This window comes from Aquila chrysaetos, chromosome 14 (genome assembly GCF_900496995.4).
Source record: "Aquila chrysaetos chrysaetos chromosome 14, bAquChr1.4, whole genome shotgun sequence".
Classification (NCBI taxonomy): Eukaryota; Metazoa; Chordata; class Aves; order Accipitriformes; family Accipitridae; genus Aquila; species Aquila chrysaetos.
In genome coordinates this window covers 29,417,186-29,534,504 of record NC_044017.1, presented here as the reverse complement: position 1 = coordinate 29,534,504, position 117,319 = coordinate 29,417,186, and the positions used below count along the sequence as shown (strand labels likewise).

The following is a 117,319-nucleotide window of genomic DNA, read 5'->3' as shown; positions in this document are numbered from 1 at the left end:
AAGAAAGGGGCGGCCGGGGCGGGGGGTGAAGGGGTGAGGGGTAATTATGCATTAAAAAATAGGGTAAGAAGAAGGAGAAAATACTCGGGAGAAGGGAAGGCCGCACAGAAATGTCTCATGTCCGTCTTCAGAAGGAGCATGGGATTTTGGAAGGGGGAAAACCTACGGAAAGGATAAAGAAAAATTCATTGGGGGGGGGGGGGGGAGAGCAAAACCACTAAAAATGGGGTTTAATGTTTATATTTTTGCATCTCAGTTGATGTCTGTGTATGTTTCAGTATATTTCTATTTTGATTTCCTGAAAATGCTGACAGGATCCTAGTTCCCCCTTCTGAAATCCTTCAAGTGATAGCTCTTATGCAGAAGTTGTCAATCACCGTTAGTCCTGTATCACAAAGTGTAAAATGCTCAATCTCTTTTCAGTACAGCAGTGTAATGGCTCTTTTTTTGCCTTTATGCTGGTTTTCTTCCTCTCCTACCTGGTAGTACTATTACTGGCAATGGAATTGAATTATCTGCACATTGCTACGCAGTGTGACTCAACTAAAATAATTACTCTTCTTATCTCCTATTTCAAACAGTGGTTGTTATTCTGAGGCATCATTCTGAGCACATACCATGGTTCTGTATATCTGATTGATACTCATCAATCCTATAATGCCAAAAAGCAACTGCTTTAATTCATCTCCAAATATGTTTTTAAAGTACAGTTGCTATTAACCATAAAGGTGAGCTGACCATATACAGCATTTCGTTAATCTTGGAGAGATATATAAATTCAACTTTCTACAGCACAGAAGTCATTGGAAGTTGTATGATGATCCATTTGGGAAGAAATACATTGCTTTGTACTTCTTAATTGAACATAGATAATCATATATGATTAATTTTTTAAACCTTCAGTGGAATTGAATTTCTTGTAATCGTAAAACCTATTTTAAAATCAATAAAAATGTCCCCAACTAATAATTTTTTGCTCCTTGATTTGCATAGAAGTAATGCAGAAGACATGCAGAACAGCATGTCACTTACTACTTTTTTTGATTAGCCAACTGAGTTTAAAAAATAATAAATTGAAGGTATTGGAATTTAGGGGGTTTTTCCTTAATTTTCCTCTTCTGCATGTTATTGCAACTTGTTTAAAAAAATCTAGGTCTCTCCTGATGACGTAATGCTCTTTGTTAAAAGATAATCAACCATAAGAGAAGAAACACTGTATTTGTTTTGGGGAGAAAACTGAAATGGCAGGAAATAAAAAGAAGCCAAACATATAAGACTAGGAGAAAGTAAGAGGCAAATCTATGAAGTGAAAGACTGCAGAAAATAATACCTGATTTTTTCCAGCTTCTGCAACAATTACTCGTATTGAAAAGTACCTACTCATAAAAGTAGCATCTTTGAGTCCAATGGGACAGTAAAGTGAATGAGAGTTACTCATTTTAGCCACCATATGTGTTTGGCCCGGCACCTGTAGGAAATACACATGGGTGGCTCTAAACAGGAATAGCCGCGTTGCTTTGAAAAACTTGACTCTGTGGACAAAAATCAGCCGAACATCAACAATAATGAATTTTAACAGTGCTTTGCCATTCTGGACCACCAAAAATTGAAGTAGTTCAGAAGAATTTCTCTAATATCCAGGTATACAACCATAATTTACAAAATCTACCTAAGTGGTACCACATAAAATCCATACAAAATCCAGGAGGGTGAGGAATCCCAAAGGTTTTGCTGGCTAATGGTCAACTTGTCCACCAGGAATTATTCGCTTCACCACCTTCCCTGGGATCGAGGTGAGGCTGAACAACCTGTATTTCCCCAGATCCTCCTCCTTGTACGTTCAGACAGTAGCTCTTTATTCTTCCCGGGTCACCTGCCCCTGCTCCCACCTTTTGTACACTTCCATTTTATATTTGAGTTTAGTCAAGAGCAGCTTGTTCATTCACGCAGGCTTCCTGCCACTCTTGTTTGAATTCCTGCTGTCAGGATGGACTGTTCTTAAGCTTTTAGGTAGGGAACCTTGAAAATCAAACAGCTCTCCTGGACTCCTTTTCAGGGCTATATCCCATGGGATCCTTCCAAGCTGATCCCTGAAACCCCTGAACAGGTCAAAGTCTGCTCTCACTAAGTCCAGGGTTGTGATTCTGCTGTTTTGCCCTAATTCTACTGTCTCATGGTCACTGCAGGCAAGTTCTTCCCCATTTGTAAGTATCAGATCCAGAAGAACATCTCCCCTTGTCAGCTCCTCGATCACCTTTGCAAGGAAGTTATCAGTGCTCTCAGAAAACATCTTATGTCATTGTAAGGATAGCAAAATTTGGCCTTTAGAGACACTGGGTCATACTATGGTCCATCCAAATACATCTAGGCAAACTCTGAGATGGGAAATGGCACTCTGAATGTCTTCCTCATATCACCAGCTATGCTACTACTACTACTACGACTACTTTCTGGACAGTGAGACTCAGGAAGCATATAGATTAAGCAGAGCAAACCAGATAATCAGCACAAGGAAAATACATCTTTTGCTAGGAGTGAAAGACCGTAGGTTGTTTCCCTTGGAAGTAAGGATGGGAGGAATGAAAGCAGCTGGGTCTTTGGTTGTGGTTGTCTCCCGAAACTCCTCTCAGCATGGCACAGCTGTGTACTATACTATGCACAGGATGGTGCTGGTAGAGACAATCTGTCCATTACTATTTTAATTTAATCCTAAACACTGGTATGTTCCAGCATATTGTCACTATTAATGTGTAGCAATGTTGTCCATATTTGTTATGCCATTTAAGTTAATTGTCTGCATACTTTTCCTGTAAATGACTTTCCTAAACAGTCTGTGCTACAGTATTCCATGTTGCAGTCAGGATCAATGCTGGCAAGAATCTCTGTCAGGAATAAAGGAGAATCTAGAAATAGATACCAGATTAAAGCTTGTGAAATTGATAACAAGGCGGGGGGGTGGGGGTGTTGGATTTACTCTTTACCACTGAGAATTTCCAAAGTACCTGTAAGTGTAGCACCTGACCAGTGACATTAGAACGGCGGGGACTAAAGTTTCATGCCAAAGATTAAAGTTTCTGAGGTCAGGCAGAGAAGAGAGTATAATTGAGAGTTATCAAGGAAATCATAAGGCGTATCATATAAAACTGGTAGAGTCAGTACTTGAGCCTTGCTGAATTGTCATGTGCATACAGATGAATAAAGGATAAATCTTCCCAGCCACTGCACCAGGATTAGAGGTTGCAAGAGTTCATTGCTCCTAAAAGCATTTGTATGTTTCTTTAATTACCGCAATATACTATAAAAGCAAAAAGAGGCATGAGCTGTGGACTTCTACTAATTTAAGTAACGCATTCTGAAACATTAAACAATAAAGAATGTAATGTTCTTTCTAGATCCTATAATAGTAGTCTGTATGACACCTTTGGTTGACTAGGTACCACAGGGTAGTATATTATACAAAATCCTAAGCTGGAACTAATCATGGCCTTCAGGAATTACAAGAGTACAATTATTCCTTGAAGAAGATGGCAAAAGGCTCAGGTATCTTTTGTGAATAAGAGTGTTAAAATAATTTATGCACAAGTAAATCTCCTCTGCTTTAAAAACTGTTAAGAAAAAGATATATTCAGGAATTTTACAAATACCCTTTTAATACTGTCAGACTTCTCAAGGACTTTTTCTTTCTGGTCACAATGCTGGAGCAATAGCTGTAAGTTCTTCGTTTCTGGTAGCATTTGTGTAGTTTACCAGTTAATTTTGCTTTTTCCAATAGATTTGTCGCAGGCATTTTTAATGGTATAAAACATTCATTTGTAGTTCTGATAGCTTTTATAGCATCAGACCTTTAAAATAGCCCTGCTTTATTATTTATTATTATTTATATAGCAATATAGGTATGCATAGCAATCGCCAGGCATAAGAATACTCCTAAAATGTAGCAATAATTTTCAGGCACTACTTCAGGACCTTAATATAGCAAGTTCTGGACATCAGGTCAATTATATTTTCAATCTCCACTTCGTTTTACTGAAGAAGTATTAGCTAAAGGAGAGGTGGACCTGCTCTAATGTGAAGGATACTGCAGGGAAGCAAGGGTCAATTTTCTTTTAGAGAGTGGAAGATGATAGCTTTTGACAGGTACCGTCAATTTCAGCTTTTTGCAATAAAATGGGAAGTGTGTGCAGCATTTTACATCTCCTAAATAGATTACCCAACACAGACACACACACGCACTTGTCAAAGCTAATGGCATTCTTTCTGCTGAGCCTCACAAACTCCAGTTCTAAATCTAAACAAGAATAAATCTTGGCCAAATGTTGACATTTTGCCCTCCTTCTGGGGCTACCTCTCCAGGGAGCAGAGAAATTTCTCTTCTCCAGCATCCTGAGCTGTAACAATTAGTGCTATAAACCCTGCAGAACAGATTAAGATTTGCTCTTAACAAAACATTTTCTGTGAAGTGCAACAAAATAAAAGTGATACTACAGCTTTCATTCATATTAATGTTTTCTGGTTTTTACTCTACAGTGAGCTCAGGTATTTTGCTTGCCATAAGCATGTTTTAGATCAAGTATTTTAAAAATTGAGCTGAACATTACTTGTTGTCCAGTTTAAGGTTTTCTGTTCACAACTAACTAATTGTAAAGTAGTACTCTAGCAAGCTAGAGTACTCAGCCAGAAAAACCTTGGTAAGGTAAAATACATCTTTAAAAATTCAATTTTTAATTTGCCATCATCGTATAAAAACATCATATGCAGTGCTAATTATAGATATGCTTCTAGGTATATTTGCCATCCCTTGTCATTGCCCTAAAATACAGGGAGATGTTCCCAATGATCAATTACACGTATATGCTCTGTAGTGTATTCAGCTGCGTGTCTTACCTACTTAGCCAAAATATCCAGGGAAAAAACTATGTATGTGAACCCTTGAGCATCATACTCAGCTGTAGGACTAAGTATTTTAGCTGACGGCAAAGGAAAAAGCAGTTCTCCAGCAGTCAAGGCCTTCTGATAGCATTTGCTGGCTCCTGGGAGAAATAAGGTGGGCTGCAGGAAAGCTAGCCTGTCCTGGCTGTCTTTCTCAAAAGTCTCCTGCAGTTTGAAGCTTTTCTTTAAGCTTTAGGCTTCTAGTCTTCTTGGATTAAATGAAAATCTTAGCTTTTAATGAAAAGTGTCCGTGGTTGTGGAAAAAACTTAAAAATGCAAAACCTTAAAATCCATAAACCAACAGTGAAATATGAAGAATGAACAGGTGTTTTCAGGGAAGGAAAGGTAGGGGACATTATATCGGTTTACTTTTTTTTTTTTTTTTAAATACTATTTCTTTCATAGAAGAGAGTTTTATCTCATCTGACATTCCCAAGGAAAGGATGAGGTGGCTGACTGGGATTCTGAGTATCTTTTATAGTGAGAAAGGATCTCTGATATCTCATTTTTGGTACGGTTCATGCTGCTGCTGAGTTGGAAATAAAGGTTCAACAATATTCCTCTACAGAAGTTATTTTATTATTGTAATTTCATGAAAAACACAGGTGAGGCAGGGAATAGGGTGATTCTTAATATTTCACATGTCCACTGAAGGATTCTTTCAAAGCAAAAGAAAGATCATTTTCTATCTTTCTATGTCCCACAAAATTAAAAAAAAAAAATAGTTGTTAATAGCTGGAGGCAACAGAGCTTTGCAGACAAAAAAGCTTTATTTTGACAGATGAATTTTCTCACTCCTTTTCCTGTTTTCTCCCTGGTCCCACTGGCGGGGAAGGAGGGACCCACCAGCTGCATGGGTGCTTGCCTGCTACCAAGGACCAATGCACCACAGCATCAGACCCAGTTAGGGGTGCAAGACAACCATAAACATAAGCCGTCGGATAGAATAGGCAGCTGGTATTTGGTGGGTCTAGAAAAATATAACTACTGAATTAAAATTCTTATGGAGGATTTGGGAAGGGTTGAGATTTGGTGGGGTGTGGAATGATTGCTGGAGGTGACTTACTGATATGACCCCCCCCTCTTAAGGGAAGGTAAACCTCCAGGGTGGAATGCAGTGGACACGTAAGGAATTGGTTCCATAATAATGCCCTAAGCAACACAGCCTGCAACCTTAGATGTTAGCAACACCAGGGGAGCTTGGTATGCTGACTTTGAGAAGTAACACGGAAGGTGGAGCGGAGTAGAGACGCCGTGGCCAGGCTCTGTGATCACAGGGATAGGGAACTGGAATGATAGGAATGAGAACAGTTGGTCCCTGCGTTGAATCCACTGAAGCAAGGAGGTAAAATAATGGGGGTTCTGTCGACCTACTGCCCTACTTCTGATTTATATCACACGTGCCCCATTCTGGGGTACTGACAGGCAACATCATGTCCTTTGGGTGAACCTTGTTCATTATAATATCATTATAATACCAAAACACACCTCCATCCCAAAAGTTACTTGCCTCCAAGGTGCGACCACCCCCCCAACTGAGCATGCGCTCTGAATTTTTTCTAGTATATACCTTTAAAAGCAAAGTGGGAGAACTTTATACCAATCAAAGTAAAGGTATGTATGACTAGAGTCACTCAAGCTCCACCTAAAAAATAAGAAAATATAAAAGGGCTTAAGAGAGGAGGAATGCTAGGGAAGATACCATCATAGACAAGTCGGGAGGACATCGCTGACTTCTGGGATCAGTCAACGGGCTGAACCTCTCTTCCCCCCATAGGGACACCTATTGGGTAAGATTCAAACCCTCGGTCATACTGAGTGCTTCCCTGGGAAACTTAGAAACCTCTGTGGGGTTTTTCCATAATTTAGTGTGCTTGTAGTCAACTGTATTGTTATTTGCACATGCTTTGCAGACAGTGTATTTATCACCGGCAATCCAAAAGAACCTGTACTCCTGTTGCTTTAATAAACTGTACTATTCATTAATCTAGCCGTGATAGTTCCTTAACGCGACCAAACTCCCTAAGTCTGGTAATTCTAGTTCGTTGAACGTGGCTTAGCTGAGAGTGCAGTACGCTATTAGTGCATCCGTCATCGTGATAGTTCAACGTATTGAACACGAGCGTGTGTTTGCAGCAATCAGAATCACCTGAGGAGCAGTACGAGGATTGCGTCAATTCGAAGCTAGAGTCCTCGCTGCCTTCCTCGTGAATCTGATGTTCCTAAACAAAAAAGGGGGAGATGTGGGAGCAGCTCGGAACACCTGGCATTTGTTTTCAAGACTGACCGTTAGAATTTGTTGTGCTGCATGTTTGCCAAGCCTTGAAGAACTAGTTTTACAAGGTCAGGTTGGAGGATGGCCTTGTGTAGGCCTGGGAAGATGTGGCTGAAGACAGTCACGAGTATGTCTGTGGAATGTTTTTATCTTTAACTGTTCTGAGGACTGGCAAACATCCCAGCTGGGGCAGATATGCCCTCCTGTGCTAGTAGTATTGGCTGTGAGCCGTTAGTACTTTCTGGATCTTTGTTGAAACATATATAAGTTGGATTCTTTTGTGAAATAAAGGGAATCTTGCACAGAGAGTTTGAGCGCTTAATTGAGTCTCCGCAGAGCGGACTTACAGTGTTGAACTGGACATCACTCAGAATTTAAACCTAGCCACCTCCAGCCCCTCTGACACATGAGGATAAGCTGGAATGCAAGGGGGGTTATTTTCTGCCAAACTTCTTTACCCTTTAACGCAACAGTGGGGTTTGCATGTTTCAGGAGGCTGAATACATTGGCATTCTGATACTTAGGAAGCACAGTTGCTTTACCATCTACAACACTAAATAAAATAGGGTCGGAGACTGATCCTTTGTCCTAAATCCAGCTACCACAGACTTGCTTATATATATGCTGCCTAAGACTAGCCTCCACTAGGCTAGGAGGAGCCTAAGTGGCTAGGAGGAGCCTAAGTGGCTAGAAGGAGCCTAGTCAAGCCAATATGCATGTCCTTACTACATAGCACTTAAGCTCCAAGCGTCCCGAGAGCCCTAAGTGGTACTGCTGTGACCCTAAAACTTTATTATTTTGGGGGATATTGCAGCTCAATGTGTCTGAAGCATTATGAGGGATGGGTTACAACCCATCAAAAGTTGTGTTTTAGTAGCATGAAACTGAAGGAGTGATGAATGACATACTGTGGAGTATGACACAGAGGTACATTGGATGTGTTGGAGATGCAGATTGTTGAGACGGTGCTGGAGGGATGTTTAGGGTGGAGGAAGCTAAATCTGGTGCAGTCATATTCATATGGACTTTCTGGGGGTCGTGTCTGGCATGAACCATCCTCAGAGCCAGGCCTGGATGTTGTCCTGGAGAGAGTTAGTTTGGATTGTCCACAACAGAGGTAAGAAGTAAAAGGGCATTGAAGCGATTTAAGCAATTGAGCTTCTAGTGGTTGGGTTCATTTTACAGCCCTCTTTTTTGAGCAACATAGGTGTAAACTATTTAGATTCTACAGTTACCGTTTGCAGCCAAAAATTTCTGAATTTCAACAGGAAATGGATATTAGATCTGAATTTTACATAACAGTGTGGGTTTGAAGATACAGCAGCAGTGGCCACATTAATTATAATCAATTTTCATAATTAAATTTGGGTTATTAAGGCATCAATCTGCATGGGTTAAGAACCCAGATGTTGAAGCTGGATTTTTACCAAATAGGATGCCTGTAGGCACAGCTGTTATCCCACAAATCTTTGCAGTCCTCAGACATGACTGCTATCATTTTGCGCTGCTTCGAGTCTCTCTGCACCTCCTGTATGCTCCTGTATGCACCCACGGTCCTGCATAAGAGGCTAAGCTTGATGCTTACTTTCATTTGCCAGCACTCTGTACGTAAAATATATATGTATTTGTGAAGAGGAGGGGGCACCTGGCTTAAGAGATCTTCCCCAGGGCCTGCATTTAGCTGTGCCTGGCAGCTCACATGAAGGAAGACAGCAAACCTCGAGCCTTCTGGCCCACTCAAACACTTTCTTGGACGACATAGGGGATGACTCAGATTGTCAAGTGCCATGCATTTGATTTCTGCTAAGAACACAGTCACTATCCACGACAAAATGTCCGTGTTCCCCACAGAGACCAGAGGTAAAGAATAAATCCACACATCTAGTCCAAGGCTGTAATGCCCTTTGCTCCTTTAGCAATTCCTGAAGACATCTGGCAGAGGAGACACTCTTGCCCAGACCGACCTGGAACACCCTTAAACAAGAAACCTGCCGAGGTTGGCTGTTGGCATTATCAAGAGCCTTGGAGCTATGACCCAGCAATATCTTACAGACTAGATCTACTCCCTTGCCCACAACATATGGCTTTGAACAACATGAGGCAAAGGCGGCTGTTACAGTCTATGTTTATCTTCTGCTCTGGCCTCCTGGGCAGTTTCCAAACCAAGACAGGCTGTGTGAGCAAGCAATCTGATTAATTGCACAGGCAGCTGAAAGAGATTGGGACTAGAGAGATCGGGGCTTGGCAGGAGGTAGGTAGAGAGCCTTTGGGTGACTTCTGCTATCTGTCTCCAAGAAGTGACCATACTGGACTCTCCTACAGTGTTTCTGTGTGTTCATAGACCAGGCTGGACCCATCGTGGCCCAGAAGTGAGACAATTCTGGGAGTGGTGCAAGGGACTATGCACCAGTTCATCCCTTTGCAACACACTGCCATTGCACTCCAGAGTCTGCAGAATGACTTGCGTACAAATGAAGATCATCCCTGCTGCAGAGGGATGGTGGGACAGAGAGACCATTGATGCTGCCTTCATCGGAGATAAGAGATCTCACCTAGGAGATAGGTCCTGCTGGATGTGGCAGCTCTGGGGGGTGTGCTGCTGGTGACGGGGTCCCATAGAGCACCCCAAGGAGCATCACGAACACCAGGCAGCCTGGTGGCATTTTATTTTGCTACTTTGCCAGCATGTGTGGGGTGTGCTGTAAGACCTAGACAGTCCGGACAGTCAGGAAACCTGGCCACAAAAGCATCCCTTCAGCAATGTGGTTTTAGTGCAGCTTGAGCAGCTGAGGACAAAAAGTGACAGCATCTGCATGTGTGGAACTGGATTTCCCTAACTCTGCTGCATAGAGCTTGAGTAGTGTTACTAGTTCTTTTTTTTCTTGCGTTAGTAGCTGCCAAACATCTTTATTTTACTAGTGATATTACAAGGCTTTCCCTAGCCCTGCAGATCCCATAGATACAGTACTACTGGTCAGATGTGTTCACTGAAGGGATCTGCGTTTTCGTGTAAGAGGATCACGTATTTGTGCTCTATTCATCAGGTAGAATTAGGAAAGTCAAAGTAAAAAATTTTTCTGATTGAGCAGAATTGAAAGGCAGAATTGGGAATTGTGCAGGACCATTGCCTTAGGATTTATCTGAGAGTTAGTTTTTAGTTTCACTTTCATCTTTCTTTGTACACTCCTGCAAAATGGAAACCAGCAAACCCCCTAGTGTTATTCCCCTCTGTCATAGGAAAATTTGAAGTGCTGGGGTAAAACATTGTCAGAAATATGGCTTTGAGCCAGACCTCACCGTGCTTATGCTGAAGCAGTCTATTCCAAGACTGCACAAACTGTTCTTGACTGTTTTATTAGTATCGATCAGCTTTGCTTTCACTCCATGACTGCAGCCTGCCTGGGTGCTGTGGTTGAGATGATCAAACTGAGCTTCAGTTGGAGGATGACTCAGAAACCTGTGCATGTATTTGCATGTATTAGAGCTGAGAGTCCAGGCAGGGGCGGGTCTTGCAAGGAATTGAAACCAACTTGCGAGAACTCAAAGGTTTGAGTCTTTCCCTAGCCTTAGTGGCAATACTTGTTTCTGACAAGGCAAGGTACTCCCGAAGCAATGTCTGGGGATAGAGGATGGAGGGAAGGCAGCAGGTACAGGACAACTGCTGGCTCCACTACCCCGTTTTCCTCTCAGGGTTACCTTTGGGATGGCAACAACAAAAGAGAAGAGGCTGAAAACCCCCAGAAGCTGACAACATCTGAAGAGGAGCAAAGCGGCCAAGCGGTCTACCAACAACAGCAGGAGCAGTAGTAAGTAACAAGGAGCCTGACTGAGATGGTATTACGTGTATTGGGTGCCTGTTCTCCACCATATTCAAGGTGTGTGCCTTCAAGGGTGGAAATACTTTATAGAGAGCCTGTGAATGGGACCGGGCACACAAGCAGCATGTCCTCATCCTCTCAGAGCCACCTGCGATCAGCCTAAAGCCTGCCTACGAACAACGCTTCCTACATGGGACCCGCACTGTTCTGGCAGGCTTCCTGATAGCGTGGCTTACAGCTCATGCGATAGCAGTGGCTGGTTCTATACTTTTGATGTTGGCGTACATGGTGTCTGTTTCTTGTTTTCAAAGTGGAATTTCAAATCTGGTTCTACCTCCCGGTTTTCTGTCTCCTAATACTTCATCCTGGAAAGTCTAAAAATACTTCCTTTGGCTTAAGAGATGGATGCAGGCTGTGTTCCAGCACTGATCTGAATGCAATCCAGGACACAAAACGGCTTCCAACAACTTCATGCTGACAGAAGTAAAGCCAAAGCTTCAGCCCTCAGTTTCATTTTAGGCTTTATTGGGATCCATCCTCAGTCCCTCTCTGGTTTTACAGTGACAATTCTTAGGTAGCTTGTATAAGCTCTAGCTTGCAGATATAATACAGAACAGAAACTGACAGCAGTGTATGTGTATTTTATGCACATGTGCTTTATACATATATACTTAGCTAACCAAAGCTAATTGTTTACAGTCTTTTTCCCCAAATGTGCTTTTTCTGACCTGTTAGTTACAGTGCATATAATGCTGTTATTATTATGTGCTAAGTTTGCTTAGCTTGCTTTTTGTTCCTGTCTTTCAAAGTGCAGCTGACAGAAACTGAAGGCAGTTTCAGTTTCCTTTCCCTTCTTTCTGGATGAAGAAAGTGGAGCCACGCTGTGAAAGCGGTGGCAGGCTGCTGATCGCAAGCAGCAATCAGCAGCTTTCCATTGTAACCCATGAATGCTTGCCTACTAGGGACTATTAAGAGCCGGGTAGCTTTGAAATCCGTCAGCGCTTTAATGACCGACTTTCAAGAGAGCAAACAACCATTCCTGAATTACAGTCTATGTTTATTTTCTGCCACTTCCAAGCAGAAAAGACCCTCTGTCTTGCCTGCCCTCACGCTGGCATATATCCACAGTAGAGTGAGAGCAGCCCTAGTTAGCTTACATAGTTGTGCTATGTGCATTTTTTTTCATAGAACCGTGGGACGGTCTGGGTTGGAAGGGACCTTAAAGATCATCTAGTTCCAATCCCCCTGCCATGGGCAGGGACACCTTCCACTAGACCAGGTTGCTCAAAGCCCCGTCCAACCTGGCCTTGAACACTGCCAGGGATGGGGCAGCCACAACTTCTCTGGGCAACCTGTGCCAGTGCCTCACCACCCTCACAGTGAAGAACTTCTTCCTTACAACTAATCGAAATCTACCCTCTTTCAGTTCAAAGCCATCACCCCTTGTCCTATCACTACATGCCCTTGTAAAAAGTCCCTCTCCAGCTTTCTCATAGGCCCCCTTTAGGTACTGGCAGGCTGCTATAAGGTTTCCCCGGAGCCTTCTCTTCTCCAGGCTGAACAACCCCAACTCTCTCAGCCTGTCTTCACAGGAGAAGTGTTCCAGCCCTCTGATCATCCTTGTGGCCCTCCTCTGGACCCGCTCCAACAGGTCCATGTCCTTCTTATGTTGGGAGCTCCAGAGCTGAACGCAGTACTCCAGGTGGGGTCTCACAAGAATATAGTAGAGGGGGAGAATCACCTCCCTCAACCTGTTGGTCATAATTCTTTTGATGCAGCCCAGAATGCGATTGGCTTTCTGGGCCGTGAGCACACATTGGTGGCTCACGCTCAGTTTTTCATCCACTAATACCCCCAAGTCCTTCTCCACAGGGCTGCTCTCAGTCCACTCTTCGCCCAGCCTGTATTTGTGCTTGGGATTGCCCCGACCCACGTGCAGGACCTTGCACTTGGCCTTGTTGAACTTCATGAGGTTCGCACAGACCCACCTCTCAAGCCTGTCAGGGTCCCTCTGGATGGCATCCCTTCCCTCCAGCATGTCGACCGCACCACACAGCTTGGTGTCGTCAGCAAACTTGCTGAGGGTGCACTCAATCCCACTGTCCATGTCACCGACAAAGGTGTTAAGCAGCACCGGTCCCAATAACAAACTCTGAGGAACACCAGTCATCACTGGTCTCCTCTTGGACATCAAGCCATTGACAGCAACTCTTTGAGTGTGGCCATCCACCCAACTCCTTATCCACCAAGTGGTCCATCCATCAAATCCATGTCTCTCCAGTTTAGAGACAAGGATGTCATGTGGGACAGTGTCAAGTGTTTTGCACAAGTCCAGGTAGATGATGTCAGTTGCTGTTCCCTTATCCAGCAACGCTGTAACCCCATTGCAGAAGGCCACCAAATTTGTCAGGCACGATTTGCCCTTGGTGAAGCCATGTTGGCCGTCACCAATCACCTCCTTATTTTCCATGTGCCTTAACATAGTTTCCAGAAGGATCCACTCCGTGATCTTGCCGGGCACAGAGGTGAGACTGGCCTGTAGTTCCCTGGGTGTTCCTTTTTTCCCTTTTTAAAAATGGATGGTTTTGTTGTTTGGGGGTTTTTTTTGGGGGGGAGGAATGGATAGTGAGAGTTTTCTCATTGGTATAACTGACTTTGCCCAGATTTGTTCTGGGATACAAACCCCCTGGTATAGGTTAGGTAAATACTTCGTCAGTTGGTTAGCCTGAGCTCCCCACAGAATTTAAGGCTAGAGCAAATATATTCACACAGATTCTGACCAGAAGATGGGATCGCTGCTAAAACTAAGTAAGCTTTTGGGGAAGAATAATTTAAAGCCCTGTTCCCTTTTTCATCTTCATATGATGCTTACAGAGAGAAAGGTCTTGTGCATCTACTGCAAGGAACGCTTAATATTTTTTGCAATGTGATACGAAAGATTCTCTTTGCGTCTTCATAAAGCTGTAACAAAGAATTAATTCCTAAAACTGAGTGTACAAATTAAAGTCTGCATTAGTATGTAGTTAATGAGGAGGAGGGATGAGGGAAGGGCAGGTTCAAACAGAAACCATGTAATATGAGTGGGAAACAACTACTCAAAAAAAGAAGTGAACAGAACTGCGGTTTGCTCCTTTCTCTCGAGGAGGGGGATGGTAGCAGTCAGTTTGAATGGGATGAAGCTGCTTAAACTGTGATTTCCTTAACTAACCCAGAAGAAAGTGGTAGATAGTATCTGAAATACTGAAGCAGACAAGGGAAGATTTTTATGCTTAAAACAAAAATTATTTCATTCAGTGTTATTGTCTTTGTTCTGTTATCTCAAGTTATACTTCAAGAACGAACTCAGATTAGCATTTTAGCAGTGATAAAGCTGAGTCAGCCTTTTAGCCATCAGTCATTTTGAAGGTGATCTTTAAAACTCAAATACTAGCACACCCTCAGAATAGTCCAGGTTTCCAGGCTCTGGGATAACCAAGGGTTGAACAGAGCAGTTGGAGACCTGAAGTCATAGGGTGTCAGTAGAAGAAAAAAATGCAGACTAGCATTAACCTAGAAGGCTTTCTGGAATATACATACAGAGGGAACATGAGGGGCCCAAGGAGGATACCTCTGTGCCAAGGAGTGGCTCTATTCCAACTTGTGTGCTGCTTTCTATTTTTTGGAAACAGCCAAGATATGGTTTTGCTGCCAGCAAAGCAGGAGTTGGAGTCTCTTTTGAAGCCTCTGTGTGAGTTGTTTCCATGCAAACTCTCAGTCTCAGGCTGTGTTTCAGAGCAATTGGGAGTAGGAAAACACCTTCGCAGCATCTTAGGGTGGGATCAGGTGACCTTTCCTGTAGACTGGACACATGAAATATTTGTGGGACATGGCATGTTGTAGTCTCATCCACTAGTCGATATTCAAAGTTGACTGTTAAAAAGTACAAGGTGGGCAGCTGGTATTAGAGAGTAATTTTTCTCTTGCTTTGCAAAAGCCCTTATATGATATGTTGAGGCTGAGAAGTGATAATAAAATGGTTCTAATTAAGTTAAGAAAAATACTTCTTCAAATGCAAAATTGAAATCAAACTTTGCACGTCCCCCTCCAGTTATATATAGGATATGGTTTCAGGCCATGGAGAAACAATCACCGGGATGACAAGTGCTTGAAACCGCTCATGATAATAAGCTTGCATTTAAGTTACTTCACTTTGTCTGCTAAGTGCCATGAAATTAAGTTGTAGAAAGTGAATTCCCAAATTGCCCCTGTTCATGTATATTCAGAAACAAAAGTCTGTGCAGAAGAAAAGGTAGAAGAAAGTGGGGAAATTAGAGACTGAACTATAGCTAGTGCCCAAAAAAGAAAATGCTGCCCCCATTCAGCAGTCTGTCCTTGGCGCCTTTAAAGCTGGCAGGGATAATATTGGTTCTGGTAAAATCCATTAAAAAGATCAAATTCAAATAATAAAATCTGAAGAGACGTTCTTGCACAGTTGGTAACAGTGCCTCATCATTTTGTGTGAAAGGAGAGCAGAGTTACTAGAATGCTTGACTCGCAAAATTGTGTTCTTTGACTGCCGGAGCCAAATCCATCAGGGCTTTCTTTCCTTGCTCTTCCAATCTTCATCCTGAATTAAAAATATATATGTATATCTCTATAGTGTTATAAGACTTCTCAATCTTTTGCTGATAGAGTATACTTAGCAGTTCTTCTGAAAATTTTATTTTCTTTCACGATCTGAAATTTCTTTTTAAAAACACCAAATTAGTCTATGAAACTGGAGGCAGATGCTTAGCAAAATGCTTGTTTTGCCCACTGCCCTGCCACCGGTGGGAGTGCTAGAAGTGTAATTTGATTTATGGACAATCTGTTTAGAGTTGAGCTCTGCATTTGCTGCACAGAAGAAATCTCCCAACTCTCTATCCTTCAGGCTGATGTACTAATCTTTACAGCCCAGTGGGGTGATTCAGAGATGCCCGGCTTCGCTGCGGTCAGCAGCCAGCCTTGTCTCCAGCCAAGTGTTTGGTGGCAGGGTCTATGTAAGAGGATAACTATCAGGAAGATTTCTGTTAGTCTGGATTATGGGGGTTGCTGTGTTCCTCATAATTCTTGGAAGGGGGGGAGAAAATCCTTCTAACTCCTGTATTAGAAGGCTTTCTCAGAAGAGCTTGGCTTGCACAAGCCCCGACATATTCCCTTGATGCATAGCTTGATGAGGAGCTGTGGTGAGATGATGAATAAGGAACTTATGGGAGGATGCTGTGTTTGGGCAGGGGCAAAAAAAGGACAACAAATACTGTGGTGCAGAGGCAGAAGAGGAGGAAATATATTGTTGAAAAGAAAGTGGGGGAAGCAGTCTAAGTCTTAATCTTCATGTGATACAGCGTCTCACCTGCTCAGCTCTCCAGGCAGTGTAGTGTACCCACGGGTGTATGCCCACTAAGGGCACGTTAGTGTTTTCAGGGAAGAGAGAAAGCTGTGCTGCGAGCCCAGTTTGGGCTGAGAGCTACCTCTTGGCTCCCTGATTTGATCCATCACTGTGACAATTTCCTTGGAGCTTTAGAAGGTGGTTGAGACCATCCAGAACGGGGAGCTGGCTGAAGTACCCGCCGTTCTTTCTGCTGTGCTGTCGCATGCTGAGCCCAAACCGAGCTGCTGAATCCGAGCCCCATCTTCACTCTTGGAAATTCAGCTCCGAGTTTCCGTTTTACTCTTTGGACCAAATTTTAAGTTCAGGAATTTCTCTACAAGCTTGCGGGTACCAGAGAACTGAGATTTGGATGCCAACAGCAGAACCGCAGGTCTGTTGCTTTCCTGCTTGTTTCTGACTCATACCTTCTCCTGGGCCTCTCTCTGCTGCTGTTTTCCTTCTCGCTCTTTCCCCATGCAAGTTGGCTTCTGCAGGATTTAACTCTTTGTTTTATCCCGAGGTCTCACTATGGCAAAAATGTTGGCCATTTTAATGAAGGTTTTAGCTAACCACAGGGACCAGATACAGAAGTGAGTTAGCCTGGCCTAATAAGCTTCCAGATATCAGCTGAACTGTGGTAATTAAGCGTGCTCTTAGCCTGTGGCAAACACAGGATAAAATCCACGAACACAGACTTTTGATGATAAACATTTTCTGGTAATGCAGTTCATTTCCTGCCTCTCGTGTTAAGAGCACACGTGCAGCTAGGATGAATCAGACAGTGTATAATGCTAAGCCCCAGTAATTCACTTTTGTCTCTGAGCTGCAAACTGGTAAGACGCTGCCGCTGATAACGACGGAAAGCCAGAGCCCCAAGCCTGCACGCAAGGTTTGTACACCCTCCCAGAGCTCTGCTTATGGCAGCCGCCGGGGCACAGAGCATATTGCTCGACTGAGGTCTAGAACTGCGGCTGTCAGTTATCGTTAGCATCTGGCCGTGCGTGCATTGCGAAATAGGGATACCTACAGGACAGTTGTCTGCTCGCTGGGATTTGGCATCTTGTAGCCCTCTGATTTGGCAGCTTCGCATATGGCTGCTCCATCAGGCATGGGAGCCTTGGTGGAAACAATACCTTGTGGTGGTGTGGACTTGCCTGCTCTTAAAACAACACTTGATAACTGCAAAGTTCAGCTTAGCGTATCTTTGAAGGAGATTCGACAATTGTCTTTGGCAGTTTGGTCCCTTTTCTCTTTTAAATTCAGTCTTAGCATATTATTTAATGCAGTATTTCACCTACATTTTCCCTTGAGTCCTTCCTCCAGACTGAAGCTGCCCAGGTCTTTTTCCCAAGCTCTAGTCATTTGTGTTACTCTCCAACTATACTGTCCTTGGTTTCCGTCTCTTACACAGAGCACACTTCCCAGCAGAGCGAAATATTTAGCTTTCAGCTTTGTGGCATTCATGTACCGATGCACCCGCAGTATAAAACACAGTGGAACTGGAAATAGTTTATAACAGCCATTACTTTTGTAACTCTTTAAACTATTTCACACTTCATTTGGAAAGCTCCCCAGTGGTAGATGGCTGGAGCAGGCTTGAGGAAAAACTGAAGGGCACAGCTCTGCAAAAAACATTATTGGTGAAGAGCAGTTCGCATGTGTTTTTTCAGTTTTAGAAATAAACTATTTTATACAAACCTGAAAGAAAGTAGAACAAAAGTTTCTATGGACTATAGCCTGAAAGCATTGAAAAGGTGTCCTTGAGTGCTGCTAGTTAGATGAGTAGTTACACACAGGATTCAGAATTTAAGGTTGCAGACATGGTGTTCTCTGTGTTGCTGATCACTCAAACTGTAAACTATCTTTGCAGATTTTCTACGACTGTATGGCATGTTTCTCCTGACTGAAATGTTTCTATATCTGTCTCTTTATAGATATTGTTATATAGGTATTTATCTTCCCACTACTGTGGTATTTGATTTCTGTTTGAAGAATCATAGGAGGTTGCTTTTTGGCTTTATTTCAATACAGATACATTCTCTTATTGGGTTATAACTTTCTTAATCTCGTTAATATCTGTTCAGTCTGTGTAATTAGTCAATGCATTCCCATTTTCTGTGGAGAAATTACATCAAAAAAAGTCTCATCAAGATTAATATGACTTATAAAGGTAGAAGACAATTTGTTTCTCTTTTTTGAAGAGCTGTAACCTAGGTAAGACATTCTCCCTCCCTCCTCCAGGGACTTCTGTATTTTTATTTATAAAACAACCCTACCTCAAAGATAGGCTTAAGTCGTATAACAATGAGAATCATTATTAGGGAACCTGTAAAGTTAAATTCTTTATCATCTTTGCTGGTTGTGGATTTTGAAGCACTTTGTATATTGGTATAAAGTACAAAAAGTCTGCACACCACTGATAGCTTCAAATCTTCACATTTCCTTAATTGCTACCCAGGTAAGTAGGATAATTTGCTCCAGACTTATGGCTACTGTGGCAACTCAGAAACTGACTGGAATATTAAATTGACAGGCTGTAGCGGGTTTTATAGGCTTTACTGGATCAGAGGTTTTGTCTGAACAAAGAAATGACATGCAATATCCTGCAAACTGGCTAAAAACACAAGATGAAAACTGGTGGTGGGTTTTTGCATTAACTTTCCTTCGGAAAAAATCTCAAGAAAATAAGGGACGCTAGGTGCAGATTTTAGCATTAGAACTGGTAGGGCAGAGACTCTCAGGCAACAGCTCATCTGGCTCCTCTCCTGCTGTAGGCTTGAAAAGCGAGGACCAGTTCATGCCCTGACTTTCACCTGCCCCACAAGAAGTTTACCATGAGCTCGCTCTTCCTTCTCCCTGATCCCAATACCCAAAGCTACACTCTTACATATCTACCTTTCCAGAGACCCAGGTGAACACTATAAAATTAGATAAACTCAATAATGCACTTTTTTTTGTTGTTGTTAACTTGGACTAAAACAAAGCATGTAGTATAAGCACTAAGTAAAAGACAACCAAAAGTTGTTCTCCCTTTCCCTCCCCCACTGGAAACTTGACATCCTCATTTTATTTTAAATTTGCCTTTATTTCAATAACATGGAAAGCAAATTGGCCTTTAAGTTAGCACTCTTGTAACGACAATGACTCTTAAACTGCTCTTTGGAAAGCAGAGCAGAGCTTTCCCTGGTGGTAAGTGTGGTGTCACCTCTACCTCTTTCGTAAACTGATTGATTTTTGCTGTATTTCATGTGCTGTCCTTCTGAGCTCCTGGATAACGACCACGGTCAGATGTCAGAAGAGTGGCCCTCAGCTGGCCTCCTGGACTTGGAGCTTTCCAGCCAAAAAGCAGAAGCAGATAAAGGAAATGATTCATGGCGTGAAGGCTGCATTTGATATTGTGGTTTCTTATCCATGTGCAGACACGCAGAGGTCCATGCTTTCTTTTAAAATTGATTCCTAATTTAAAAAAAAAAACAACCAACCAGCTACTGTTTGAAGTCATCAAAGTACATCTGATGATATAAAAACTCTTCTGCCCTCTAGTGCTGTGAAGCAGTGGGATGTCTGAGATGCACTGATGGGTTTTTGGGCGGGGGGGGGGGAAATATGTAGCCTTGCAATTCACAATTCCAGCCATTTTTTTCACTGACAAAGGGAGGGAAGTGTAAAAGGTACTTAATAATTTTTGTGTATGGACTTGAGAGAAATATGATCTTAATATCTGAAACAGCCAAGAAAAACTACTAAAAAAATTTCTTGGAACTGATAAACTGTACAGCAGCTTGTCAAAGGCAGCTTGGGAAAAATTGTAAATGCTACTACTCAGTCAAATAAAGAAAAATCTGAAAAAACATCACTGATGGGGAACGTTGTGCCATAAACAAGGTGGGTTGTCAAAACTTCTTTTAAGTTATGCTGCGAATGCAAGAGGGGCATTGCTGCTGTCTTAGCTCCTGCTTTGGGGGTCTGGGATTTGGTGGAGAGGTGAAGGACAGTCTCATGGGCACCAGGGTAAGCTGGCAGGAAGGGAAAGGATCATATTAAATGGCTAAAGCTCACAGCTCTATCTTTACTAGTTTAATCTCATAAATTAATCCACATCCTCCTAGAATAAGTCTTCAAAGAGAAAGAGGTAATTGGATATAAATACTTTCCTTCTCAAACCTTGAATTACAGTGGTACAGTAGCAGGCAGCTTTTTGCACTTTGATCTCTTTGCATGATTTTCATTCCCCTTTTTAGCCTTAGTCTCGGGCCTCATTCTCTCATTACTTTGTCACAGCCAGCTGTGCTCTCTCTGCTTCCTAGCTTGTCCTCTAGCCACCCCCTGTGGCCCTTTCTTCTTTTAAGAGGCTCAGCCTTCGCCCCTCATTATTCTTTGTTTTCTGCTCTTCTCCTTGGGCTTTCCCCGCCATGAAGTCAGATGAAATATTTGCGCCCACACGTGCCGATAAAACCCTGCCGAGTGCCGCAGAGAGATGTGAGCCCGCTCTGATACCTGGAGCCGGCTGCCGCTTACCGCATTTCTGGTAAACCTGCACCCCCGTGGCTCGGCTTCTGCTGAGCGGGAGCAGTGTAAACTCGTACCCACACAATACACCGTGTAGATAAACCCCTGTGTTTTCTTCGAGTGGAACTGACATGTTTTCATCACTCTTTTGATCACCTCGAGTCTCTAATACACTCTGAACACTGTCCTGCTTCTTTGCTGTCATGTTAGATTGATAGCTCCTTGAGACAGCAACTGCATTTTGAATGAAGTCTAGAAAAACAGGGCCTTTGTCCTGATTCAGGGAGTCGCACCTTAGGCATGACAGCAAGATAAATATGCCCAAGGAATTCCCGGTGCCTGACACACGCAAGGCTGACAAGGAAACTGAGGCTCGGGCTGAGAGCGAGGCACCTGGGTGCATCACAAACAGTATGATTTTGCACAGTCCTTGGACAACTCTTGGGCAAACTGCCTAAATCCACGAGGTTCTTGGTGCCCTCGAGGCGTGGGGTGGGACTGCCAGCACCAGTGCTCTTCCCAGGAGACGACGGTCTTCCTCTGTGCTTGAGCGAGTACTTGTGGAAGTAGTTGTCTACCACGTGGAACATTTTGTTCCAAGGAAGTGATTTGATTTGAAATGGCTGAGATTGGAGGTCAGCGGTCTAGAGTGAGACTTGAATAAGAAAGTGAAGGCTGTGCTAGAAGTTTCTGAAAATATTATCCTTGGTATTTGCAGCCAACTCCAAATATAGCAAGTATTTCTAGAGAATTTACCAAAAATTCCTGAAGAGCTGAATCAAAATAAATACCAGTTTTGATATGAAGTGATTTGCTACAACAGCAGAAAACTGACATTGCTGATGAAGGAACCCCCTTCTAGCCCTGGTTTTCTGTAGACAGAAAAAATAAGAGTGTTTTCTTTCATTTTAGTGTTGGCCCATATGTCTTGATAACTCCAAAGGAAACCAGAAGAAACTGGTTGCAGCAAAGTAAGTTGACTTGTCTAATATGGTAATACACTATTTCTACTTGAATAAGGTTAGGGTTTTGTGCACTTTATTGCCCTTGCAACTTTTATCCTCATTTTTACAGTGCTTTTATATGTGCAGCTGTGACAGTAAAGTCAGTGCTATGAGCATTCTCCATCATCATGTAGGCTTTTCTTAAGATTAACTTCTCATCTGACTAAACTTTATGCAGAATAAGTCTTGTTCAGGAAAAGGTTTTTGGCAATTTCAGTGCTGGAGCTGTTCAAGCTGGCTCCTACAAGACTCAGCTCAAGTTAGTTCTATCACACTTTTACAGCATTGAATTCAGATTGGAGAACCTGACTTTGAATGCTCTCTGGGTTAGGGGGAGGAAGAAGAAAAATGTAAGAAATATTTTTGAAAATACTCTCATGTGGAGACTAAAGCAACTAGAACCACTGCTGGTTCTTGAATCTCTGTTTAAGGATTTAGGTGGCTCTTTTAATAAAGCTGGGAAAGATCATTTTAGATGGAAAATATCTGTGGATATAAGTTCACTTTTGCTTGGCTTTGAGTCTTGCTGGTGAAAGTAGCTAAGCAGGAACACCCTGAACCTCTACCAGAAAGATTAGGCATGTGTTAAAAAGCTTTCATTGGCAAAGTTACAGCAAGAGTCGGTCGTGAAAGAAATCCTGTACGCAGAGGTGACCAAGCACAGCAGTCCTACATGCCTATCTGTTTATTTGTGCGAGATAAGAAAGCTGAAGGAGCGTCAGTCAGCACTCCTCACGGTTTGAGCCCTCAAGTAAACAGTGCAATTAAATCCTTTCTTCTCACACATTGTGAGTTTGGCTGAATTGCTTCACCTGGTGTGGGCTTGGGTTTCCTTTGGTTGCAAGAAAGAAAACGGACTCCTCATGAACCAAACCATAATATTCTGGAAGGAGGAATAAAAGCAGATCTTCTTAGAGCTGACTCCAATGCTGACAGCAAAGGTGCTGCTGCTCTAATAAAGATCTGTTTTCACTTTGTGCCACCAGCATCCAAGGTCTGAAGCATGCCAAGTATTTCTGCCTTGGATGCTGGCAGAAACAGGGCCTCACTGAATCCAGTCTCTACCTAAATGCTTGTTTTAAAGGTGAAATTACAAGCCGGTGTCTCTCTTGGGCCTCTTCAGAGGCTTGCCCAGGAACTGGCTTTATCTTGTTAGAGGAGAGCTGGTGTTAGCATCCGATAGCCATCGCCTGCCATTAGAAAATATGGTTCATGTCGGTTTTAGTAAGAGTGAACTGAGTTCCTAGAGCAACTGAAGTACTGCTGTAAAACACAGCTCCTCTTTCCTTAGGCTTTGTGGGCCTGGCTATTGAAAGGAATTGTTGGGGTTTTTCCTCTGTCAGTCGATTTGAGAGAGCACTTTAATCAACCAGCCATCCTAGAGCACACGGCTGGTGCCCCTGGCTGTATCGACTAGACTTCCACCAACTATGCTGAGAACTTGCCAGCCATCCCACATGTGGACACCTGTGTTGAAGTGTCTTAATTTGAAGCTGAATCATCCATTCCTCCTGGTTTTATTTAGGGAGCATGTGGTTGGGAGGGAAAATTACTTATTCTTTATTTCCCTGCTGAGGTGTGTTACACCACAAGCATTTCCCTCCATGCAGCAATAACGTCTTAATCGTAACAACTTCTGCTTTACCTGCAGGAATAAATCCTGTGGCATTTACCTACAGGTTCCCAGGGGTTAAAAAGCAGTCTATTTGCAGTCCCTTAGCTGTTTTTTGTTTTGCTTTTGGGGTTGAGTCCTTGGGTTTGCTCACCACAGTCTGGAGTTAGGCAAAATGTTTGCCTTGTTAGCTGATCATTGCAGTGACTGCGCAACCTCCTGGGGGCTGTCTGCACCCCTTGAGAACAAGTTTGTCTGTTCCTGGATGGGTCTTCAGGGTTACATACAATTAGAGATACTGCCTGCTTTTTAGTATTGCCTCTAACTTCCATATATTTGTTTCTTTTTGTACCTGCTCAGTTGCTAAGAAAGAGCTAGATGACCTGGAGCGGTGGAAGGAAGAGCACAGGCCAGGGCCGATTAAGCTGGTTCCACAGAGACTGGGTAAGACACATAAATCAGCTATTATGAATTGCAAAATTTTATTTTCCAGGACATAGGACATTTTTCACTGTTTCTCACATGCTACTTATTAAAGAGATTCAGTGTCAATAAGGGCTAACATGAGCCTACTGTATGTGCTCTGTGCTTTTTGATGGTCACGGCGATGAAGATGTTTCTGAAACAAAACAGCACAGATTGTCACTCAAGAAATCTGCTGAGATCAGTGTAGAAAATCTGTACTAACTTCTGGATAAAACAGGTGGTTTATCCCTCCTGCTGGTGACATTATCTGTGGTTGATGTCTCTGAGGGGGTGCACACTTGGCATTAGCGTGCAGACGCACGGCATGTGTTGGAGACACTCCGCTTACCTGTAAGAAAACTCTGTGTTAGGGCCAGTACATGTGCTTTCTCGACTGCTGGCTCTTGAAGAGGCAAAAGTGATCCCTGCAGCTTCTGGCATTTGCAGGCTAAATGTGCAGGAGGCTCTGTATTACCTATTTTATGAACGTAACATCAGAGATGGGTAAATGAAAAACAGGATAAAAAGCTACAGGAACTGAACTGAACTGATGTGTTTGATAAGATAACCAACTTTTTTTCTAGACAGGTGAGAGAAACCGTAGGAGATCTCTTCAATTGAAACTACTATAGAACGTTTAATTTAGCGCTATTTGGGAGTCAGTTTAAAAAAAAATATTAAAAGACCAAAAGCAAAAAACCAACCCACCCCCAATCTTGTACAGAGAATAAGACTGCAGGTTGGGCTGAAGCAAGAGGAAGGTTATTAGAAGGGCTTTTCAACTACCAGTCTTGTAGTACATTTCTTTAATGTGTTTGGCACAAAAGGTAGGAAAGCCGATGAAACTTGCTGACAAGACAAAACTTGAAAGCATCATCCCTATAGAACATGATGAGGATACTGTGCAGCAAAAATGGGATGACCTTGAGGAACTGCACTAATAGAAATGGGACAAAATTCATTCCGACAAAGTGAATTATTATAATGATGCCTTTATTAGTTTTGTAAATCTAGAGCTGCCCTTCCTTCCCTTGGCTGTCATAGGAGAATTCGGGGTGCACAGTGCAGGCTATTGTCTCCCTTGACCTGGGAACTATGTTCTTTTTTTGCCATGCTACACAAGATAAGTTTGGGGTGGTGTACTGTGTATAAAAATAGATACCAGGTGGGAGATGGAGGAATTTGAACCAACTCCAACCTAGATTTGGGTTTGTGGTCAAGGTGATACTGGTCCCACGTGTTTGTTTTGCCCTGCAGCCTGAGTCCCAGCTGTTTGCAGTGGTGAACCTACCTTTGCAAGTTGGTGTAATGCCCTGTATTCCCACCATCATGGGCAGTCATGTAGCCAGACATGCTCTTTGTGAGTTCATACATACTAGCTGCTTCTTTCCTGTGAGCAGTTCCTAGAAGACATGCTTCTGTCCCAAGAGGACCACAAAGCTTTTTGCTGAAGAAAGGGAAATCTGAAAAACAGAAACTTGGTGTGTGGTGTCTATGCAGGATGTGTGCGGGCTGGCTGCGTGACTGGGGACGTGGTGGCAAACCCACAGTGACTGAGTGTAAGGAGTCTTAACTTCTTCTGGTCCCACTGCATTTAAAAACTTTCTTGGGAAAGAAGCAAATTAAGAGGTGGGGGGAAGCAAGAAAAAGCTGAAAGAATTCAAGGATGTTGTGTGAACTCTTCAGTCACTCTCTAGCTGCCACTTTAGAAAGACCCCTGGAGACTGAGATACATGCACTATGTTCAGTGCCTTTGAAATGAGGTAAGGTGCGAAGATTATTAGATCTTATCATTCCCACAGGAACAAATTTGGAACAGAAGAGAGCTCAAGGAAGGAGAAAAAAATATAAGTGGCATCTCTAATTTCACAACTGTAGGTACTCATTAAGGTAAAAAAGTTTCCTATGTTATTTTCTCAGAGTGATTTTAAGAGACTACACATCTAGTCCAAATCACCAGAGAATTCTTAAAGTTGAAGTTTCTTAACACTCATGCTTTCCATAGGGAAATAAGTATTCTGGATTTCAACTGTAATATTTGACTGGCAAACTTTCAGGTACCACAGAGGGATGAGAGCAATGAAGGATGCGAAGTTCCACCCTCCTCCATAAGCAATGAGTGGAGCAACAAACCATGCCTGATAAATGCAATGGCCTCTTTTTTGATCATATTATATAAAGCCAGTCATGACATACTCTGACTTCAGTGAAGCATTTGGCACATTACAGCCAAGCCAACTTGAGTGAATTAAACCTGGCTGAAAGGCTGTAGGCAGTGGCTAACTGATCAGAAAAATACTTGTTTAGAGCCGATGTCGAGCAGTACATGCAGAAAAGTACAGTGAACGCAAGAGTGTTAAATGTTGCCCATAGAAGGCTAGAAAGAAAGAAAGATTAAGCATCTGAAAGGTTTCAAAACTTGTTTAATAGCAATTTTATTTCCTAGACGTGGGGAGGAGACACTCTACAATGCCAGCTGTATGCTTATTGCTACTGTGAGGTTGCTGCTTGTATTCTGTACGGCCAGTCTTTCGTGAGAACTTAATCTGATGGAGTTATTTGTGCGCATAGAAATGTTGCCACACTTTGGGAATTGATCTCCCATTCACTGAACCTCACAAAAGCACCTGAAGATTAGTTACCTTCCATTGGTAAGCGGAGAAAGCTACTTTCAGTGAAGAGTGATCCCTCCTGAAAGATCTAGTACAGTTGTCTTGCATTTCAGGCACCTCAGGTAGCACAGATCGGTCCAGCTGCTTCTGTAGAATTAACAGTCACACAGTGGGGAACTTCTCAGAAAAACACTAGGTGAAAATACAGCCCTCATCCTCAGAATGGGGTGGGGGCTGCTGCTGGTTTTTGCAACAACTGAGGGAAAGAATTATTGGCTCTCCTAAAGCAAGAAAATACTTTGGAGAATAGTAGAGCAGAATAATAGAATCAAACCCTCTCCCTCCATCCCTTAAGACCTATTACCACTTTCTCTGTGTGGTTGGTTTTTTTGTTTGTGGGTTATTTGTTTGTTTGTTTTAATTGAAGGCTGAACATTATGGCCAGAGCTTTAAATGTTCTCAAAAGAGAGCCTGTGCCTTTGGAAAGGGCACCTTCTGCTACCTGGGTAGGAATATGAGGTCTGTGGGAAAAGGCTTTGATTTCCATTTCAGAAAGCAGATTCTTCCTCGAGGCCAGAGACATTACTTAGAAGATATTCAAATGATAGCATGCCATTAGAGCTGGCAGACTCCAAGCTCCTAAATTTGATAAAAGAGAAACTTTTTGGCAATAAAATTTCTGGCTCTGTATGTGTGTGTGTGTGACAAACTGAGCAAAAGTGGGGAAAGCTGGATCTGAAAGTGAAGGCTCACCTGCAAAGCGTGACTGATTTTCTGAAAATGGAATAGTTCCTCAGTAAACTGATCATATACTGTAGGACATATTTGCGGGTAGAGTGGATGATACAGTGGATGCTCTGTAAATAACAAGCTAGTGCTTTTGACGGAAGGATAAAATGATCAAAAAGGTCTCCTATCTGTTCTCTTTAATGTCAGACAGCTACCGTAATTATGAAAAATTTCCTGTATATGCATACATCCAATCTGTTATATTACTCTGTTCTGAAATGACTGGCATTAGAACTTAAAATGCTCATGCAAAATGCAATTTATATGGATTTGTTTTTTTTTTTTTTTAAGGTGGAAAGGAATCAGAGACTGAAGCAAGGCAAAAACAGCAAATGATGCTCATGCAATCTAAATACCAGCAAAAGGTCAGGAAGAATAAATTTTTTGTTTGTTTATTCTAAGAACTCAAAAAAAAGCTTTTCATGAAGTGTTTCATATGGCTATAAAATGAACTCACAGTTGCTTGACAAAAGAAAGTCATGAAACCTGAAGGAAGCAGCAGAAAACTAGAAACAAATGTTCTGCACCAAAGGAAATGGGAAATCTGGCTATAAATATGTAGCAACCCATATCACAGATCATATCTAAAGTGATAACCAGTACAGGTGTAAAGCCACTTTGATGCCTCGCTATATCTTCCAGCATGCTGCCTACACTTCGACTAATTGATCAATGTACCGCCCCATCCAGTGCTTACGTAGAAATGTTGTTCCTATTATAAAAGGTATAAATGCTTGTAAGTTATCAAACTGCTGTGTGATTCCTTGCATGGATGCCCACTTACCAGTCCTAGATTTCTCAGTCTTTGTAAAGCCAATATTGGAGTAGCTGGTGCGTAGCCTGCTTTATTCAGTGCTTCATTTTAAGAAAAAATTCTGGAAACTTTCCTTAAACACACTTTAGGTTTGAAAGATGTGCAGTACAGGAGTCAAGTCAAATTACCTTATGTGTTCTTTATACACATACATATGTAAAATAATTTTCTATGTTTATGTCATACAGCACAAGAGAGAAGAATATATAAAAGCAAAAAAGGCAGCTGAAGAAGCTGAAATCCTGAAAAAGAAAGCAATTCAGAGAGAAAAGGTAAACATCGTTACTGCAGATCTGGAGCCATATAACAAAGTTCATGTCTTGATGCTTGATTTTGCTGAACTACATGGAACGGCTAATTAAATTAAATGGTAGCCCCGGATTGCATCAAGGAGTGAGGAAATCCAGTTCTCCTTCTCTTTATAGCTGACTGAAGGATGCCGGACCTGGTGTTCTTTGGGGCTTGAGCATTCCTTTGGCTCTTCAGAAACTCCAGCCTTTCAGCTGCATCCATCCTGAAGAGTTAGCAGAAAGGGAGAACACTAGGGTCAGGATTAATGTTGTGTATACAGGTTATATAGTTCACTTCGGCATGAGCTTTCTCTGTAAGATTGGATTGTGGCAGATGGCACAAAGACCTTATAGAAATCCATAATTGCCTGCTGTACACACGGGAAGAATACAAGAAAATCCCACCTGTCATGGTGGAAAAGGCATCCAAATCATGAAAAGGTCAGTGTAGTCTCTGCATTGTGCTGAGTGCACCCTGAAATTCAGATGCCCCTCCAGCCCCTCTTGGGGGGCACACCCAGATGCATTGCTAATATGTAAGATCACTTTTTCTTCTAGTATTGGCCATATATTGACATCAACGATACCTCACTTGCAAATCTTCATTTTTATTTTGCATTTGTTTGGTTTTTCTAGTAATTCTCACAAAGCATCTTCTCGTCCTGCGTGCTGCATAAACCTTTGAAAAAGTTCATTCATGTCTCCTTGGTGGAAACCAAGTAGCACTCGGTTGACAATGTAATGTGGAATTTAAATGAAAAAAAGAAAAGAGGGGGAGCACGATGCTGATGTGCACAGTAGTAATGAGAGAAAGGGAGATTTTAGGTTTGCAAGTTTTGTCTCCACAACAGTAAAAATGATCTTCCGTGCAGAAGCTGAATGTTGAGAGTTAATTAAAAAATCATCACTACTGGATGGCATACAAGGGCATGCATAAACAAAATTAGTCCTAATTGCCTCTAGGTAAGGGTTAGTCTGTTCCCAGTCTTTCAGCAGTTAGCATTGCTCTTTGGGGATAAGCCCCTACACAATAGCTCACAGGGGCAATAAATATTATCATGTGAAAATGTCATTAACAGTTACCAGCTCATGTATAGTTCCAGAAGCAGTGATGATAGCAATGGTAGAAAAGGGATTAATTATACTTTATTCACCTATTAAATATGGGTTGTTTGTCCGTGGGCATTGGACAAGAAAAATGTTGCAAGACTGCTATAATTTATAGTTATACCTAGAAAATGTATTGATGTATCAGTTTTGTTTTCATGCTCTTTAATTTCCTTACCTTCACTCCCACAGATTATAAAATCTTTATAGATGTTGTAGATAGTAAAACTGTAACTATCAGTTTCTTCTAAAGGAGAATGCAACATCATGGCGAACATCTTTGCCAAACAGACTGTTTAATTTGAATAAATAAACATATACCCACAAAGCAAACAAACAAAACAGAGGAGCATGAAAGGGAACTCTTAATTTGAATATGTTTATTTGGGTTGTCTTCCACAGTAGTGATTGAGCTGATGAACATTTCTGCTTGGAAGATGTTTGTTTATATATTAAAAATTCAACTCTGTGTTTAAGAAAAGCATGCTGAAAAGCCATTAAAAGGTGTTGATTTGGCCGTCTCACCCTGCCTACAGATGAAAGGCTCCCAAGAACTGAGGATGACAGGAAAGGGATCCTAAAGAACTGGTACTGTATGCCCAACACTGGGCCCTGGTTACTGCAGGAGAGGAACTTTTTTTTTTTAAATGATGGATTGTAGACAGCTGCACCTACAGGGCATCAGCTGAGAGCATGTCTTCCTGAAAATTCACAAGCCGCCTTTTCTTACTTAAGGCCAGTCCTTCTTTCGCTCAAGGTTTTTATTCATTCAATAAAACCCAAATTGTCTGAGAGTCTGAAAAGAGGTAATGGCTAACCAGCTTTACCAGCAGGGGCCCTGAAACTTTCGCAGCTGGAGAGCTACTTTGCCAACAAACGTGACTGGTGAAGCCCTACGGACTGATGCGTGGTGACTAGAACGGGTGCTGGTACTCAGCTCAGTTCTTGCTTGATTATAAGGATGATGTACTGGAAGCCAGTGCTGCTTATGAGCATAGGATCTGTTGATGTTATTGCTTTAACGCTGGTTTTGCAGAGAAAAGCGGTATCCGCTCTCCCGTCATCTTTGTGACCAAGAGAAATCTGGGTGTCTGCCAAAGCAGTACCCAAATGTGGAAGGTTGGCTTTACCATCTGTACGAGTCCACCTGCCTGTCTCTGTGATTCTTTAATTAACCATGAGGTTAGGTGCTGGAATACCAACGCTCTTGGCATCTACCTTGTGTCTCTCTGGCTCCCAGAGAGAAGGAAGATGGATCCTTTCCCCTCATGGTGTTCCACAGGACCAGTTTGTGTGAACTGGTACGCGAGTCTCCCTGTGCAGCAGTGAATGGGATTTGGGATCCCATGTGCTCCGTGTCAGGCAGCTTGTCCTGGGACTGCTTTCATTTGTTCATGGAATAACCCTGGGCTGCATGAGTTCGGATATTCTTCCAAGCTAGTGATCTCTGAGTGCTCACTGAAATAATTTTGGAGAGACTTTGTAACAACAGCAGGGGAGTCCCTATTTCTGTATTTGTCCCTAGTGCTGAGATGTGTCTGTGATTTGCAGAAAGTGTGGGAGTACATGGGAAGTAACATTACTATTATTTGCTCATTAGTAGCGGGCATCTGCAGTTGCGTATCTTGTGTGCAGCCCTTCACATCACAGATTTTGACCAGACCGAACCATAACTTCCTTTGTATCTTTTGGGTGAAAGGACTGTCAAAGTTCCCAAGAAAATAAACAAGTGGCTGATATTTGACTTGTTTTTTTAAGCTTTCTGCATTTGTGCTGTACACAAAATAGCATAACTTCAGTGCACTGGATATTTCTGTTTCCTGTCATTCACTCTCTGTTCCTGTTACCCTGCCTTTAGCCTTTCCTAGGATATTCTAAATCTTGACTAAATATTAAAAAATTCAAAAGATTTGAAGTGAAAAGGCTCAGTCTAATTCTACTGCATGCAGCTTGCTTTTGCTCTTACATGACATAGTAACAGTCCTGCCATCTTTAGAAACGATCCTATTTAGAATAAGCTGTAATTTCATTTTATTCTTTATCAAATCATGTGCTCTTTAATTTGACTGTGTTAATCAGCATGAATAGCCTTTTTCGGGATTTTGTTAAAACCAGGCACTTTACAGACCTTCTGCTAATGCTTTTCAACATGTTTACCTTCAATATCACAGCTGTTCCACTCCTGGCTTTGTTTCTGAAAACCGTGCCAAATGTGGAGTGCTTTGGCAATGTCTATTGATAGATCGTCATTAGTTAGAGAATATCCCAGTCCCGTTGCCTGTCATTTGTACGCGTCCTAAGCAGGGGTCCCAGGGTAAACCTCCAGAGTAGAAGATAGTCACACCAGTTATAAGTAAATAATTTCAATATGCTGGATTTTTCTTCAGGCACCATTCTGGTGGCAGAATAGCTGTAGGATATTTCCTTCTTTTTTATCTAGTGGGAGATAGGGGTGATATTGAAAGACTGTATTTATTGAAGTTAGTATTACTGTGTTGTTCTAGCTAGGAGTTAGACCACAGCAGCTCCGGTGAGCTTTGGATTTGAACTTTCAGGAGCTTTGCAATATGTTGGTGGTTCCCAAGTCAAATGCTTTTTCAGAGGTGAAGGTTTCAGCTTGCCATGTTGAGCAGTGGTGGAGAAAAGCCTGGGAGCTATTACTGGTGTCTTGAGGGTACCAACATCACCTTTGACAGTAATAGATGCCGTCAGATTTCCTTTCTTTCTCTTTCCTTTCTTTCCCTGTAAATTTTTAAGTTGCACAGATGGGTGGGAGTCTTTTGCCTAAAGAATCATCTGCCACTGGGTGGAGGGTTTAGGAGCAAACAAGATATCCTTTGAACACTATCAAAATTTAGCTATACTGTGGGGTAATATTCCTTACTTTAGTTGGAATTTAACTAAATTAATTTAATTGCATCAGTGCTTCATACATTGTACCACTGTCTCAGCACGTCCAATGACTGAGCAATGGGACATCTTATTCAGAGGTTCATCTTCCTCCTTTTGTTTATTTTCCCATTGCCTTTTTCCAAATAACAACTTCTAAGTTATTTGCCTTCCAACAGTTTATATTGTTACACAACATAGTGGCTTTTTTCCTATCTGCAGACATTTGACAGATTTTTTTTTTCTCAATCCAATACATGCCGAGAAGGAATTTGCACTTGTTTTGCAAATCTCTTCCAGACAGTCATTCTTTATCCAATTAAAAAATACCCACCCTGAAATCACTGAAGGCAAAATAATTGAGTAACTGCCAGTAGAACTGTAATTTCTCTGAAATGATATTGATTGCAGGACAGGAAGAAAATGATGGGGGGGGCGGGTTACAGCCCTGTTCTTAACACCACTTTCCCCCTTACGCACACACCCACACCTGCCCTGTTCTACCTGGCCTTGCAGAATACCTCCAGCCAGGTACAGTGTCCTCTCCCTGATTTGGGGCTCTGACCAAACGGGCCATTCCCACCTACAGCTCCCGTCTCATCTCTGCAAGGTGTTGTCTGAAATTGCCAGGGCACTTCTTTTAGAGCGATGTCTGGTTGCTGGGTTACCAAACGATTAGGTTTTTTTTCATTTTGAGGGTGGGCGATGAGCAGAGTGACACTCCGAGGTTGCAGTTTTCTCAACATGCTAGTCGTTGTGAACCTTGGGTGGGAGCTCTTGTTGGAGCATCCTCCCACCAACTGCAGCGTGGGAGCTTGTGCTTAGAATATAGCAGGGCTGAAATCCCGGTTTGGCACCCCTGATTTGTGCTTTTAATACACCGAACTGCCTTTTGTCTGCTCCTCCCACTGGACCTACCTACAGCCTGCATGTGAAAAAAAAAATTTGGCAGGCCTCTTTTTGACTGGAATTTAGCTTGAGCTACATATTGCTGTTGCAGCAAGTTCTCTAGTTTCTGCTTTATTTTAACATTTTATTCCACTTGAATTTGGGGGGATGGGGCAGCTTAGACGACCCTTCCATTGGAAATTATATGCAATTTTATATTAAAGGACTTAATCATTTGCGTGGTATCCAGATTGCCAAAGGAGTTTTGTGTGTCAAGGATTTGGTCGACTCTTGCACTGGGCATGATAACTGAGCCAGAATAACACTGGTTAAGTACAATTGTCCCCCACTTTCATCCATCTTAGCATGTATTCAACTGGCCAGTACCTAATGCTCCTGAAGGCCACAAGTCTATGTGCAGAGCTACATGTACTCGTATCACGGTGCTTTCAGCGCTACAAGACTCTCATCTGCTTTGGTGCGGTGGTTCGCGTCCTCTCCTTCTTACTAGGACCAACATTGCACCAGTTACATCGAGAGATGGCCCCAACAGCGCTGGGTCATGAGAACCAGGATGGCTCACGAGGCCGTTTGTGAGGATAAATGGGTCTGCCAGGAGCACAGTGCGTTTTTTTTATTTCAGACTGGTCTCTTGACTAGGAGCTGTTTGGTCCTAAATTTTTAAATTTGAGAATGGGTCACTTCTGTACCCAACTGCTGCTATAGTTGTTTTAAAAAAAACAGAATATTGAAATAACTAAATTGAAATAATCAGTGTTTGTTTCTGGCTTACTGGAAATCTGAAGTACGTTTTCCTGGTTTTAATGTTGTAGGCAGAGAGACTTGAAGTTAAAAAAAGGCAAGAAGAAATGCAAAGAAGAGACATGTTCCTTGAAGATCAATATTAGTAAGTAAAATTTGAAACTTATTACCTAAAATTCCTCATCTGCTTGTCCTTCTGGTTTTGGTTTGGGTTTTTTGGTATTTTTATTTGTTTGCTTTTGTCTGGTTTGGGGCTCAGGAAGGGTTTGCCTTCTGTTGCTCTTTTTTCACTTTTTGACTTGAAACTTTTGACTTCAGGGCAAGAGGCAATGGGCACAAACTGAAACGCTGGACGTTCATCCTGAACATCAGGAAACACTTTTTTACTGCGAGGGTGACTGAGCATGGGCACAGGTTGCCCAGGGAGGTTGTGGAGTCTCCATCCTTGGAGATATTCAAAAGTTCTGGGCAACTGGCTCTAGGTGGCCCTGCCTGAGCAGGGGGTTGGACAAGATGACAAGATGACTCCAGAGGTCCCTTCCAACCTCAACCACTCTGTGATTCTGTGAAATTTTCCAAGCCTCCTCCACACCTTATTCTGTGAGAAATTTGGTTCAGTAGATTTCTCTTAGCTTCTCAAAACATACACTTTGAAATGAAAACTGTGAATTACAGAACGACTTTGTGTTTTCCTTCTGTAAGTGAATCAATATGTGATCATTCAGTCCAAGACTAATTATCAAAACAGGATCTAAATTACATCTCCACCCATTTATTTTAGTGACTAGTAAAGAAATATAACCCACACGGAAATAATGAGGACTTCCTATATTTAGCATAGTCCTACAGCTTAAATGCAGAGATCTGCTGTGAAGACCTGTTTCCCAAGAATACCTCCTTAATGTGAGATTTAGATATGGCTTAACTCCTGACATAATTAATTCCATTGGCAGTGAAGTTCCTGCCTGGCCAGTTCACTCTACCCTATTTATTTATTTTTAACTGATCCAGACCAATTCTATCACATAATTAACACACAATGCTGTTTAGTCACCTTTACCTTTTTTATCTTTGGCTCCCAAAATTACTCACCTGTGTTCTTAGCATGATTGATTGCTCTTTCCTCCTCTGTGACCTTTAAAGGAGTCACTTTTGTCCCATGATAGTAGCTCCAGTTCCTTCATCATTTGCCCAGACTCTGTTCTCTAATGTATAGACATTTTAGTGCTTTCTCACTGATCTCAGCCTTTCTTGTCTTTTTCCTTCTATATCTTCCCATTTGGCTTTAGGTACAGCTCTTTCCTTAAATACATTGCCAACATTTGTCTCTAGATATTGGTATTTTGCCTGCTGTTTGTCCTCTGTTTGTGCCGGTGTGGATTTCCCCCATACACCTTGATTCCTCAGGATTTCTGAAGACCCTGCACAGCTTTAGATCTCTGCCTGTTTCTGTCAGACTAGACACCTTCACGCTCTTTGACCGTAGCTCAACAACCTCGTCAGATCTTTTCAGCCCAGGGTCCTCAGTTATGGGACTTACTTGCTTTTTCTTGAGAGGATTGTGAGGGTTCTTCCCATTTAATCTGATTTTTTGTCTGAAGGCTTATTCAGTTATAGTGAATAAGAGACGTATCTCTTCCTTTCCCCCACCTTCCCTGTCTGTACCTTTTTTTGCTTAGGGTGAAATTAATTCTGCTGGTCGTCGCTTTTTTGCCATTAAAAGTAAGTTTGTTCCGTCAAAAGCAGGCCCAAACCCTCTGAAACACCTTCACGCGGGCAGTCGGTTGGTGCCCAGGTGGTGCAGGAGCTCAGGCTGCCTGGGCACTGGGAAGGAGACTGGCTGGCAGCCGTTCTGTCCACTGGTTTAGGAAAGCCTTGTGAGCATTCAGCTGGTGTCATCTTAGGAAACCAGACTGGCTGATGCAACTGAAGGTAAGGATGGACTGTCGAGCTCCATTGCTTGAGGTTATGGTCAACTATCAGAAGATTATTTGTATGTACTATGTATTGAACGTGCACCAGGAGGACACTGTAGATAATGCACCTGGAGGAAGCGAGCTGAAAACCTACCTGCAGTGAATGCAATTTTGGTTAAGCAAAAACCTCCCGTGCTGTACAGAGTGACATTAGTGCCTTCTCTGGTCTGAAGGAATCCTCTGGTGGGCAGAGGAAGAGAAGTCTTTACCGCTGGATGCTGTTGAGGTTGCATTGCTAAGATACATTGGCATTATGGAGCACAACATCCAGGAGTAATAGAAAGAGACTGTGCGACATCTTGGATCTTGTAAAGTAACTCCACTGAAGTATTGCCAGTTATTAGAGACATGTTCGCAGAAAAGTGCTTGGTATTTAAAGATGTGCTTTTGCCTACTATGCAAAAATGAGTGACTCATTACTTCCATCATCTGAAACCCTATGTCTAGAGGCGAAGAGAACAAATATGAGGTTGTGCCCCTCTCCTCGCTGTATCTGCTAGAGTATTTTGATCTCCTTCCCTGCTTGCTGGGAGAGGGGGGAAGGAAGGTCATATGCTGCATATAAAGCAATGACCTCTGCAAAGTCATGGCCTGTGGAGCCATTTCAAAAGATAGGCTGCCTTGTTAGTCTGTCCTCTGTAAGCATCTGTAGCTGCAACATCACAATTTTCCTGAGGAGATCAATGGCTACCAGCAGTCTCATTAGCTGGGAAACCTTTTAAAATTGATCACCACCTCTAGCTGTATCAGCCTCCACGGGGTACAGCCCAATCAGTACTTCTCCCGTATGAAGTGCTGCTTCTATTTGATAAGGAAAGGCACTTAAGATTCTCATGTCATTAACATACTCTGACAGTAAAGTATGACACTGCCCAGAAGTTTGTTGTTCTGATTAAATTCCCGTCACTATTAAAAACAAAAACTTCTCACTGAAGTCCCCTTTCAAAGGGTGTAACGTGAAGTAAGTGAATGCCAAAAAGAAAAATTGTCTGCAACCTTGTCCACTGTCTGCAGAATACAGTTACTTCCTATCTCTTGAAAGCCTTGTTAGCTTCTTTGTGTACAACTGGCCCTTGAAAGTCAACTGTATCTCTTATCACAGTTGCTTCAGTATGTGTTTGTGTCTTGTGAGAATGAGGTCTAGACATGCATGCAGAGTACTGTGGAAAAGTCTGCAACCCTCTCCTTTTTGGGACCAGCAGCTCCTCTGACCCAGGTGGACTCAAGCTCTATGAGGTGACTAAAATGGACAAAACTCACAAGGTATCTCCTTAAGTACTGTGTGTAAAAAGCCTGAAGAGCACGCAGGAGCAGACTTTGGGCTGGCAGAGTTGCTGCATGGCAGGATTGCTACGGTTTGTACTACCAGAGAAGCACTTGAGGGATTTACTGGTGATAGCATCACTGTGGTTCTGCCTCTGCAGATGCCAGATCTAGAAAATCAGGAGTACATGTGCACTTTTCTACTGGAAACTACTTACACATGAAATGGAGTCCTTCCTTCTGAGTAATGATGTCTTGGATGCATTTTACATTGATGGGCTGTGGTAGAGACTCTGTTTCTGTCAGAGTGCATTAAAAGGTAACAAATGCTTGTGTAGTCCATACTTTGCAATTGCTAATCTTTGTGAGGAAAGGACTGAGCATTCATCTTTCCAAATGGGAACGAAGAAGAGGTTGGGTGGCTGGTCGAGGACTTTTCAGGACATCCCTCTTTAGTTAGGACACAGAAATTGTCATTTAAACGGTAATGAGGGATGGCTAACCTGATGACTTGCTTTTCTCTGTGGCTTGCTGTGCAGGCTGTATGAATCTGTGCCTGAACTGTAGCATGTCTCACCATATGGTTTTAGCCCAGCTCTCTAGTAAGGTGCTTTTATTTAATTTGGATTTGACTTCCCAGAAACTGTAGTATTGGATGTGGTCCACTGCTTTTCTAATAGCCACCTACCTATTTATGTAATGGGAAAAGCAGTCTAGAACATAGGGTTACTTTTTAGTAGTACATGATGGCTGTTGTGTCACTTAATCCTTCCCTTGGTTACAGATTTGTGCCTCTGTTTTTGTGAAGGTTGTACTACTGTAAAAATTCCTGGCACTGCTGCGCTCGGGTACATGTGTGCACTCAATATATTCTGCTCAGAATTTGGAGCTGGAAACAGAATTTGCCAGAGCACTTCTAAGTGCATATTCCAAACACAATGCAGGAGGTTCACCAAACCGAGCTGATATACACTTGCCTGCCAAAGCAGTTTTCTCAAAAGTCATAAAATGCAAGAAAATAAAACCTGAATCAAAACAGAATTTTTATATATTTATCTATTTTTTGCAGGATAAATACTAGTGTCCTTGCCAGTTTTCAGTCCCCTATGATGTGTGGTTCAAACAGCAGGCTGGTAACAAATTTTCCCCACAGAAGTGCAAATGTAAACCTGACCAGACTTTTAATATAGGATGCTAGAGAGAATGAAAGCGGGCTTGCACAAAAAGGGTTTGCAGCCTTGAGAATCTTTTGTTTGCTTCTTTTCACCACAATGGTCTTCGCTTTGTTCATTTGCTCCTGATTATTTTAAGCATTGTCAATTATTTAGCTAACAGGCAGAAAACTAGGCTTTTATAGACATCCAAAGGGACTCTCTTGAGTGTAATAATGAAGGCAGTTTATTGAACGCCTGTGAGGTTGCTTTCTAATTGTACGCATTAATCTGCCCATGCAAGCTGGCTGAAAATATAGAAGCAGATTGCACATGCAGATGGAGCACACAGAATGGAAGATCTATGCTATAGACTTATACAAAACTGCATTTTCCTTAAAACTGGATTTATGCTTATTACTTCAGATAATAAATGAAACTTGATGTCTAAAATAACTTCCGAGAATATTGGATGAGTTGGTGGGAGGAAAGAATAGCCTAGCTGTATTATTTCATCCAGTCAGGAAAACAAAAAAAGCAAGTGGGTTGACAGGAAAGATTAGTTTTGGGTGTGGGTGGGAACTGATGAAAATAATTCTGCTGAGAAAGTTGCCTTTTTTTTTTGTAAACTTATTTTTATACTTTCTTGAAGCCTTATACCTAAAATGAACTAGTGCCACATTTTTTGTTCTTATCCCCAAGAATAGCAACACATGCTCAAGAACTTGCAGACGAGAAAGCCTACCGGCCAAAGACAGCACACTTTTGATCACTATCATTAGATTTGTCCAAATCCTCCTTAGTATGCTTGTGCATTACTGCCAGGGAAGTCTGTGAATACTGCATTAAGCTTGGTATGTGGCTGCTGGAAGGATTTGTGCTGGAAAGCAAGTGAACTAAGTACCTAGAGGATGGCCTTTCTTCCCAGTTAAGGGCATTGCAGAAGAGCCATCAACATCATACAGGAATTGAATGGGTTAATTATTTCACATTGTAATTATTCACCTTATAGCTTCCAGCAAACGATGAATCCCCCGCCCACACGCACACCAAAAAATGGACATTCATTCATGCTGACAACTTTGCACATGGCTGGTGTTTGTTTTTTCTTCTTACCCAGAAGTGGACTCTGTCCTGCAGGCGTGGGTTAGAGTTGAGGTACAGGAGAACCAGAATCCACATAGAGCTGAGGGCATGTTTGTTGCTGACGGACGGAGATGTTTTTACTACCTTGCCCCTTGTCATGGCCCAGCTGTGGGAAACACGGCAGTTGCTTGTAGCCTTCCGAACTTACTTAAACCTTGTAAACTTCTTGCTGTGGTAAATCTCTGCAAAGAGGAGGGGGTGTGAGAGGAGTCATGTATAACTGTATATCAGCAAAAGCCATTGGTGTCCCCACTCAGGCTGCTTGCAACTTTCTTAATGGCTTAATTTTGAAATATGTACCTTTGGTGGGATTATTTTCACACATGGTATTATTGGCCCCCAGCTTCATTCCCACTGCAGCAAATGATTTTCATTAGTGAAAATCCCAACTACACCTCCCTTTGGAGTCTCTTTCTCCATCTCCCAACATAGAATCTATGGGAAACCTGCATAAATGAACAGCAATCTCATCGACCTTTGCCTCGACTTCTGGAATTTCTTCTATTTTAACATTTGATTTTGTTAAGTAATGTGCCAGAGGAGCAGCAACGGCCCTAGTACCAGCCAGCCTGGCTTGTGGGTCATTGCAAGTGCCTGACCCACGCACCACGGACCTTACTGATGAAGGGCAGCTTTTCTGGTGGGTAGGCTTTGGTAGTGTTAAGCGACTGATCTTAATTTAGGCAAAAGTTGAGGAAGTTGTTATGCTTAGCCAATTAAGTACGTTGAAGTATGGGGAGAAATGTAGATATGCTTGCTGGTGATGCAAGAAGATCCTTCTTGAATGAAATTCAGTTTTGTTTTTTTGTTTTTGAGAGGGGGAGTCCTTCTATTGTTTAAAAACCATCGTGAAACTTCTGGGCAGATGTGCGAAACTAACATTATGCATGCATTATGCATGGTTCTTAGTTTTTCAGCTGAATTGGAAGAAAATGGTGAAATATCACTTTAGCATTGCTTACTGGCAATGAATTTGGAAGCTGATGTGTCCATGTCATTCAGCACTAGATGCTCTTTCTGTTGTCTTAGCGACTACTCATGTTGTCACCTCTCTGAAATGGCTATAATGATTTACCTGGCTTGGGATCCTTTATTTTTATTTTTTATTACTGTTTTTGAATGGCTCTTAGCATACTTGTGGACATTCATTAGAGCAGAATTGTAATGCTGGAGATCCTGCAGCTTGAGAAAACAAAATGTTCAGGAGCTGTCTTGGTTTCAACAGTAATAAGAGTGGCCATTATCTTTTAAAAATTGTCAAGAGAAATAAATAGATTTATGATATATGCAAAAGTATTGTGCTGCTTTTTTTTTTTTTCAAAGGCACTGGCATAAAAGCCAGTATATTTTTTTGTATCCTGGCATTTCAATATCCATCAATTAAAGCAAAAGAATTAACTGCCACTGGTTTCATTGGGAAGGAATAATGAAGATTACAAGAAGCCTTTTTAATTGATGCATTTTAAATGTTAGTCTGTAAAACAGACTTAAAGCCAAGAAGTTTATGTGTAGGCAGAAAAATTATTTTCTTTGCATCTCTGTTGTGAGAGGAATACAGTCTCAAATGAAAAGCTTAGCAAGTGGTGCTGTGCGACTCTTGCGTGGAGGAAGATGCTGGGCCCTGAGTCCGTATCCTTATTCACCTCCCTAAGGATGAATCCTTTTCAGGACTGGCTCTTCTGTTTGCCTTGTAGATGTGAGAGGAGTTAAGACCAAATGGCACACAACGTTTAAGCCCTTATTCCGCACAGGATTTTAGACCTCAGGTCTTGCAACAAGATCAGTTGCGGGTCTTCAGATCTTCCACAGTTGCACGCTGGAGTCAACGGTGGAGCTTTCTGCTTCTCGGCTGTCAAGGCTGGAGACCCTGTTAGACCATGGGAACTCCCACCTAGGCCAGAGGAACCCAGACTCACGCCGGCTTTTGTGTCTACCAGCTTGTCTCACCACCCCGGTGGGAATGTGGGCAGCACACGTGTTTAGTCCCAAGCAATAAGAAATGCGTGTGGATTCCCTGATCGACAAGTAGCTTGTGAGTGCAGGGTGCCAACTCTAAATCCCTAAATGACAGCGTTCTCAGTGGAGCACCTAGCAAATTCATGTTTCTGCATTTTACATGTACTTGTTGAGCTTCAAGTATGTGCTTTTACATAACAGCTTTTAAGAAAGGACTCTGCCTGAAGAATCGTTGTGATTTGTAAAGCCGTATATCTGAGGACCCACAGAAAGCATCTGCAGCATCGACTGGTTTCCTCAGTCGTGCACTGTCCTCTCCTAGCACATTACTTAATGATCCTGGCAGCAGAGTCAGTATTTTCCCATGACAGCTCTTAAGAGCTTTTCAGGCCCCGAATCCAGTATTGTGCTTCACTCCCCCACAGCTGCATCTGTACTAATAAATTAAATACTGCCAGTCACTGTCACTTTTGAGGCTAACAGACCTGAGACTGCCTGCTTCCAGTGCTAGCAAACTTTTTTTACCTCCCAAAATGGGGCGGTTGCATCCAAAGTTACTTGTGGTTGATATTCATTCCCGGACAGCAGCCAGGAGTTATTTGGGAAAGTGCTATTGGAACAGGTCAAAACTATTCCAGGAACTGTCACCACAATATAGATGGCTGAGTTCCCATGCTAAGAGTATTGCCTGGTGCTATTAAACGTACCAGTATGGGAGCAGCCTATTTTAATTAGCAGAGTAAAAGATTCGTTCCCAACGGTGTAATGGGAAACAGGGCTACCGAGAAAGACAAAATACTCTCATAAGATCGCTCCAGCTTAACCAGTGCTTCTGAAGGGCTCTCTTCCCTTCAGCCTGGTGCTTAGGGGTAGTCAGAGCTCAGGTTAGCAGCCTGCTAGGAGGGTGCCGTCTTCTTGGTTTGTCTAAATTTTGGATCTCCTTTTGCCTAGCTATTTTTGAAGGGTATCAGGATGCTGCTGTATTCAAATTAATTTCTTCAGCTCATGCTCTTCTTTCCTTAATAGTAATTAGTCTAGAGGAACACATTTTATTAGCATCTTTGATTAGCCCTTGAAGTTTTAGCGAGCGAGTGAGATGTTGCTCCAGCTGTCTGAATGTGGAATACCTATGGACACTTTGATATGCTGATTTCCTTCTGGAGATAATCCTTTCCTCTCTGGAACATTAATTGAACTGTCATCTCTCCGACTTCCCCCTTTCCCTGCAGCATGGCTTATGCTATGCTCTGCATTGTTATGACTATAAGCTTAATATTATGAAAAATACCATTCAGACAATATTTTGACAGTCTGGCAACTCCAAATGCATTGCTGGGTTTCTCTAGAGATGATACACAGTGAATTAACATATATGACTGACTTGACTGAGTTTGTCTTCATCCAGGTTCAGAACCCTAAGTCCCTTTCTTGTGATAGGGACACTATTAATGTATTAATTAATTTGGTGTAGTAGGGTGTTTTCTGTATTCAGTCACAGTGTACAGTCTTGCTGAGAAACTTTATTTGCTTCCACTCTTGTAATCATCTTTTCTAATCCCAAATCTGAGTTAGCTTTTCATCTATCAGTGTGCTGATCCAGGAAATGCAGTGTTTTAACCCTCCACCCCATTTTTATGCAAATAATGAGAACTTCCACATACCCCATGCCTTTCTTTTGCCATCCATAAGGAATTAGGACATCCAGGTATACTCCTAAGTTCCCAGATACTTCTTTGCAGAGCTTCAACCTTCTCAAATATATTACAGACTTTCTGTAGGAGTTCTTAGTCTTTCTGGTGTTGAAATAAATTGTTATTTTACCAATTTTAGCATAGGTAGAGAAACACAAAATCTGCAATTTAAAACTTCAAGTTCCCCAAATTATTCTGTGCAATCTCACCACTCAACCACTCATCTTTCATGGAAAAAATGTGTGCGCTTAACGCTTGGGTAAGAAGACTATAAATCTATTTAACCTTGATATACGTGTGCTTTGTAGATCAGGGGATCTTATGTTTCACTTGGTTCTTTCTGTATTGTGTGTTGACTGAGGTCCATGTTAACTGCCCAGGTAATGGAGGAAAGGGAGTGAACTGGGAATGCTGAGACTCGAAAAGCATGGCTTGCTACAGCTTGAGCAAGTACTCTGTACCTGAAGTGCTAACATGGTTTTGTACTGTGTAGAGTAGCAGAGAAGAACTTGTGGGTTCTTGCTCTTTTCCCCACTTCTTCTCAATATACCCACTGACCAGCAGGACGTTTTCCAAAAATGCATCCACTCACTGTTTCAGATCATGGAGTGAAAGATAAAAACACACTTGTTAGTCTGTTTCAGCAGTTAATCATCATCACTCTTTGGCAGCCAAGGCTTTTTCTCCAAGGTTAAGTAGCTGTCTTTGGTAGTGGCATAGAGCTAGCTGGTTGCCCTGTTAGCAGAGTAAATCTTTGTTGAATGCCTGTTGAAGCACTCTTTCTGCTCTCACTTCAGTACTTTCCTGCTTTCCAAAGCTGTATACAGAAATAAAATTGTCTCTTTCCTCTAACTCTGTTCCTTTGAGTGAGCAAAGACTTGAGTAGCCTGGGACTGCAGGTTAGGAAACTGATTCCTGATCATGGCACTGAAATTCCTATTCTTAACATTTGTTTATGTTGCTGCTTGTGACTTTGTTTAACTGTACTTGGTTGAAACTGTGAGCAAAGCGATGCTACTTTGAAAATCTGGTTTATAAGGGGTGCGATTGGAAAAATAAAATTGCCCTTGCCAGAATAAGAAATGACAATGTTATGCAATTTTGCTTCAACTAAGACAAGCTTTTTTTTTTTTTCCCAATGCTACAAAATGCTTCAAAGTCTTTCTGCTTGATTAAGTAATCTGTTGTAAGGCTGCATTGTATTAACCGTGAAGGAAAATTCCTTAAAATAATCTTTTAAATGACTTGTCTGAGATTTATAGATCCTGTAGAAGTATCTGCAACAATTCAGTGAAGCAATAGCATCCTGATGAAGTCCAATGTTATGTGAGTCTGTGTTTTAGGAGCTTTACAATGAGGAAAGAACGCATAGCCACTGTAGACCCCAAATATGCAAATGGCAATAATTATTTGCTTAAAAATTCCTCCCAGCAAATGTCTTGTCCACAATATAGGTTCTGTATCCTCTGTCCCATTTTATTCTGTCTGTCTCCACAACCTTTTGTTCCACCTGTGATGTTTTTCAGCAGTCACATGATAAAATGTCTCGGCTAGATTCCAAGGGTGGAATAAAAAGCTGTATTTATTTTTATAGAAGCACTAACAATTCTATTTGGATTGGATTTCTTCGTAGCAAAACCAATGAATTATTGAACAGATTGGACTTGGGTTTGCCAAAGAGTGATTCCTGTCAGATTGCTAATTGTGGCCCAGAATCTACAGCATGGGTAAGCAAAACCATGGCATGTGCTATATTTTCTGTCACCTTTCCAGGTGCTGTCAATAGTGTAATATTAGAATATTCTAATTGAGCTTAATTGCCTCGACATAACTCAGTGAGTACCAGGGAGTCTTTCTGGGTGAATGAGATTGCCTACATTGTTTCTTACACACTGGCAGAGTATCCTACATAGTAGGGGACTGCCTTTATTACTCACAGATCTCTCTCTGATAAATGAAAGCCAGATTTATATTCTAAGGTCAGATCAGAATCTTAAATGTACTCTGTACCCATCCGTTGGAGGCAAGCTTTTATGAAATCTCAACTAATTCATGTCAGCGGATGCTTTACTGCACTGAAAATCTAGTCAGAAGGGAAGCTTATTTCTCACTGCATCCTAAAAGCGGTTCCATAGACTGCTTGAGGACTTTGTCCCAGTTTGAACGAGCCTGGTAAGTATCAATGTAATTAGGAAATAGATAAAGTATTGCTTAAGTTTCATTATTCTAATTGCCTCAAAAAGGCTTTTTTACATATGATTAGTCTCTTCGTGTCTAAATCAAGCTTTCCTACTGATGTAAAAACTTTCAGTGAGGAATATTAACCCTGAGACAGAAGTATTTCTCGTTTAGGGAGATTTTTAATTGTGGGAAGACAGAGAGCAGGCAGCCAAGTGGACAGAAATTGTTGTTACAAGCAATAGTCTTTAGTCAGCAGAACTTCGAAGTATCCAATCTGGGCAGCCCTTTGTTGTATACAACCTTGAACACCAACAGTTGAGTAAAGGGAGGAGAAGATTTACCTCCATATTTCCTCGGAAGCCTTGGAAAAGTGCAAGACCCTCCCGTTACAGAAATTGCTGCAAACAGAATATATGACAGCTCTGTCTTGCCTCTAGTATCTTTTCCTGGTTTTCATTGCATGAAAAGGGAAGGTGATATTGAAAATAGGTTCCTTTCCCCTTTGATTCCTCGGGTCTTTTGTAGTCCTGGGCAGACAAGGAAGATGAAGGACTATGGGAAGGGAGAAAAGATGTCTTGAAACCACTTCTACCTCCTTCTTGAAGCATCTGACACTCCAAACAGTGGGGAGCTTGTTCTTTGGTAGGGAAGACCCAGCTCTGCAGCCTTTTGTATGGTGTGAATGTTGAACCGCGAAGACAAGTGAGCTCGTGTCCCCAGGACTGACTTGGATTTTAGCATTATATTTTATATATTTATATTTTAGCATATACAGAAGTGGGTGGATGCCTGAAGGAACACTGAATTCTTTCAGGTGTATAGGTCCTACTTTTAGCCTTTGCCTTTCTCGTTCCAGTTTTTGACGGGTTTCTTAATAAGTTATGCCAAATTACATACCATAGTTCATCTTTGACTTCACTAATGTCCAAGCGGATAAAATACATAGTCTATCTGTACTGTTCCTTAATACTAGCTGATATTATACATGTCTTTTGCATGGCAGCATTTCAATAGCTTTGTGAATCAATTCATCACTTGCTTATAACGCAGCAATGCAGTTAGCAAGATGTCTTCCCAACCGGCTTGGATGAGCTATGGTCTATAGGCATACGCACAGCCTCTGTGCTCGGTGTGAGGAATCTGAAGCACATAACCAATGAGTTGTTATCTAAATAAACTTGGCATAGTACCAAAATGCTAAAACAGTGGGAAAATTTGAACTCTAATTTTGATGTTATCTTGGACCTGTCCTTTGTCTGGAGTAATTAAAAGATTCAGGAGCAATGTATTTGAAATAGTGAAGCTTAGGAAGTGCCTGACATGCATGCTAAAAGAGGGGCATATATATATATATATATATATATATATATACATGTGTGTGATTTTTTTAAATTTAAAATTCATGTTCTAAAGAAAGTTTGGAACAATGTAATGTTGATTAATTTTTTTCCCTCACATCATTTCTTTGATGGTGATATTAATTTAGCATGCCTAGTTCAAATATCAGTGTCAAATATTACTTGATGTGCATGAACAAATTTAACTTCTTTGGAGTGACTCTGTCATTGGTGACTTTTTTGGCCCTCTTTCTTAATCAAGCTCATAATTAATTTTAATCCTGTCTTTCAAAGTGTTACCAATCCTGTGTAGATTTTTATTGTCTTTCAACTTGATTAACATACACTCCACACAATTCTCCAAGCCATTACGGAGAGTAATGAATAATATTGGACCCAGAATGAGTCTCCCTGGACACATGTAACAACTCCTCCCAGCTCAAAATTGAGCTATTAATAATTGCTTTCTCTATTCAGTCTTTTTAGCAAATTATGTGCCTGTTGTTTTAATGGTGTCATTCTGCATGCATATATCAAGTTTTGAGAACATTGTGTAGACCTGCAACAAATTCCTCACTAAAGTCAAACCTGCACACTTCTTGTATTAAATTATACTGGGTCATTATTTAGCGTGCTACACTATGTCCCTGCTCAAAGACTTCAGTGTAAGTTCCTATGTATAAGATCCTAAGGATCCTATAAGATCCTAACGGTAGGCTGGCTCTTTGCTAACAACTACAACTTGTGAAAGACCAGGGCTACTTATTGTTGTGAAAACCTGCTACACTGTTGAATACATTATTCATGATGTGTAGCTCAGATTTTCAGTTCTCTTGGCTGCCCCAGAAATAATATAGCAGATTTGATCTCTCAGCTTCTGTTGCCCTACCTCCACAAATGCCTTTCCACAAGTAATCCTGGATTCCCCTCTGTTCCCCATTCTGCTTTGTTATCCTGGTAATGTTTTCAGTACTTTTCTTTCTTCGCAGAATACCCCACCTCACTATCAGATATCCTGATTGTGTTTTCTGACTGCTCAGGGTATCTTTATGCTTGCCACTGGGACACGGAATAGCATGGGCTGTGGCTGCTTGGTTGTGATGTGCAGGTGGACGTTCAGCCAAACCGAATGACTGAGAGGCTTTAGACCACTTCTTGTTGGAATTCCAGTCTTGAGACTAATCTGGTTTTTAAGTAACTGGAATCATTCAACCATTTCTGTTTTAATTACCTGTATAACTATTTGGGAATAAGGTTTGGGATTTTGCCCCCCCCCCCCCCCCACACCAATATATTTATATTCTCTGCTGAACAATAGATGAGAAGCCATACTTATAAGCAAGCTCTTCGAGAGTATGAAAACAGAAGATTAGAGGAAATGAAGCAAGAACAACGGAGGAAGGTAATTATACATTAACAGTTTGCATATTGTATCATTTTTGCATGCTGTGAAACCAATTAAATACATTGATTACTTGTAGCCTATGCATAGAGCTTCTCTTTAGAAAAAGTGATTCAATCACTGTTTTCAAATATTGTGAGAGAGATGAGCCAAGCTGTAAAATTTGGACAGGGACGGGACAATTATCTTCTGGGTTCATGGCTATTTGCATCTGGATGACTAGCTCCTGTTCGTGTCTTCATTTGAACAATTATGCAGAGCATTTTTTGACCATGGCACCTGATTTCATAGGCTAAGGAAACCAATTTCCTCTCTTTCAGGCAGAAGTAACTTACTGAGATATTCGTGATGATCTCAGACTCTGAGTAGTCTCTTTCTTGAGAATCAAGGCCCATGCGCCCTGCCTGCCCAAATGGGGGTGTGGAAGCACTCAGATTTGCTGTTAAGTCTGTATGCTTCTCCATTCCTTGCTAACCACCTAAAAGAAGAGTTTTGAATTGTCTAAAAAACAGGCATGCCGTAACTGCTGCTCTGAACTCCATCTTCTGCATATGCGGCACGCATTGCCTGAGATGTGTCTGAAGCACTGTAGTCCCTCTGGCATGGATTTGGGTACCATATCCACATAAAGCTCGTCTACGCAAGGCGAAGGCGCTGTGCCAAGTTATCTGTCTCGGCTCCAGGTCTGACTGTGCAAGTATGGGGAGGGCAGCATTTGCAAATCATATTAGCAAATCCATATTAGCAAATACGGAGCCTCTTGCTATGCCTCTGCTGTTACAAACATCCAAATTAATGTTAAACTCCTTCCCCAGTAGCAGAATCTTAGCGCAACAAGTTCCACTCAGTGAGGTGCTGCTAGAGCTGGACAAGTGACTCAGCCCCTCTCATGGATATTTTTCTTTAAATGTTGGGGATAAGTGTCCTCGTTTCATAGTATTCTAGCAACCAGGATGCTGGAAACAAAAGGTGGGGAAAAGGGGAGGCTCTTAATTGCTTTCCCATCAGGCATATGCTTATTCCCCAGAATTACACAGAGGAAAAATTTTTGAAAGCCAGTCCTGATGGGTGTAAGGCTGGTAGCTGTTGTATTCTTTACACCGATTCTTCCATAGAGAAAATAACTACAGATGTGAATTAACATGCTCCTACTTTATGAGTTTGGTTTAAGGGACTCATGTAGAGCTTTAGACTCTATTGATTTCCACAGACAGCTGAGAAGGTGTTGGCTGCTTCTAAGGCTGCTCTTGGTTGCTACATGGTTCCAAGTGCTCCTTGCCTTCACAGTTGCCACTACCTATTGCGCAGAGTAATGCACTACTTACAGACCTACTGTAAATAACATGTATTTTAAAGGCTCCAATAATTGTCCCTCAGATATATGTTGGCTCCTTTCTACTTCAAACTAATATTAATTAAAGTAATTGCGAATTCTGTCTTGTGTGTACCTCGGAGCACAGTGTAGCTATAAAGCGTATAGGCTTTCTCAGTTCCTTTTTTTTCTTCAGAACAGGTTTTAGTATGTATTGCTTGATATAGAAATTTTCAGTACGCTTTGAACACCGCATCATATACACACAATATATTTCAGAATATTAGTCCATGAGAGGACTCAGCATATTGGAAAGTCAGATACTGGGTTTTAATTTTCAGGTTGAATAGTTATTTAAAACAGTGAAAATTAAGGTTGGCTTTTTTATTTCTTAATCCTGTTTTTTCTTTTAGGGCTAGACAAATATTGATACACAACACATTTGCAGTTATTGATTTTCTTCATACATTTATTGCATAGTTTTTATTTAATGTTCCACTTAAATTGATTTTTTTTTTAAACTTTTGTGGTTCCATTCAGTTATTGAAGCTTTTATCTAACCGCATCATTTTATTTTAGTTACTATTCCTACAGCTGCTCAGTTGCTATGGAAAACATGAAAGATGGGTCTGTTCCTATCCATTCCCCCTCACCCTGCAAGCCAAATTTTCTTTGCGGAAAAATCTGCATCTTCAATTCTCGGGTACATCGCAGGGAACGAGAGCCAGACAAACAAGCACACGCGCAGAGCGGAGTCGCACAAGCTGTGTTTCCTTCGCAGTCCTGGCTAAAATCGCACGAGCAAACTCTCCCGAGAAGAATTCCCTTTGACGTTGTTTCTATACCTTAACATTGCGTAACGTAAGGATGGCAGGCTGCCGCCACGCTGGGAGCCTGCGCACCCTTTCACCGCCCCAGCGGGTACCATTTTCCCTTCCGTCCCCCTTGGGGGAGCCCCAGGGAGCCGGAGGTGACACACCACGCCGCGTTCCCCCGTCCTCAACTTCTCCTCATGCTCCGCGGAGGCCGGAGGCGAAGGGCATGTCTCCATCGGACCCTACGGGCGCGATGGCTGTGTCTGCTCCTGCTAGATGACTTCGGCTGTCTTCCCCCTTGGACCCACGGGGAAATTCAAACCCGTGGGTTGGGGCAAGGGGAAGCGGACTGGTGTCTGGCGCACCCCTTTAAATTAATTGGGTTTGCAATATAGGTATGTTAATTAAAAGTAATTTTGTTGGGATTGTTTTTTTTTTTTTTTTTCACTTTTATCATTCCCAGGCTGAATTCATGGAATTTAAACAAAAGCAGGAAGAAGAAGCCAGGACAAGAGCACATCGAAATGAACAGAGGAGGTATGATGCCAAAATGCAGAATACACTCTAATTGAATTCCTATCTGGAAAGGGTCTCAAAATTGCAGGCATGCATGCTTTAGAAAACAATTGCAATGAGGATTCCCTGACCTCGCCTCTGGTTTAGCTTTGCCTTCAAGTGAGCCACTAATATCCATCATTACAATTGCTCCCTGTAATTCAGTATGACCCAGAGTGCCTTTTTCACTTTATTTATCCTATCAGCATAGGTTACAGCATAGGGTAGAAACTGTTAGTAATTTCATGGGTAACTACTAGTATAGTAGTTTCAGCTGGGAAACATTTTATTTATTTATCTCTCTCTCTCTCTCTCTCTCTCTCTCTTAATTTTTGCTTTATTTTAGAATGGGCTACTTGTCCGTACCACATTTTGTGGTTGACTGTCACTAAGTTAACAGGCAGAGCTAAACATGGGATTTGATATCGATATAGATGGAAGCTGCAGTGCAGCAAGGCCTTCTGCTGCTGCATTGGTCGTGCCCCAGGCTGTGCCCCACTGCTGTGCCCTCTCTGTGCTCAGCGGTTCTAATCTTGCACTTCTGTCACTTAACTGACTTTCCATTATCTTGAAGCACAGCTTTATTCTCAACTTTGTTTTCTGCTGGTAAAAAAGAAGCAACGCTTAGGCTCAAAAATAAAAACAGCAATTGTTTCTTCTTTATATCATTAGGGAAATATAAAAAAAATTACTTCTGTAGGCAACCACTCTCCATACTGTTTTCATTTCTTTTTTTTCTCTAGCAAAGATATTGAGATAATTACCCATAGAAGTTAATGAAGGATTTTCGATTCGGTCCATCTCATGTCCCTAGACAGAAATAATCCAGTATCTTGCATTTTACATCATTCTTACCAATAGCATTGTAAAACATTAAAACAACAGTCATGTCTAAGCGTGTGTGTCAGTCCTAAGCATTAATAGGCAGGGAAAAAGAAACAGTTTTCAGAAGGTTTGAAAATATTTAAAACAGATTGAGGAAAAGTGTATTTGTATTTGTGCATGATTTCCAGATTGATAGAGCAGTACAAGAAAATGCTAGAGTTGATTTCAGAGCTGGATGGTAGGGAAAGTTGTCAGCTACACAAATTGTCTCAATTAGTAACAAGATTAAGTGGGGGTTTTCTTTGGCATTAGCAAATCAGTACTTCTAGAAACTCATCCTTGTGTACTGAAGGCTGAAAGACTACCTAAGGTGAATTGTCAAAATAGCTAACCCCCCTGATAAGGTGGGTGGTGGTATGCAGGTCGTCTTTCTACGGCGAATTTTGGTGCATTTCTCACAGCAGCTGAGGTATGCCTTTTAATCACAATGGACTGATCACAGGATAAGGATGCACCTAGTGAAGTGAAAATGAAATCCACCCTATCTCATGCCCATCCATGGTTATGCAGCACAGGCTTGAAAAACGTAGGAAAATGGGTATTGAACTGAGAATAGGGAAAGCCACTCACAGAATGTTAAATTTCAAAAGTCTGTGAACTCCTCAGCTACCTTCAATCATCATTCATTTTTTGTTGTATTTTAAGAGTAAACAATGCTTTCCTGGACCGACTGCAGAACAAAACACAACCTAATAGCATCTACCAACCTGGTTATTCTGGGAGTCTGGACTACCTCAGTAACAACGCCTGGGTAAGTTTTTGGGTACAGAATGTGAAAGCAATCAGATTGTTTAAAAGTTGACTTTTCCCCCAGATACTATTTTGTGTCTGTGTGCATTTAGCCTGCCTGACAGAACGTACAGTCCTGGCTGGCTGTCTACAATAGCTTTTAAGAAGAAATCCTGTCTTAAATATAAGCTGTTCAAATGGGAGGAGGGAGGAACAGCTGCTCTTGCAGCAGAACTCAGTGGCTTTGCATGCAAGGTACTTCCTTAAGTTCAGAAAAAAGGGTGTTGAAATCATAAGGGGTTTTTTGAAAGTCTTTAAATGAAAGATGTTTGGAAATGCTGTAAACATTTTAATATGATATAGAAATTGGAGGGGAAAAATCCCATGAAAGGTACAGCTATTCATTTTTTACCTGTATAAAATTACGACAAAGAAGACCCAGCTGCATCCGATTTAAAATACATAATATTTGTAAGGATTCTTTGAAGAAAAGATATCCTGACTGTAGCCTATTAAACATCCAGTAATTTTTTCAGCTGTCCTAATGAGGCATTAATGTGACTGTTACTTAGAATTGCACTCTTCAGTGTGAAAAAAAAAAAAAGTAGTATTCCCATCATGGAAATTTCCATTAGGTTGAAATTCCATTGCTGAGAGGACCCGAGTGCAGAAATGGAAGATTTACAAAGACTGAGCAGCAAAAGGATGAGAGTCTAAGAGAATTTAGTGAGTGTGCCAGTGTAGAGAAAGACGTTTAGCTGATAAATCAGAAAAGCTTGAATGGGATTAGTTGGACTGTCTGGTGAGGATGTGTGTGTTGGCAGTATGGGTTCAAGCATCTACAAAGTCGAGGCATCATTAAGAAGCAGATATTCTTGCTGCTGGAGTTTTCTATATACTGGAAGCGGAAAAAAAGAGTCTTAATCACTATAAGCTTTGGGCAAGCCCTGGGCCATGGCAGAGGGCTCGGGAACCTTGGACTGAGGCCACCTTTGTGCAGAGCAGGTCTCTTGGTCTTGCTGAGACGAAGCAGGACCTGCCAGCTCAACATCCCACAAGGTCTGCGGGCAGCTGCTTGGAGAACCAGTTGCTTAGAGGCTTTACTGGTAAGGCCTGTATCACGTGCCAGGGAGTCCAGGAATTGTTGGAAGCCAAGCTACAGATGTCCAGGCTAGTGACAGAGTGTGACCAAGACAGCGCTCTGTATGGCAGGCAGAACCATCTCCTGAAGGATGGCATGTCTGCAGATAGCAGAGGCTTCAGGTAGGACAGAGCCGACTGATACCTAGTAAGCGGCAAAAGATAAAGTCTGCTGGATGGGCCCTGGTTAACAAAGGCAGCAAGGGCAGAAATTATTACTTTTATTTCACTTTGTGTCCTTTGTCCCAATTTGTAAACTGTTTTCTGATAAAAGAAAATGTGTGACACAGCCGAGATCCCCAACATCTAAACTCGAGCATCTCCATCAGAGTGCCTGCTGTCACCACTGAAAACCTTTGCCATTGCCTGCAGAGGGAGCGGGGTTTTGCCTTTAGCCAGATGCCGTACGTCCTCTTCCACAGGGCAGGTGTTGGTACCACCAAATGAGTGCTCTCAGCTCAGGCACAGTTTTAACAACAGACGCCTCCGTGACGTACACAGCCAATCTATGCTTTTTTAAAAATACATGTATTCAAAGAATGCATCAACACAAATGCAATAAAACCTTGTGTGTAGAAGTGATAAATTTCCTACTCTGATGTTTACTTAATGGCTCCCAAGGAGCCTGGCTTCTGTTGGGTAATGCTAGATTATCCATTTTTCCTTTATGCTATGATGTGAGATTTGAAGACTAAACAAAGCAGGGAAAGAGTAAACTGTGAGAGAATATGTCATCATGGAAAGGAATTAAAAATTAGTATTGGTAACAAGAGCAAGAAAGAAAAATGTCTCTCAAAAGATAGGCTGGAGGCTGCAACCTCAGTGTCTTGGGTTATACCAAGATTCTTCTCCCTTCCCTTGGGATTTTAAGCAAAATGAACTGACCTCCAGGTGGGGCTTACAAGTCTGCAGTGTGACATTTTACATTACAAGGGAGCTAACTGAAGCAGGTCAGACTGTATACTAAGATTAAAAGAAATTAAAAAGGTTCCCAAAGTTAAGACCTGCAGGTAATTTTTGAGCCTGCTCCGTCTGTGGCACTGAAGAGGAAATAATTGTTCTCTTTCCAGCTTCTTTTTTTTCCAGTTTGAACTCTTTACATTCACAATGGCTTCACACTTAACAGAAACTGAACATCACACCATGTTGTTGATACACCTGCTGTATTTTTCACTATTATTTCTATTAGCCTGGTTTTGTAAGGAAATGAAGTTTGTATGATCATGCTGTGTGTCTACATGTAATAAGGCGTTCAACCTGCTGGCCAGTCTTAGCCAAATTTGCAAGGGAGTGTAAGTCTCAATTAAGTTTCTGTGCGTTTCATGAAAAGCAATGGCTTTTTGGGGGAGAGACCCCAAAAAGCACCCCAGTCTGAGGGGTGTTGGGAAGGACCTGGGCACTCTCTGCGTTGTTCGGCTGCAGCCCTCCGGCCGATCAGCGTGGGCACAGCTCCAGAGCGGCTGCGGCTCTGCCCTGTTTTCCTGGGGGCTAGGGGATGCAAAAAGGGACGTGGATATCACAGGGGACATGGAGAGGAGGGGAGGAAGGCGAATTTATTGTGTGCATCTGGGAAGGGAAGAGGAGAGCGGTTGCATTGCCCAGTTGTCCCCTAATCGGTAAGAAACCAGTTTTCATTAATTCATCTGCCCTCCAGACATCTTGTGTTTTATTAGGAATATTTATAAGCTGTTATTTCAAGAAGGATCTTCATGAAAGTAATCTTTTCTCCCTTTTTAGTTATAAATGCCAGGGTGCTGTCTGGGTGGTTGTGTGGTTTCTTTTTTTAATGGGAAGACAAATTAATGAATTTCCACTTTTGTCTGTGAGCTACTGCACCCTTGAGAGAGCATCGAGACTTGTCGTATGCTATCAAGAAAGTTTTGATGTCCTTTGTGACGCCTTTGTCTCTAACATAAGGATAAACCTCTTAGGATAAGAGGGTAAAAAAAATAGCAGTTGTCATTTTGATATCAAAGTTTAATCAACAAGATTTAATCCTTACTCAGCTGTGACCTATGACTGAAACAGTATCTGTTCACAGTAATGGCACAAATGATCAGTTTTACTTAAATGTTAAAACACTTCTATTTTTACAAAATAATAACGATAAAACAGTTGCACATTTTTATGTCGCTCCCTCATGAGATTTGCCCATGTTGAAGTACGGAGGGATTTGCAGAGGCCAAGTGCTAATGCATGGCAAGTCTGTAAGAGAGCCCTTGTTTATTTTTTGTGTGGAAATGGAGCACTGTCAAGGACCCTTTTGTCTATTCAATTGATGGGAAAAGGTGACGTGGTGAACATATGAAATTTATTTGTCTACTCTTCTTTAATGAAATACTAGTTGTCTTGTTGAAACTCTCTGAGCTATAGTAAACCCAGAATCTAGAAGGCAACATGACTTATTACACCTTCCCGTTTCATGTCTCCATTACACCCGGAGTCATGCATAAGAATGAGAAATGCTCTCTCGGATGCTGACTCTGCTCTTTCAGCGGATGCGTAATTCTAAATATTTGTTGTGGGAAGCAACTATGCCCTGAATACACAGGTGCAGTGTGACAGAAAACCCCATGCTTTTCCTTTCCCATATGCAGAACAGGAACTCGATGGATGCTGGATAAATCTGTTTTGAGGAAACATGATTTATGGATGAAACTATTTTAAATCAACATGGTTTGTGGGTTAGCACTTGGTTTAGTTCTTGTAGCATGATCCATGGGAATGTTTCTTTGGAGTCTCAACCAGCACTTGATTTATGCTATTTGCTACCAATTTGAGAGGGAGCATGTCATGAAGTTACCGTTGCACAGCAAAGAAGAACCATAGCTCAAAGGTCCCTGAAGTTACAAGGCCAGCATGCATGCCACAGTTTTCCATATAGAATCAGCCTTTAATGCAGACTTCCATGCACTTTTAGATGGACAAAGCTGCACTGAAAATGCTGGTTTCTCAGCACAAAGAAAAAGCTTTTATTTAACATGGGAATATTGAGAATAGAATATTTATACAAAAAGGTTCCAGAGTGCAATCCACAATGGTTACATTTCTTTTAATGAGGAATGTGGTTTGCTAACTTCGCTTTAACCTGGTTAGTCTACGTACAATCTGAGTTGGAAAGATTATTAAATTTTTTCCTAAAACTGGTTCTTTTGGTCTTTGGGTTTGTTTTCTTTTCATTGAGAGTAATGTGCTTGTCTTTCCTGGCAGAAGGATGGCAGAAAATAAACAAACTACTCAGCAGAAGTATCAGCATCAATATAGGAACCTCAGATGAGCAGGTGCAGGCAGGCTGTAGCTGAGTTTAATGACTTGCCTCTGACAAGGCAGTGAAACAGCATATGCAGATGTGTTCTGCCTGGCTTGACTTTGAGCTCAGTCATTCTTTCCTTTGAAAATCTCATCCTGAAAGAGAATAGTGGGAGTCTGGGGAGGAGCAGAAGAAACTTTTCACTCTTTCAAATTGTGTGAGATCAAGAAAGGATTGAGGCATCTGAAGATACTGGAAACACGTCTAGATTGATTTTTCCAGCAAAAACAAGATATGCTTATCTCCTGAGTTAATACGCCCTGCTATTCATATTGAGTTCAAATTGAAGAAATATTTATTGCTGGAATTGGAATCTTGCAGAAGTGTTTACTTGTTATTTTAAGTGGAGTTTCAAAAGACGAGAAAGGGCACCAAGTAATCAAGAAAGTTCCACACAACTGGATAACCAGAATTCCTTGCATAAATATGTGATTGTACTGTACATTGTACTGTACTAATGCATTTTTTTTCTTTCATCCAGGAGTCAAACTACTTGGAATAAAGGAGGAGAAAGGTAAGGATAATGAATTTCTTCATTCTTTTTAGTACCAATGCTGGTGTTAATTTAGCTTCATATTTGACATTTCATCATGACAGCTTACGTGGTTTAATTCTCAAGCAATATGAGATTTATCTTAAAAAAAATGCTTTCCAACTCTGTGTTTGGGGCCATGCAATGGCACATACCTGTTCTGAAACACCTTCTTGTAAAGAAGTGCAGAACGTGTATTTCAAGTCAGAGGAGGTGTTGATGGAACGGAAGGCATCTGCTGGGGGTGCCGTGATATTTCCTGCTAAAACCTCAATACAGCCACATTCCCTGTGTCAGGGGCTGTGAGTGGATAAACCTGGGCAGCTGAGGAACGTGGCTGGAAATGCAGGAGGTGACTCTGCAAACTTTCAGTGGTCTTAAGTGAAAGAGGATGACTTTGTCGTGGGCTGTGTTCTTCCTGCTGTTTCCCATGAGCAGAAAGGGACACTATTCGTATCAGTGGAGGCTGGCGGTAAAACACCACGACTGAATCAGAGAAATCAGGCCCGCTGTTTTCAAATGACCTTTTCAGAAGGCTCACTGCACCTATGTTCTTTTCTGAAAGGGGTTCCCTACCCTAATACCCAGTTCCGATATAAAGATTTGTGCAGAGCCTTTACTTCTAGGCTTGGAGACTTTTGAAGGAAGTTCAGGTATTGACCCACATCATTCTTGCCTTAGGAGATGGCTTTGACATAACTCTTTCTTTTTGAGAGCTAGGATTTTATAAAGAGGAATTTTTAAAAATCAAATTTAAATAAGCCCCTTGGTTTCAACCCTTCTCCCACAAATGCAGATAGTCTTCTGCAACTTTCTTCCTCATTTTCTGCTCCAACGGTTATTTTAGTATTTTTGCAGCAGGGTTGTATTCTGAAGATGGTATCTAAATAATATTGTTGGCCTCCCATGAGTCGTCTTTTCAGTTTTATGAGGAGTAAAATTGTTATTAAAAACTACCTCAAATTCACTAAAGAAATGACAATGAGTAGATAAAGGCAGCTCCCCACAGGGGAAGAAATGGCCATCTTTTGCAGCCCACAATACTATTAGGTTTTGCAAACTGTGGGCAGCTGAAGGAGTTCAGCGCATTGGATTCTTTGTCGGTTTTCACAATATCTACAATACCAATAATATATTTACATATGAACTGTACAAGAATTATGGATGGGTGTACTTTTGTACTTTTTTAAGCCATGTTTTACTCTTGTTTTGAAAACACATTTCAGCTTGCTACATTAATATATTGTTCAAAGAGTTATTAATATGTCTGCAGATAATTAGGACATTTTGTGAATTAAATTTACAAAAAGATAGAAATCCCTTCATGAAGGCTTTACATAATTAAAAGCTAAAACCTGTCGGAAGAAAAGGGAGACTATTTTCCAGTGGACTTAATCCTAGGGAAGTTCACTTTGATTTTTGCTTTTGCTGCAAAAGATAATTTTTAATTCTGTTTTCTCCCTCTTGTTACAGGGTACTGGAAAAATATTCGCTTTTATCTGGCCTAGGCCAAATGACCTTGTAAAAGCTCCAAGAAAGCGCTCTTTTATCATCGTGATTTTTTTTCTTACCCTGACTTCAGCTTCACACCCACTTCATGAGCAATCTGTGGAGACTGGTTTCTAGCTGTCATTATTCACGCATATTTGAAGCAGCTGATTATGAAAGTCCTATTTAATTTTTAATAAGAGAATGTGTCACTTTTTTTTTTCATAAATTGTTTTGCCTCTTGCAGAATGTAATTATCCCAGTCTTTGGGATCTCTAGAAAAAGAAGACATTAGCGGCTGCAGAAGCTGCAGTAATATCTTTGTTTACTTGCTGTTCTATACCAAGCCAAAAACATCTCAGGCACTTGAACTAAAGAAGCAGGTAGAGGCTTTTCTTTTGGGATGGGAAGGAGAAGCATTGCTGGTTTAGGGGTTTTTTTTGTTTTGTTTTGGTGGGGATTTTGTGGAATTGTTTTACTATTGTATTCAACAGCAGACACTCAAGAAGGAACAGATGTGTGTATTGTAGACAGGATCTTTTAAATATGTTCCTCGAAAAATACAACACATGAAAGAAATAAAAACTTGAAATAACACTGAAATTTATTCAATCTTTCCTACATCTTTTGTGATATGATATACCAGCTTTTCACTTTGCCATTTACCTTGGTAATTTCTGTTACATGAGTGGGGAAAACTGCTGCAAGGTTAGCTTTAGTTTCTTGTTTTTCTTTGTCCCTTTAGTCTATTGGAATTTAATTTTTATATCCCTGTTTCTGCAGATGACAACATTTTAATGCTTTCCAAAAGTCAGATGCATGACCAAGATATTTCTAATGGAAAAGAAGGGCCCACAGTACATGGTATATAAACCATGCAGACAAGAAAAAGTACCTGTGGCATTTACAAGTACATCTTAGGCAAAGTTAAAGGCTTCCTGAGCAGTTTTTTTCAGTGTGCAGGCATGCCACGGTATTTTTCCATGACCCTTGCAACATGGAAACTTCATAATGGATCACCTGAAGTTTTCCTTTGAACTAAGAATGTTGCTACTTTCCCCTCTGGGACTCTCTGCAGGTGCCCTTGGCTCTCTTTGCCTCAAAGAATTACTCAAATCTCTCATACTACTAGCTAGCTGATGTTAATAGGAAATGCCTGAGACCTTGGTAATGCTCTGTGGTTTAGCCTTTTTTAAAGTATCTGACACTGGGAAAATTCCTTGGGAAGACTTTTGCATACCTACACAATGGCACTGTATTGCAAGTGGTACTTGGCTGTGCTATTGGACTGCTGCTTTGGAAATTAAATTCACGTCTCCCTCCAAGAACTCCCTCACCCAGCCTCCTTTAGCAGATATCAAGGCTGGGGCTAAATGTCTGCAGAGTAGGATATATGTACATGCATGCATATATATTTTGAAGGAAATGTCTTTGCTTTAATCAGATCCTTGTATTGTACTCTAATCAGACCAAGACTTGCAGGTGGTCTTTTTGAAGTAGTGAACCTGCAGCCTCTCCACACTTCACGTACAATACCCCTAGACCCAGCTGACAAAGGCTGAGCGGGAGGAGAAGTCACCATGGTCACCAACAAGTTAAAATTCAGTGTGATCCTGTTGCTGTGTTTCTATACCCAAAGAAAAAGAAGAACTTTTTATTAACCTGCTACTTTCACATTCAGGAACAGTGATGGCAAGTCACCTTGAGTAACCTCTTCCATTAAGCTTGTCTACTTTCTTTTGGCTGTCTTCAAAGATGAAACTTGATCACAATCTTCAAAGTGCTTCCCCTTATCCAGCATTTCAATCTCTTATTTGAAATGCTCTCTACAAACTATTTCAGACATTAACTATTCCAGCCCTTTTTAATGGCAAAGTATCTGAATTTTTTCCTCTCCTATCTTTCTGAACAGAACAAACAAATCTATATGAACAGTGGCCCAGGAAATGTCTTTGAGAGCCATGGCCTGCAATGGAGATGATAAGAAGTTACACGCATCCATGAATTGATGTTAGCAGGATGTCTGGAAAATGCTGTTCTTATCCTGTTGGAAAGCTTCCAGTATCTCAGAATTACCATCTCCCCCCACACACATCCTGCCAAAACTTTAAACTTGAAAGCAAAGGGATGTTATGACATCTCTTTAAAGGGGTTATAATGAAATGAACTGGTGATAGACTGGGAAAATGGCTTCATGTCTGTCAAGACTTAGGAACTGATAGTTGGGTGTGTTTGCTATCTGCATGTTAGAGTAAACCTTTGACAAAGATTTTCAAATACAGATAGGTTCCTCTAGTTATAACTTAGACCGACCAAATTAATTATCTTTTATGCAGTGGTATAAAACCAGATTTTATTACTATATAACAGTACATGGAGGTTCTTTTTTTTTGTTTTGAAAATTGTTGTTGTCTCCATATAATCTGCACTGATAATCTCCTTGCTATTTCAGAAACAAACCTTCCAACAGGGAGTGGTATGGGGGCTCGAAGTTACAAGAGGAAACCCCCTTGCTTTTACATTGCTGAGACAAATTCATTTTAACAAACTGACTGAACCATTATGATCAGCTATTCTGAATTCCGATGTAACTTGACAGCAAGATTCCTATGTTTAGATTTTATGGTCTGCCTAAATCAGAAACTACCTTCCTATGAAGAAATGCAGTGTTCGTTTAAGTACTTACAAGATTGATTCTCCATTTTATATCTAAAAGTTGTTCCAATGGTTTAACTATCCTTGCTTTTAAAAATATCTGCCTGACTCCTAGTTCAAACTTTCCCAGTTTCAGGCATCCGTTATTGAATTTTCTTAACAACTTGCCTGGTAAATTAAAGAGTTTTCTGCTCTTGGGGCTCTTATTTTTTTCAGTGTGCATATTTGGACAGCTTCATTCAATTTGCAGTCCTTGTTCAGCTTTTATTCTTAAAAATATCCCAGATTTACAGAAAGCCTCAGATGCGACAGGATTCGGTATAAGTATACCTTCTTTTTGGTATGTGCCTCACTACCCAGACACTGAGGCAGAATATTATTAGCTACTAGAAAGGGAGCTAATCCATAGCTTACATTTTATGGTACTCATCCATGTTCAGTTCACGCCTCTGCTTCAAGAAATCCAAATCCCTGTCCCCTGTCTTGGAGAATATCTTAACCACTGGGCTCTTTAGGGTAGTTGTCAGCACCCAGGCTGTGATGGCTCTTCTGCTTTATGCAAAGGAATAGAAATTCACATGAAGTGAGAAGGCACATGGCTTTACCTAGCCCAAGAGCTGGATGTTCCTGCTGTGGCCCACGCCATGACTCTGCTCCCCGTCTGTCGTGGTTTAACCCAGCAGGCAGCTAAACACCACACAGCCCTTCGCTCCCTCCCCAGTTGGATGGGGGAGAGAATTGCGAAAAAAAAAAAAAAGAAAAATCTGTGGGTTGAGGCAAAGGCAGTTTAATAGGACAGTTTAAAAGGAAGGGGAAATAATGACAATAATAATGATAAAAGAATTAGAATATACAAAACAAGTGACGCACAATGCAATTGCTCACCACCTGCCAGTTCCTGAGCAGCGGCCCCCAGCCAGTCTTCCCCCCAGTTTATATACTGGGCATGACGTTGCATGGTCTGGAATGCCAGTTTGGGTCAGTTGTCCTGGCTGTGTCCCCTCCCAACTTCTTGTGGCCCCCCCACCCCCAGCCTCCTCGCTGGCAGGGCAGCATGAGAAGCTGAAGAGTCCTTAGTGTAAACGCTGCTTAGCAACAACTAAAACATCGGTGTGTTATCAACATTATTCTCATCCTAAATCCAAAACATAACACTATACCAGCTACTAGGAAGAAAATTAACTCTACCCCAGCCGAAACCAGGACACCCTCATAGTCTTCCCTAAGGGCTCCCTCACATAGCGCACTCACTCCTTTACACTTCCAGATATTTGTTTTCTCTAGTCCTGCTCCTGGAGTACAGACTCTCTGGCAGAAATCCCTTTCACTCCCTCTGTTAAGCATTCCTCCTCCTTTCCCTGCAGTCATGCCCCCTTTCTTGTTAAATCCCTCTACTTCACCAGCTGAATTGCATCAGGAGCCTGTAATCCAAGGATTCTTCTTTCGCACTCTTGACTCCTTCATCAACAGACTTGTTCTCTGCTATATCTTATCGAAGAACAAATGGACAAAACACTATTGCTATTTGCTGCTTCAACTTTTTTCTTTTGCAGTCATTTCTCCTTCCTTTCTGATGACGCAGAGGCTGACACTAGGCCTAGTAGATGCAGAAATAGAACGTATGCTTTGACTCAGTGTATTGTCAGATAAAGGACTTCGGAATTTGTTAGAAGATTAACAACTGTCTTCATAAGTTGATTTACGTAGACAAGCCAAGGACATAAGCCTGTGTATGTAATGATATGTCTTGTTTGTGGAGGTATCCTGTGTGATAAGGGGAGATGTTCTGTCTTTTGTGATGTCTGAGCTAAAGTTAGGAGATAAGCAGAGAAGTTGTTTGTGAGGCCCAGAAGAGGAGCGTACTGCGCAAACTCATACAACAAGGGTCAAACAGTGGACAAGTGAGGAAGACGATGGACGACCACCAGAGGACTCCGGACGACCACCAGAGACCTCCAGTGTGCTTGCGTAAAGGACATTTACATATGCTAATAGCTTTTCGGATAACTAATGACTATGCATAACATTTCTCGGAAATCTAGTGAATATGTATGTAAGGCATGTATTTGACCCATACAGTTAAGCTCGTGGTTAAGCACGTTTGGAGGAGCGATCCCCCGTGCTTCCAGCGCTGCGATAAAGAATACTGAACTCCATCACCGAATGCTCAATTTGTGAAACACTGAGAAAAAGATGTGTTTTACTGACTCCTCTCTATGTGCCCTACTTATCCCATCCTTTCCCATCTTGGTATGGGGCTGCATTAGGAAGAGCATTGCCAACGGGTCAAGGGAGGTGATCCTTACCCTCTGCTTAGCGCTGGTGAGACACATTTGGATTGCTGGGTCCGGTGCTGGGCTCCCCAGTACAAGGAGGACATGGATATGCTGGAGTGAGTCCAGCAAAGGGCCACGAAGATGATGAAGAGACTGGATCATCTTTGGTTTGAGGACAGACTGAGAGAGCTGGGACTGTTCAGCCTGGAGAATATAAGGGTCAGAGGGATCTGATCCATGTGGGTAAATATTGGAAGAGGGGGAGTAAAGGAGATGGAGCCAGGCCATTGGTGCCCAATGACAGGACAAGAGGCAATGAGCACAGGTTAAAATACAGAAAATTCTGTCTAAACACACAACCGCCCTTTCTTTGTACTGTGAGGGTGATCAGGCCCTGGCATAGGTTTCCCAGAGAGGCTGCTGAGTCCCCATCCTTGGAGATACACAAAACCAAACTGGACAGTCCTGAGCAACCTGCTGTAGGTGACCCTGCTCTGACCTGACATCCAGAGGTGCCTGTGAACCTCACCTGTCCTGTGGTGATCTCCTAATCTGTCTATAGCTATTTTCATCTTCTGCTATCACTCATTTCTTTCCTCAGCCCGTATTTTCCACATTCAGCTCACAATCCAAGAAAAAGTTGTTGTTTCATTCTGCAGACATAAACCAAAATTTTTGGTTTTTTATAAAACCAGTGTTTTTATAACACTTTTTTATAAAAAACTTTGTACCTTGTTTACAGTAATTCTACACTTTTAAAATTAATTTTTGAAGTAGTTTAAATCAATATCTCAAATTATTTCATTTTGCCTAAATCTTGGAGCCGACCCTTTGTCGTCACCCTCCTTTCTTGTTCGCAACAGCCAGTCCTGGTCCTCTTGAGCTCTGCCCGTGGTGGTTCTCCCCCAGCTCTCCGCTCGGTCCCTTGGGCAGCTCTGGATAGCTCTGCAGGACCCTGGATGCCAACTTCAGTGCACCTGAGGTCTGAACTGCTCGCTTTCCTCCCTCACCTGTGGAGGAGGAACCTGTAAGTGTCTCGTGTTATCCACAATAAATGTTTTCTCTTGTCCTGGCCTTAAAGGAGTCACAGTCGCGGCGATCGTGGGCAGGCACTCAGCAGATGCTGACACTGTTAGTAGAGGGGGAGCATTCCGGGTGACCGGGCTGGGTAGAAATGCAAGCTTGAAGATGAGAGAAAATTCACTTGAGCTTCTTCAGCGTCTCATTAAAGGCTTTCCAAATTTCAAACCCTTCTAGGGATCTGATCTGAACTCTCTCTGGTCTGCTCTCATTAAAAAAGTGTGGGTTTCTTTCTTGCCAACATTAATTCATTTTTTATCTCACTTACAGCCCACATTCCCCGTTCCTAGCTGTTTGATCTTCACACCTAGCTCTTTAATTAAAAGAAGGCAAGCCCAGATTTTCCTGCTGTCTGGACCTCTCTCTAGAAGCTCTCTTTATCTCTCATTCAGTTAGTGCCAACCACAGCCTTTACCACCAATTTCTCTTGCTTTCCCTCCCAATCCATGAACTCCCCTGAACTACATTTGGATAAGAAAACCCTACCAGATATGTTATTTTTGAAAGATCATTCCCATTCAGTATTTTCTTTTAAAATCTCTCTAGTAAATTTTTAATTCGCTTACCTAGACTTTGAAATTTGAATAGTTCTTTATTTTTTTAAATGAGAAAGTCATATGGCCTTGTGTAACTTTGCTCTTTTAACAAATGCACATTTTGTCAGACTAGTAATCACACCAAAAATGCAACTTATTTATCTTTAAAGTTTTATCTTTCATTAAACCATGTTGTCTGGTATTAATTATGCTGTTCACCCCTAATTCTTTATTGACCATATCCTATTTTGCCTTCCTGAGATTTTGCCCTGGGTAACCATTAAATTGACAGACCTGTAGTTACATTTTCAGCACGTTATCCTTTGGAAATATTGAAAAGTTTGTTTCTTGTCCTCTCTGTTCAATCTTTTGGACAGTCGCCATATCTCAGAGTACTTATCCAGTATCCTACTTTGAAAACAGCAGTTTAACAATCTCACCAGTCAATACGTCTACAGCCAATGGTCCCGAGTTTTCTGCTTTGTTGATATTTAGTAACCCACTGCTTTACTAAAAGAAGAAAAAATATATATTTCCCTATTCTAATCTGGAAATAGTCATCTGTCTGTTTCCCCAAAATAAATAAGAATTTATTTTATTACCAGAAGTGAAGATTTTGCACTTTTGCCTCCTCTTTGGCACGGTGTTTGTTATTGAGCTAATCTGTGGGGGTGGGAGAATTTCTTTGCTGGTGCTCCTTGGCTTAGATTCTTTGGTCTCTGCCTGGAGTGGGGTATTTCCCTGGACGTAGGCACGTAGTAGCAGTAGCCCCCAAAATCATAGAAGCATAGAATCATAGAATAGTTTGGGTTGGAAGGGACCTTTAAAGGTCATCTAGTCCAACTCCCCCTGCAGTGAGCAGGGACATCTTCGGTTAGATCAGGTTGCTCAGAGCCCCGTCCAGCCTGAGCTTGAATGTTTCCAGGCATGGAGCATCTACCACCTCTCTGGGCAACCTGTTCCAGTGTTTCTTCACCCCTATCATAAAAAATTTCTTCCTTATATCTAGTTTAAATCTATCCTCTTTTGGTTTAAAACCATTACCCCTTGTCCTATTGCTACAGGCCCTGCTAAAAAGTTTGTCCCCATCTTTCTTATAAGCCCCCTTTATATATTTAAAGACTGCTGTAAGGTCTCCCCGGAGCCTTCTCTTCTCCAGGCTGGACAACCCCAGCTCTCTCAGCCTTTCCTCCCAGCAGAGGTGCTCCAGCCCTCTGATGGTTTTCGTGTCCCCCCTCCGGACCCACTCCGACAGGTCCATGTCTGTCCTGTGCTGAGGACCCCAGAGCTGGACGCAGGACCGCAGGTGGGCTCTCACCCGATGGGAGCAGAGGGGCAGAATCCCCTCCCTTGACCTGCTGCCCACACTGCTTGGGATGCAGCCCAGGACACGGTCGGCTTTCTGGGCTGCGAGCGCACGTTGCCAGCTCGCGCCCGGCTTTTCATCCCCCGGTACCCCCAAGTCCTTCTCGGCAGGGCTGCTCTCAATCCCGTCATCCCCCAGCCTGTATGGATACTGGGGGTTGCCCCGACCCAGGTGCAGGACCTTGCACTTGGCCTTGTTGAACCTCATGAGGTTCACATGGGCCCACTTCTTGAGCTTGTCCAGGTCCCTCTGGATGGCATCCCGTCCCTCAGGTGTGTCAATCACACCACTCAGCTTGGCGTCATCTGCAAGCTTGCTGAGGGTACACTCGATCCCACTGTCTATGTCCTCGATGAAGATATTACACAGTACTGGTCCCAGTACAGGCCCCTGAGGGACACCACTTGTCACTGATCTCCATCTGAACATTGACCCATTGACCACTGCCCTCTGGATGCGACCATCCAACCAGTTCCTCAGCCACCAAACAGTCCACTCATCAAATCCATCTCTCTCCCATTTGGAGAGAAGGATGTTGTGGGGGACCATGTCAAAGGCCTTACAGAAGTCCAGACAGACAACATCTCTAGCTCTTTCCTTGTCCACTGATATAGTCACTCCATCCTAGAAGGCCACTAGGTTGGTCAGGCAGGACTTGCCCTTGGTGAAGCCATGCTGGCTGTCTCGAATCACCTCCCGGTCCTCCATGTGCCTTAGCATAGCTTCTAGGAGGATGTGTTCCATGATCTTCCTAGGCACAGAGGTGAGGCTGACGGATCGGTAATTCCCAGGGTCCTCCCTTCTACCCTTTTTAAAAATGGGTGCAATGTTTCCCTTTTTCCAGTACCCAGGGACTTCACCTGACTGCCATGACTTTTCAAATATCATGGAGAGTGTCTTGGCAGCTACATCAGCCAGTTCCCTCAGGACTCGGGTGCATCTTGTCAGGTCCCATAGACTTACGTATGTTCAAGTTCCTCAGGTGCTCACGAACCTGATCTGCTCTTACAGTGGGAGGGACTTTGCTCCCCCAGTCCCTGCCCTGTGGTCCATCCACTCGAGAGGTGTGGGAGGAGAGGTTGGCAGTGAACACTGAGGCAAAAAAGTTGTGGAGTACCTTGGCCTTCTCCTTGTCTGTTGTTACCAGTTTGCCAGTCTTGCTCATCGGTGGGGGTACGCTTTTTTTGACCTTCCTTTTCCGGCTTCTTACACCTGGGGATCGAGATCTCTTGCACTCTATGGAAAGCGTCCTTAAGGATCTGCCAGCTCTGTTCTGCTCCCTTGTCCCTGAGGGCAGTTTCCCAGGGGGTCGTATTGACTAACTCCTTGAAGAGCTGGAAGTTTGCTTTCCTAAAATTCAGGGTCCTGACTTTACTCTTTGCCTGGCCCATATCCCTCAGAAGTGTGAGCTCCACCAGTGCATGATCCCTGCAGCCCAGGCTGCCTCCAATCTTGATGTCACCAGTTACCTCACTTGCGTTGGTGACCAACAGGTCCAGTATCTCATCCCCTCTGGTAGGGCTGTCTAATACCTGGCTTAAGAAGTTATCCTCGATGCATTCCAGGAGTCTCCTGGATTGCCTACAGCTCGCCGTGCCACTTTTTTCCAGCATATGTTGGTGTGGTTGAAGTCCCCCAGCAGGACGAGAGCCTGTGAGCGCGATGTCTCCTGTAACTGGAGTAAGAAGGCTTCGTCAGTGGGCTCCCCTTGGTCAGGCAGCCTGCAGTAGACACCAGCCACAAGGTTCCCTTTGTTGCCTCGGTCTCTGATTCTTACCCATAAGCTTTCACCCTGCTCGTGGCTATTCTTCAGAGACAGCTCTTCACACTCTGTCCAGTTCTTGATGTAGAGAACTCACCTGTCCCTTCTGAACAGCCTGTACCCATCAATAGCTGCGCTCCAGTCATGGGATTTGTCCCACCAAGTTTCAGTAATGGCAGCTGGCTCATAGCCTTCTGGCAGCATGGTGGCTTCCAGCTCCTCCTGTTTGTTGGCCATGCTGTGTGCATTGCCGTAGAGGCACTTCAGCTGGTCTGTCGGCCGTGTCACCTTTGTAGAGGAACACCCCTTAATTCCTTTGAGGTATTTCACTGGTGTTTCCCTGTTGGCTCCTATTACCTCAGGAGCCCCTGGCTCATCTCTGTAAGACCTCCAGTGTGCTCCAGTGTACCCAGCACATCTCAGAGCAACAGGCTGAGGGCCCTCGCTAGCACCCTGTCCTTCTAACCTTGGCGTGTCATCCCACAGCTTGTCACGGGCAACCCTGATGTTATCCCCTGCCCCCTTCAAGTCTAGTTTAAAGCTCTGTCAGTGAGCCCTACTAGCTCGTGGGCAAAGACCCTTTTCCCGCTTTGAGAAAGGTGAATCCCATCTGATGCCAGCAAGCCTGGTGCCGGGTAGGCCATCACATTATCGAAAAATCCCAAAATTCTGGCAGTTACACCAGCCACGGAGCCACGTATTAATAGACTGGGTGCATCTGTTTCTTCCAACGTCGCTGTCCACAGCTGGAAGGAGAAAGGAAAAAATAACCTGTGCTCCAGATTCCCTTACCAACCGTCCCAAGGCCCTGAAGTCTTTTTTGATCACCTTTGGACTACACATAGTGGCTTCATTGCCACCCACATGGAAGAGCATGTGTGTGACCCTGGCCCCTTAACTGGAGACATAGTCTGGTGCCAGCAATTCCCAAACTCCTTTTGGGTTACAGATGTTCCCAGAAGCTCTGTTTTCACAAGCCGTGATACATGACTGGTGACCGCTGCAGAAGCATGGTTTCTCATTTTTGTAGAATTTGATCCTCACTGCAGATAAGCTTTTAGTAGTCACCCTCCATATTTACTCCACCAAGGAAAAGGTTAAGTCTTGGATTACAAAGGCGAAAGCAAAGTTATAAAAAGAGAAAAATAACAAATGCAGTCTTGGTGTATTCCTGATACCAAAGCTCTCATCTAAGTATCACTTCAAAGCTTTGAGTAATACTATGGCCCAGCAGCCAAGAGCAAAACAGCCAGGTCTACTCTTCATTACCATCCTCTCAGTTACAGCCAAAAGTTCTCTGGTTTGTTCAATATGAAACCAGAAAACAGCATTTCTCACCTTGAGAATCTCCAGTTTTCTCCATAATGTAGAGTACCCTGTGATATTTCACTTTTGCTCTTCTTTTGTGGAGAGACTGTATTGCTATTGACTCTCTCTCTCTCTCTCTTTTTTTTTAAAAAGGAGCAAAAGGCATGTTAGAATGCTTGTATCTTGATTTGTATTTGTTTTGTTGATCTGCACAACTGCATTGCTTCCTCTTTCTTCATGGAGAGTCAGGGAAACAGATGTTGTGCTGTCGTAGCACATCTTGAAGGTTAGCAATTGCTAGCACAGCAAAGCAGAGACTAGAGCTTTCAATCCTAGAAATTGGACTACTTCTCTTTCTTCACGTACCTGATCCAAACCCATTTAAATGAATCAAAAAGACTTGCCACAAGGAACTAATCTGGACCTTTTACTGGAGTTTAAGATAACTGGATTGCAACTCCAAAGCTATAATACATAAGGAAGTTTCTTAGGTAAATTTCACCTATTTTGCCCAATTTCTTTTTAACCTGAATAAAATGGCACCCCTCCCCCGCAAAACCCCAAACCCCAAACCCAAACCAAACCAAACTAAAACAAACTGTCTTTTTTTTTTTTTTTTTTTTAATTTCCTCCAGAGAGAAGAAATAGTTGAATTTGATAGGCTGGAATTTTTTTTGGATTAGCCTTTATTTTACGTGACTTTTCAGAAGTTCTGCAGTACCTTGTCACACTGGATCAATTCTGATGAATTCTCTGTTCTCTTGAACTTCTACGTTTTCTATATGTGAGATCAAAACTCAAAGTGCCAATTACTTTACTCTTTAAATCAATGTCTCTCTTGGCTCTCCTTCAAAAAAAGGCTGTATGAAGCAGTGATTCATTCTGCTTTCTCTGTTCAATCTGGGAAAATGCATTGCTTGCTCTTTGTACCTTGGCAATTGTCTCCAGCAGAAGGCAATGGGAAATATTGGTATTGAAATAGGTTAAACTGATAGGAAAGAAACCCAACCATAAAGATAAAATAATTTAATAAACAGATTCAATGTAATTATTGCCTTACAAGTTGCAGCTTCTTTTGACTTCCAGTGGGATAGCCAGCACTTGGGTCTCCTGCTTGTTAGCTCTCCGGTGTCACAAAATGGACATGCAAAACGGGCAGCTTTTAAGACTTGGGAGTGGGTATGTGGGCTCGTGAACAAGTACTGAAAACAAATGCTACTGTGTTAGCATTTTGCAAAATCATAGAGGATATCTTTCTTTCTGGTTCTATTTTCAGTTTAACGGTAATCTTTGTAGCGGTCTTTTAATGTTGTGAGGCAGAATAAACTGAAAAGGCAGGTGGAATACAAATATGGAGGTGGTACAAATAGACCACATATTAGGTTTGTAGTTTGCATGTGGAGGGGAGAAGCAAACACAAATTGGTCCTGCGGGAGCAGTTTATTTTCTGTTCCAAAGAGTGTCTTTACTGAGGGAAGGACTCAGTTTTCTGAACTGTCTGGAAAGGAGACCTGTGGAGCCATCTGGTAGGGCATCTTTGACACCTAAGATGAATCAGCCTCTGAGGATGTCTGTCTGTCTTTGCTGTCTATGGAGAGAACACAAATGATCACCACAGACTATGTTCCTAATTTTTGGGTGACGTGAATCCCAACTATAACAACCTAAGCACCAAGAAAATTTATTTACTTGCAGCATATTCCCATAGGTGCAACTATATGGGTAGTCCTGGGGCCTTTTTAAAAAATTGCTTTCACAAATAAATGCAAGGGTTTTCCACGAGGTTATAGTACTCCACACTTCAGTCTGTCAGTTATCACAAATCGGTCTTTCAGGCAAGTCTAGGGATCACAGTTTAAAATGGAGGCCTTGGTTCTCATTGATATCTATTAGCTGAAATTATATGTTGATATTTGTGGCAGTCTAAGCTTAAGGGTTGTTGAAGGGTCAACTGAGATTCGAAGCCTATTGTGTGAGCACACAGTGCTGTGCATTGCTGTTCACTGAGAGCCCCTGACCCCAAAAGGCTTTGTGTAAACAGGCAAGGCAGAGGGTAGGGGAAAAAGGAATATAATATATGAACAGAGTGATGGCTGGCAAACAACGAGTTCTCAGATACATTTTTTTAATTATTTAATTCTTCAGGAGGTCATTAGAGAGGATTAACTAAACAAGGGAAATAAAAGAAAGTGAAGAGGAACCTGGGGTGGAAGGAGGGTGATTAGTGTGGGGCAGAAGAGAGCAGAGGAGCCTGTAGCTGAAGTGAAACGGTTGTGGAGATAGCAGGTGAGCAGCCAGCCAGCCTAAAAGCTTTTGTGGTCCCAGGAAGGTGGCATCTCCCTAGAACTGCCCTCCATCATGTCCATGTGGCTTGAGGGGTAGAAAGAAATTACTCTGGGGACAAAATGCCTTGAGAGAACCGGCGCAGGGTATCCCGGTTGCGGTAGAGTTGGAGGGGCAGCACTCGATAGCTCTGGAGTGGGATTGCCAGGAGGGAGCTCTGACTGTGGCTCACTGGCACCTTCCTCTTTCTTCCCTTTCCGTGGCCCACGGAGGTGCCTCTGCCGTTGACGGGCTTTCATTCGCATCCCAACTAGGAGGCACCTGGGCAGGGTCAGGCCTTGAGAAGGTGACGCGTTATGACTTTGTTGTTGCTAAAAAACCTTTTCATCCCTGAGCCACCTTGCTTCGCTTGGCTGCTGTTTGTCAGGCATCCATTTGAAGGGGATGACAACACCCATAAATACCTAGTACCAGTACTGAGGTTTATGTCACTTGATACACTATTTCTTCCTAAAGGCAATATAGACCACACAGGCCTCTAAGATACCTTGAACCTGACAGCTTTTTAAATAAATATGTATGGTCAGATCATAAGAGGGGTAAATCAGCATAGCCTCGGTGGAATTGGGTCCTTTAAACTGCACGTGAATTGCATATCTCGGTGCGAGCAATCCTGAGCGGCTGAGCCTCGTGCGTTGTGCTGGCTCCGGGCAGGCTGGGGGGATTTGCAGACACCCCCTATGGCAGATTGGGCTGGCAACAGACTTAATCCTGGGAATCCTTTCAGCAAGCTGCAGTCTATTGCCACCGCACCTCCTTGCGCCTCCTAAACAGACCAACTGCGCATCTGTTGCGGGTGCCAAAGCAGTGCGGTCGCGCACATCAGGAAAGGCGATGCTGGAGATGCCCGGCAGGGTCAGCGATATGCCAAGCCACTGCCTGATCTCAGTTACAGCTAAAACCCACAGATGAAGGCAGAACCAGCTCGCTGTGTTTAATTGCAAAAGGACATTAACTGCAGAGCTGTGAGGCCAAAGATTTGGCTGTTATGTTCAACCCTTCCACGTGTCAGGGAAAAAGGCCAGTAGTACTATGTGCTAATAGCTCCCAGTAGTGAGGAGTTAGGCTTTTCCTTGGACGCTTCCTTGCTAATGGATCTATGAAGTGTTTTCCTACTGTAATAAGGTACAGTTAGCCTGTCAAAGGTGGTCCTCTGTGCCAAAGCCTATTCAAACCGGTTCTACAAATATTTTGTTCAGCGATTTCCCCAAGCTCCCAGCAAATGGTTAATCATTCATTCACCAAAGGTTGCATTCCTCGAGTGTTAAGGGGCCAGTAAAAGTCTACCATAAACTTTTATAACAAGCTTCTGTGCTGAGTATCCAGCAGTCTCACTTTCTCCATTACCTGGCCTTGCATATGTACAGATCAGACCCAGCCTGTTCTGGGGTGCCCGTGTCTGTCTCTAGGAGTAGATCATGCTGGAATTTATTAATCCACTTTGCTCAGCTCTGCCACCCCGGTCAGCACTGCAGCATTAGTTGTGTTCGCTCAGTACTTCCACTTCTTATTGAGTGATGATTACATCTGAGCAGCAGGGACCGGTGAGTCATCAAAGGGTATAAATTCCAGGCTCTGTTTAAATGTTAAAAAGGTGGTAAATGCATGATATATGAACTGCTAAAATCTTCTACAGTTGGGAAAGCAGTATGCTATAAACAGGATTTATTTTCAATATATTAAAAATTTCTTGAGTATTCCGCTGATAAATATCGCATGGGGCTGTATTCTTATTGTGCTGTAATTAAAATGAATGTTTCGAAAGTGCCTGCCCCCAGGCTGACAATAATGACAGTGGAAACAGGTGAGGAAAATAAAAGTTAATGAAACTGGACCAGAGTTAAGAGATATCACAAAACTGACTTTATTCCATATGTGCACAAGTTCCATTTAGAAATATTTAATGGTAAGCGTATAACTATTATTACACTCATAAATTAATCTTTGCCGACAGTGAATAGTTCATTATCGGTTACTCAGAGTCAGAGTTTAACACCAAGCACACAGCTTGCCAAAACCCTTCAGCTCAGGGACAACAGCCTTCAAAAGACGACAGTGACAAATATCCCGCGCGTTTAATCCGAAAGGTCTTCGGATGTAGCTCTGTGATCTTTCGAGGGGCACCTCAAGACAGCTTTCCGGTGGAAGCGCCGGCCTGGATGCCCCACAGGGCTCTCCCCATAGCTCAGGGGAGGCTGTGCATTCAAGCGTGCCTATGGCATTGGCATTAAGTCTGTTGCCAGCCCACTCTGCCATCGGGGTGGCTGGAAGGCATCCATATGTCTGGGAACCGAGCGAGTCAGGGAGCACCGTATGTTGCTGCCTGCTCTTTAAAAAAGACCAGCCGACCAACCAAACAAAAAAACCACCACCAACAACAACAAAATGTTGATCCACTCTTTGGGCAGGGATTAGCTTTTAGTATTAATTCTTAGTTTGATCGCCAGCACAAGAAAAGGGCCTCGTTGTCTTTGTTGTAGGGCTCTGCAAAAATGCAAGCAAGCAGCAGAATACAGAATGCTTAACGTAAGCTGGCACAAGGAGCAATTGTGTCTTACAACTGTGAAAGAGGGGCACTAGGTGTATGACCAAGGAAACCTGTCTCAAAACATCTTTGTCTTGGAACAAAACAGCCAGCTAGGAACAACACCAGAAGAGGCATAAAAAATAATTTAAAAAACCCCAACCAAACGTAAAAACTCATTTGATTAGTTACAATAATTAGAGTGTAAAACTACCTGAGATAATGAAATGAGAAGGTGCTTATGTTCTATGGTCTAAATAAAATGCTTATAAGAAACAAATGCACTTCCAACCTAATAATAGCACAAGGAGATCAGGAAGAAGAGTATTGAATTTATCAAGGAAGTCCTGAAAGGAAACAAAGAACTGAAAGTCATAAGAAGGTAAAGGAAAGAGAAAGGAGCCAACATGAACAGCTAGATAGAGATGGAAATTAAGTGCCAGTCAAGCCCTTAATAGCAAGATCTATGAGCAGGACTGAGGTGTGATGTACAGTTCAGAGCTATTGCAAGCCTTTATTCCACATCCCTGGGAGATAAAACTTCATTCTGAGGCCCATCTATAGAAAAAGACTTGTAAAAACGATTGCACTAAAAAGAAGTTGGTCAAAAAGCCTATATACTTTCACAAGGCATTTATCCATCTTGTTTTACTGACCTATAGCATCAACTAGCAAAAGTGCAGTTGTTTACTAAGTGCTGTGATATTGTTTTAAAATGCTATAGAAAGCTTTACAAACTCCACTGATTTCTATCATCTGACTTACAGGAGGACAAGAGTCAAAGAATAAAGGAAGAGGGAAGTACCTGAGAGATAGAACCAGCATTTATGTTGGTAGCAAAAGCCTCATACCCAAGTACAGCATGGAAAGTATATCACTAAGCTGGGACAATGAAGCAGAGGGATTTTTCTCTATGGAGAAAACTTAAATGTCCTTATTTACTTTTACTAGTGTGTCAATCCATATACCAACTGTATTGCAGAATAATAGGGAACAAGCTACAGGCCTTACTAGTTTTAATGAATTGTGATGACATCCACAAATCTCAGTCCAATGACATGAATTATCCTCATTTCTTCATTCCGTAACAGAAATACATGCATAAGAAGAAGGGGATGGTGTTGCTTTGATATTGCCAAGTAAAGCAGCAGCGCAGGCAAAAGCGAGAACTATAAGGCATGAAATAGAAAAGATACCACTAGGAAAACAAATGACAAATGCCTTATCCTTACCATGAAAGAGAAAAAGGTAAAAGAAAAGAACTCACTGATTTGACGTGACTCCAGCAAGGTGAAACTCAGCTTAAGACAATGATACTAAGCAGCAGTCCTAGACATGCTTTTTTTATAACGAGCCTGGGGAGCAGAGTTCTTAACTGATAATTGCTTATTACATACATACTATTCTGATTGTGGACAATACTTTTATCTCAGCTAAATTCTTCCATGGAAACAGCAACTGTCCCCCTGACCTGTCACTTAAAGAACTTTTCATCATTGTGGGCGATTTTATTTTGTTATGTGGAGATTTATAATGGTTTCAGTAGAAAATGTAAATTTCAATTTTCTACTTCTCCAAAATCTCAATTTTCCATCTCTTTCTAACTAGTCCACGGTTAGGATTAATCTGCTTCTAAAACCAAACCACATAAATCTGACATACTTACCCTTGGCTCCTTTTGGTGTAGTAAAAAAGGTATCTCTGTTGGGTGATGAATCTTATCGTAAGATAATTTTCTAATGTAGGTCATTTTAAATGATTTTTGGAGGCCCATCTCTCTTCATTGGCTACAGAAGGAGCCTCCTGGGGTTAGCTCAGCTTTAGATGTCCACTGCTGGATGGTGAAAGCAGGCTGACTTGGATGCCTTGAAAATCGTGAGACTTTCTAGTCCTACCAGGTCCTCTGCTTTGTTCTTCATGAGACCAGGCTGATGACTCCGAATTGATATCTGCAAAGGTCAGAACAGACCGCAGGGAACCTGCCTTTGTGAAAACCAAGAATCCTGCCTGGGGCCGGTAATGGAATTGCTGGAAAAAATTTTCATACAGTAGCTAATAATAATGACAACTAGCAAGGACGTTGCTTGAGAAATCGTGTGCATGCAAATGTGTGCTTTTGTTAGGTTGGCTGGGATACAATGGCTATATCATATTAGCAAGGGGTTTTGCCCAATAGGTACAGATTTGTAGAGTAAAACTGTTGTTGCTGAGGAATCCAGGCCCGCACTATCTTTATTTTCAGTGGTTTGACTATGGACTAACTCTGCAGATTGAAGGCCCATTGGAGCATGTTGGAGGCACCACAGGAGTCCTTCCCATACCTTAGCTTCGACAGGGAAGAACATGATCCAAGACTATTCTGAAATGTGAGCCCAAGTGTGGCAACTGGCACGCTGAGGAGATTTGCTTCAAATGTACACTGCTGATCTGAATTAAAATACTGATGTAGACACACCCCAAATTTCAGTTCCGTTGAAAATCTCAAGACCTTGAAGAAAATGTTCTTGCAGAATCAGAATGAAGAGCCAAAGCATTTCCTTCCCTTTCCCCTTTCTACAGTATTTTATTTCAGAAACACTGGGAACAATTTGTTCTTCTTATAAATGATGAATGAGCTCCCTGGATCTATGGGAGCTGAAAAAGAAGGCTTCTCTATCTACAGTGCACAGAGGACTCCTTGGTTTGGGAACTCTTAAGGCAGCTTGCTTGGGAATACGGTCAAGACATCAGACAAGTCTCAGGCATTAAGTTTCATTACACGCAATATGTGTGTCCCCACCATGTCCTTTTAAGTTTATTGAATCAGCTTTTTTTTTTACCTGTTGAAAATTCTCAAATTATTTATTTAAATGCTGCTAAATATAAAGTCATCCCTCTAGAAATAAAGAACAGAGCCCAAATGGACTAGATGATTGTCTTACAAAGCAATAACTTTGAGAAGACATTGGATATCTTGTTAGGTATCCTTGTTGGATAAACAACTAACCGCTATCTCCTAGCAGTTTACTCCTAACTCCTGGGGGGCTGGCTGCTTGTGAGGTCACTAGTACATTTCTTGCATATAGGTGTAGGAAGGCGGTACTTCCCCTTTCTCTAGCTTTGGGAAAAATGTCATGGATGTCTAGTCTGATCCTGTTGTCACTGCTTTTGAGAAAATGACATTATAAAAGGAAGAGTTCAGAGAAAAAACACAATAGATACGAAGTCTGAAAAATGCATTTCAGCGTGACAGGCTGAAGGTGTACCATCTTCATTGTTTGTTGAGAAGCTGAGGTGATGACTTGTTCAAATTCAACAAGTTGTGTTGCAAGGAGAAAGTATAGGAGAACCATCTAGTAAAGTGTAGAAAAGAACCAAGGACTGAATGTTAAGAAAACTGGATAAAATCACACTGGAGACTAACTGTCAGGGCCAAGAAAGGGATATCCGTGTGGAAGAAATAAGGAGAAAGAGACACCAAATATTGCAAGTCAAGGTTTACCCAATTTCCAAGATAATACCTCTGAGGGACAATGTGTTCTCAGGGAAGTGGTTTCTCTGTGTACTCTTTCTCTAAGGTACTAGCAGGTTTTAGGCTTTTTTCCTGTAAATCGCTGTCTCAGAATGATGCCTATTGGAGCAGTGCTGAAGAAGCAAGTGACCAGACAAATCAGTAACCTCTCCATCATTCCAAGTCATTAAGCAAAGCTAGGTGACTTTCTAAAAAGACGCATTTCTTATTCCCCCGAGGGAGACAAGTTTGGTCTTAACATTTACAAAAAAGAAGTCAGGACTAATGTTAACAAATTCCTGCATTAGAGCTCTTACATGTGGCAGTGCCAACTGGGAGAATTTGGGCTATGACTAATACATTCCCAGTTCTCATTGTGACCATCTACTTGAAATTGTGACCCCACAAGTTGAAAAATGTAGCCCTAGTTCAACTACAAGTGTGCACTATTGATGGGGAGCACATTATTTGATGTAATCCTACGATCTTTGCTGGTATATAGGAACTGACATAATCCTGTGTCCCTTAAAATTAGGAATTATCCCAGGAAACTGTATGGAGAACTGAGCCATGTTTGCCATGTTTCTGGATGAGTGTTAATGTAGAAAAGACAGTCATATGAACTGGAAAAGAGCAGGTGAACTAAACCAGAGCTACTCTCTGATCTGTGCTGCTCGCCTTCCAAATCCCTGCCTTCCTCTAACATAACCATGGAAGGGAAATGGTGGGGTGATCCCAAATTCAGGTATTTTAGTGCATTCCCTGGTATTGGCTTATGGACTGGGGATACATCTCATTCTCTGCTGATGTTAGCACAGGCCTATGCACCATGAACAGTGCGATAAAAATAATAAACAACATTAATAAACTCTGCAGACACTCAGATATTCTACTCTTTTCAGCCTTGCCAAAATATATGGCACTCCCGCACTGGTGCTGTACCAGTAAGTAACATTAATGTGTGCAATCTGTACCTAAAAATTCATTAGGGCTTGAGCTTGAACTACCACATTTTCACATCCCAATACAAGGCCGAAAGACTTGGCAAGACAATTTTCTTTCTTTCTTTCTTTCTTTTTTTTTTTTTTTTAATTGAATTCCTTTCTCTTCCTTGCTTCGTGTGCGCACAGACCGATCCCACCTGCTCTCCTCATGTCAGTAAATCCATTGACACAATGAGACCACTTCCGCGAGAGCATTGCCTGCTCTGGGACTCCTGGCGCAAAGCAAAGCAAATTTGACATCATTTCAATAATTTTATGACATTACAGCTGCTTCCCTCCGTGCTGTTTTTGTGTTTCCACAAGCTTATATCTCCCTACCTCGATTATCCTTGCTGGAGAGCTGACTGCCATCTAGTGATCCCTTAACTACCTTGTTCCCTATTGTCACTTTACAATATGCTTGTCTTACAGCTCCAATCTTTTAGTTTATAGCCTGCCCTCTTTCTCTTTTTCCCTGGTGTTATGAGCAATATCAATTATAAAGCTTTGAAACACAGCCTACCAATCCCAGCAAAGGACAAACTAAATGTGATATTAAGTCATAATTTTAGTCCACATGATTTTTTTCTCCTTCTGTATTTTATAGAAGGGATATTGGATTTCTGTGTTTCACTATAACCTTGCTGTCAAATAAAATCCTTCAGCAAGGGAGAAGGTTGTTTAACCCACCAGCAATGAACCATTGATTATGGTTGAATGTATTTAGCACTTTAATATGCCCATCTACCCTGGTACATGCTGTCCGTGCTTTTTGGCCGTTTCTCTGAGTGACTTGGTGCAGCTGCCTGCGTGTTGAGGGAGCAGGCAGAGCTCAACTGTTTCCAGCACCATGCCAGGAAAACCTGCTCGGAGCAAACCCGAATGACTCCGTGCTGCAAAAACGAAGCGTCCTCGCTGCACAAGCCCTTAAATGTCAGCCATCCCCCAGCAGGTACTTCCCCCAGCAGCGGCAAAATGAGGCACCGTATATAGAAACGTGGTCCTTTTTCTGAGTTGTTTAGTCACCTAGTCCAAATTAGATGCAAACTGTCCTTAATTCATTAACGCCTGAGCAAGGCTCGGAGGAGGTAAAGCACTCTCTAACTGCTGAGAATCATGATAATTAATTTCCGAGTCCAATCCAATTAAAAAAGAACTTCAAAGGGGCTTTAAGCAGGGAAAGCTGAGATGTAAGTAATTTGAAATGTGAGATATTAAACTCTCTTCCCATACAGTCCTAGATATTCCCACTTAGGCAAGTGAAGGTCTTCCTGTCTCTTTGTCTGTGTGTCCATTTGGAAATGGATGGAGGAGGAGAAGGAGGATGATAAATTAAATATTTTACAGTGGCAGGCAAACAGCGTACTCTCCAGTCCGACAGGTAACCAGTCTGCATTAAAAAAAAAAAAAAAAAAAAACAACCAACAACCGTGACACTACTGTTGAGCTTGCAAATTTTTCCATGCATCAGAACAGCAATCGTATTAAAAAGACAGGTGCTGAAAAACACTAGAGAAATCAGTGCAATTTTTTCAATGAGATCAGGGAATCCCAGACACATGTTGATCCTGGGAGAAGAGCTAAAAGCTTAATTTTTCAGTGAGCAGAGGAAGAAGGGGCAATTTGTCTGAAGATCATGAGGGCACTAGAAAATGCAGGTAGCATCAAGGCATTACGAATAGATTTGTTACAGGCACAAGCATCGCTCACACCCTGGTACCAACCAGGCAAAACCGCAATGCAATATACCTGACGTAGCCACGCCGAGCATCCAGGTCAGCTTCATAGGTCTAGGAGTGATGTAAACAACATAACTAGCTTTGAAAATTACTGGGGTGAAATCTGTCATTTCTTTTCTCTCAGAGCAAATGGCTTCCCAGAAGAATTGAAGAAGCAAGCGTGGGCAGATGCTAGGAAATAGTGCACCTATGAGGGATTTTGGAAATGACGCGGATTCATTTTCAGCCTATGCCATTGCTCTCTTGATGATCAAAGGTCGTTGCTACTGTCTCCCTGCCTCAGTTTTCCCATCTGGAAAAGGGGATAGTCTTTGTCAAGCATCTCAAGACCTATTGAGGTAAAACACTGTTCAAATAGAGTTTTCTGCAACAGATCGCACTCCAGGTATGTCTATAACACGGTCAGTGCCGGGGCTGCAGGTCGTGGTCATGTCCCTAGCTCAGTTTCAAACTGTCTTCAAAATTCCTTCCTAAAAGCCAGGCGAACGGGGTGAGCTGTACACCTCCTATTTTGCTAGCGGCACCTGGGCTGCTAGTTTGAGGCCAGCGTGTCTACAAAAGCTGAAGTCGTGGGATTACGCTCTGAAGAAGGCACCCTCTCGTGCTGGGCATTTGCATTGCTGGCAGAAAGCCTTCACACCTAGCAATTTGCTGCTAAACATAGCAGCGAAGAGTGGAGATGTTTCAATCTGGCTGTAGCGGCAGGTGGCTTAGCAATAATTAGTCACATTTTCTCTCTTCACCGAAATCAATTCATTTCCGCATTATGCCTCTGTGTCTGTCTTATTGATTAGTGGTATACAGCACGACCCAGAGAAAGCCATTCCTGGTCAAACAAAACTCTCAGTTAACATGCAGGAAAATACGCTGTGAAAATTGACTACCCAAGCAAAGTACCCAAGCAAAGCAGAAAGCGAAGTCCCCGGGAGACAACCTGTCATGTCTGTGACCCTGTCCACTTGTAACGCGGCTCCAGCCAAACTGCAAACCTAAGTGCTCCAGGGATCTGCCCAAGAAAAGCTTTCACGGGGAAGTACGAGCCCCAGAAACCCAAAGGGTTGTGTTCCCAGGAGCCGGGAATCTGTTCCTTGTGAGGCTCAGGGTTCTCCGCGGTCAGAGCTGAAGTGAGACCTTGCCCCAAGGCAACCTGAGAGACTGGTGCCGGTGTGTTTTTTGTAAAAAAAAAAACAAGCTGTCCTTGAGAGATGAAACCTGGCTCGGCAGATGTCATTAGTAGCATTGACTTCAGCAGGAGCAATACTTCACACAACAGTGGACAGTGTCACAGAGGACCATCCAATCTGCAGATTGGACTAATTAAAGGACTGCTACTCTGCCAGCTGGACAATCAATGTCTTTTGTACTATTACGGAAACTAATCATTTGCTGGATACCTTTGTGAGGTAAAATAGCTCTCAAGGCCCTTCGATTAAAAAAAGAACAAACAACAAAACCTTTGATGGATGCAGAGAATATTTCCTGTTTTCCTGGATTAATACAGCATCAGAATTTGAGAAGTCTTGAAAATGTTGGTTTCCACACGCTTGAGTGAAGGAATTCATTCCTTCCAAACGACACCCAGTATTCCACTGGGCTGCTGAGAAAGCACCGGCAATTGAATTGTAACATCGGTTGTTTCATGTTGCTTCCAGTGATGATGAAGCACTTTTTTCCTATTAAAAGTGAACATTTTGTAATTCATTTGTCTTATTTGGGCTGTAAAAGGTTTGCCTTGAGATGTTTATTATTTACTCAATACTTAATTGCCACGCTAGAATGCATTCACAGAAAAGCACGTACAAGTTTTTATTATCAATTGGGTGGTTCTGTTTTTCTTTAAGAAGCAAACAAAATATTTCCTGTTGTGTTCCAGTTATCCATCGATCCTTAGGCAAAAACGGAGCAAAAATTCAGAATAATATGGCTGTGATATAATACACATACAGTTTTATTGTAGAATTGCTTTTGTTCATTTATATTTCTGATTGGTTGCTTGGGCAGAAGGAAATTAAGCCATAAAGAATAAGTTGTTGTGCATGATATTTCATTTCTGGAGGAATGGCAATGGAAATGTGCGGGCTGGGGGCCCCCATACATTCATCTCCCTTGGTATCTAGAAGTGAAATGAAATGTCATATACAGCTGCCCTAGCCCTCCACAGCTTATTTCAGAGTAACATTTCAGTAAAACACAGTATTAAAAGGAAACCCCAAACTTCAACCAACGTTGCTTCGAACAGCTTCAGTGTGACTCTGTTTTTTATTACACAGATGACAGCTCCCTCCTTCATCTCTCCAGCCATTCCTCTAAAGCCTGTCTGACTATCATATTATTTCACCCAGCACCAAATGGGCAAGAGTGTGTATGTACTCTTATTGCTTAGAAACTGGTCTGAAAGGTTGCCCTAAGCCAGGGTGTATCTGAATACTCCATGCATGTCTCTGAGTAGGTGGCTAACTAACCACAGCATGACCATGCTGTGAGAAATCAAATCTATTCTCTGATCAGCACTTCTGCTTTCTTTTACTTAATTTTCCTTTTTCTTTTTTGGTACAGGAACAACCAATTAGCAAGAGAGAGTAGAAGAAAATAAGTCACTTAAAATACCCCTTAACATTAAAAAGTACAGATTTAAAATGCAGTTTGATAAGTAGCTCATTTATTCTTTTGCAGCCACCTTCGCTTTTTTCTGCAGTGAAAAAGAACATTTTCTTTTCATGGCCACTGGGATGCCAGCAGGGGGTTGACTTCAATGAATGCTACATTTAGCTGTAAATTTAGATGTGGTGCCAAACTGTCATGATTAAGGAATTACATTACGTTGGGTCTTGAAAGGTGAACAGAAATATTATTAAGAAGAAATGGCATTGCGCTACATAGTGAGGCCAAACGACCTCATATGTATTGTTAGTAGACTCTTCAGTCATTTTTTCCTAAGTATAAACCCTTAATGGGTTCATTGCATTGCTGGTCCATTGCTGGTTTCCTGCATGGGCCAGCCCAAAGACTCCTGTAGTCCCCAGGACTCCATCTCTTCTCATCAACAGCTACTGGACAGGATTGGCTGCGAGCTGTCCCGGTGGTTCCCACGCGAGGGAATCAGCAGAATTCCTGACAACTGCTGAAGAGCAAAACCTGGTGATAGGAAGAGGGGGAGATGTATTTTTTCCCTGAAACTCATAAAAACAACTTTAAAGCATTTTTAATCTGAAAAAAAGCTTCTCTTTTTTTTCAGGTGAACATACGTACATATGTGGAGATCAACATACAATCAAAAATTGCATTTTTTTTTTAAAGACACAAGCAAAAATCGCCAGTCACATTTCAGGAATCTACTGAGTTTTTGTCAATATAGACTAAAAGTTCAAAATAATCTGAGTTTTAGTGTAGAAAGCTATTGTCTGTCAGAGATACTGACTGGATGGCTAAGCAACAGTATATTAACCCATAAAGTATATGGCTTAATCTTTTGATTGGTTATGACATGTTATATTGTATCTAGTATATATGTGTAGTACATATGGAGTAGATTATTTTTAGGTACACAGTTTCAAATACTTATATATAAATTTATGTATACAGAAGTATGCTAATATATAATAAACTATGTTAATATATACTAGAAATTAACATATGTATATAAAATATTTTCAATGATATCTATGTGTTTAAACATACACACATGAATGTATCTATATATTATGATAGGATATATATTATATATGAGATGAGATATATATATAAAAAATGTCTATTGAAATGGAAGGAATCGGATAGTGTTGGTACTACCATGTGTCCTTCACTCTGTCTTGATTATCCTGAATCCAGAGTCTGTTTTAGTGTCCTCAATGTCATTATTATCGCTGCTGTACCTTTGGATAACACTGACGACCCTAGGGTGAGATGCAGTAGGACATTTATCATGGGCAGACGAGTCTCAAGTTGGGGAATCTTGCTTTAATTTACTGCCAACACAAACACCCACTAACTGATCTGGGTATTGAGAAAAAGAAGAAAAATTAGATTTTTAAAACTTACAGAAACATCTATCTCCCCCCCTTCCCCACCTCATGGTCACCTACAGCCACAGTCCCTCTAGATGTTACTGCTCCTGCCTGGGTTGCTCAAGGCTGCAGTCCCTCAAGGGTGTCCCTGCCCCGGCGTTGATCACCCGTGGTCACGGTTCCTCTTGGGTGTCTCTACCCTTTTTGGCACTGATTGTCCTCTCATCCCCCAAGAGTGTGTCTCCAGCCCTAGCCGCTGCTGGTTTCTTTCTTAAATTTGTTTGAGCAAGGGCACCGTGTGTTTCACTGACTGGATAATGGTGGAGATTTGTCACGCGATAGTTTCTCCATCCTTGTTTCCATGTGTCTCAGGGCAGACTGCAGGTGATTTTAGGAGGCACATAGTGGCCTGCGACCTTCCCCAGCACAAGCCCCTTGATAGGACAGCCTGCAGCACATGCCCCAGCCTTTAAGGTATGATCCTGGCAAACTCCACCCCTTAAAAACAGGTATTTAAAGATCACGTTCAAATTGTTGCAAGTTAACCTGTACAATCAGCCGGAACAACAGTCATTGCTCCAGTCCAAAGCTTCCCCCAGCCCAGGCCGTGTGCCAAGCATCTAGGCTGAGGAACCGTGATGTGTACTTGGCTGTGAAGAGACCCGTGCACAGCCTGGTTTCTGCGATGCACGAAAAGTAGGGCAATGGCTGAGGTTTTCCTATGGGATCGAAGTATTAACCTAAATCTTCAATTATTCAGTAGGCAGGAAACTATCAAGCAATTTCCTTTTCCAAGTTGACAGTGAATGCATTGAAGTGAAAGGAGAGCAGGAGTCGGTATCACCGATGCTGGCCCAGCACCCACGAGAAGCGGGAAGGGTGCTGGCGACGTCAATGTAGAACGAACGTAGGAAACATTGCCTGTGGGTCATGGCATAGCTACTGCCCATGAAGTCATAGCCCTCTGACCCGACTACAAAACTGAAGGAAATCAAGCAGAGCGCTGGGGACCGGACAGAGAGGACTTTTTGAGCCACACTGCACACCACGTGGAGATGTCTCCAGTGAAGGGTGGGTCAGTGCTTTGAATAGCATACACTCTGCTCCAGTAGAGTTTTGTTTCTGTGGGTGCTAACCCAGAAGCTCATGTACGCTAAGCTCCTGCATTGCTACCCTTGCCATGGCTGCCAAGGCTTCTTATTAGAGGTTCCAGTGAGTTTGCTCCTCTGCCACAATAATGTGTTTGTGAAATAAACTGAGTTTCTTGCCTGCAAATGCCAGACTCCTGACCTACTCATGCAGGGTGAAGCAGGTATGCAGAGCTCCTTAAGGAACAAAGGAAAAGGGAAAAATAACGTGCCGAGCTGACATATTCTGATGTTTTCTCTTGACACGGGGTAGGAACCTACACTATGTTCAAGCCAGGGTCTCCCTGCAGCTGCTCACCAGAGTAGAAGGTAAAGAACTGGGTTCTTCAGGGCTTTAGCCATCACATTGTTTTTAAAGTTTTCCTATTGAAAATGCTCCTTTCTCATCATAGGTCTTATCTGAGTATGCTCCCGATAGTCTCCACAGCTCAAAAGAACAGAAAACAGCTATGATCTCTGCTGTCTCTTGTAAAAGTAAACAAGGCTTTCTCATTTGGGGTATAGGTGGAGACTATCCATTGAGACTGCAGTGTGCTTCTGACATTCCTTCTCTGTATACCCCTTTCACTGTTTCCTGCACCCTCGCAACCAGTAATTCATGCCACACACTTCTGGCTTACTTCAGTACCTATCTCATGACAGCAGGAATAACTGCGTGGACACGCTAAACACCATCCTTTCTTGCACATACCCAGCCTATCCTTTACACGACAATAACATCTTACGCCATTACGTCTTTGAAAACTGGCTGGCCCTGAATAAGGGTGATTTCTCTACCTTCACCCTGCTTCACGCTTCATTTGACTGTGTGGGTCCTGCCCTCTGATATACACAAAGGAGCCATTTGCAAGCAACATACACTTTGAGGTGCTTTGTCCCATTTATGGGAAAAGTCCTGGGAAGTCTTCAGCCCATGGCATGTTAATGGCACAGCTCTTAGGAGGACTTGGCGACGGCTTCTTCATCATCTTTCCTGATGGCTGGTGATCAGACTGTGAATCCATCTTATGCTTGGAAGTGTAATACTGGCGTCATTCTGTTCCAAGGAGCAGAGCCAACAATTTCTCTTTTTTTTTTTTTTTTTTCCCTGAGCAAATCATTTGCTTGTGCCCCCCAGGGCTTCTTTTGGCAAATGTGCTGGTCAATGGTTTTGCATCGCTGATGTTCTCCACTGGAGTCACAGACTTCAGCTGTAGCTGGTCCACAGAACTGTAACACTGCAGAAATGGTGTTGACTTGGAACTGCCTTTAATCTTACAGAAGCTGCTCCTTTGGTCTTCCCCACTCATTATGTGGTGACTGTATTAATAGCTCTTGGCCTTCTGACACGATGTGCTCATCCATGGATGGCAAACCTTTTAGATATTGGCAGCAAATTTAGCTTAAAAAGCACCCCAACTCTCTCATTACTGATGGTGCCAAGACTAATCTCTGTCAGTGTCAAATTTGGTAACAGGGCCAAGGACTTATCATTGCTTCCCTAATTTGAATTTTAGATCTATTCTCTTCCTTTCAATCAAATCTTGTCTATTTAGTCCTTTTCCCTTGGTACTTAACCATATGCTGAAGAATCCAATTCTTTTTACGGCTCTGAATCAAGACAGAGAGACCTATTGTCTCTTTAAATCCTGACCTTAGGTTGGTTAAATTTCTTCTTTTCAAGCTGAACCTGATGATGTGAACTTCTCTGCTCTCTATTCCCTGCTGAGAGCAAACAGAATGTGCATTAGCTTACTCGCTGTCAAGATGCATGGCTTCTGCTACTCTACAGTGGGTCCACACGCATGTGCAGGAAACTATATAGACTTCCAGGGGAATGAGCCTGTGGGCAACACATGCTCATGAACTCCTTTTATTGTAGAAAAGTGACTTTCTTTTCACTCCATGCTACAGGTTTTCTCACTGTTATTTCCTGCCTACCTTGCAATAATTGTGTGAAAATTAATTGGTAAATGTTTACAAAATACTCCAGACATAAAACTGCTAGATAAGTACTAAGTATTATTTTAATTAGAATTAATAACAATAATAGAACTAGACTGAAAGCCTTTCCATGACTGTAATACTCGTTTTCAGAGGGAGACCTTAAACTGACCTGAATATTTAGCAAGTTACAGCTACATAGTGTAGATAATTAAAAATAAATTACTATCAGGGTTCTAAAAGTAATTGAAAATCATGTTAATAAATTTAGAAGGGAAAAAAAAAAGAGCCCAGTGCAAAAACCAAACCAGCTCAGCTAGCCATCCCAGGGGTTTCTGAACAAGTGCAAAGGATTGAAGCCTACAGGATATAGAACAAACTTGTAAATCTCTGAACACCACTGGCAATTCTTATTGCTTGCCTAAAGACCTGACCTCTTAAGAAATGGAGCAGAATCAAACGTGGCCAGGTGTGTCTAGCAGGAAGCAAGATGTAACCAACCCTTGAGACAAAATAGAGAGCAAAATATGATGACAGCAGTTTGCAGGTAGATCAGGTCATGCTCTGTTTGGATTAAGTGCTGTTGGAAGCTGAAAAGGGCCTTTACTGTCTTCTTTATCACAGAATCAGGTGGTTGATTGTAACAAATTAGGTGGTTGATTGTAACAACTCCCCCGCGCTATACACGCAGCCAATGGCTTAAATTTGCCCCTTCTCCAGCTCAAGACAGGACCCTCCATCCGGAAACTCCAGTTTTTACCACTTGGGCTTAAAATAGACATAGCTGATGAAGTAGGGGTCAGATAAGTGGACAGTGAGGTGGTCTGAAAACTGGCCGGGTGGACGGGCCCAGAGGGCTGTGATCAGCGGCACAAAGTCCTGCTGGAGGCCGGTCACTAGTGGTGTGTCCAAGGGGTCGACACAAGGGCCGGTACTGTCCAACATCTTCATTAATGCCCAGGATGATGGCAGAGAGTGCACCCTCAGCAAGTTCACAGATGGTACAAATCTGGGAGAAGTGGTTGATACACCAGAGGTTCGTGCTTCCATCCAGAGGGTCCTTGACAGGCTGGAAAAATGGCCTGACAGGAACCTCATTGTGTTCAATAACGAGAAATGCCAAGTCTGTCCCTGGGGAGAAAGAACCCCAGTCACCAGTACACACTGGTGACCAACTGGCTGGAAAGCAGCTCTGCAGAGAAGGGATTCCAGGTCTTGGTGGACAGCAAACTGACTATGAGCCAGCAATGTGCCCTCACAGCAAAAAAGGCCAACAGCCTCCTTGCACGAGGAAAAGCGTTGCCAGCACGTCAAGGGAGGTGACCCTTCCCCTCAGCTTAGCGCTGGTGAGGCCACACACGTGCTACTGGGTCCAGTCCTGGGCTCTTCAGTACAAGAGAGACATGGACATGCTGGAGAGAATCTAGCGAAGGTCCACGAAGATGGTTAAACAACTGGAGCATCTTTGACACGAGGAGAGGCTGAGAGAGCTGGGACTTCAGCCCCTGGAGAAGAGAAGGCTGAGGAGGATCTTATCCATGTGGATAAATGCCTGACGGGGCGAGTAAAGAAGATGGAGCCAGGCTTTTTTTTTTTTTTGAGCAATGGGCACAGAGGCTGTCACACTGCAGCTCCTTTCCCAAGATCTGCTCTACACACGCTGTTAGAGGTACGTGCTTAGGTAGAGGAGTAGAGCTGCCTCTGAAGAGCTCAGATTCAGGCCACAATCTGCAAGTAAGAGGACAGCAAATTTTCAGGATTAGCATGACATAGCATTTTGTAATCCAGAAGCCTGTTGGTGCTACCAGCTGCCCTTAGGGAAATCTCTCAAAGTCAGCAGGAACCATATCAATCATGTTCAGGAACTAGGAGCACAGATGAATAAGAATTCTAGCCCTATGCACAGTCTTTGGATATTCAATGGCTTACTTGAGCCAAACAAATTTCCCCGTTCACAAGATAGAATAGGAAGTAGGAAAAACTGAGCAATAACTCCGTTAACAGCCTAAGCACTATTTGCCATGCAGAAACAGGTGGTCACTACATTGTCACTGGGTTAAGACCCTGAGAAAAGTGTCCAGATTTTATTAGAAGAGCAGCTTGAAGAAAGAGAAAATCCTGTACTGAAAGAAAAGGTTGGGTATCATACCCAAGAGAAGGCTGGGGTCAAGAAGAAGATTAAAAAGGAGACAGAACTTAGAGCTCCCCCCCATCCCCTGTCCCCCCAAAAAAACCCAACTGTGTCAGAAAGAAGAAGAAGCCAACATGGTAGGAAAAAAAATCTGTTACTTTGGACTAGGTGCTAGGGGAGAGAAAGAAAATCAAAGCATCACTCTCTGATGAGGCAGAGCTACCCGTACTTCTGTAAATGTGCATCAGCTACTACATGGATGAGAAAGAGAGAGTCTCAGTAAGAAGAAGTGAAACATGTTGCAGATAGCGGTACTCAGGAGATCAGTTATTCACTAACAAGGAATTTGTGCCAGCCCCACACTTGTGCAGCTGTGCTGCCACCGGTACTGTTAAAGATTTCTTTCCTCACCTCTGATTTTAGTATCTGTGCCAATGGCCTGAGCAGTGCATGAATTATTATTAATAACAATGGTATGATTGCTCTTCAGCTGTATAGAGTCTGTTATCCAACTCTTTTCTAATTCTTGCTAGGCTGCTCACTCCCTAAGCTTGGCAGCCAAGAGCTGCTGCACTAAACGTCAGTGAAATGAGAGTCTTGACTGTTCATGGTTTAATCAATAATAGATTTAGGAGATGAAGTCGCCCGTGCTCTTCATTTTTGAATCTCAAGCCCCATCTGCTGCTCACTCACTGATTTGGTCTCTCTCCTGTGAATGCCTCTCTGATGATCTTCTTGTTTACTGTGAGTAAAATACTTGCCACTCAAGAGTTCAGTCAAGTACATACTTTTGCGGTCTTCCCAATTACAGAAAACATTGGTATTGCCAAAATACACTCTCTTTTGCATCATAAATGCTGCCTGATACCACATGAATGTTTATTTTTGAGCATTTTTCACCTGAAAAAATGTATAGGGAGACTGCAAAATCAGACAGAGGAGATCTGGATGAGAAAATCCTTCCTCCATCTAGTATTTAACTTTCTGCTGATGAATAAGGTATAAGCTAATCTGCACTTCTAGAAAGTACATTTGCATAAGAGTTACTCACGCAGTCCACTGCACAGAAGGTCTACAGAACTGGGCCAGAAATGAGGGCAGAAGCCCACATACATTTCATTTGCTGCCTTTTGCTACTCCAGTGCCACAGCTGCACGTAGAGAGCAGGCATGAATATGTGAGGCAACTCTTGTGGCTTTTCTTAGGAACAGTTGGCAGCAGATTATTAATACAGATGCTCCAGTGCTGACAATTAGCAATAGGGAAGGACACACATAGGTTGCACTAAGCACCCCATCAGCAGAGCATGCGACTGCTGCTGCTCTCCATAGTAGGCTAAAACTGGTCCAGCTGCACCAATTGCTCTCCGCTGACTGCTGCATCAGGAAGGTGTAAATAAGCCTCAAACCTTCTGCATGCAAACACACACAACGATAATGTAGGAACCGTGCAAGTAAAAGTGTGGGCAGTCTGTTCTTCGGTACCGCTTTCTGTTGTCCACTGAACTGTGATTTCTGCTCAAGTGATGCGACCCCTGATTCATCCAGGCAGATCCTAACAACAACATAAACTGCTACGGGCAAGGCAGGAAGATTTGAGGAGCTCGGTCCCAGGAGTTTTACAACAACCTTCCAATATGCTTCCGTGTGTTATTATCTCCAGGACATAGCGGACAGAATCTGCAAAATCTATAGTGTTGTTGGATCAACAAACGCTCCCCCCAAAACAGACCAGTAAACAAAGAAAATCTCCTACCAGATTTGAACTCAGAGAACAGCTTTGATTCAGCCATAATGTAAATGGGTGCAAGTCCCTCAAGGGGGATGAAATCCCACCCTTTTACACCAAGATTAGTGTTTCTCAGAACAACCAACTCTTGCTTACAACAAGGCCACTCAATGCTATCACAGAGGAGTTCACACTGAAATACTGAAAATCTTCGTGGGAAACGGAGGTGGGACACCTACAGTCTACGGACTTAGCACGCACCGTCACTTCATTTCATGCCAGCTATGGGTGCATCATTCGTTTTTTAATGGCATTGATGTGAGATAACAGGAAGGTGCATGTTGATTTGTGGCTCACCAATGATAGAAGAAAACAGTATTTCAAACATCTGAGGAAGACTGAAACCCAGTTCCGTGTGTAACTATAGAGGATGTACTCACAGAGTAACTACAGAGTGATATTTTAAAAGCAGTTATACTAATCCAGCTTCTAATACAGAGGACAATCTATTACCTCAAAAGCTGCTCACTGCAGCTGTGTTCATCCTGGAGAAGGTTTATATTGCTTTAACAATATCGGTCCTGTTAAGGGAAAACCACTTCTGCCTGCGGACTTGAAAACTGAACTCAGTGTCCTAAGTGAAATTGATGGACCCACCAGAAGACCTTCTTGCTGCAATTGTGAAGAGAAGCTTTTTTAGCTGTCTGTAGCTTTTCCTCCCTTGCATACTGGGTATTGCTACTTAGTCATCTCTCTAATTGGAGCATATTGGCATGAATATTGGATGATGATTTGGAGATGCTTAGCACCTCGGGAAAAATAATTGCAGCATGACCTCAGGTTTAAACCGTCACCTTATTCTTATGCATGGCAGCTCCTTTACTCTGTATTAATAGGGCTAACACCTTATTTCCTCTCTCTCATTTATTGGAGACTGCTATGTGAATGAGATTTGGGCATTTTTTTCCTAAGCCCTGTAGATTGCTGGTCCATCACTTTAATGTGCATGTCCTCCTTTTATAGCATTTTAGATTCTACCAAACTTGATTACCTGGGGAAAGTGAAAGGAAGCCTTGCTCCTGTTAACAGGTTTAGTTGCCCATGACAAGACAGACAATGGCTTAACTCTCCATTCTACTGCATCTGAATTTTATGAAGCTGGTGTAAGAGAAGAGCTGGAGTCAGGCCCTTTACTTTACATTCCCAGGTCACCTTTTTCCCCCTTGCAGAATCATAGATACAGCAGCTGCTGTGTTTGTGCGGAATTACAGGTTTAACCGTCCGGTCATACTGTATCGCATCCCCGTAACACCACATGTATTTAAAAAATAAAGCAACAGAACTGCAATACAACACAGTACAGCAATGGCACAATAACAGGCAAGTCCAGAGCATGGAAAACATAAACAGTTAATTGCTATTTGCTGGTACGTGCCCCCACTGCACACAGGTGAAGCAGAGGCATCCGAACTAAATTTGAGTATAATATGAGCTTCTAATATCATTTGCTGTGAGAGGTCTGCCTTTATTTCTTTATGTGTTCAGATCCATTGTTAATAGAAAGCAAACACAATTTTTTTTCTAACACATACCTGAATGGAAAGATGTGATTAGAATCAGACGTATTTTTACATACGCATCATTTATTCACTAAAGAAAAACATGCTTTGGACTGCCAATAGCTGAATTCTTGCCAAAATGCACAAGTATTTACAGATGAAATCAAATGGATTTTTTTTTTTTTTTTTTTTGTGGGGGATGCAATTCTAGTAATTTCTTTTTTAATACTGAAACAATCAAAATATTTCAAAATTTGGAAATATATATAGTATGCTATATATAGTATAGGTAGTATTCTTCTAGTGGTATTTCAAGACTAACTCCAGCTAAATTTTATTTTTTAAAGTACGAGAAAAATGCATAAAACAAAAACAAAATATCTTGGTTGGCATTGAATGAAAAGGATTTCTGTCAGTTGAAATGCATTTTCTTCATCATATTTTTGTTTTAGCCACCAAGCTAAAAAAATAAAGATAGTGTTATTAGCCAGGCCATAGATCAAACCGTATTCTATCCACAGCATTATTGGAATGGGCTGGGAGAGAGAGAGAGGGTGCTTTATAATTCCCTTTGTCAAAGACAAGTGAAACACTGGGGAGAGGACAGGTACACCGCTGGGAACAAGAACCTTGTGTCACTCTTGAAATCTACTCTTCCCTACTAGGAAGCAGCAATATGTGCATGCTCTGTAATTCACCCTTCTGGAGAAAAACTACCTGATCCTGCGATCAGCCGAGTTGGTGAGAAGAGAAGGGAGTAGACAGAAGAGTCTGATAACAATCCCTGTGCTGGCACACAGGGGAGAGACAGATTAAATACCTGCTGGGTCCCAGGACCACCAAGACACCCACCAGGAATTTGACACAAAATAAGAAGAGTCCCCAGATCCCTGAAGTCTAGCTCTGGTGGCTGGGAGATAAGATGGAAGCTGCCGAAGGTGGCAGCGGTGACGAAATGGAGAAGTCTTACAGATGCTTGCAGATGCTGCTGGAGTTTTAGCCAGCCGTCCCCTCGGTGGGATAACAGCTCTGGCGGTGGCAGGAGCCCGTAGCAGAATATTGTCCTGCTTCAGACTGCGAGTCCTTATTACAGCAGTTCCAGGAAAGCGCGAGGGTGCCCTGACGATTGATCTACGGATATGATTTTGGATAATATCCATAATAATAATATCCATCTATGGATGGATGTTATTTTGTGGGAGACTATTGGGGCCCGCAGGAGTTTTTCTGAGCGAGGGCTGCAATGGCTGCTGCTGCTGTTACGATACAGGGAGAAGAAATGGAGGAAATTATCGAAAACCTGGGCACAAGCCAAAGGATTTACACTGCAGAAAGATACAGAGCCTAGGTTTTTTCATGCTAATTCCAGTGTTGGGCACTTTATTAGTACAATGTCCTTTTAGCGTTTTCAAGGAAATAGTTAACCTATGGAGATTACCTCGAGTATGTACAGCACAGCAGGAGAGTACCACTGGGTGGATATGTGATTTCCAGACTAAACAGTTCACATTTCTGTATGGTTAGCCTCTTTCTTGTTTGCTGATGCTTTGGCCGGTCAAAGTAATACACAGACTTTACAGTTAACTGAAGATGAGTGATATATCATTTAAAGTATCCCTCTGCTAGACGAGAACTATGTAGTTTCTGTGCTGTCAGCTTTTAAATCTTCAAGACCACAGAGGTGGTCCCCTTGGATCTAGATGATGGCATACATATTTGTTTGAATGTTCTTCTCTAAATTGTGAAGATCGTGCACTGTAGATTTGTAGTCACTGGAGAAATTGGTACCACTTATCTAACATTACAGCAGGCAAGATCCAGCACTGTCAGTTAACACCCATACTCCAGTTCTATATAACCACAGCCTGCTTTTTTCTCTTCTTTCATTTTGCTTTCTATTTTTTTTTTTACAGTTGTAAACTTCACTGACCTTAAAAAGCTTTTCAAATAAATTGGGAAATAAAGCCATAAATTTGCTAAAGAAAAAACAGACAGCCATTCATGAGAACTGCTGCCAATTATCTTCTCCATTTGCTACTGATCATTTCTCAGAGAACCAATTCTGTCCAAGGCCTGAATGTCACCTGTTATTTCTTTCTCCTTCTTTTAACTTCATACCTGACCTAACATGACATCTGTTTGTCCAAAAGGTGGCACTGCATCTTTGAGCATTTCATGGACTGAAATTGCTCTGGTGCAGAAGAGGTCTTCTGTATAAATAAGTAGAGCTGCTTTGCAGATCTGCTAAACATTTCTGCTAGCTTTCCAGCCATGGACCTTTTCTAAAGTAAGTCCTTAAAGTTTTTAAAAATTTAAAGCTTTGATAAAAACAAAAGCTTGACCTTGAGTTTTCTGACATCTAATTTTAATGTTGTGGCTAAAAACAATCTCTCCAGCCAAGCACATCCAGGTAAGAGATAGCTCCTTTTTGGGAAGCTCTTTAAGGAGAGTTGTAATTCTGAGCTTCCAGAAAAGCCCAGTGTCTTACACTATGACAGGGAAATTGTTGCCCCTTCTGATCACTTGTTCTCTCTCTCCCAAATCTACCACCTGTGCCATCAGAGAAATAAAATCTATTATCTACCACCTGTGCCATCAGAGAAATAAAATCTATTTTAATGTAAAAGGTAAAAACTCTTACTTAAGACATCCCTTTCTCCTCAAGCCACCAGGCACAAGACACAGCCACAGTTTTTCAGGCCCTGGGTAGTCCTAAGGGTATACAGTTTGATGTAAGAAATATAGAACTGTCCTTTCCACAACACTCCCCACAAAGCAATTGGACTCCTGATATCAAACCACGATGGTATGTCCCAAATTAGCTCCTTTGCTGGGCTACAGTCTCTTTCTCACAGTCGTCTGCTCCAACACGGATGGTAGGACCACCACTAACCCATCTCCCTGGCTTTTGTCAGCTTTCCCACAAAGGCTTTTTTGACCCCTCCTTCCTCGCTTGCTTCTTGCTTTTCTAGCCAGGCGTTTCTCTTGCTGAGACCTGGCTCAAGGCACCTGTCCTCTGACTCCCAAAACCACTGCAGAGATGCCAGACTCCCACTATTCCTGCCTTCTCCTGTCAGGTCATTCTCTATTCCCCTTTTATCTTCCTTCTCTTTGGAAATCCAAGTACTTGTCTCTTTTCTATCTTCCGGTGAGTTCAGATTCCTTTTCCCTGATTTTTTTTTCTCTCTATTTCAAGTCCTCCCTTCCTTAGGAGACCAGACTTCAGTTTTCATGTTGACAGTCAGCCTGGCTCTAGTCTTTCACTCCTTGAATTTAAATGCCTGGATTGCTGTCAGCTTTCAACTCCCCTATTGATTGCTAGAGTTGTTCTCTCCAGTTTCCACTCAGTTTTTCCACACCTTTCAGTCGCTTCTTGCTTTTCTTCCTTATATTTCCTTCTTTCCTGCGTCTTACAAGCCCTCTAATGAATTTCAGTCTCCTAGCATGCTCTTTAGCTTGCCTTTTCCTCTCCCAAATAGCATTCCACCCTGATTCTCCTGCCTCCTTTCCTGTGATGTTTTTCATTGTTTTACATCTGACTGTAACCAGTGTGTATCCTTTAAATTTTTTTTTTTCCCTTGCTACTGTCGTCTTGTTGCCCCGATTTACACTTAGGACCCAGTAGAGCAAGAAAGCCCATGCAGGGCCAGTTCAATTGAAGGAAGCTGTGCTCTACAATTTGGAAGGAAACTGAACTCCTTCAAAGCCTGAAGAAGCTCTGTTTTGGCATCTGAGGTTGATCAGCCTCAGAGAGCCTTAAATCAGAATTCACTGTCAAACTCTTACCTAACTTTTAAAAAATCCACACCATTATATAGTGCTTGTACGTAAGACGTGCTTCAATAGCACTTTTGACCTATAGGGCAGATGTTGTAGCTATGCATGACTTTGTGAATGTCTTATAATGGTCTTATGTTCCTGACAGAGTGGCCAAATGAATAATGTAAAGTGCCATGATGGTGAGAACTGCCTAACTACTTACACAGACATGGGAGATCTGCATGGGCTATGTAGTGGGCATTACCAGTCAAAGGTTTATTCTTAAAAACCTGTTGTAGCCAGAAAGTGTCTTTTTCTAGATTTGGGGGGTTTTTTTGCTCATTAATCCAATCATCTTCATGTTTAGTTCAATTTTTCTCTTGTGAGAGGTAACAGTATTGTATAAAAATGTCTTTTCCAGTAAAATGCTTCTTTAACAATTTGGCCACGATACAAAACCAGATTCCCACCAGAAAAGACTTTTATCTCCAAGCATATTGCGGCCAATTTCCTTCCTAATTAATACCATATCCACCTCCAAATTCCATTTCAGTTCCCAAATGAAAATTGATGAGGCAGTCAACCACAAATAAGCACAATATACCACCAATAGTTCAATCAGCACAGTTTCCAGCATAGCGTGTTACTAAAGCACGACCAGCATTTATGTTTTCATGTCTGTTGGACGTGCCCTGCTTCTAGTATGTTACTATGATAGCTTCAAGGTACACTCAGAGAAGGTTTTTATCATGAAGTTTGATCAGCAAGTCACCTGCGTACGTGTCAAAATGAACAGGATGATAGGTAAAATCTTTTCTGAGGAGCAAAAGCAGGCCCTGAGTGGGGGCTTGCTTGAATGGAAGACAACAGAGGCTGGAGCAAAGGGAGATGCATAGACCACATACATAAGCTCTTCCCTGAAGTGCTGGACAGTTTGCAGTACATTCATGGTACCGCATGGCATGATATGCAACTGTGAGGCAACCCAGCTGCAAACAGCCCTGCAAAAGAAGACTTGAAATGGCTTTCTCCAGGCTGAATGGTAGTCTTGTGTCTCCGATCAGCTGCGATCCGGACTTTTCTCGCACCAGTGCTACCAGTCAGTGTAATCAATGCTGATGGTGGTGCCAGTATTTGCAACGTATTCACCTAACCTTGAGAATGAAACTATGACTGGTCCTTGCCGGCCTTCTTGTAAGACTCTTCTTGGGAACTGACATCAGGGAATGAAGCGACATTTAATATGTTTAAATATGCTGGCTACCATCTTCCAAAGTATATACAAAACTTAAGTGTCTACAGTGCAATCGTCCTTTTCCCTGAGCAGAGCCTATGTGAAATTACATACTGCCTTCCAGGAAAGCAAATGCATTTACCAGAAGAATCCAGACCACCAAAGTCTTTGTGTTTCGGATAAGAGGATACTCTACATAGATCATCAGACCCACATTCATACAAATTAAAACGCTTCTATCTTAGAGTAGCCTTACATTTGCTCACCTTGCCTGTGTACAGAAAATAATGGAGGAAGTCCTGAAGGGTATGTTTTCCAGTTGAGAGGATATTTAGAAAAGAAATTACTTTATTTTAAAGTTGCAGAACACTGAGAAGAAAGTGGCAAAGCTAGATATTGGCAATAGTCCTTTAAAGTAGCTGTAACAGCCATGGACATATTTTCTTCTGCTGGGGCTTATCCATGAAGCACAGCTGTTGGTTGGTAAAAAAAAGAATCCTTTCATGTAGATGAAAATGCTCTGACTCTAATGTTTCTATATCTATTTGCCTAGGTCTAGCAAAGTTTATTTTAAAGGGCAGTTTCTTCTTTAGGAATTTCTCAGTAAATAACGTATTATGCATATCTTGGTGGAGGTATTCTCAAAGCTGCCTGCAAAAGCTGCTGTAATGCTCCAGAAATTGGAGGAATCCCAGCCAGGGGAAGTACACAACAAAAAAACTGCTTTGACATTAATTCTAGCTCTAGCCAAAGAGATTAATGAAATAACCAAACAGATTAATAAGCGCAGTAATAGGGGGAATTAGTGTGGTGGGGGTAGTAGATCCCACACTCCCTACAGACCTCCTTCTTCTAGCACCAAATGATAGCAACTCCCTTGAGAAAGGCCAGTCAGTTAATGCCTGCACATTTATTATTATAGCTACTACTATTACTACGACAACTTCTACTACAGCTACTACTACTACACCACAAATAAATGTGGTGTTAGTAATGGGCATGACCAAAAAAATCTCTGGACTTGTGCTGCATGCACAGCAGTATGGCAGGTTTGTCCTCCTTGGTGGCCTTAATCCTGACCCAGAGGAAAGAGAGGACCAGTACCTTCCAGCCCTTTGCACACCTTCGGGCTGTCCACAGAACAGGGAACTAATGCCAATGGTGATCTTTCTTTCTCGTCATTAATATTATTAATGTCATCTATCAGAGAGAACTGCCCAGGGACATCAGCCAAGCTAAGGTAATAATGTGCTGTACAAGCACGTAGTACCAGATATATTATCACCCTGAAGGAAATAAAACCCAGAAATATGAATTGACTGGCTTTTGTGTGGGGCTGGGAAGTGAGCCTGAATGCCTTGCTCTAAAGCAAGACTTGAGTCACATTCTTCCCAGATTCTTCCCTAAAATTTACCTGAAAGTAGAATCTGGCTAACCATTTACAGCAGGTGGCCACTATACATGGGAAAAAAACATCATCGACTTCAGCAAGAGCTGGATCCAACCCATGGATGTTGAAAGAGCAATCTCATTTCATTATGTTTCCTCTTCATTTTCATTCAAATGGAAAACAACTTTCATAAACAAAGTTTGCAAGGCTGCTCAGGCCATCTGCCATTCATGTGTTGATGGCTAGTCCTTTGGTATTTCTACTCATGGACAATTCATCTTTTAGCTATCAAGTTTGCAATTAACAAGAATTTACCCTACAGATTCTGTTTACACATGTGGTAAGCTCCCCTAGGTAAAAAAAATATGATCAATTTAGTAGGTGTATCAACCACTACATAAAAATGTGCTGCTTCTACATATTACCTTTCAGTCAACTATATTTGCAGTTCCCCAGTTTTCTAGAAATCAGCATTCATTCTTATCCCTGCATTTCCATTTTTATTCATTCTGGCTTAGAGAAGCAAAACTTTGCCCAATGGAAAACCACCATGGCTGCTTTCCAGATACTTAAGGGACCTGCTCTATTTTCATAAAATGGAGGGATCTGCAGATCCTCATACATTGTAAGCAGAGGAGTCGTGCCACAGCTATAGGTTCTTAATATATTTTCCCTGGGGAGTCAATGAACTATGCAGACCACTACAGTTTCTAGAGTTAACCTCCTCTAGGGACAAGTCTGATCTTGACTTCAGCAGGAGTTGAGCTCAGTCAGGCTGCAATGTATGGATGTCACAGAGTTAAACTGCAGAGTCCTGGAGACCACGAGACACATCTCCGCACCTGTGTAGTTCATTGTATTCAGGCCCCACTGACTAATGCCTACACCTTTACAATTTATTCCACTGTATATAAAAAATTAACAGCACTGACAAAGTAAAAGTTGGCTGTATGGTTTCCTTGCCTATGGAGCATTTTGGCTGCTAAAAATAATATGTTGTATCTCGGGAAAGCCAAATTCTTCATGTTATTGCAGCCAGACTGTCTAGACTGCCTAATAAGGTGGAGGTTGTTCTGGGATGGCCTCATATTCTTTTTAACATTGACTATTTATTTCAGTAATTGCTTTGTTGGTAGATGTTGCCAACGTTACACTCATTTCAGATTCGGGGGCTTTTTTGAGGGATGAAAAAGAGTGTAGATTTCCCTCCTGGAATAATTGCTCTATAAATATTAGTCTTCTCAGATCAGTAAAGCCAAGAGTATGAAAAACTTTTGAACACTTTCTGCCTAAACAGAAGAATATGATGCCAGTTCTAAGCAGCGACATCAGGAATGACAAGTGATTACTTAATATTCAGGGCTTGACCTGGCTGGTCCTCCACATACACAAGTCAGTGTGAATTCCACGCATGGAGGCTTTAAAGGATCAGGTTTGTAGTTTGTAGAGCACTAAAAAGCCAGTGCTCATTTTTAAAATGTCACTGCACATGTGGTCGTCAACACAATAATTCAGCACTGCTTAGGCTATTGTGTTTCTCTTGACTTGGTGCTAAATGTCACATTCCCTCTGATGTGTGAGAAGTCTGGCCTTCATTCTGCAAGGGGCAAAGTTACTCTGAGTTTCTGAGCATCTGCTCAAGCCCACGTCCTCTTGCAGCGGACCTTGTGCTCCTTCAGAAAAGGCATCCTCTTAGTCCCATTTGTACCATGCTAGAGAGGAAGGTGGAACCATGCAGACCAACAGTGAGCCACTTCTCCCCCTTGGAGTTTGGATATAAACTAGGTTTGTACACACAGATTATGCGATTAACAGCAATTTACTACTAGCTGAATCTAGATAGTATCCTGCTCTACATAAGGATTGCAGTTAGTGGTCAGGTGCTTGTTTTATTTGCCCTGTGGATATGCCACTGCAACTGGTAATTCCAGTTACCTCTCCTCTTTTTACTCTCTGGTGTCCTTACGTTCTTCTGTTGAAGGCACTTGACAGAAGCACAGACTATACAGGCTGTGTTCCAGTCTTCACCACAATCTTCTCAACGCTTCCTCAAATGCCCAAACAGCCAGTACATTTTCCAAGTCACCTAAAACTCTATTTCTGCATGTGATCTGCACTGCCATGATCTCTTGCAGCTAAGCATAACCACATTTTTTTGAAACCACGGTCTGAAGAAGAGGAAGACATCTCTTCCCCCTAGTAGTTCAGTGGCAAGAGGAGCGGGACCTCCACAGGAGTCAGCTATGCAAGATGGGTTCCTAGGACCTTCACGCATTAGCAGTTTCAGACTGTATCCCAGGAAAACATCCTAAGCTGTTCTGTGGCAAAAAAACATTCTGCTCTCCACTGCATGAAACAAGGACCTTTGAAAAAAAATAATGTAATTCCACTGAGTTGGGAAGAGTGAGCACAGAGTCACAGAAAAACTGGATTGGGAGGGACCTTCAGAAGCTGTCTAGTCTATCCACCCAGCCTAAGGAAGGCTTTTTTATACCTCCTGCTTGTCTAATTGCTACTGATCCACCTGGATAGAGACCGCCATACCTCCTATGGCAATCTATGCCAGTGCTTCTCTATGCATAGGTTTAGGAGAATTTTCCCATTATTCTTGTTTGCGCTATCCATTATGGGAAGAAGGAACAAATTATTCTCTTCTCTAAAGTGTTTGTTGTCATCTCCCTAATCAGTCTTTAAGTTAAACAATCCCAAGTCCTTTAATCTTTCCCAATAGATCATACTTTCAAAATCTCTTTCTTCTAGACTGACTCCAGCTTGTCTTTCTGATACCCAGAACTAAACAGAGCACTTGAGCTGAGCTCTTACAAGAAGTGGAACAAAACAGTATGTCTTGCAAGCTGTTCTTCTGCATTTAAAACCTGATCTGATGTCTGCCATTTTTGCAATGGAAAAATGATGTTAGTTTCAGCTTATGATGCCCGATGGTATGCATGTACATTAGTATTTCACTTGTTACAAGAGTACTTTTGAAGTGGTTGACTCTATCCCCATATAACACATTTTATTTTGCATTACAGAGCAGCCTTGAAGTGCATGACCTGCTTTCCTTTGGGATGAAACTAAACCAAAAGATGCTCCTCAAGAGTGCACTTACTGAGCATTTTCTGCTAATGGACAGTCAGTCCACAAGACCAGACTAGAGCTAGTCTGAAGTAAACCCTCTAAAAGTGAACCCAAGAGAGCTGGGTCCTCAGCCCTAGGTCTTGCACTCTAGAAACTTGCTCCCATTGCACAGCCCTGCTTGGTTACCCCTTGCAGGGTACAGAAGTACCCTGCAACCTTCAGAACCTGTCTTGAAGAAGAGTGCCTTACTGGTTGTACTGTATACCACATATGTACCATTAATTACCTTTGCCTTCGTGTCCTATCTTGCATTTATCCACCTTTAATTTTATTCAACATTTCATTTCTCAAGCTCTCCTTAAATTCTACATCTGTCCTCCAATGTATTTGCTGTCCTTCTTGTCTTCCAGCCATCTGCAAATTTAATATTTAATATTTTCTCTTCCGTCATCCAGGTCATTAATTAAAATATCAAGTAGAGTGAGATCCCAGACAGATGCCTCTGGCACACTACTCAGTACCTCCTTCCATCTTAACAGTGAACTACAGAAAATATTCTTAGCATATAATTATCTGGTCAATTTTGTCCTACACTATAGAAGTTCCACCAAGGCTATATACATGTAGATTTTTTAATAAGAATGTCATACGAGACAGTGTTGAGATCAAAATATGTGAAATTAACTGCCTCATCTCTATCTGTAAGATCTTGTCATAGACAGAAGTTAAACTGGTTTGATGCAATCTGGTTGTGATAAATTACAGTGGGCTATTATTTATCTTCTTTTTATCCTTCAGGTACTTACCTATAGTTTAGTCAATTATTTGTTCTAGATTTTTTTCTGGGAACTGATGTTGACTGGTCCTTTCCCTATTTAAGAATAATCACTATGCTTGCCATTTTTTCTGTCTTCTGGTACCTTATTTGACCTCTGTGATTCTCAAAGGCTTCATTTTGCACTACCAAATAAAACAGACTGAGGAGCACACTCCGGCCCTGAGGTCAAGTGGCACAGCACAATTCATCTCCACATGGCAAACCTTTCCCCTCACTCATCAGAAAAGAGTGAACACATTCAAACTGTCTCTCACCCAGATTATTCCCCATCTGCATCCAGAAACTGTCTGGGAAAATAGTAGAACAAAAAGACACCAGAGAGCTTTTAGCAATAAACACTTTGGGTGATCCTAGGACAGCATGTTAGCCTATAAGCTGTCTCTGTTCTATTTATGACTATAGGCATAGCCAAAAAATTATCACTAAACCATCTGAGATGGCGTAAACCCTTTTAGTTGCGATGATGATGACGATGTTCAGCTCAGTGCTTAGGGTGCAAGATCTGTTTCACTCCGCTAGGAACCACAGTAACAGTATGGGGAGTGGGAGAAGATGCTTTTTCAAAGATGCAGAGATAGAAAACTGCCTGTATGTGCCAATTTAGTTTAGTTTCAGGATCTAACCTATCCCCTGCTCTGCACCCACCCCATAATGAATGTTTCCTTTCTGTTCATTATATCTACTTTTTCTTTCCTTGGGTTGCTTACTTACTTGCCCTCATTTTCAAATGCCCTTGTTATTGTGATTCTGTGATATTCGCTGCTACCCATTTCAACCCAGGTCTTCTTTTTAGTTATCATATTGTTACATTATGCAAGCATCATTATTTGGTCCTTTCTTAAAGACAGAACCTCTAGCTGCTACATAATGCATGTACAGATTCAATGCATTTCTAATGCTGAGAATTTCTCTCCTTTCCCATTGTTCATATAACCAGAAATACTCTGTGGAAAAACTAAAAATAAATCTTCACCCAGTAGAATATGGTTTGTAATGTCTCTTGATACGGGCATTATCTCAGATTTAGCTCAGCTCACTTTGTATGGGAGATAGGGAGAGATTCAGCTCTAATTTAATATCTCTGAGATTGATCTGAGCTGTTTGCAGTTTCAGTCACACGTAATAAGGTGAAGGTACAGTGTCTGACTGTCTGGCTGAGCATTTATGCTGTGCTTATCATAGTAACATTTCCGAGCTGCTTTGAAAAAAAAAATACTCTGAAAAGCCAGCAAAAATTCATAATGACCTTCCAATATTATTAACCTAACCTGATTCCTTTGTGCTTGACACCATTAGTTTTCATTCTTTTAATGTTGTGCTTCCCCATCCCACCGTCCTGAAAGCTGCCGGAGTAAGCTCTTTTCCAAGGTTGAATGGGAAGCTGTGTCAGATGCCTTTCTGACAGAGAGCCGTGCTGGACTCTGATCCTGATCGAGGCTGGAGCATGGAGCGAGGCTAACGCTCATGCGGCTGCACCACGGGTTTTGGGACTGGAAGGGAAAACACCACAGGAGGCACTGCTAATAGAAGTGGGAGGGAGAGATGGATGGGTACCTCCAGCTGCAGCGCTGAATCTCTCCCTTGTGAGTTCTTATCAAAGATAATTCAAATTGGAGTAACTTTTGAAATATCTAGGCTACACAATTGAGCCTAATGCTGTAGTCCCTGAATTAGGTCCAGAAACGGTATAATTACATTGCCCTGTCATTCTGCCCAAGCTCCTTAGTCTTCTTGAGAGGCAGATCTAATTACTCTGGGCACAGCACCAGCCTAATGCAGCCACAGCTCTTCTGGGACTGAGCCGGGGCATGTGCTGACACTGTGCTGGACTGGATGGTCAGACCAAAGCCTACTGAGTGATAGCTCCGAAAATTGTCCTCCCAATGCCTTGTGGTACACTGCAGGTGTGTCTTCAGCCAGTCTGCCAAAGTAGACCCCAAACCCAGATGAACTGGGTGGCAGGATTCTGGAAGCAATGACCAGGGGGGATGAGGTTTCCCCTCGATCACCTCGCTGCAGAGCAAGAAGCAACGTTGGGTGTTAGATTAAACCTGTTGGCCGCGTACAGTCCTGAGAGAGTTTCAGAGGAAAGAACAAAGCCCTAAGAGACTACAAAAGAATTGCCTTCAGAATTAACAGGAGCATCCCAAGCTAGCTTTTATTTAACTACTGCTCTTGCACAATGCAAAACAGCATGAGATAAGCACTGTAAGTGCTGCAAACAGAATGCCAGCTCCATTTTTAGGGTGTTTGTCTCCCAGAAGAATAATCCTCTGTATTAAGAGAAGGACTTTTTTTTTCCCCAAGTTATTTTGACATTCAAGCTTGTTGGCTCTGCTTCATGTCACTGTAACTTAATCAGTACATGAAAAACTGTCTAGATTCCCAGATCCAAGTTATGGAGCTTTTATTTCTAATGAACAAGGCCACTGGGCCTATCAGTACAGTTTGTGATTATAATCTGGTATGACACTAGTGCTACCTCATTTAAGTGAGGTACTGTGGATCACTTTCAGTATCGTCAGACCGAGCAGGGCTCACAAAGACAGATCGATCCCATGAAAACAGCAGACATTTTTGGTGACTTCAAGGAGCTGCTGGACCAGGATGATAAATGACACAGAGTTGCGTAACTGAGTGATCGTGACTTTTTTTCCATCAGTGATGTAAAGAAGTTGGACCCTGGCAGCTGTGGACTGGAAGCAGTCTGAGTTGCTCACCCTGCTTTTGTTGTCGCACACAGCATGAGACTGAATAAACATTAATTAAACTTTTCAATATACCATGACTGTATCAACACCACTTTTTTGGAGAGCTGCCTATTCAGCCAGAGCAGCCTGGATACCCTGTTGTTGCTTGTATGCTCAGCGCTATGAGTAACATCACTGGGTGTACTGGTGCCTGCCTTTCAGCAGCCTGATTTGGATCCATTTCATCTTTATTTCACCAGGAGCCTCAAAGAAACCAAGAGGATCAAGGGTGAAGAAAAGCATTCTAGCACAAAAGTCTAAGAATCTAATCTATCCTGAACAAGAAGCTCACAATTCTACATTGAATATCTCATCCCCTCCTCAGATTCCGTTCAGACACGTGTTTAAAGTATAGGAGAAATCTGAAGATAGACTTATAATGTCTCCAGGACAAGGACTGTTCGTTTCTGTTTGTACAATGTTTGGCACAACTGGACTCTGACTCGGAGACTTTGGGGCACCTGGGAGTGCAGAAGACTGATAGCAGTTAAGGGATGGAATGTCTGAAGCCGAGGGGTAGTTAGCCACTGGAGCAGTTCCACAGTTCTTCATTCTCCATCAAATTTGGTAAACCATGCTGAACTCAGTGGAAGCTCCTCTTGGGGAATCTTGACTCATTTGTGTGACTATGGTGCTCTCCATCAAGCCCTGACACATTTATAGCTAAACAGTCTTCACTGCAGTAGTGGTCTGCCGCTGTGTTTTCCATTCCATAAAATAAACTGTGCAATTTACTGTTTTCTCTTCTCCTTTCCAATTTTTGTAATCTAGAAGAACAATAAGCACATATATTGCTTTTATGAGGGAAAGTTCTGAGAACCTGGCGACTTGCCTGGTCTCCTCATTTGTTTGTGATGGGGAACAGGCAGGATATTTTGTCGCAGCAAAAGAGTGAATAGAGTTCTGTCCCTCTGAAATCAATTGCTGAGGAGTACAGGACAGAGCCAGCATGTGTTGAGGTCTTCAGGAGGGACAAGGGATAATAAAATCACCTCATTACTTCTTGTTTCTCATTACAGCCAGTATCAGGAGGAATGCGTCCAACCTCCTTACTGTGTGCTACTGCTTCAGCATGGGTGTGGGAAGGGTAAACAAGGTTTAGTCCCCATTCTGTCAGCTTTACTCTTAATATCCCCTACTTGGAGCAGATTCTGACACTCTCATGGCACTGGAGAGAGCGTGTGGATCCTGGATGGATTTCAAAGGGACAAAGAAGAGAAATTGAGCCTCAGGAGTATGGGCAAGGGATGGGGAGAAGGTGGGAGATGGCAAACCTGAACTGGAATCTTGTGCCTCCTGATTTGGAGGCCGGTCCCTGTATGTGTGACAAAAGCCACCCTGGGACTGCCTAACTAGTCACAGGATTATTTTGCCTATCTGCTAGGGCCCTGCTTATCATGGTATTGCCTCCTATACCAGCTCATCTCTTCTTCCCCCTTGACAGTACTCCAGGCTCTGTGATTGGATTTTAGCAAAATGGATTAAACTTTTGCATGACCATGGGTCTCTCCTTCCTTAGTTCTCCCAGCCAAGCCCTCCTACCTCTCTCCCAGTTTCTAGTGCTGCTTTCATTCAGTGTGGTTCCTTCCCTTAGTGTAAAGAGACAAGAGTGGGCTGAGGGATCTTTCCTTAGTGTTTGACATATATCACCGATACCTGTACAGCAAGGTGTATTGTACAGCACCATTCAGTGGACATAGGCTTAGATTATGGCTCCCCAGGAGCAACCCCTTAAAATCCATTGATTCCAGTAGGATTATGTGTAGACTAACATCCCGCCTGCTCTAAGGAGGCCTGGATGAATCCAAATGCTCGTGGGCAGAGTGGGCAGAAGCTTCCTGGTGAAGGATTGCTGTTTACCAGCTTGTTTTCAGTATGTGGCTGTATTAGGAGTTGCCCTCTCACACAGGTGAGCTATCCATTGAGTAGTCCCACTGGAACTCTTTGCATCAACATTCTTGTTCTGTTATAAGAAAGAAGTTCTCCATCTGCCTCTTATTTGATGACTGGTCGATCTGTCTGTATTAGACATCCAGGACAGGACTGGGACTAGGTCCACCTGGCTGTCTCCAAAGGAGAGCCTGTGCAATGCTACTTTCAAGTCTGACAGCATCTCCACCTGCATCCTTACATGAATTCTCTCCTTTCCTCCAAAGCAGGTAGAAGCGGAAATGTTTTGAGAAAGTGAGGTGCCTTTTCTAGTTATTGGCCTCTAGAGCTGAGCTGTAGAACCTGTACATCTCAGAGGTGTCAATTCACGGTTAAAACTACAGGAGGATTTTCCTTTTCACCAAAGCTAGGAAATAGACCACTTGCATGTCGGAGGAGCATCTATCGGGTGGAAGGTGTTGCTGAAACTGTCACATTTCCCTCCCTCCAGATATACCTACAGTTGCCTGGTGAAGGCTTATCTGCACTGAAGTCCAGTGTAGAGGCCTGAACAAGCTTCAAATGAAGTAATTCAAGTGCTATAAATATCTTTGCTGTGACACCATGGAGTTAGAGCCGACTCTGTACCTTACCCCTACTTTTTTAATAACTCTGATAAATAAAAGAGGAAAGAAAGTATTTCCAGATTCACTCACTCAAGGAACAGATGTGGCCACCGATGGGCTTAACAAAATTGTGGCAAGCAAAACCTGTGAGTCATCTGGTTCATCCCCTTTAGCCCAGAATTAGCTTCAAGAATGTATTCATTCATTAGCTCTTTCATAGTACAGCAAGGTTATCCTCTCGTAAAAGGGAGCAGCTGGGATAAAAAAGGTTATAGGTCTGCTAGTGCAAAAAGTAAAAGAGGTCTGCAGGATTGTCTGCAATGCTTGAGAGATGTCTTGCATGATGTAAGTGCTACTGGAAATATCTTGGTAGTATGAAGATCTCTATCTCAATATTTATAGAGGTGCTAATAAATACTGTAAGCTATATCCTAGCACAACGTTTTAGAATGCAGAGTTTGACCTTCTCAGGTAGATCTGGATTTTCTTCCTCATTTTTAAACTGGGAATGTTACATCAGCCTGTGGGCTGTGTTGCATGACTGATTAGATTGGATAGGTCTATGCCATCAGGGAACAAGGTCAAACTGTGTATCTTTGATCATCCGAATGCCTCATTTGCTGGCTTGCCTCAGCCAGCTCTCTCCAAGACAAGGCTGCTCCAGAGACCCTCGTGCAAGGCCGTGTGGACATTGTCCACCCTACCTAGCCTGAGGGTCAGAGGCTGGGTCCTTGGCCCTTTTCTATTTTAGCAGCATAGACATGGACCATAGGCAGACCATCTACCATGGCACCTAAGCTAGACTGAAACGACGCCTGTTAAAATGTACTTCATTGTCAGAAGAGCAATGGAGATAGACAGGGCTGCCAGACCCTTTGCAACCAGCAGAGGTAAAAACTCAGTGGATGGGGGTAAGGATGTCACGATCTAGCCATAATGCCCAAAGTTAGTACCTGTCATAAGCAGTCTGGAGCCTACTCCATTGACTACGCAGGTAGTCCGAGTCCAACAACTGATTACTGAGCCAGACTCGGTCACTCTTAACTTTAAGATCTGGATGGCTTTTAACACCCATATCTTGCCTGTCATTACAACATGGCCAGCACCAGGCCCTGACCCTGGTAGGAAGCCCACTGGTGTTAACACCTGTGCACGTGACACGTGGTCAGCGTCGAGCCTTTGTTATAACACCTAATGTTTAAACCACAGACCATCTTCGACCCCACGACACCATTTCTGCTTCTGAAGTGATGCCCAGATCAAACTCCAAATCTCTGATGTATTCATTTGATCTGAAGAATTCAAAATTACCTCCTCTCATTTTTGTTAAATTCACAAAACTGCACGTAAATTTTCTGCTGTATTAATGTGTTACACAGCAGCAAGTTGAATAATAATTGCTTTAATGTATGTAGCTTTTGTCCCTGCTTTTTATTCTACTGCATTTTCTTATTCTTTTAAATTGTCCCTTTTATCATCAGATCCTCTGCTAGCTTTGATAACTTCAAGGAGGCCAAGTTTATAGGTTCTGCATCTTAAATCATCCATTTTCTCATTTTCTGAGTGCTGACTAAAGACTTCCCTTCACATTTACTCAAATTGTTATGAGTTTTTAAAATGTTCTTTTTTTTTTAAAAAAGAAGAGTTTTCTAAAATAAAATGAAATTATTTCCTGCTGCTCCTGCTGGATTGAAACAGTTGTTTTGTTGAAACATATTATCCTGTTTAATTGCTTAGTTCCAATGCACATTATTGGTTTTCGTATGAATATGATGGATTTGGTTTATTACTGTAACACTGGTGTCAGAGAGGTGTAAACAACTGTGACAGAGCAGGGAGTAAGGTCTCGTGGATCAAATCAATAGACTTACCTTTGCCATCAGCTCTTAGAGGAGATTTTAGCCAAGAGGTATTTACTGAATTATTCTGAAAACTAGCAGCATGGATTCATGTGAGGTGTTTCTGCAACACTCTTCCATGCTATGGAGAGCTGAGAGCTTGTTTCACTTTTGTACTGCGGCTTGGGTGCCATTTTTGAGCTTCTTCACACAGCAGCATCCCCCCTAATGATCACTTTGCGCCTCATCCTTATGACTTGGGGGCTACACTGAGAGTTTACACTTAAGACCAAGGGACTAGGAAGAAAATTTAAAGGACGGTCCTGAGCACCTTGGGAACTCCTCTTTTACACAGTTAGGAAGCTCTGTACCATCAAACCTCACCAGATGCATGCTGCTTCCTATTTTGTGGTTGGTATATCAGAAGGGACAGAGCCATGTTCCCACCCTGCAGCACCAAATCCTGCACGGTTTTGCTGAAAAAAGCTTTCTCAGACCACACTGCCAGAGATAAACATACACGTTAGCATACTGTGACCACTTTACTGAAATCTATAGCATGATGCCAGTCAATTACTACGTTAATTAGTTCCATATAGCAAATAGTTATAGTTATGGTTAACTGGACTCTAGCAAACAACATGTTGTAATGAAGTAGTAAAATTAAATTGCAAAAATGTTATGCCATGCTTGACAAGATTTCAACTTGAGATTATATTAATGTTTCTGGTTTCTGTTGACTTTTATATAGGCCCATTATAGTCAGCAAGAGAGAATGTTTGTTGAAATCAGTCCATTCTGTGCAACACATTATATTTTGGGCAACAGAATAAAATCTAGGGAAAAAAAGAGAAAGATTTTTTTTTTTTAATATTATCCCCTTACCAGTCTCTACCTAATAGCTAAGACTGTACTTTCCTAAAAGCAAGCCTTGGAGGATATCTGGATGGAGGCTGGCGTTGGGCTGCTGCCTTGTGCAGAATGGACTTCTGCTCCACATGATACTGCTTATTCCCACAAATTTCCTTTCTCTAGACAAACATTTCTTTCTCTCTGTAATCATACCCCCAGGGACCAAGAATTACATGTGAAGTATATCTGATATTAGTATTCCATGAGGTCAAACGGTGGTAGAAAAATACTTTTATGTCTTCAAAGTGGCCTTGGAGACTCTGTATAGACACTCGCAGAATGCTGCTCATTGAACTGAATTTCACTGAGGAGCAATTTCAAAGAGTATTTTGACACCTAAATCTATTTATGAGATAGTAAAGGGATTAAACTACAAAATATAATCTGGTCATATCCCTATGTCTCCTCCCACACACAGCTGGTTCCTACTGTAGCTCTATGTAAATACAATATTTCCTTTTGACTTCCTTGTGTGAAACTTGGTGTAAACCTATCCTGTGCTATATTATATAAACTTTTATGCTGTATCACTGATGACAGAATCTGGGTACTGTTATTCGGTTGCCATGGCTGCCAAGAGATGGCTAGATTGCAATGGTAAAGGGATTTTATTTACATCCACCCACATAGCGTGTTTTTTTGGTATCCTGGCCCAATACATGAATTTTACTAAGCTGGGATTTTGTGGGTGTACTTGGCAGCGGGGGAGAGAGATGGTACTCACCTCTGCATAAGCATTTGGTGCTGAATTAGAAGTGACCTGAGACCTTCCAGGACACAAAATCCTTTTTCTCTCCATGCAGTGATTTGGGATGCAAAAGGGAGAGGAAACGGAGCCGGTCAGCGGCGAGCACGGCTTGTCGGGCGGCTGGGCATCAGACGAGACCGTACAGTCTGGTGCTGCAAACGAGCTGGCGAGGGAGACAAGGGAGATGCCTTTGAAGACAGTCCTGGGCCAGGAGCAAGTCCCCTGGGGTGCGAACTCCCCTCGCGTGGGAGGACAGACAGACAGACAGACAGACGGCGCCGAGCCAGGTCCCGGCACGACCGCTCATCCCATCGGGCTTTGCGGAAAGGGAAAACTGCGGCTCGCGGAGACGCAGTCGCTGTAAACCATTTACTGGATGGAGTTTTTGAGGAAGGTGGAAGGCGTGTTGTCAGGAGATAGGAGGTGAAGGGAGCTCTTCTGCTGCTGTGATTTACTAGATGGCTGGGTTAATGTGGGTGCTGCACCTCACGAGATGGTCATTGTGAGTTTTAATTAATAGTTAGGCCATCTAAATCTTTGCAGATGGGTGTTTTTTAAATTTGAATAAATGAATAAATTAAGCTTTGAGGCTTGAGCCCAACTCGGCATTTCCAAGCGCAATTCAGAGCTGGCAGGATAGCTTCCATTTTTGATTAGTGATAAATCTAATTGCGAAGGAATGGCTGACTTTCAGAGCCGGGACTGTATTACAAGCCATCTGAGAGTAGGAATCAGGCTAAATGAGCCTGATATAATGATTTATTTACAGCAACTCTGATACTTTTAGTAATCCATTATAATTGTACAGACAGAGACTTCATTATCCCTTCACGTATCTGTGATCCCTTCAAGGGCTGGGGAGTTGCAGAGCAAGCCCGCAGAGAGGGGAGCGCTCAGAAGGCTTCATCCTGCAAGGTGCTGAGCAGGCTGCACCCCTCACCAGGCAGAACAGGGTATTTGGTTCTTCATACAATTTCCCCCTGTGAGTTATTCACATAGGAAGAATATAACTGAATTTATTTTATTTATTTAGGTTCTAATAAGGAAAGATAGTTAATTTCTGTCAGATAATTGGAATAAATCTCTAATTGAATCAAAGTCAATGTAAGTAAATATTTTTATGAAGTTGTTAGCACATTATTTGAATGTACTCCTGTAAATGTTTATAGCTATCTTAGTTTGGGGGAGGAAGGTGTTTTTACCAACTACAAAATTAAACTTGTAAGAATTTCTTTATTCCTTTAGAAAGTATTTATTTTTCAATTTAAAACAGATGAGCCTCTTTTTTGACTCAAGCCTATACATTTTTTGAGAAAAATGGGGACTGTATCATAATAGCATATCACACCCTATTCTGCCTTCTAAACTAAGATTACACTTCCCAATTCAACGGTTTTCCTTGGAAAAATTGAGCTTTTTCTTAGTTGAAACCCCCATTTTCCTCTGAAAAACAACCTAGATGGAACCTTTTTGACTAACTGTAGTTGGACCAGTTCAGTTTGCAGAAAAAGTGCCAGCTAGTGCAACCCTTAGGTATGTCACTCTCATAGTTCAACAACAGCAGCAAAAAAAAAAAAGAATCAGCAGTGCTGGCTTTGTTCTGCCTAATCCCAACACGCTTCTGCCAGAAACATCTGTACCCCATCCTCTTTTTATCTCTTCCTCTGGGAGATAGTCCATTGAGGGCACATACTAAGCCTGAAAGAAAGTTTGAAACCTCACCAAAAAGTAGAGTTCCTTTGCTTCATCCCCATCCTTGTCACTTTTCAAGAGAATTAGGTAGGCTGATGTGTCGTTCAAGGGGTCCAAGCATAGGGTAAGGTCACTGGTGCCCTGTCTAAGGCTGGAGAAGTGGGATGAAGAGTCTTAATTGTTCCTTGCTTGTTTCAGGTAGAAACCCGTTTTTTAAGTCATTGTTAAAGGGATAAAATTTCCCCAGGGAATGGAGGAGCAGGACAGCCATGTATCTGCCAAGCCTAAGTAGACATATTGACGCACGTTGAAGACTCTGAAATGGGAGCAAATAGACTGAAGTACTACTGCTACAGCTACAGCTGACCGGGAGAGCAGAGAGAAAGCAAAAACACTGGTCTCATTCAAGTAATTTTCCTTCGAAACAAAAATAAAGCTGGTCTGCAAAAGTTAGCAGAGTGGAGCATTTCAGATGTGGGCCATGCAGTGATGCTCTTCATCCCACATTACAGTCTGGGAATCTGGAAAAGCATTCTGGCTTTGGACACATCGTTACATCAGGTGCCTTTAAAAATCCCAGCCTATATCATTGCCATGGACAGATGGGAACAGTTTTATGCTGTCTTTTGTAAGCCATTTCTGGACTGTTCCTATCACAGATCTGTCTTTTCCCCTATCACTCATATCAACACACAGTTCAGAAAAAGCAACCTGGATTCTTTCTTTCTTTTTTTTTTTTTTAAAGCTAGGATGCATTTTAATGCTTTAACATGGATGTAGAAGACAAGAATACACCATGTGCACCTGTTAGGACTTTAATCTACATTAATTCCTGGATGTTGATAGGACAAAGGGAAATAATACAGGTTAATACCATTTTAGTATTATAACCACCAGAGACAGACAGAGTAAGACTCCAACCGAAAGTGAAGGGCAGAGAGAAGCTAGCACTTCTCTTTTCCTGGGATCTTTACGTCTGTACAATCCATTTGATTCACACCCAGCTGAACCCTTTCAGCTGAGATGCTCTTTCTAGCTGAGACTGTCCTGGGGGACCTCTCACAAGCATGGTCCAGGAAGGAGAGGTAAAAACCTGACTTCTTCTTGGGTAATGTGACCTGGACGGCGGGTGGGGGAGATGAAAATGAATCTGTTGTAAGATGAATACACGTGCAGTCCATTGCTGCTGCCCCAGTGGGTCGCAAGGCCACGTACCCCTAAAAGTGCTGAAGTGCTTGTGCAGGAGAAGCCTCCTGCGGCACATAAAAACTAGCTTAACCACAGACACAGCAGCACTGGTCAAAGCAGCAGAAGGTTGTAAAACTGGCTGGCCTTTGCCAAGTGTGAGTGATGGAGTCTGAAGGTACCATTTGCGATTAAAAGCTGGAGCTGCTGAGCCTTCTGTTGGCAGCCGGTGTCTCCTGGTGACGTGGCACTAGTCCTGATGAGATAAGTGAGAGCAGCAGCAATCCCCTCTGAGATATCAGGGTTATGGGCTCAGCCAGTAGGAAACTGGCTACATTCAGCACCTCTCGCTTTCTTCGGTGCTTGGTAGAGCAAAATCTCATCCTAGAAATCTGAATGGTGCAACCGATGTTAGTTTTGTCCTAAAATAGTCTTTCATTGTCTGGGACCTAATCATCCGCGGGTGACACTAAAACCTTTGGTATTCATTGACCTCATGCTACGCTTGGCAATGCCATTGCAACCTTTGGTATTCATTGAACTCATGCTACGCTTGGGAATGCCATTGCATATCTCCAGGAGGTGCTGCTCTTTCAGGAAAAGGCTGCAACCCTACTTTAGTGGTGCCACAAAGTCCAGGATTCCCAGCTTTCAAGGAGCTGCAGAGTGCAGAGACAAGAGATAATGGCTGACTAAAGGCCATGGCTACCCAGCAAGTTGGTGGACTGGACCAGTAGCCCATTTACTTTCTGTCTGTCTGCGTTTAACACTTCTGTGGTTAATGTCTGCAGAAAGGGACAGGCGTTTTCTCGGTGAAGAAATTCACATAAAAAGCGGGGAGCATATTGTCTGTACCTGTTGGTGTGGTCATAAATTCTGCTGGGAAGGACACAGTCCAGTAGCCATAAGCTTCCTGAGGTCCTTCTAGCCAGCCTGTAAGCCTCTCCTCCTAACTCCCTCCAACCCCAGCTTTATCCTCCAGGCTCCGATTGCTTTAGGTTACTAATGTGCATAACAGTGCCATCGGGCACTTACCCAGCGAGCTCTGCCGCTGGAGGTTGAGCTCGCGTCGGTGGTACAGTGTTTCCCTCATAGGTTTGCTGTCATAAAGCTTCACAGTGCTGTAGAGAGAGCACTCCTGCCCTCGCTTCAGGACCCATCAGAGAAAGGCTGCACATAGCAATTTGTGAACAATAGGACTGAATTTGCATCTGATTCAAAAGTAATTTCGCACGGTTTTGAAAGGGTTTGGGTTTTGTTGGTTTTTTTTTTTTTCTTCTTCCACTTGTTCTCTTGCAGGGGGATTTTATTAAATGAAGCAGGGAATAAAAGCAAGGAAGAAAACTATAGGATGAGTGTTATATTGGAACGTTTGAACCATTCAAAACCACTAAGAGCAGATTTCCATGATGCAACGCTTGTTAGAGACCTTCTTTGTTACCTCCAAAAGGATTGGTACCTTTGGGTGGCAGATGGCAACAGCCTGAAAAATGGCAGCTCAAAATCTCAACATGCAGAGTCATGTCGGTACAGCTCTTCACCTGCTGGGGACTAAGAGCCCAAGGGTGGGGCCAGGAGGAAAGAAGCAGTAAAGCATTTTTGCCAATTTTTATTAATGTTAGTAAAGCTGAGGGTTCCTTAAATTCAGTTGTTGACTCCTACAGGTAAGCACAGTAATAGCTGAGGCCATGCTGGCTTACACTAGTTGGGAGTAGAAGCTTGGGAAGTGTACACCAGATTTATAAATATTCTGTTAGTCTTGAACACTAAGCATAAATGGGAAAGATGCAAAAGGAGGAGAAGGATATTGAATTACACCAA

The 117,319-nt window shown here is 42.3% G+C and overlaps 1 protein-coding gene across 1 annotated transcript; it reads left to right on the top strand.

Annotated features, from left to right (window-relative positions):
* Window positions 1–10,659: 10,659 nt before the first annotated feature.
* Window positions 10,660–59,624, top strand: EPSTI1 (epithelial stromal interaction 1). Its single transcript, XM_030036679.2, has 12 exons — window positions 10,660–11,010; window positions 21,833–21,891; window positions 23,897–23,980; window positions 27,694–27,767; window positions 28,405–28,488; window positions 34,224–34,297; window positions 44,969–45,062; window positions 48,172–48,255; window positions 50,846–50,919; window positions 52,468–52,573; window positions 57,483–57,515; window positions 59,007–59,624. Exons 1-11 carry the CDS (start codon window positions 10,817–10,819, stop codon window positions 57,501–57,503), a joined length of 948 nt encoding a protein of 315 aa, XP_029892539.1. The 5' UTR covers window positions 10,660–10,816; the 3' UTR covers window positions 57,504–57,515; window positions 59,007–59,624.
* Window positions 59,625–117,319: the final 57,695 nt, after the last annotated feature.

Coding starts and splice junctions, on each gene's coding strand:
- EPSTI1 (XM_030036679.2), top strand. CDS start 10,817: ATGTCTGGGGATAGAGGATGGAGGGAAGGCAGCAGGTACAGGACAACT. Junction 27,768..28,404: donor AATCTAAATACCAGCAAAAG/GTCAGGAAGAAT, acceptor TATGTCATACAG/CACAAGAGAGAAGAATATAT. Junction 28,489..34,223: donor AAGCAATTCAGAGAGAAAAG/GTAAACATCGTT, acceptor TTAATGTTGTAG/GCAGAGAGACTTGAAGTTAA.